This window comes from Hippoglossus hippoglossus, chromosome 3 (assembly GCF_009819705.1).
Source record: "Hippoglossus hippoglossus isolate fHipHip1 chromosome 3, fHipHip1.pri, whole genome shotgun sequence".
NCBI lineage: Eukaryota > Metazoa > Chordata > Actinopteri > Pleuronectiformes > Pleuronectidae > Hippoglossus > Hippoglossus hippoglossus.
In genome coordinates, this window is record NC_047153.1 from 6,825,042 (window position 1) to 6,969,220 (window position 144,179).

The 144,179-nt window shown below is 41.3% G+C and overlaps 4 protein-coding genes and 1 long non-coding RNA gene across 10 annotated transcripts; 1 reads left to right on the forward strand and 4 right to left on the reverse strand.

The window, feature by feature from the left end:
* Positions 1 to 1,809: 1,809 nt before the first annotated feature.
* On the reverse strand, positions 1,810 to 6,153 carry LOC117756139 (relaxin-3 receptor 1). The gene has a single exon (XM_034576498.1). The coding sequence runs from the start codon at positions 4,080 to 4,082 to the stop codon at positions 3,096 to 3,098; it is 987 nt and encodes a 328-aa protein (XP_034432389.1). The 5' UTR covers positions 4,083 to 6,153; the 3' UTR covers positions 1,810 to 3,095.
* Positions 6,154 to 6,186: 33 nt separating this feature from the next.
* Positions 6,187 to 26,159, forward strand: LOC117756156. Its single transcript, XR_004612762.1, has 3 exons — positions 6,187 to 6,393; positions 13,431 to 13,439; positions 26,148 to 26,159. It is a non-coding gene; the product is annotated as an uncharacterized LOC117756156 (long non-coding RNA).
* Positions 8,334 to 53,329, reverse strand: LOC117756070 (E3 SUMO-protein ligase PIAS1-like). Of its 3 annotated transcripts, none has more exons than XM_034576394.1 (14): positions 53,268 to 53,329; positions 31,647 to 32,142; positions 18,239 to 18,323; positions 18,009 to 18,147; positions 17,760 to 17,894; positions 16,818 to 16,923; positions 16,201 to 16,274; positions 15,741 to 15,901; positions 14,443 to 14,579; positions 13,824 to 14,046; positions 13,042 to 13,181; positions 12,324 to 12,364; positions 8,988 to 9,458; positions 8,334 to 8,947 (listed from the first exon to the last, which is right to left on the reverse strand). In XM_034576394.1, exons 1-13 carry the CDS (start codon positions 53,289 to 53,291, stop codon positions 9,093 to 9,095), a joined length of 2,127 nt encoding a protein of 708 aa, XP_034432285.1. In that variant the 5' UTR covers positions 53,292 to 53,329; the 3' UTR covers positions 8,334 to 8,947; positions 8,988 to 9,092. The 3 variants fall into 3 exon arrangements, with proteins under 3 accessions (XP_034432285.1, XP_034432269.1, XP_034432277.1); XM_034576378.1 differs by having other exon boundaries at positions 31,635 to 32,142; XM_034576386.1 differs by having other exon boundaries at positions 8,334 to 8,915; positions 8,970 to 9,458; positions 31,635 to 32,142.
* Positions 53,330 to 58,054: 4,725 nt separating this feature from the next.
* Positions 58,055 to 66,941, reverse strand: LOC117756054 (SKI family transcriptional corepressor 1 homolog-B-like). Of its 3 annotated transcripts, none has more exons than XM_034576358.1 (8): positions 66,738 to 66,941; positions 63,839 to 65,627; positions 63,172 to 63,247; positions 63,009 to 63,080; positions 62,774 to 62,836; positions 61,791 to 61,865; positions 61,574 to 61,648; positions 58,055 to 59,281 (listed from the first exon to the last, which is right to left on the reverse strand). In XM_034576358.1, exons 2-8 carry the CDS (start codon positions 65,615 to 65,617, stop codon positions 59,187 to 59,189), a joined length of 2,235 nt encoding a protein of 744 aa, XP_034432249.1. In that variant the 5' UTR covers positions 65,618 to 65,627; positions 66,738 to 66,941; the 3' UTR covers positions 58,055 to 59,186. The 3 variants fall into 3 exon arrangements, with proteins under 3 accessions (XP_034432249.1, XP_034432240.1, XP_034432255.1); XM_034576349.1 differs by having other exon boundaries at positions 58,055 to 59,284; XM_034576364.1 differs by lacking the exons at positions 58,055 to 59,281; positions 62,774 to 62,836; positions 63,009 to 63,080 and adding an exon at positions 60,654 to 60,933.
* Positions 66,942 to 78,257: 11,316 nt separating this feature from the next.
* map2k5 (mitogen-activated protein kinase kinase 5) lies at positions 78,258 to 133,315 on the reverse strand. 2 transcript variants are annotated; one of them, XM_034576465.1, is made up of 22 exons: positions 132,790 to 133,268; positions 132,484 to 132,532; positions 131,399 to 131,466; positions 128,070 to 128,139; positions 127,275 to 127,315; positions 125,702 to 125,769; positions 125,540 to 125,588; positions 123,406 to 123,470; positions 115,761 to 115,800; positions 115,587 to 115,655; positions 114,406 to 114,487; positions 113,246 to 113,307; positions 111,234 to 111,282; positions 111,041 to 111,114; positions 109,855 to 109,905; positions 109,657 to 109,728; positions 108,352 to 108,381; positions 103,541 to 103,567; positions 103,157 to 103,189; positions 97,990 to 98,051; positions 96,825 to 96,870; positions 78,258 to 79,132 (listed from the first exon to the last, which is right to left on the reverse strand). In XM_034576465.1, the coding sequence occupies exons 1-22, from the start codon at positions 132,919 to 132,921 to the stop codon at positions 79,022 to 79,024; spliced, it is 1,350 nt and encodes a 449-aa protein (XP_034432356.1). In that variant the 5' UTR covers positions 132,922 to 133,268; the 3' UTR covers positions 78,258 to 79,021. The 2 variants fall into 2 exon arrangements, with proteins under 2 accessions (XP_034432356.1, XP_034432364.1); XM_034576473.1 differs by lacking the exon at positions 78,258 to 79,132 and adding an exon at positions 92,007 to 92,667 and having other exon boundaries at positions 132,790 to 133,315.
* Between the last annotated feature and the right edge of the window lie 10,864 nt (positions 133,316 to 144,179).

Below are 144,179 nucleotides of genomic sequence, written 5' to 3' on the forward strand. Positions count from 1 at the left end.
AATGGTGGCATCATTTCAAGTGTTAAGTTCTTATTCCTAAAAGGTTTGGTTCAAGATTAAGTTTAAATTGTTTACGCACATAGCGAACGATTCAGGATGAGAGCTGCATGTCGTAACATTTCAGTTTAAGTCCACATTATGTGACTTTTCAAACTAGGTCCCCACAACATCAGTGATACCTGCACACACACACACACACAGATTCCAGTGTCATGTACAAAGCACTCACGTCCGTATACACATGGATGAACCTGTTTCTGTTCTGGGTGTGAAACAGATGAGATGCTATAAGTGTTGTCAGTGAGTCATATTGCAAGTCGTCACTCTGATGTCAACAGGATCCATTTATGTCTTTGTACACGTCGTCCCTGCTTGTGTCGGTAATTGACCCGTTAAAAACCCTGCAGCGTTCATTCAATTTAATTCAGTTTCATTTGTATGGCTCCAATTCACATCATACTCAAGGACCTTCACAAAATGCAATTGAGACCTACATCAATAAGGTTTTGGAGAGAAAATAATTCACTCATCTCCTATTAACCAGACTCAGGCTGGGAGAAAGGGTTTCTCACCCAGATAGGAAACCAGAACTGCCAAACTGCATTCAAAAATATCATCTCTATATAAAATATACATCAAATACATCAATAATTGCAGTTCACACACATATGCATCAGTATTAAGAATCTAATAATGTATGTAATGTCTTTTTTCAGTACATTTTGCTGATGATACTTTAATATAATTCCTGCTTTTACTAGTATTTTTAGATAAACTTGTGTCTATTTCAATGACTTAGAAACTGTTGTTAAATATCTGAGTTGTTAAACAGTGTATTCTTATCTTATATTAGATAACAGAGAACAAACAGAAAATGTGTCTTTTCATTTCCTAAATTAATCAATGAATCCTAACAGGACTATGAGGCTGTTTCTTGCCTTTTTCTTTGCTCATGTTCCTTGTCTTGTTTTCTCCTGGTTCAGGTTTATTGAAGTCATTATGGTGTGTAATAGCAAGACGGCGTAATTGGAAGAAAACACTCAGGGTTGCTTTGAGGTCGGATTTTTAGTATTGATCTCAGTCACTGTTTTCTCTGAAGATGTTTGTCCTCCTTTATTTACTCAGGGACACGAGGTGCGAGGAGGAGGAGGCCTGATTGCTGCTTTTAAGAACCGTGTTGCCAACAGAATGTTAAGATTGTGTCAGGAGCTGACCTCATCAGCAAAGATCAGTGGCACTGAGGTGAAACATATTTTTACTCATATATAATATTTCTAATAATCCTCTGTGAAAAAAGACATAACTGTAGAGCTTCTTCGGCCCTTTAATTCAACTTTTATTACATTAACATGTCAAGTTGTTTACTTTATGGAATCAACACACAACCACGCAAACACGGATTGGATCCCTCAGGACAGATGCTAATATCAGGCCAAGTTTGTGAAGCTATCCTTGCTCAGACACTGCATTGAACTTCCATTCATTGTGAACAGCCTAATTACAACTTGATCCCTTCAACCATGATCAATTCATACTAAACCCAAATTTCCACCATAGGTAGGATTTACATAACCCTAATCCTAATCTCACCTAAACCTAATCTGAACCTAGATCTAATTTAAATTTATTGATTTACTTCATGGAACACAAGGAAGATAAGTCCCCATAATGTGACTGTGTAGATTTATGCCCCCACAACATGAATAATACCTGGACCCCACACACACACACACGCACACACACACACACACACACACACACACACACACACGTGGAGTTTCTTAAACAATGTCACTTAAATCATCTTTAATAATGTTTTATTATTGTATCTCACTTTCTAATGAAAGTAAAAGGCAGACAGGCACAACCGATGAACAATGAGCTTAAACAACAAAATCTTAAAAACAGACTGGACAGATTTAATAAATAAATAAATATATACAACACATAAAAATGAAAATCCATCCCAGCATCTGAACAACAACAAAACACTTTGCTGGTTCCTTCAAGAACTAATATGAATAAAAACAGATTCAAATTGTGTTCTGTTAAATTCAACGTTTCACATTCAGGTCATTGCAATTCAACCCACAACAGAAGCCAGGGTCCATCCTGTCAGACTTAGAAATTGCCTAGTTTTTGATGCGAATGTGTGTGAACGACCCCCAGCTGTGCGTGCACGTGTACAGCTGCAGCTCTTCTGACCCACTCTCAGGCCTTTTGTGCACTTGGCTCATGCGGTGCTCGTGCGTACACAACCATTCTTAAAGCCGATAAGAGGGATGGTGGAGACTTCTTGGTGTTGAGAATAAAAGAATCCATTATAGAGTCTGTTTCATCCTCCATTTGCGCGTTTGAGCTCGAGTCAGCGGGTCGCTCCTGAGCGTGAACAGTGGAGGAGGCCAACTCCTCTGTTCTGTTGTTCACTGAGACCACCTGCTGTTCACATCTCATCTCCACCTTCATCTTTCATGAGCCGGTGGGACCCACGTGAGTATTTGAGCACATTAGTACAGACACACATTCTTGGCACATGAACAACCTATTTTATACATTTTGTTCTTTTGGTTCTTTGCCTCAGCAGGTGAACAGGTGGGGTTTGTATTAATCTGTTATAACACACGTATCATACACTGGTTACGTTATTGAATTGACATCTGGACGGAGAAAGCGCCCACCCACTCATCACTTGCTGAATTACAACACCAGCGGTATGGCTAATTGTCATGCGTAATTACGCACGCAGTCACTGAGACCGTGGGCTCGACATACATCACACCTAATAGTTATTTAACAAGCAACTTCACGGGAGTCATGCGTGTAATATTTATAGGCAATAGCAACTCTTAAACGAAAGCAGGTTTCTTTATAGAAATTGGCGACATTACGCACAGCATTAAAGACAAGAAGCTGACGAACGGAACTTTCTCCATGAGCAGATATTCTCGACAGGATGCTGCTTGTCCTGTTTGTGCTTTCTGACCCGTCTCTAATCTCACTCCATGTCTTTCTGTCGTGCGCAACCGGTGCGCTTTGGTTAGGTTCCCAACCCTTTACGCGCTCTGTCAAATCCTCCACAACGCTCCCAAAACCCACTATCCTCTGTGTATGAGATCTCTGAGTTTGTTCCTGAACTCCTTCCTCATGAGGCAGTAAATGATGGGGTTCAGGCAGCTGTTGGTGTGCGCCAGACAGACGGTCAGTGGGAACACATACGTGTGGACTATGTAGTAGGCGCTGTCCCAGTTTGCAACGTTCAGCTTGACCAGCACACTCCACAGGGTGATGGCGTGGTTGGGCATCCAGCACAGGAAGAAGGACAACACGACGATGGTGATGGATCTTGTGACCTGGGATCTGCGTTTGGGGTTGCTGGTTTTCATGCTCCGATTGCGGATGAAGCGCAGCAGCATGATGTAGCTGATGGACACGATGGACATTGGCAACACAAAGCCCACAAGTATTTTCTGTATGTGATAAACTGCCAACCAGTACTGTCCACCCGGGAAGCGCAGCAAACACAGCTTCTCTCCGGTCACGTTGCTGACAGTTGAGAAGATCGAGGTTGGCGTAGTGGCCAGAGTCGCCAGAGTCCAAATTAATGCGCACACCCATTTGGCGGAACAGGACTTCTGCGGGGTCCTGTTCTTCAGGGCAGAGGCCACCGACCAGTAGCGGGTCACGCTCATGGCGGTGAGACAGAACACGCTCGCGTACATGTTCATCACGGTGATGGAGAGGATGATTTTGCACATGGCGTCTCCAAACGGCCAGCTGAAGTCCAGCGCGGTGTCCACGGCCCAGAAGGGCAGCGTGAGGACAAACTGCAGGTCCGTCACCGCCAAGTTGAGCACGAAGAAGTTCACGCTGGACATCTTCCTCTCCTTTTTCACCCTGATGAAGAAGAGGACCAGCAGGTTCCCCACCAGCCCCGCGGCGCACACCACTGAGTACACCAGGCAGATGAGGAATCTCAGCACCGGGCTCCCGTCCGCTGACACGTCGATGTCCTCCAGGTTGCTGAATCGGTCCCGGTCCGCCAGTGACCTGTTCAAGGACACGCTTTCGTTTTCCTCCCCCATAATGTCAGCAGATGATGTTCACTCCTGTGCGTTAAGGTGAGACTGAAACATCTCTGTCCAAATGCAGCTGGATGTGTGGGTACATGGTGCCATCCTCGCTCCTCTGTCTGTCAGCATCCACCCCACCCTCCTGCCTCCTCTCACCCCCCAGCATCCCTGCTCTGACAGCATGAAAAGAATGCTCCAAAACCCGCCCTCCATTCTCTCAGGTCGGGGGAGGTGGCTGAGGTGTGAACTGGTGAACATCACATTTGATGTCTCCATCCATCCTGTGCGTAACGGAGGTTCCTCGGGGGCGTGAGGCGTCCCCATCACTTTTAATCCTAAAGTAAAAGTCTAATTAATAACTTAAGACGCTTCCCATTAAGTCCAGCTGGTGTCGCTTCCATTAAAGCGCCGACTGGAGTTGACAAGTCGTGCGTAATTGGATTAGTACAGTGACAGCAGCGGGAAGAGGAGACCAAAACGACTTTCTGCTGCCACCCAGTGCTCAGTCTCAGAACAGACATAAACCCACAACCACACGGAGAAATAACAGAATGCATTTTATTACATCTAAACTTTTCTACATAAACAGGTAACATTCAATAAGTAAACAATTTCTTCCAATGCAGGTAATAAATATTTTTTTCCACTTGGTATATTTGTACAAATTGACAAGGGTCTACTGTACACCGTCTTTTCTTTCCCCTCCTCCAAATGCCTTGTTTGTGATTTTTCTTGGATCGGAGCTGTGAAACAGAACCTGTGAATGTTTTTAAGGCAGTGAGTGCAGATGCCGACTTGAGTCTTACGTTGAGATTATTTCCCTTTTGGTGAGACTCTGTATTGGCCACAGTCCTTTTTTATTTTTCTCAATAATCGTACAGCTTTCATTTTTCTAAAAAATATATAAATTAATTTATTCTCTGGCTCTGAATTGACACACAAAAAAAAGCGTACAAACGGACATCAAATACCCACGTTTGGATCTGAACTTTCAGGTTTCAGGTTTCCATACAGACATAATATACACATTGTTGAGCTTTTCCCTTTTATCTACGGAGAGACGTGATGACAACTGAAGATTTGAGCTGCTTGCCGAGCTCTTCAAAACACAGTTAAGAGCAACTACTGATAAAACTTTGTCCCCGTGTCCTCACACAGAGTTGAACACAGCCAACACAAGCTGCTGAGAGAAATGCTGTGTGTATAAACTGCAGGTTCAGAGGGACTGAACCTTGTGCTTTTCCATCACTGCAAGTTTTCTCACAGACATTAGTCAGAGAATGAAAGGAGGAGAAAACCCACCTGCACAAACGACTGCTTCTCCCTAAAACTACCCAGCAGGAGCCACAGGAGGGAGCTGTGAACGCTCAGTGAAACACGTTGCAGGGGGAGAGGATCTGATTTCAGGTTTTTCCAACATAGAGAGTGTTTAGAGCACTTCAACAGAAACACATTCAGAACGGTCTCACACTCCATATGAGTGATCTACTGCATGAAGACTCTGAAGAAAGATTAAATAAATTAAATCATTAACTGTGCATCCAAACACTGGTGATTAATATTCAACTGACACGATGGAAACGAAAAGGATCGACGTCCTCCTGAGTAAAGCAAGTCATGGGGACATTAATAATAAAGGCACAAACACGCAGGTTCATGTGATTAGTTCACACTTGAGAGATCATCACTTAACTCGTTCATTTTTCATTTAACTGGAATCCACTGATGAAGCTAAGTCATCGACATGTTGCTGAGAGAACCAGTCGTCTTTCTCCGGGTCATATTTACAAGCTAGCAAGAGATTGGTCTTCATTTTATCTGTAGAATTATCTCCGCCAAGGAGCTTAAGCTCAAAATCAGCTCGCACAAACTGCAGAGCGGACTTTCTTGAAACTTGGTGAATGGGTGTGGTTCGAGTCGAGGAAGAACCTGTTTACTGTTGGAGCACATTCCACGAGGGAATGATCCAGATGTAGGATTCCTTAACATTTTGAGATAGGACGTTAGCCTTGGTGGAGGGATGCGCTCGCCGAGATCCCTTCTAGATTTATTGTTGTTGTTGAAATAAGATGAATTTCTCAGGATGAAAGGATTGACAAAGATGTCAACTTGGAAAGACAATGACATTCTAGAGCTTTTGGTGACGTAGATGTGCGGTAAACCAAAACATGAATCACCGCAGCAGTATTTATACATCATGGTATTTATACAATTTCCTGTTGTGGTGAATTTGTCTGACCCGCACAATCTCCTGCTGCGTTCTTTATGTGAAAGTCTAGAAAATGTCCAGAGCCAATTTTAGTAAGTAGGATGAATGACTCATGTCATGTTACCTCGAGGTTCTTTCAGCAACACGTTCATGTTTTCATCTGACAAACAGTTTGATTTTTAAAAATAGCCTCAAAAGCTAATTTGGTGGCATTAAAATCAAAATATGAAGGGAGTTAATTAACGAAACCATTAGGTTTTACCTAATCACACAAACTCACACTGACTCCGTCATTCCTTAATGGTGAGCAACAAATTTCATAATACACCCTGAATTAATTCACCCATTATACCATCATGAGTCATGCGCATATTAATTAAGCATGTGTTTCGTGCCCTTATTATAAAGTGTTACCCAAGTCAATACTCCGAGATGTTTCCAAGACAAATAACTGAACGAGACCTTGTTGAAAAATCGCTCCGCTGGTAAATAATAACAAAACGCTTCTTAAATAAAATCACATTGCAACAGCCGACTCACGCGCTCACCCACGGACATCAAACACTTATGTAAAAAATATAATATATAGAAATAGGATGACAAAATAAATAAAACACTGGACAACACAGGAAATACACGAGACTTGTTCCAGCAAACGATTGAGTCAGTTTGAGAGCCGGGGTTTGGTTCACATGAGAGGACGGGGAGGAAAGTCAAAAGACGCCAAGAGTGAGGGAGGGAGCGAGGGAGGGAAGAGCTGGAGGTAATGCTAGGTCGTCTACAGCGCTGAGTTAGGACGGGACAGGGGACGTCAGGTCACGGGGGCTGCTGTCAGAGGTGATTAAGTTATTGTGGTCGGGATAATTAGGCTTTGACGTGAGCTGCCTGTCTCGGACGTCCGCGAGTGGGAGATTGAGGAGAGGCTGATAAGACAGGACTCTGGGAAAGTTTCAAGGACACACAGGCAGGAGGAGGTGGAGGGGGAGGGGGGGCCGACGATATGGGAGGTGTTCCAGGTCTAACTGCACGTCACCAGTCATGTGACCAGACCACAGTGGGTCTATAATAACTGTAATGAAAGCAGGAACAAAAGTGAGTCGACTCTTAAAATCGTACAATACATTCGTGAGCAAACCCGACATTTTCAGCTGAATGGCAACAACGGGGAGGAATCCTGAAAACCTTCACCTCGCTTTGACACTTCCACATCGTACACTGACTTATCTCCCGGGGTGATTCAGGCTCCAGACAGGTCATGTATTTTTAAACCAACGGGCTCTGTGCACAGTCTACGTTGATATGCTAAGATCAGCCGCTTTCACTCTGGCACCAACATCCTGCTTACACTCATTCTTTGCTTTTTCCCCAAAAAATAATTCAAGAGACAGAAATCAATCGCAGCTCAAGTTTTTGTTCAGACAGAGATGGGGCCTCGGTTGTGGTGGGTGACCATATGAGACATTCTTCTGAAAACACTACTCCGAACACGCCGTGGAGCAGCGTGCGCACAAACAGGCACTAGTTTGAACTGGGTCACCTGCTCCAGTGAAGCTGTGGCACATGTCAGGGAAAGCCTGTCTCTTCAAAAGGCCCGACGCTGCTACAACACACTGACGTCTGTCCTAATTACTTCTTAACAGTTCAGCAAAAAAACCACAAAACTAGAAGACGAGAGACAAAAAGGACGAAGTTAAACGTGTCTGGACAACCACCAGCTGGACACTCGACTGAAAACACTGTGGCAACAGACAGATGCAACTGCACTCTGATTATTGTGATCACTGTTCATAGGTACCGTGTATTATTTTTTTGGCATTTTGGCAAAAAATTAAAATAAATTGCAAAAGAAAGTTCCAGCTCAAAATCGTAACTGGTAAATATAAATAGTCTTAAAGTCTCTGTTTGCTGAGTCTTTTTCAGGAACTGGAAATCAAGAAGTGAATAACCAGAAATGGCTAATTTCCACCTACACACTCCCCACAGCATTAACCTGAAGGTCAAAGGGAATGCACACAAACACATATATATATATATATATATATATATATACGTATATATATATATATATATGTGCATAAACTGTTTAAATATCATACATAACTTAAAAGCGTAATAAAATTATTAGTATATGAATAAACTGTAAATTCAGCCTCTGAAAAGTTCTTGTCATCGAAACAAAACAGTTTAAAAATGAGTTTGAGAGGAAGAGACTTGAAGTTAAAAATGGAGAAATGCAAACGGGATAGAGACAAAAGAGGAGGAAAACAAAATCACATGGCAACAGGCATATGTATAAGCTTTGTGAAAAAGTCCTCTTCTTTAAAATGGCGACAGAAGCAGCCCACTCGACTGTCAATGTTCAGATTTAACATACAAAAGTAAAAGAGGAAAATATATTTTGTTCTCTGTACACGGTGCCGCTCCTCGCTTTCGTAAAAAAGAGCCGTCCTCCTCCTTTGTGTTTTTGCTCAGGTAGCGTCTTTGCTGCTTGTGCCAGGTTGGTACCACGGCAACAGTGTGACGGTTTCTGCTCTGAGGTCAGTTCCCCGACACATTGTCACTGATGAACTCAGTCCTGTCCTCAGGTCAGTGTCGTGAAGGGAACCCCCAGATCACCCACTCATTACATTAGTGCTCTTCTTCAGGCAGCCTCGTCATCACGACTCCACTAACACTCGGAGTTTAATGACTCGGGGGGGGGGGGTCCAGTCTAGTTTCTGGATCAAAACGTCACCCTGCAGTCGAACTGTTTGTGATGTGGTTTGTTACTGGATCGTAGCCGGACCCAACGTGTGTCCTTGACTCTTTTTCAGTCAGTCCAACGATATAACGTCGGGTATTCCGCCGTAAATAGCTGCCACTGCTGCTTCAGCGCTGCTACGACCGGCCACCACTCCGGGGTGTGTGTGTGAGGAGTGCGAGCCCGAGTGTGAAGACGAGTGCGTCGAGTGAGTGTCGCGGAGGCTGCTGGACGACACCAGGCTGCTGCTGCTGCCCGAGCTGCTCGCCCCGTTGGTCGGCGCGGTCAGCGAGGTGGCCGACGGGGCTCCCGACTGGTCGAGGAACAGCTGGGAGGCGGAGGAGGAGGTGGTGCTGTAGGGCAGGAAGCGGTTGAGAAGCAGCTCGTGGTCGTCCGAGGCTGAAGCGGCGGCCGCTGCTGCCATCACCATGTTGTAATGCTGAGAGAAACACGAGAGAGGAGGACGTGTTAGGGACAAAACATCTTGACGCTTAAAGTCGGATTTTGAGAAACTCCTGAAGTGTGTGTGCATGTTTTTATGGATCAAAATGCTTTACTTATTTTAAGAAACATGAAATCATAAGAAAAAACTAACAACAGAAACTAAGTAAGAAAAATAAGGGAATCCCACCCGACCCACTCCCCAGATTCAGGCCACCTACAGAACATTACTGCCAAAGGTCCTTGAGGTTTGTTGACAGTGAACCAGGCCTCTGATTCGTTCACTGCGTGGACTCCAGCAGTCAACTTCTCTGAGTTAACAATGTCTCGGTACGTCAGTGAAGTACTGAAGCATGAGAGGGAGTTGCAAGGCCTCCAACCAATGTTTTCACTAATAGAATAGTCGTTTTGTCAGCTGAGAGTCGAGAGAAGAACATGTTCAAATCTTTCCCTTGTTTTTATTGCTCCTCTCTTAACCTCCATTCTTCCCTTCCTGTGAAGGATTCATATTCAACATACAGAGAAAAACATTCACACTCACGGCCATTTTAGAGTCTCTAATAAACCTAAACCCCCAGTCTACTCAGAGAGAACATGCATATTCTAAATTGAGGCCAAATCAGGATTCAAACTGTGAACCTTCTTGCTGTGAGGCGACATTGCTGATTACAGAGCACCACTGTGCCGCCATATAATTATTATTAATATGCATGTTCTCGTCTTCCAGCAGAGCAGACGCAGGACAGGAGCTGATGACATACCTCTGCTGTCATGTGCCTATTGTCTATTTCACCATCCCTTCATTTCTCGTCTCAAACTGGTATCGTACTGTCTGACACAGATCAACAATCCCACACTGTGACGTGCTGTAAACCTCTTGTTCGCTGCTGTCGTCCATTTTAAAAATCCCACAGCATTTCAGCTGTAAAAGTCTGTGACAACCTAGAGATACTCCTGTGAGCTGCTGCAGGTAAAGAGCCTGAGTGCAGCGGCGTTTAGTAAAAATAGAAAATGAATTCACTTTTAAAAGCATATTATGATAATTGCCAAGTTAATAACAATACACTCACTGCTCCAATGAATTTAATAACACCCGACAAGAAGGTTTTCACTGCTCTGCTCTTAACTCTCTCAGAATTATTCATCAATCACATAATCTCACGGCTCTCATTGAATTATTATCATTGAATTACTGATGATAAATGTGAAATGACTCCATCAAACATTCATATTTTACTTTGTTCCATTAAAACATTTGTTAATGCCGTTCACGAAGATAGTTAATGTGAATCTGTCAAATTGAATTTGTTCTCTGTGCTGCTTCCTGTGTACCGATGAATAGATTCATTCACGCTGACAGGTCATCTGTCAACCCGTCACCACGGAGACAAAAGTGATGTCATCAGTAGCAACAGGAGACGACCCCGCCCTTTTCTTATCTGTGTTTTCTCACTTCCTCTCAGCAGCTTTGTGAACACATCAGAAGAGGAGACAGAGCAGCTCACGTGTTCTGCAGTGACTCTGTTTACAGTATTTCTTTAATATCAAAGATACTTCGAGAACATGGACTGAAAAGTAGACATGAAGTAACTAGAAGTAACTGATTGGACCTAATGAATGAGACTCAGATGACATTTCAAAAAAATATATACTGTCCTGTTGTTTCAAGCTGTTCCAGTATTTTTGTTTTTATTTGTCTGAGCCATAGACAGTTTATAAAGATGGACAATATGACAGCTCCCTTCAAGTGAAGCCAAAGCATCTTGATCGCCACCTGGTGGCTGGCTGCAGTATAGGTCATAAACTCTACAATCCTCCGTGTTAATGGATGGGACATGGACCAAACTAAAAAGTACAAATGAATTTCTTCTAAATATGTTTTTTCATTTTAGGTAGTATCACAAAGAGGTATGTCCAAGTGTTTGTTTAGTTATTTGATGCTATAAAACATGATTGACAGCTGCTGACTGTGGCTCCAAATGTGCAAGATGGCAGCTTTTGTATCTGGGGTGTTTTTGGCATCATTTCTGAATAGTGGGAGGAAGCTGAGACATGTCGTCCTTCTTTACACACAGTCTATGGTCTGGGTTTCCTCTGTATTCTGACACCTCTTTCGTGGTCCTCTGCTAACGACATTGGAATTTAAACAGCAGCGTCTTTTCCAGGGACAATGTTACTGTTAAACCGCAGAAAAATCCATTTACACATTGAATGTGGGGCTATTTTTATCTGTTAGGAGAAAGTAGTTCTAATGCAGTCTGTGGACTAACCACAGTAACAAAGGTATTGATTCTAGAATGCAGCTGCTGCTCAATTGATTTAAATGTAATTTTTGATACAGTCTAAGCCACATGTGAAAGTCTATTCACCCTCCTTGTGTCGAGGTGGCAGCAGAAATCTCTTAGAGAACATAGTTTTTTTTTTGGTCATTTGTGAGAACCAACCCTTTGAAATATTGATTTCAAATAACAGCAGAATAAAAGGGGAGGACTTCAGGGATCAGGAGATGTCTGTTGTATAACTGCTTCAGTGAGTTCAGCCCAACAGTAACTGTACAGTGACAAGCATCACATGTCATTTCTCCTGAAGCAGCGTTCTCCTGGTACACAGCGTTCCAGGAGGTTGTGTTACAGCGAATTCACTAAATACCAGGATTCAAATTTGTTTTTCAATCTCAGGTGATTTACACTGACTGAGGGATCTTCCATCGATGGTTATGCTAAGTTAGCATTGTTTTGCATGTTTACAGTCAGGGCCTCCGTGCTATTCTAAAACAAACTGTGGCCTCTGGTTTCCGCTACTTTCACTGCAAACAGAAGTGATTCAGCATCTCCACAGAATGTGACGCAGCGTTCGTACGTACCTGATGATTGTCCCCTTGAAGAAAAGAGAAGAAGTTCAACTCTGCAAATCAAGAACAAGCTAGAGTCAGTTATGAATGTCAACAAAAACTCTTTAATTTAATTCAAGATTTAAATTGTATATAAATGTATAATCTGTATCTGGCTAACTTTGTGGTTCAAAGGTTTACCACACCCCAAGTTTCCTCATGATCAGCTCTTCCTGTCTGGTATTAGTGATATTGACTCAAAAACTACCAAAATTATCATATATATGATTCAACACCTCTCTGAATTAATTTCAATAGAAACTGAAAAATAGTTCTTTCAGGGAGGAGGATTTACTGTAGTGCTGATGTATAAGATTGTATTTCTAGAACTTTTCCCTTCAGCCCCCTCGTAAAATGTGAGCCCATGTGAGAATACAGAAGGACATTTCCAAGAAAATTTACTGTGAGCGAGAAGGCGTCTTCATGACGTTTCTAACTTGTGACGGACATTAACAACTGGAAGAATACAAATATCACATGATGAATAAGAGGAGCCATACAAGTAGAAGACGCTGACGAAGATGCCAACCTGGAAAAACAAGATTCTAGTGATTGTGGCGATAAAGGCCTAGACTTTCTTCAGAGAGATGTCTGAAAACAGCCTAAATAAAAAATCTCACTGATGTTTTATCTAAAGAGAACTGCAACCTAGTGTGAACATCATCTTGTGTGTGACTGTGTGTGTGTTTACCTGAGAGGTCGTTGGGTTGGTGGTAGTAGGGTCTGTAATCCTGGATAAGTGGGGGTACAGGAGGGATGTAGCTCGTGTCCATCGCTGGCATAGTGGGGGTGCAGCTCACAGGAGAGGCCTGGTGGTGCAGGTTTAACACTCTGAAGGCAGACACACAGGGACAGTTTCAGAGATTAAAAGCCAATTAAATTATAATTAGACTTTTATTTCACGTCGTGTTTGATGGGAAGTCACGGGGCGTGCTGTCTCCTCCACTGAGCTCCAAACAAACCTCGGAACAATAACAGTCACGACTCATTTAAGTCAAACGATGCACATAATGAATTTTAATTTGAAAGAAAACGCTGTTGTTAAAGTCTCAATGAGCATGGATTCAAATCCTCATCAAGGTTTTGTTCGTTAGGTGAGAGTTAACAATCCTTCCTGATCCAGGTTTGTCAAGTGTTTATTTCCATTTTGACAATTTGCTGAATGTTAACCCTGCTCATGATGAAAGCAAATACATTTAGTCTTGTTGTTTCGGAAACTCGGCTCTTTTTAGATCTGTGCAAACCTTCAGAACAAAGTTAAGACACATTATTTCTCAGTCAGCCCTCCTGGCTGCTTACTGTGAGTGCTGTTGATGTTGAATTGTTAAAGATACTTGTGTGTTTCAACTCATGAATCATTTAACATCTAGAATCACATCCACCCATGCGAGCAGTTAAAATTAGCCTCATTTCCACATTTAATGACATCCAAAATGAGTGCGGAGGTGAAATCGCAGTCTCAACGTGTCTCACCCTTTGTTGATGATGGGCGGCGAGGTCGGAGACATGGAGGGACACGGTCTTTTGGCTGGAGGGGGCGGCGGTGGCGGCGGCGATGAATCCTGCTCTTCCTCATCTGAGGAGCTGTCCAGTGTCAAATCGATCACCTCCACTTTCTTGCAGTTGCTGCCGCTGTCGCCGTGGCTGGATGACGACGAGCTCCGCTGATCTGATCCCGAGGACGTCCGGCATGAGCCTGGAGTGCAGCAGAGACAGAGACAGAGACAGAGACAGAGACAGTCAGAGGGGTTTGCATTTGTGCGAATGTTTACCATTTTATGTTTATGATTTTATGAAAACAAAGTGCTGCCGAGACGTGTGAGCACATACACTCCCCCCCCTGCTCTCGTAGGAGATACAATGTTTGTTACTATGGAGACAAGCAGTTTACTCTGTGGCCTCATGATTGATGCTTCACTAAATGAAAACTGACAATGCATAAACAAAGGATGTAAAAGCACCTTCTCTTCTCACGTCTCTTTAATCCTCATTTAATCACTTCCACCCTCTTCACACAGCTGCAATGTAGAAACAACATTTCTGTGTATCACCCCACCCTGTCTCCATCCATCCCTTACGCCCCGCGTCTCACCATCCACCCCGTTGTTGTAAGAACCAGACGACACCTCCTGCACTTCCTTCTTTGACCTCATGGGGGCCCAGCTGCCATCCTCTTTAAACTGGATCTCATCACAGTCCAAGCAGCTGTTGAGGATCTCCACGAAAAGCCTGAGAACAAAGATAAGATGCCATTCGCACACACACACACACACACACATTTAAAATGTACACAAACACACAGATTGGTGTTTTTTAAACAAAGGCAATACTCCAGCTTTATTCTTCTGATGTTTTACTACTGATATATATTACATACCACCCGCAGGCTTTAAATGTGGCTGAGAGAGTGATGTGAACATTTGAAAGATACTGAGAATCTGCTGCAAGAGAAGTTTTTATGCAACATTTCTTTTTCTGATGAGAGTCCAAATTGACTTCGCTGCTGATTTCGCCAAAGCAGACAACAAACTTATTGTCTTCAACCCTGTAAGATGCTCATAAGAAATATTATCCTTCAAAAGGTGACACATGATGAGATGTAAAGAATTTGTTTCTGTGTTTTTGTGGAACTCTCTGTGTTGAGATGATTGTATATAAAATAGTTAGAGATGAATCGAGTTGTTTTCTTTCAAAGATAAAATAAACATGAACTCTGTTGGACAGTGATGAGAAACCCGGCAAAAAAAATTGCAAATTACAGCATAATGACAAATAATGGATTTAAAAATATTTCTATTCAGTGTTGACAGTGAAAGTGAGAAGTCAGTTAAGATCAGGAAGTATAACATTTCAGTTTAACGGAAACATATCAAATCATCCACTATTCTTAGACTTGACTAAAGTAGAACTGAGGAAGCCCACAAGATGGAAGTGAAAGCTTCCAAAAACAGTCAGAAAGACGATTCTGAGTTTAGTTTTGTCTAACTATTTGTTCCTTAATTTCTTATTGGATGATATGGTTTGGCAACAGTTTATCATTTCGGGAACAAATTAATCTGAACCACCTCCAATTTCTGTGACTATGAAGCTACAGCCAACACTGACTTCCTGGGAGAGTGTCATCACCTTTTTAATCTTGCTTTTAACTCTGTCTCATTTACTGCATCTTTCTTTTGCACAGTTTGATTTTTTATTCATACTTGTATTGCCTTTCCTTGGGCACGTTTGTACTTTGGCTCAACGCCTGTTGTTTTTATCGGGCTATATAAATAAATCTGACCTGACTCCCAGCAAGAAAGTTAATAAACATATTTCCCTAAAACTCCTTTAAAAAGTCTTATGAGTTTACTGAGTGCCCTGCCACCTGCAGGTGAGGGTTTGGTGACTTACCCGTCGATGATGAGGTGTTCATATGGAGCCTTCTTGTCGCACACAGGACAAACCCAGGTGGGCTTCTTCTCGTTCATCTGGATGTAGAGTGTGGCGTCAAAGCACTGCAGGTGGGAGCATGTCAGCGCCCGGCATGGGATCATCAGCCGCATCTTCCCCAGCTGCACAGTGTGCACAAACATGTAGTCAGGGCATGAGGATGAAACACACAGCAGGGATGGAGGTTCTACAGAAATGCACAAACATGCCAAACCCACATGGAAAAAAATATTTGATAGGGGTGAGATGACAATTTGACAGGATCATGCATCATTCATTTTACCAGGAGTTAAGCGCATGAAGGCCTGTTGAGTCATGTTCAGGGACAAGGTAAAAAGGAAAAGAATGGACGGACATGTTTGGGCCTGACTGGATCTCTAAACACTGCCCTCAGTTCACGAGGAGCGGGGAGCATGTTTACCGGGCAGAGCAGCGACACTCGAAGGCTGGTCGTGGCTATTTCACTGTCTGGGTCGGCTGTTAGCTTCTCTTTGACTGAAGAAAAGAAGCAGAACACACACATGAGGGACAGAAGCAGCTGCAGGATTCTTACAAACACGCTCAGTTTCTTGTTTCAGGCTGCAACTCCTTTACTACTCGTTTCAAACCGAGGTTGCGAATGAAGCTCCTCAATCTGTGTGGGGCTGAATGAATCATCTCTGTACCTGAATTACTTTATACAGTAGACAGTATATATAGATGTATAAATATCTTAAAAGCATTATTTCTACAAAAGATCAAACGTTATGATGCAAAAAAAACCATTTCACTCCCAGCTTCTTTCAGCTGATCATCAAACAGACAAGATTTAACAAGCGTTCAATAAAACGTAATGAAAGAAAATCATTAACTAGAATACTGTTCTGTGGGTTGTATGCCTCCAGAATTATATAAGGTGACAATGACCTTTGCCTTTGATCACGGAAATCTAATCAGTTAATCTTTGAGGTTATAATGATACTTCACTTTACTGTGTCTTCTGTTGCATTATGTCTTTTGGAAAAGTTAACAACTCAACAAGAGTAGGCCAGTGCTTACTGAGCGCTCTGGAGTGGTCTGGGTTTCTGATGCCTTTCGCCCGTAGTCTCTGCAACAACGCTGTGGACGACTGCTGCTTCACCAGGTACACTGCCATGGAGTAACTCTGCGGACACACAGGACAAAACAATGATCATGGGCAAAGTGACACTTTAAATCCCACAGAGAGACAGTTCGAGTTTGCCAGAGTGCGCGTTCCGGGCCAGTTACAGAGACCGTCCTTCAAATGGTTTTACTCAAGGTAACTGTACCAGAGGAAGGAAGGACAGAGGGAAATAAGAACTTTTACACTGTAAATTGACACGTGAGGCCAGTATGACCCTCTATCATGAGATGTTTCCTTTACTGCCCTCTACTGTCTATCTGCAGATGGCGGGTCAGGCTCCACCCACCTCTATATAAGTCAACATTAGAGGAAATAAATATCTATAACTGCAACCTCAGCCTTCAACCAGGATACATTTCAAACATCCAAGGTTTTCAATGAATTTTCTCACTTTGCTCAATAATTAAATGCTCAATTGTCAGATTTTGACAGTAAGAGCTCCACACAGTGGCGGCCAGAGATTCCTCCTCCTAGGTTTCAAACTGCTTCCCACCCACATGCACTGCACACACAACCACTGAATCAGTGTAGACGATAAACAAGTTCATCTTGAATTTAAAGCTTGTGTATATGGAATCAATTTGAAAATGATAGAATGTTTCTGTTCTATTTTCTGTGGTGGTGGCTTCATCTATTTGAAAAGAATAATTCCATTTTTCGTAAACTCAACAACTCATTGAAATTACACATGCATCATGCAAGTATGTGCAGACATAATAATTGATGTATTAATAGATTGTGTAAATATCATATTTGGGTGGATTGAAAAACAAAAAATACAAAATGTCAAAAATAAGCTAAAAAATAATGTTATTGTTAAAGACTTTGGTTCTTACCCTTCCGATTTCCGCGGTCCATGACACCACGATGGTATTGGGGACAGTGGTGGACAATCTGACCAATGAGGTAATGTTGATGGCCCGGCTGGGCCGCTTGGGCTCGACACCGTTTTTGGTTGGAGGAAGATAACCCTGGATAACAGAAATCAATATTAGAAACATTACATTATACATTATATAAGTTTCTCATCCAGTTGCACGAATTGTTTTGTGTGTTTATTCTGTGTTTAATTCACAGCTGCTCACCGGCAGGTTACATGGCTTCCCGTTGACTTTCACACAGAGATTGGGTGGAAAGTGGTCTTCCTGAGGACAGCTCGTCTCCGACAGGCAAAACCGCAACTGAACTTGAACTGAGAAATCACATTTGGTCCCCGAGATGTCCCTGTGAGCACAGACACAAGTTTACCACCACACATCTGCAGGACACGTACACCTCATGAATGATTCACAAACCATTGACAGAGTGGCCTTACATTGAGCTGCTGATCTGCTGGACTTGCTGTGGTGTTAATGCGAAGGCGAAACATGTCTCCTGAAACCGCTGGCTGTTGTCTGAAGCTACAAAGAGAGAGAGAGAGAGAAATAAATAAAGGAGATACAATTTTAATAACTGTGCAAATGACGTAGGAAAAACAACAAGGAATTATGTTCTGCTTTCCAAAATTCACATTTCAAGTTTGAATTGTGTTATTGTGAAACAATAACTTAGTGGGTCCTGCCCGAATGTCCCTGCCGCTCTGGAGCCCTCCCTGACGGTAACATTTTAATGACAATAAATATTATTATTGATAGTTATTTTTATGGTTGTGAGGAAATTATCATAATAGCTATGGTTATTATTTACTGGTATTATAAATAAAATTGGTGGCGACAAGACCAGATACAGTAAGAATTAACACAGCTTGTTTTCCCTTCTATTCTCTTATTTATTTATGTATTTATTTCTGAGATTATCAAGATTATAATTATTTTTATTAGGATTTTTATAATAATTATAAGATTCTAAATATTTGTTTTCATTATAAGTTTATTATTTTTGTTATTATATTGTATTTTCTTGAACCTTTCACCTCATGCTCTTCACTTAATTATGATTATAATCAGTATTGTTATTATTACTGATACAATACATTACTATAATTATTAGATTAAAATTGTATAGAAAACAACACACAGACACACACTGGGATCAGGAAGAGCAAACCAAGTAAGACAGAGCATTAGCATGTACAGAGAAGTACAACACAACACTGACTGAATGCACAGAGAGAAAAGAGCAAGAGGTGTGTGCACAGCCGTGTCTCAGTAGGTGTCTCCTGCACCTTGTAATACAAATTTCAAAAGTTAAAGAACACCTGGACATGAAAACCGCACCAGCTCACACAGAGGTGAAGACGAAGGAGAAAATATGTGTGTGTGCATGTTCTATTTATAGGCCCGCCCACAGGTGCTAGAAATAACTGGTGCTTCTAACCCAACCTCCATTAAAGAGACAGCAGTTTTGCAAAGGCAAGACAAGTTTGTTTTTTAGCAGGAAACATGGAGATGAGAGGGTTCAAATCTGACTGTGTTCTGTATTTGTACTGAAAGGAATATCTGAGGAATATGTCTGTGTTCAGTATAAAGGTGAGAGGTGATTAACTTAGCTTAGCATTAAGACTGGAACCAAGTGGAAAACCAAACCTGTCATAAGCTTTAAAAAATACACTCACCAGCAGTAAAGCTAAAACTGTGTTAAATAAATCCATATTCAATTTTAATTTGAGTTATGTCCTTGAATTATTTTTGCATTCAACAAGAAAGTCTCAGTTCGGTTAATGATGAACCTCCAAAATCAAACAGTACTGTAGTGTCAACTTTTCCAGTTCAAGTTTGAAGTTAATAAGTCACATGTGAGTTAAAACAGGGGAAACGATAGAATGAAAAGTGTTGGACAAGGACAGGTCGGCTCAGCAGTGCAATAAGAGCAACGTCATAAAAGATATAATGTAAGAATAAGAGAAAAAGGAAATTTAATTCAAATAAAGCTAAAGAGCTCAATATATAAAAAGTATAATGCAATACAAGATACGTTACAGGATGCAAGTGTAAAACCAAAGTAATAAGCACATACTGTATAGTAAATCATTAAAAAAAAGTCAGAGGTGAGTAAACAAACAGGCAGGTAACAGAAAAGCAGAGGATTTTTGCACGTGGTTTGAATTATGAGTTTGGAAACCTGATGGCCTGGTGATAAAAGCTGTTATAAAGTCTGGTCGTACGTGCAGCCCTAATCCTGCACCGTCTGCCAGAGGGTAACAGACAGAACAGTCTGTGGCCTTTAATGATGCACCTATACTGTACACTAGTGGGATTCGCCCACACTGTAATAATCTTTCATTTAAAGTACAAAAGATAAAAAGAACAAAATTCAAAACTTGTGTGTGTGGTTGGACCTTTTAAAGTCGATGTAGTGCTAGTAGGTTTTTACTAAGGGGCTGTGCAGAGCCTCTTACTTGGACATTAGCATTCTCACAAACAGCCCCTCCATATGATGTCAGGAGATTCCTCTACAGTGCACGTGTGAAAGCAGCTTCATCGTACATTTTTAAATTCTGACTCAGAGGCAGGACAGATAATGAAACTTTTAGTTTTTGAGGTGAAGTTCTCCAAACTCTCCACCGAGCAGAAGCTTTCTGCCTTCACCACTAGATGCTTCCCACAGTGGTGATTAAGAATTACAGACCACAGCCACTGTTAAAACACTGTGATGTTTTTATTCCCTGTGTGTGTGTGTGTGTGTGTGTGTGTGTGTGTGTGTGTGTGTGTGTGTGTGTGTGTGTGTGTGTGTGTGTGTGTGTGTGTGTGTGTGTGTGTGTGTGTGTGTGTGTACGTCTTATTTTGTGAAACATAATTGCTGAATCTCTTTAGGCCTCCAGGCTACGTGGATGAGTGGGGATGATGAGATAAAGAATTACCTATAATGAATCATGATGGTGGCTTTAATTTCGTGAAGCAACGTTGAATTATCAGTGAGTGACAGCTCACACACACACGTTTATACTTCTATCTTAGTGAGGACCCTCATTGACATAATACATTCCCTAGCCCCTTACCCTAACTTTACCATCCAAACTAAATGCCTAACCTGAACCTAAACATGATTCTAACCCTAAAACCAAATCTTAACCCTCAAACAGCCCGTTGAAAAAGTGAGGACCTCCCTTTCCAAAAATGTCCTCACTCTGTGGGGTCAATGTTTAAAATGGTCCTCACAAAGATATAATAAAGATATAAGTACAGGAACACACACACACACACACACACACACACACACACACACACACACACACACACACACACACACACACACACACACACACACACAGAGGGGTAATTTATTTCCATGTAGGCTGATGAGGGGGGCGAAGCCTTCAGTTCTGCACATGATTACTGGACCAGTCATGTTCCTCCTCTCATCAGCCTTTCAAACAGACGTATTTTATCCCAGTAATGACCCATCTCACCACCCACATGCTATATAATTTGCATGGTGTTCATCTATCGTATGTTTCTGCTCCTGCATCTTTTGAGTGGCAGCCTGTGTAACGCAGAACAAAAATCATATGCACCGAGCGAGCTTTCGAACAACAGTGAGCCTTCCTCCTCCTCTCTGGGCACACGGGCTATAAATAGAAAGTGCTCTCTCACTCTCTCATTCTGTCCTTCCTTGCTCTCTCGCTCTCGCTCTCTCTCTCTCTCTCTCGCTCTCTCTCACCCTTTAAGTCACTCTCTCTCTGGCACTGGAATTGTTTCTGGCGTTTCAATGTGTGTGATTAGGAGATATGAAAAGGGTTGAAATGGGCTTTGATAGATGTCTTCCTCTCTCTAACACTCTCTCCCTCTCACAGACAGACACACACACACACTCACACACAACTACTGCATGCAAACTCCCCTATACACGGTGTTTGACTAACTTTATACTATTTTTTTCATTTGTCTGAAACATTATTATACAAAACTGAGGATAGATATGAGGCTTCGCCATGGACTGTATATAAAGGACGTGTCTCCACTTCCTGTCACTATCCAGAAACTACGCCAAAATATCCCAGATTGGAACGCTGCCATCTTGCGACGATGACGCCATTTGGAGCCAGAGTCTAGTTTGGTCCGTGTCCCATCTGCTAACATTGAGAAGGTGGGGTTTATGACCTCTACTGCAGCAAGCCACCAGAGGGCGATTGAGATGCTGTGACTTTACTTTTAGGGAGCCGTCATGTCCATCTTTAGATGCAGACAATGGTGGAGGCTCAGAATTGTACCATCCTTTACCTAATCATGGCCACACAAAGGTCTGCTCTCAATCACAATGTTGCTGGATTATTGGATCAAAATAATCTATGGCTGCTTGTGTCAGACAACATTTAAAAGGAATAGTTTGACCTTTTAGGAAATGCACCTTCGGAGTTTCATGAGAAGATCTGTAAAACCCATATTTGTGAGTTAAATATGAATCTAAACTGGAAACAAACAGCAAACAGCTTCACTGGCTCCATCAAAAGGTAAAAATCTCTCCGTCAAAACAGAACCAAGACGAAAAACAGGCCTTTAAAGTTTCACACTGAGAAAAAATAAAAAATGTTTGTTTTTAATTCACTTACTTTTATCACATACAGAATAATTTCAATAAATTAGGTCTCTACTTAACTGAAAAAAGACACCAAATTAGCAACGCTGTGAGCAGAATTGTTTTTGCCACTGGATGTAAATCAATAGGACATTAATTTTGAGAAACAGGCCTAATTACAATAAACAAATAAGAGCTTATAGCAATGCAAATCTCCAGCCACGCATCATGGAGTATAGCAAGAGTTTGTTCTGACTAAACATCACAGCTGATGTGACCTTGCTCTCTGGTTTAGGGTGAAATCAGATCGGGTCACATCTCTACAGGGTGTTAAATTCATGTTACAGATTTCAAACGAGCTGCTTTGTGATGAATTGTGCGCTCGATGTCCAGCATTAAAATAAACCCAAGTGTTTTGAATTATGTTAAATGTGTTATTATCGCAAACTTAAAAGTGCACATTGAGAAAAGGCCACGGTGCAGTGACTGTTTATCATGCAAACTGTTTACCAGCCACTATACTGCTGCATTTACTCTGTTTTGTCATGTAAAATGTATGTGTTGGAGAGACAGATGGTGGGAAGGGTAACAGATGGGAAAATGACCTCTACAGAGAAAAAAAACTAAACACGGATGAACCAGAATCTACACTTAGTTGCCATTTTAATATGTATCATGAATAAAACTACACAGAGAAATATTTCAAATATTTGGTCCCTCCAATTTACAGATTATAATCTAATTAATATTAACTTTACCTTAATTAAAACTAGAAAGACTTATCAATGCAGTTTAACGACACCATAAACTATGGGAACTAAAATGATCATAAAGTTAAATTAACACTTGTGTGAAGCCACTTTCACACAAGACAAAGAAAACCACAAACATCTGGCTCTTCAGTTTGAAAAGGTACATTCGTATTCATTCTCGGGTCAAATGACTCAGCTGTCGTGGGTATATATTTATCAGCCACAGCTCTGATGAGACATGACACCTGGGAAGACATGATCATTACTGATCATTTTTTCAGCCAAGGACCCGAGACAGAACATATTCCAGGGACCCCTCCTCATGTATGTCCCTTTAAATAATTGAACATTTAGATAATTTGGGGAAAAATAGCACAATAAAATGTCTTAGAAAGACATTATTTCCATATGTTTATAGCCAGATATTGTGATAATTTTAATGGATGAATCTGGAAACTTTTCGCGGACCCCCTGGCATTACGTTGCGGAGCCCCATTTGAGAACCACTGCGCTACAAACAGCACAGTTATGCTAACGATGCTCGGCATTCTGAAAAGCTGCTAGGAGCCGTGCAGGCCTGCTGAGTGTGTGCTGCTCTCAGGGCTTCTCACAGCGCCTTGAGGGAAACAGACATGCTCCTTTATTGTGTTTCTAGCCCAGAAATACGTTTTAAAAACACAAATTCACTGATTGAAGGGTCTCACATGGAGCATTTGACAGAAACTGGTGATCCATTTTACCAGTTTGCAAAAAAAAAAACTGATCATTTTGAAATTATTATAGAGCATTAGACTATAATCATGATTCTCATGGGATGGAGGTATAACAAAGATTCTTTAGATACAGGCTAAAAGTCTAATAAAGCTAAAACAAGTATTTGCACCCTGCAACTAGATTTAAGAGCCTGTTTTGTCACATCTGGTCTCAAGACCCTTATTAAATTAAGATTGAGATTTTTATACACGTTCTCCTACAGCTACACTATAACCCAGCACTTTTACAGTATGTCATGGAGGAAATATGGAGGAGGCGACCAACAGGCTCAGTTGTGGTCTGTATTTTATATTGTGGCTATCAATACCAGCTATAACGGAGCGTTTGCATATTCTTGCCATGTTGATTTTGACCTTACAGTAAATAAAAAACAAGAAAAGCCTTGGTTGTGAGTTTAGGTTTGAAGAGAAGACGTGTGAGCTAAGCTACAGAGAATGTGCTCAGCTCCACAGCCTGACAACAAAGCCCAGCTGGAGTTTATTAACTTGTTAGTGGTGTTGCTACTTTTTCTGTGTTTAGCACACCACACACACACACCCACACACAGACACACAAACACACACACAAAATTGTACCTCTATCTTAGTGAGGACAATCATTGGCATAATGTATTCTCTAGCCACTCTAACCATAACAACTAAATGCTTAACCCTATCCCTTAACTACAAGTCTTAACCCTTAAACAGCTCTCTGAATAAGTTATACCACACACACACACACACACACACACACACACACACACACACACACACACACACACACACACACACACACACACACACACACACACACACACACACACACACACACAGGTTTGCACAGTTATCCTCCTAAGGACTTTGCATTGACATTCATTGTGGACAGCCACAGTTTTGTCTCATTAGGACCAGGCTTTTGTCCCTGTGAGGTCTACTAGTCCTGACAAGGTCAGTGTTTATGTTGGAAAAGGTCCTGAAGAAGTCACAAAAATGAGTGCACACACACACACACACACACACACACGCACGCACGCACGCACACACACACACACACACACACCATGTTGTCATGACTCACTTTTGGGATATTACATAGATTGCAATCATTTCCTGCAGACTTGACCTCACCCTAATCACTACTTGCCTAACACTGAACCTGACACTACCCTTAACCACTGACCCAGAAATCGCCTTTCTCTCAGTGAGAGACGCAGCTTTTGTCACCAGTTGGACAAACTGTCTCCAATTAACTGCTCTTTAGTCTGAAATACGTCCAGAATTGTAGGTTATGATGGACAAACACACACACACGCATGCACACACACACAGTGCAAACAAAGACAGAAATCCTTTGAGCGCCACTCAAATTCAAAACTACAGCGCTCAAAGGATCCGCTACAAAAGGTCAGGTCGGGATGTTCCACCCACACCGACAATTGAGAACTTTCCAGGAGTGTTACCTCCTCTTCCCGTCACTGCACTGATTACCCTTTATTATCTGAATAAGGGCGCTGTACAGTAATATACTGACAGCGCTCATTAAGGCATTCCAGTGAGCTTAGAGAACTGCTAAGGCTGGCATTAAAAACCGGTCTGGCAGCTGGCCCTGCTATCTCCGTCATCTCTATCAATGTATATCTGCAGTGGGTATTTTCCCAAATCACAATCTTTGGAGCTGGCTTCATGCGCTACACAACCATCAGTTGCAACACTGCAACTGGTTTTAATGTTGAGGCTGAGAGAGAAACACTGAACGTCTGACAACGGTGGAAAGAACAGTGATGTTTATGTCTGAAGTCTAAAAGAGCAACAAATGTTGACAGTTACAATCAGGGCTCAGGTCTGTGCAATCAGGCAGCTGTTGGGGGGGGTAGTGATAGTGATGATGATGATGATGATGATGATGATGATGATGATGATGATGATGATGATGATGCCTCAACCCAGGCTTCAAAGAAAATGATGCTGGTTTAATAGGCTCTGAGCGATGAAGGCCATTTTGCGCGGCGTGTTTATAGTTGAGAGCAGCCAGGGCTCCTTTGTTGATGTTCATCTGTTGTGAGAAGGGACGAATTGTTTACAGCGAGAAAAAGATTTCGCTGTGGATCACGCAGGGGTCAGAGTATGTGCTGGTAAATGTCAGCTTGTGTTCTGATCTTGTGAAGAGGAGCTTTGTTGTTTTCTATTCTGTGGATGTTTAGGGAACACGGCCATCATAATCTGTTGTTTACAGCTGATACTGTATAGCTGCTTTCAGAAGTCCAAGACAATTTCATGAAATTTTCCAGCGAGGCTGTATCCGAGAACGCAAATGTCACAGTCAGTTGCTCTGGACATTATCCAGATTGTTTCCTGCCAGCCCCCTTGGTAAAAAGTCCAGCAAATGTCTGAGTGAGCCCATGTGAGAATAAAATGTAGAACATTTTCTGGGAAATTCAAACCGAGTGAGTGGGAGTGTTGATGACATTTTTAACATGCGACCGTCACAAAACTGAAAAACAAACTAACGGAATACAAATATCTCAGGACGAAAAAGAGGAGCCATACACGTAGAAGATCCACTTCTCGCCTGAATGTTTCGCACATTTTCCTGTTGTTGTGAACACTTCTGACACAGAGAATCTCCTACTGCCTTCTTCATATTTGAAAGACAAACATGTATTTGCTTGACAATCTAAGGGCATGATAAGACGTACAGACAGCTGATTTGCACAGGTTGCTCAAGGACACTTCAGCAGGGTGGTTAACTGCCACCTTTGGGACTTAGACCCGAAGCTTATGGATGGCGTGACCATATTTAAAAAAGATACTGACATCCTGCTTGGTGTTGTTTGCTGCTTTCTGACCAACAAATACAACTTAATAAAAGTTATTGATATTCAGTAGTAAATTGCCTTTAGACTAGTTGTTGGAGAGGAAACCTGTTTTCTAGGTATAATATTTGTATCAGGTATCATTAGTTAAAAGGTAATTGTGTTCACAGTGTAACTACAGCAGCAGGCAGATGGCACCATACTGACATGATATCATGTCCTGACACCAAAGTTCACAGTATGTATCACTAAAGATGAATATTTTAGTTTTCTGGGTATTTGAAGGAAAAACATCATCTATTGTCTAAATGAGTAATAAAAAAAATCATAACGTAATCCTGCCAATTACTTTCCCAAGAAGTTTTCAACATCCAGCACACAAACAAATCATGGAGTGGCTCATCTATGTAAGCGATGCTTGAAACGCTTAAACTGACATTTTTCTGTCCCGTTATTTCCCTCCATTGTATGAATATCACACAAATCTTCCCATGTAACAATCCATTATGCACGAAACGCTCATAAAAAGCAAAATGGGCTTGCATCTTTTTCCTGGAGATATGGTGATTAAATCATGTATAATGCATGTGCACCACAATGATATACATAATGAGCAGAGAGGCACAGTGCAGCTCTCTATGGAGGAGGGATAATGATGGAGATGAGACTGGAATTCAACCAGTGAGGTTGCTGTGGTAATAAAAAGAGAAGCCAGACTGTTGACCAGTTTGTACTGGCAAAGGCTGAAACTGTGGGCCTAAGATCGCTCTCTCCCACAGACTGATAAGACTCAGCAGAGAGGGAGAGAGACTGCACAGGGGGGGAGGAGAAGTGAGGGATAATGATAGGGAGGAAGAGAGAGAGAGAGAGAGAGAGAGAGAGAGAGAGAGAGAGAGAGAGAGAGAGAGAGAGAGAGAGAGGAGGGTGTGAGAGTGAAAATAAACTACATTTACAAGCAAACAAGAAACCAGGATACTGTGAGAAATCAGGTTAGGGCAGGACGTCAAGGGACACGTTTCCACAGATAATTCCTCAGTTACTTTAAAAGTACATGCAGCTGATCAGTTATCACATTTATTCACAAATCCCGCTGACAGGTTTGTGAACCAAAGCTGAAACATTTGAAGGTTATTTGTGATACAAGCGGCAGCAGTTTTTAGCATCTGGGCAGATGTCACAGTGAGAGGAGAGAGAGAACAGGTCTCTTCCTACTGTGCGGGTAATACAGCGCTGTGTATAATGTAAAAAATAAATTACTGCCTGAAACAGATTAGTTGTCAGATACATACAGACAGCAACACTACTGCCATAATTCATGTCACAATCTATACTTGTATACAGCACGCACGCGCACACACACACACACACACACACACACACACACACACACACACACACACACACACACACACGAGTCTGGATCTGCACAACAGCGTCAACAATGCAGTTTGTTTAGGGCTGCGATGGCAGAAGGGACAAAACTTCTGCCAAAAGTCCTGCGTCTGCGACCAGACGGCGATAACGAATGAAAGCAACCAAACGTTAAAATGAGAGAAAAATGGCATGAGAGGAAAAATACAAGGAGAAGAAAGAAATGGTCAGAAGTGATGTTATAAAATCTGTACTTCAGTTTAAGAGGTGAATTTATAGAAGAGTTGTAGTGAGGAACTGAAATTGTGCAGCATGAGTCTGGTAGAGAAGATTTGATCTGATGCTGCTTTTAGAGGATTTTGTTTGTTTATTCTTTTCTTGGATGTGAACGAACAAGTACAACACAATGACAATCATGTTATTTTAGCCCCGTATTTAAACAGTTTGATTGTATCTTGCATCTCTTTACGACAAGTGGCACAGACCAACCCTTGTCCTTTTTGGCTGCACTGCTCTGTTGACACTCATTTCCATTTCTTATTTGTCTATTTTCTTTGACACCAAATTGCTTGTGGGTAATTACAAGCAGACCAAAGCAAATTTCAACTTTCTCTTTCACGTGCCTCTGAATTTTCAAATAACCAGTTCAGCTGTGAAAACAAGATTTATTTATTCCAATTCTAGATGCAAGGACACAGCAAACAAGTGATAATCTTTCATTCTTTAGTCTGCCGTGCACATGTGCGCTTGTAAAAACCCTGTTAGAACCACAGCTAAGCAGAAACATGGCCAACAAATCAGCCTTCTCCAGCACAAAATAAAAATCTAGTAAACCGGGGGAGTAAGCTGGTGGGGGAAGGGAGTTAGAGAAATGAAATGGGAGGCAAGGCAACAGGAGAATCCACAACAATGGGGTAGAGCAGGGGATCGAGGGGGGTAGTAGCATTGAACAGTAATCCGAAAATCACAGGGAAGTCAACAAGCAGAAAAGAGAAAGTCTGAGAAAGTATGTGGTCACGAGTGAGGACTGGGGAATCACAATTAATCAAGTGGTTTCATTACTGCCCTCCATTATTATTAGGTTAAAGAGGGTCATCACCTCTAAGCTGCGGCTGAATTCCATTTTTTTTAAAAGCCGATTCGTTTCATCTAATGATGTGCACCATCTTCCTCTGGGCTTTGCCTCCCCCCCTACTCACCCCTCCACTCTCCCCGCTTCTCCGAGACCGATATGATCAACATGCATTATTTATTGGAAAGTACGGTTGTGTTTTTTGAAAGTACAGTATGTGCAGACGGTTGTGTATCCGTGCGCGAGGGAGTGTTTCAAATGAGGAGAGGGTGTGTTTTGCGGGCACAGGTGTACGCCTGTGTGATTTCATCACTTTGCATGCAAATTTTAACGGAGGACGGCCACAGAGACGGAGCGAGGATGGAAGACGGAGGGAGAGAGAGAGAGATAGAGTGTGGAGGCAGAGAGGGAGGTGAAATGTACAGGAAATGGATAGAGTGAGAGAGGGAAAGGGAAGAGAAGAGAAGAGAAGAGAAGAAAGATGGTGTGATGACAGAGCTGCAAGCGCTGTGTTTGTACATGCATCTGCAGGCAAATTAATCACGAGATGGTCTCGTACTCCATTAAAATGCTAATGTAGGAAAATCTAGACATTTCCATATATTTGCAATATATCCCAGAGCCCTAAGAGTGTTATTATGCTAAATGAATGCTGGGTGCTGAATGAACAGCTAATATCATGACAAATTTGACCAGGATAAAGCCAAGATTAAAAGTCTCTTAAGAAGTAAATTAAAGGCTAGACTGGATACAGACGTGACACTTCAATGCAGGGTCTTCATGAAATTAGACAAGAGAACATACCAGATGTGTGAATTATTCTCTCAACCTGCTTCCTATATCTCTTTTCACACCAAAATTAATAAGAAATGCAGGGTTTTTTTTCATTGTAGGTAAAACCACTAAAAAAGGCAATTGATTCCTCTCCCATTGTCAGTAGAGAAGTTTCCCTTTCTGTTCTATTTCTACATCATGAAGCAACTGAGGCACTCTCTCACCACGTTATTAGACCCGGGAGGTAATGCCCATTGTATCCATTCACATTGCAGACAAAATCCAGCTGTTTGCAGGTTTTAGTGGGTTTTTCAATGTGCAGTAAAGGGGATTTATCCTCAGTGATGGGGTCTTCAGTAAAAATGGCTTTATTTCCAAACTTTGAAAACCAAATCTTCTGGTGCTATAAGTTATTACAATTGTTACAAGTACAAATGTTTTTTTCTGAAATCAGGGGCTGTGTTACACGAAAGGGTTCAAATGTGGTTAAAAAGATATTTAGGCTCTTCTCTTCTTTAGAATTTACTAAAGTTGTGTATAACCGAGTCTTTTTAGATGAATTCAATATGTATATAATTCATGTGTTGGTGATGGTCTACATGCAGTGATTCATTGATATTCAGTGGATCCACACAGATGAATAATTGGTCTTGTGGCTACAAATATACATTTAATATGAAACTATAATGACAACTCATTTAAAACAAATTACAGCATAGCAGTCCATGTATAACAATTAACATCCAAATAAGTGCCATTATTCACCTATAATGTATCCTGAAAACCTATCCAGCGACTGAATGCCATTCTCAAAATGCAGATCCATAAAATATATTATGTATAATCTATTATTTATCTATTGGTTTTAAGCTTGTAAATAACTGCAGGATCATCAATGGAGATAAACACGTCAGCAACAACTAATACAGTTTATAAAGTCTGTGAAGTCATGCAGGAGAATCTGAGAAGAAGAGCTCTGCAGCTTTTTTATGTTGAATGATAGATAAGTCCTAATTAATATTTTCACTTACGCCTCAAGAGAAATGAGCATTTCTTAAAATTAAATAAATTTTTTCATTGCAGTAACTTCTCTGCGTCTCATCAATGCCTTGTCCGTCAGCACAGCCCCAGGACTGGCAGGAAGTAATTTTACACAACAGACAAAACACAAATGTCAATGTTTTCCGCAACTGCTGCCATGATTAGTATGGGAATAATATACGGATATAAATAACCACAACCCCTGACAATAAAGAGGTAGAAAGGACACAAATGGAGGGTGGGAGAGTGGGAGAGAAAACGAGAGAAGGGGAGAGAGAGTTTTGTGATGATATTCTGAACTTGTTAGCAAACAGTTGCTTATGTATAAATTCAGCAGACACGTTTGTCGTGTTTCTTTCTGCCCGGTAAAGTAAATTCAATATTCACAGCTGCCTTTTGTGGCTGAAAATGGCACAATGAGAACAGTGAGAGTAAACTAAAACATTAAAGTTGGTTGTGGTGCGGAACAGCTTAACTCTTATCTTAGTTTTGTCATCTTTACATTTTATTTGTTTAGCCATCGTCATTTCATATATTGATATTACAAAACTCTTGATTAAAGCCAATTTAAATGTATTTTATTATTTGCAGTGTGATTATATGCTCCAAATATAATGTATAAAGAACCTTTAAAAGTATCCATTACATCCTCTACCAAAACTCACACAAAAACCAGACTCACATCTTTCCTCACCTAGACTCGTGGGCTTGATGAGCTCGTCCAGCATGTCATAGAAGGGGAGCCTCTGGAGCTTGACATCTGGATGGACCGGGTGCAGTGTGGCTGAGGCCGGTAGATGATGCGTCAGCCCAGTCAGCTCATGTTTCCCTGGGCCGAGCAGTGAGAGGGGCAGCAGGGCAGCGGGTGACGGGGCTCCACCGTGACCGGCATGACCCTCATAAGCCAGCTGTGTCAGGCCGGCGGGCAGCGCGGCGCCCCCTCCACCAACCATTCCAGCTGTGGCAGGGTGGTGCGGTCCAGGCAGGGCCAGCTCTGAGTGGGACACCATTTTGGCAGGAAAGCGTCGTCTGTAGAGCTCTTTGATCTTCATGTGCACGGCGGGGCTGCAGCCGGCCTTCAGCAGATACAGCGCCTTGGTCAGCAGCTCGTGTTTGCGTCCGTGCTTGTTGCGCCCAGCATAGCCCAGCAGCACCTGTAGCTCCGACACCCGCAGGCTCATCACCATTTGCTGAAATAGGAGGCAAATGAGAAACAAGATCAGAAATCCTTTCTTAAGATGCAATGACAAAACTAATGTCTCCTGACTGATGCATGTAAGTGCCAGGAATCTGTACCAGAATAGTAATGACAATCTGTCTTTTCCACTCTAGAATCATTATTATTGTCTTAAAACAGTTTCAATTTAACACACCTTGTTAAAAAAACAAAAAAAACAGAGCCATCCTGTTCTCTGGGGACAAACTGCACAACAGGAAATTAAAAACTTCCCTGTGCATAGAACAGTGGCCACAGAGCGTGTAACTTATGTGTTGAACACAACACACTGACAACGCCACCGATTTACGAGAGGCCACAAACTATCTACTACTTTGTGTGAAAGCAGCTCTCAGCTTGGCTTGGGGTCTCTCCGGGGAGGAGCAGGAGGGGGGTTATTTAAGAGGAAGATGGCTGCTCTGCTCGTCCTTCTGCCAACCTCAACCTGGCCGGGTATGGAAATAATTGTATGGATTGAATTTTAAACGGATATATTTGCATCAATATTTATTAGGTTTGATGCAGGTGTGCTGCTTCCTAACAAAGCCAACGGCAGAGCTGAGGTTTCCCATACATAAAGATAACTTAGGTCAGCACAGCTGGCTGTTTGCCAAACAGATGTTTAAAACACACGCACACGCACACACACACACACACACACACACACACACAGAGTAGTTCACCACCTGGCAGTAAAGCATTTGACTGCAGTGCATACAATAAATGTCTCAGTACAGCTACAGCTTCGTTTTCTGTCAGCTGGATCAGCACCTGTCCTAATACCACAGACACCATTGATTCTGGGAAGCGGAGCACTTAATGCAAAACATGTTCTTCTGAGTTGAAATGAGAAAAACCAACGAAGGATTTTCTCCGGCTCAACACAAGGCTCAACGTGAGGCCGAGGCGGTTCATCCCAGGAGGCAGTGGGATTGAGAAGCTGCAACAGGATTCTGGGAAAAAAAGCACTGAAGGTTCAGCATAGGGTTGAACATAACAGAAAGTGCTGGTAGCGCTTCACCTCACCACACTATTTGTTCAGATGTCCACATATGTGACCGCGTGATCTCTGACGATCCAGCTCATGTTACAACCTCCTCTCGTTCGCGCAGGTCCAACAAAACAACAACAACAAAATGAAGAGTAGAAGGAGTTTGCAGCTGTCTAACTCATGGATGTCTTACAATGCATCCATGGTGACGCTGCCTTATTATGTTTGCTTGCTTTTCCATTAATGCCGACTTCCCTCCATCCAACAGGTGAATCACATGAAGACTGAGGAAGAGACTGCTTCATCTGTTTGTTTGGTGAACGACTGCTAGCTGCTGATACGTCGCTCAAACAGTTGCGATCAGTCATGATTATTATTTCCAACCAAGTAGTTGTTGTAGCATTGACAAAGCATTTAAAATGATTTCCCTTATGTTGAATACGGTCACAATACGTTCCTGACAACCTCTGGAGGTGATCAGGCCGTTCACATCCGTCCTCAATGTGTCTTTGGCGCATTTGCACCAGTTCTTCATGTGGTCAGATACAGGGTGTAAATGTGTAAATAGGGTAACTGTATATGCACATTGGAACCAGATCTATTTCTACACACACACACACACGCTTCTATCTTTATGAGGACAAGTGATGATATGACACATTCCCTAGTCTTACCTAACCTTATACAACATGCCTGCCCCCACTACCTAAACCTAAATCAAACATAAACCCTAAAACCAAGTCTTATCCCTTCACTAGAATTACCGCCCTGTGGTTATAGTTTCAGTCTACATAGATTTTTTTTCCAGACTCATGAGGTCACTGTGCCCTCTGATCTTTGACAACTGAAATCTAATCAGTTCATCTTTGAGTCCAAGTGGCAACTGGTCAAAATCTGAAGAACTTCTTTAAAGCGCAGACTCCAAGAGGCCAAACACAAGTTTTGTGAGGCCACCATCTACAAAATCTGAAGAAATTCCCTCAAGGTTTACCTAAGATACTGTATTTACAAGACGAAAAATGTGTTTTGTAAGGTCACAGAGACCTTCACCTTAAGCCAAAGAAATCTAATCAGTTCATCCTTGAGTCCAAGTGAACATTTGTGCCAATTGTTGAAAAGGTCCCCTTGATTTTCTCCTGAGATATCGCATACACAAGGGAACAAATGTGTTTTGTAAGGTCACAGCCATCGTGACCTTTGTCCTTCGATCACCAAAATCTAGTCATGCACTGAACGTTTGTGCCAGATTTGAAGAAAGTCCCTGAAGGCGTTGTTGAGCTATTGTGTTGACAAAAATGGGACGTACGTGTTTATATAAACCGACAGCCTGAAAATACCACACATTAAAAAGCCATTGATGGTGTGTCAGAAAGCGAGGACTCACTCAACAAGGTCTAATAGTGAAACTGGTCCTAACAAAGACGACAGTTATCAAACACACACACGCACACACACACGGGGTCGACATGTCTTGTAAAAACCTCCTGCCTTCATCTCCTTTAATGACAGAGAAAGGATAAAAAAAAATCGCAGATGCACACAAACACACGCCCCTTAAATGACAAAGTACACGGGGCTATTAGTGCCCAGCGTGTCAGTCTCCATTAGGCTACAAACACAGTAGTTATTACTGTTACTATGCACAGAACGTGTCTGGTGTAGTGTCCATACAAAGGAATCAAACCTTTACACCTTGATTCTTCTTCGGTTACTCTCGGGTTCTGCATCCAATTGATATTTAGAAGGACTGGTCTGTGCAGTTTTTTTTATAACCTAACCAGCAGGTTTTTAGACTTGAAAAATTAAAACACTAACATGCACACTACAAACCATGCATAGTTATCCACATATCAGAATTAGTATACATCATTTAGAAATGACAGAGCCCTCACCTCACTCATTAGCTTTTGTCTGATTTCCTCCGGGCACGTTTTCATGATGCAGGAGTACTGCCAAAAGACTCTGAACCTTATTCTACAGCTGCACTACTTTGCTATGAGTATCATCTAAATGTAAAAGAAAGAACCGTACTTAAACGGCTTTCATTTTCTGTGAGGGCGAGTGGCCCAGGTGTGAAAGAAACAGCTCGCTCTGGTCCAACCGCAGGACGGTGTTATATCAATATAAATGACGTATTAACAGAGAGGAAGTGAAACCTCCACATGTTGCAGTTTACTGTAAAACCTGTTTTTGCAAACCTAACTCTCAGAGCCCACACGTGCATCAAACAGTTGAGACATCTGAAGCCAACAAAAACATCTGATGCTAAAAGATAAGGCAAAACACACCATGGATGTTGTGTTGATTTAAAAGGAACGAAAATGAATTCAGGATATTGCGACATCATTAAAGAACAGAAGTAAAGATTTATTCTTTCACATTGATCTAATTTCACATAAGTAAAAAATAACCATTACAGTAAAAAGATGCCAGATACTGCGGTGACATTCTCAAATGTTTAAACAGTTTTAACACCCACAGGAAAATAATAAAGTCCTCACATTTCATGAAGCTGTTCTCCTGCGAGGAACAGACCATCTTAGACAATCTGGGCTCGGACCAAGCTTCACACTGCTCAACGGGACACGGCAGCGGCTGCTGTTTACTGACTAAACACTGCATCTTGTGTACAGCTGCCACATACGTAAAGCCGCGTGCACACACAGTCGTGTTTCCATCCCTTCAGGGGACGTTACCTTAACTTACATTTCATGAGTCGTTTTCAGACATGACCTGCAGGTAAAATCCTGAGAACTGACTGCAGAGTTTACCCGCAGTTTGCTTTTCACACATGCACAAAGCAGAGGGAGGTTTTCTGCACAGACGCGTTCACAACAGCAACAAATCCTCTGCTTTATTTACTCTGCGGTTTGCGTTCACACAACCTAAGAAAATATGGAGGAACTGCGGAGTTCAGCGCATGTCTGAAAGCAGGTATGAAGACTTGGGCCCTATACACTGAGACATTTACCCTGCACTTAAACAACACGTGGGACTGTGTTGGTGTGGACTTGTCGTTTCATTTTACCTACCAAGGTTAGACAACGAAATATGATCCTGTAAGTCCAGTCGGAGGAACAAATTGATGTATTTAAAAGCTTGTTCACAGCACAGAGGTTTGAACCGAACAGGATTTTACAACCCTGGAGAGTTATTACGTTCACAACTGTGGCGACGATGTTGAGGAAGACAGCAGAGATTAAGAAGTTCACCAGCAACGTGCTGTTGCATGTGTGTGATTGGCCGATATGCTGCCCTGTCGGATGACACTATGTTGTGTCGCCGAAGAAGTTGAACCAGACTCGGCTTTATTGCCCGATAACGCAGCTACATTTTGTCGACTTCCCTGTGATTCCACCACAGCTGTGTTTTTTCATAACCACTGTCTGAACATACAAGGCAATACTCTAAATCTAAATCTAACACTAACCTTAAACCCTCCTACCCCCAAAAGGAAGTAAACACCCCTCAGTCACTGTGCTGAGAGATTTGTGTCTCCCCACCAATAGTGATATAATTACTCACACATGCACATGGGTAATAACATGTGCAAAAAAATATCCAGATGTTTTTATCAGTCAGGACACAGACCTGTTCTTGTCCTTTGTCACGACACACATACGGTGAAGACACATTCAGGAGGAGGAAGAGAATCGGGAGGCGGTCGCCCATATGTGAATGCAATTCTGATGCCTTCAGTCTGAGCCACACTGCGGTTATAAAAACACATCAGTCAAACGCAGACGGCTCCTACAGGAGGACGAGGAGGCAGGAAGCTGCTGTCTGTGCATGGATTCTCAACGTTTACAGGCTTCAGAATCATTTGATAATTCAATATTTTTCTGTTTATTATATATAGACTTGGACAGCACACACGCACAAACACACACAAACACACACACACACACACACACACACACACACACACACACACACACACCCACAGTGTAGTTTCTCTCCTGTTGGCGACATAAATGACCAGTTCCATGAAATATGCATGTGGAAGAGGGGGATGTGAAAAATGATGACACGGGCTGCCCACAATTTCTCTTTCCCTCACACACACACACACACACACACACACACACGCACGCATTCGCACACACACTTTAACACAAACACACACCAAGCCCCCCCCCCCCCACTCTCTACAAAGCAAACACTCACAAAAGAGAGACAAATACACACAAGCACAAACACTGGCTCACATAAACCTGAAACACACAAACACACACACACACACTTTCACCATACTGCGGATGTGTAACATTCCTCTGGCCTCACAAAAAAAAAAAAAAAAACGAGGGAAAACAAACAGAGGAGAGAAAACAGTGGAGCGGGTGGTGTTGGAGGAGAGGCAGACGAACGGCTCCCTGCTCTCACCATCACCTCTGGTTTTCTCCTCCTCCTCCTCCTCCTCCCTCCTCTCCCGCAGTCATCACCAGGACAGGTGACCCCAGAACTCCTCCATCTTCCCCGCTCAGCAACCGCTGAATAAAATGTTGTTCCCCAGCTTTTGTTTACAGGGTGATGTACTCGACGAGACATGTCGGCCACCACACTCTGAGAATCTACTGCACCCGCTCAAGTCTCTGAAGAGAAAGGACGGGCTGTCCTTCAAACACTGAGACAGAACGAACCTGATGGAGTTTGTTGAAGTAGACGATGAACAGATGATAGAAAAAAAATAGATGAAAGAAAAAAATAGAGCAATTTGTTTCCGGTCTTCAATAAGTAAGAAAGTCAATGAGCTGAACAACAAGAAACAAACGTAAATGTTTAAACCAACCTTACTTTACAACGTCCGCAACTCTTTTACACAGGACCCCCCCCCCCCCCCCCCCCTCCCCTTAAACTACAAACTACAAGCTCTACCTCATATAATTAAAACTAACTTATTTGCTTTAGAGCTGCAGAGATTAGCCAATTTATTGATTAGTTGATTACCATAAAAGGAACTGACTACTATTTTGATAATTGATTAACTGATTAATAAAATTGGGGATTTCTCAGCGTTTGAACATTGTTAAAAACATTTTGGATAATGTAAGTGTGCAAGTCAACAAAATATATAACATGGATGTAGTCATTTTTAGTCAATGAAGAAATGTTCCAGATTATATCTTAAAAACTATTGTATGTGGGTAAATTGTGCGGTTGCCTACAACAGCAAATCCTCCTGCACTTGCCTGAATCGGTTGGTTTAGTCAACAAAGAAATGATTTAAGTGATATCAAAGAGCAGTTCTGACATTTTAGTGTCACAACATTAACAGCCAAAGTGTATGATATTACTGACTGATCTCCCCAAACTAAGTATTCACACTGGAGCTGAATTCAAACACAAGCTGCGGCGCACTGAAAATGCCAGACCTCATCAAAGCCTGTGTGAGAATGTGCTTTATTGTAATGTTTTACTGAAACAACTTGACATGTAGGTGCAAAGGGAAGCTTAAACAAAGGAGGGGAGGGAGAAAGAGAGGAGACAACACAAAGAGAAGAGCTCGTGGTAACAGAGGGGCTGTTGCACAAAAACTCACACAGCATAAAGGCCAGTGTGGCTTTTTGAAAACAGAGATTTTTGCAAATTTACCAGACGGGTACATTTAACACCAATATGTGAAGGTGACGGTTGAAGATTCACCAGCGTGATACTCTCTGATGTCTTGAACAGCACACGGAGCTGAAACTGAAACCCGATAAAACCCAGAGTTTTGAAATTGCTTCAGGCAAGTTAACCACTGCGCCAAAAGAAGAAGAGAAAGGAGAAAAAACCACTGTGGACTTCAGATTTTAGTGTTACTGTCAAAAGAAAGAAAGAAAGAAAGAAACTCCAACCAGTAAGACACTAGGGCTGCTCAATATATCGAAAATGGGTATGGCAATATCAACCAGTAAAACACTGGACAATGTATCTTCTATCTTCTGATATCCTTACTTAGAACTGACACATTTGCATGATTTGATAGTAAATTCTTCAATAATTAAGCTTACACACGTTTATCAACACTTTTCTAAGAATCAATATCATTTCTACTCTTTATATTTCAGCTAATTTAAGGTTTTTCCCACCATCGGTACTATTACAGGCCTTATTCACCCTTCCTCGGGAAAAATCTAATATTAGTATATTTTTTTAAATGCGGGTGCACCTGCTAAAAAAAGGCAATTGACTCCAGTCACTTTGCCAGTAGATGAGTTTTCCTTTGTGTTGGGACTGAGAAAGAGCTGCAGCAGCAAACTGGGAGAATAGATCCGTCGTGTGCACTATGAGTTCATTTTGAGTCTGACTTAAATAATAAAAACTACAATGTTATCTCTCCCAATTTATTTGCTTGATTGGGGTTCGCCGAGTTTAAATTTATGACTTTTTTAAACCTTCTGAGGAAGATTTTTCTTTAAAAGAAAACTGAATTCAATGCTTCTCAAGACTTTTGGAGACCTGCAGAGACCCTGTAGATTCTTGTCAGACTGGAGAGCGGTGTGCAGGGTAATAATTTGCTATGCCCAGAGCTGGTGAGAGTGATGGATGGATGAGTGAGATGATGGGGGATGGGGGAAGATAGAGAGCAGCTGAGCCTCCAGACCAAATGAAATTCTCCACAGCTCCAGCGAAAAACACAGGAGGGAGGGGGGAGGGAGGGTGTCGAGGCTGGAGGGGGCAGCTCAGATGGACGCACGTTAAAGATCCACAGTCATGCACTGGTCAGGCTGCAAACACTGCTGCTGGAAATACATTTAAACTTCTGACTGTAGCAAAATAAACGGTGCAAGGCAGATTTCATTCAATATATTTCATAAATAAGCACATCCAGGCTGATAAAACTTTTGATGGTGACAATCTTAGAGTATATGGAGCTGTTAAGTGGGAGAAACTGCTTGAAGCTTGAAGATTTTGGGGCACTTTAAATTCCAATTTCACTTTGCTTTAAATAAATCAGGATCTTGCTCCTGGATATTTAACAATATTCTATCAATATCTTACGACCAGCAGTTTTAATGGATGGTTGCAGAAAAAAGCCTGATATAGCTGCTGACATTATTGTAATTGAAACACTCACGAACCTGAACTTATGGAGGAAAAAGCCACAAGCTGGAGTCGGTCCTACGGACACTGCAGAGGACTTTAGACTGAATACATCTATCCTGTGTCATCTTTAGCTTCTTTTAAAACTTTATTTTTAAGTTTGGCAATTGAGTTTTTCTTTTACCTAAATGCACCTTGGGAGTTGTAGTCAAGTATCTCCTTTTACTCCTCGTATAACCAAGATACATGTTCAGAGTGACACTAGTGCATCTGTCAGAGGCTTAGATGTACATGTATATACATACACACACACACACACAGATTATTGAATCACGCAAACTAATTCGTGCAGACAGGGTTTTTCTCTTCACACACACACACACACACACACACACACACACACACACACACACACACACACACACACACACACACACACACACACTCCAGTTGACCCTTACCTCAACCGTAAGCACACACCTGTAAGTGCCGCTGTGCTGCAGCCGAGAGCAGTCGACTGCAGCGCAGACATAATGAAAGAAAACAGGCAGCACGGAGGCCTGTTTGATGAGGAGAGACAGGTTGGAACTGGCCAGTGGCCGAGCCGTCCTCAAAGGTTTCATCTGTCAGGAGATACACTGGCCTCCAAAACCTGGAGAGTGGCTCAAGTTTCTGTGAAAGCTCATCTATGGAGGGAAATTAGACTCTAAACGGCCACAAATGTGTCACATACAAGCTCTACAAAGAAAATTTTGATTTACAAATTTGTGTTTAATTTTAGAATCAAATAAGTGTTTGACACACAAATCCACGAAGCCATTAGAAGACATAAAACATCTAATCGTAATATTTTACCTATAGATTTTTAACTTTAATTTCCCATAACTAATCATTTTTCGTTTTTGGAACATTTTCTTGTATTTATTTACAGATTATTAAATGTGTGTGCACAGATTTCCTGATTTGCATTGATGAGGTTTTAAGACCCTTCTTACAGACTCCAGCTCCACACAGACCCCATGCATGTTGTGTTTAAGTGCTGGTGGAAAACACGGACATCTGTGAGAAGTTGACTGATCTGCCAACAGCCCAGATGTCCCAGTTTTTCACCAGCACTTAAACACATCATGCATTTGTGGTTTTGTGTGGAGCTGGAGACCGAAAAGTCTTAAAACTCAAACACATGCAAATGTAACCTGATCTGTGCGTCTCAACGTATCTAACAATATGTAATTAATACAAAACATTTTTTGACATTAGTACAAATACAAGAAGCTTCTCACAAGCAAAGAGTATCAGAGCTGGGAAGATCTTCTAGCAGCTACTTCCAGCTTGATAATGCTCCATGTCACAGACGTCTCAAACTGGGTTTGTGATCATAACAATGAGTTCAGTGAACTTAGAGGCCTCCACAGTCACCAGATATTGATCCAGTAGAACCTTTGGCAGCCTGAATTGGCAGCGTGAATGTGCAGCTGACAAATCTGCAGAAATTATGTGACGCAATCATGTCAGAAAATGATCTTCACAATTTCCCAGAGCACAAATTAACATCATGGAGGATCTTCTTTCCTCCTGGACTGCTCATCAGCACCACACACACATACATGCAGTTGAGAACATGGCAGAGGGACTGATCGGCCATCGGCAGCAGCGGGAACAAAAATACCACTTCAATGGCCTTTCAAAATATCCATAAAGATTTTATCATCCACGGCAGGCTGTCAGAACTAGAGCAGTACAATGTCTTTTTTAAATCTTGAAATTAATGCCACACATTCTGCTTTAAAATTGTAAAAGGGGAAATGACCACTAACAAGTGCAAACAGGAAATTCACATGAGTATAATGTTCACACACACAAGTCCACTGTGGTTGTCATGTGAGGTGCTTCACTTCAATTGAGCACACAGGCGAAGGGCAGTCACAAAGGCGAAGTGCATGCATGCCACAGATCTGATACACAAAGAGTTAGCATGCAAGGGGGAGAACTCACACACACACACACACACACACACACACACACACACACACACACACACACACACACACACACACACACACACACACACACACACACACACACACACACACGATCAGCCCATCAGGACCCATGCACAACACCATCATTACGCTCACAGAGATTGCATATGCTGGCCAAATGGCTGGTATGTGTGCAAAACCTCAAATGTACCATTCAGTCCCATGACCATCAAATGACATGCACACTATGACACTCGCTGCCTGTGCATTAGAACAAACCACAGCCAGCTTCCTTTTTCACAGGGCTGAGAGAAATCGAGGAATAGATTGTGGGGTAATGATGATGAACTCTACTTGGGCTTAAAAATCCTCGGTTGCAAGATGGCAACTATAAATGGCCGAGGACAATTTTAGCCTGCATAGGAAGACAAATTTAGGCTAGACTTTTTCCCCCATTGCCTGAGGTGACACCGTGCACCATAAATATTTTCTGACATAAACACGTGGTGAAAAAGGAGTCTCTAAAAAAACACCTTGATTCCGACTTTCAATTGAAGCCTTTGGCAATATCACAGTTTTTTCTACTTTAAAACTTTACAGATTAGTCAGAAATTGTTGGCAGGCATTTAGGTGAAGGTACAAGGAAAGCTCCATGTTTCCATCACTGTGTTGCCTGTATTTACTGACAGAGGATGCCAGTGGTTTTTAGGGCTCAAACTGCAAATTTATCATCTGTAGCAAACACTCAAACTTCACGAGACAGTCTCCGGGGATTTAGAGATACAAGCTCATATGAATGTCAGACAACGATTAACTTTATATCACATTATTGTCCTGTTTAAGTTTGAAGACTGATTTCTGCACCTGAGTGAAGTTTGTTGTTTTAAATTCTTTTTTATGGGAAATGACAAACACTTAATAAAAAGCAAAACATTTATCAAATCTGAGGCAGAGCAATTGTGTTATACCTCCTCACTGTGAATAAAAAGCATGATATCGCTATTATATGTATTGGATTTTTGTTATTTCGCTATTAATGAAAAATATATTGCAATAACTATTGATATTGTTTTATTGCCCAAGTAGCCCTAATAAGAATCATCTGATTTGATGCCAGCTGATATATAACAGTTTTAAACATTCTGTAGTTGGTTCAGAATAAAAGGTTTTCATCAGGCCTCTGTTTCATGAGTTAGAAACAAGTAACTTGGCCATTAACACGTATTGGGAAATCACTGAAGCGATCAAGTGTGCTTACTCAGGCTCTCTCTTGCTTTCCTCTCAGTAAACTTACATTTAAAAACGTCAATAGGATTAAATACAATTTCCACCCCCAACAGAAACAACTAATGTCTTACCTATGTGACAGTGTTATACAGAAGTAAAGGTTATCTAGCGGTTATACCGTCCATTACACCTAGCAAGACCAAAGTCGTGGCTTAAAGCAACCGACATCTTTTCCCTTTGAGCTCCACACGTTTGCTAGAAGAGCTAAAAAAAATCTATTTCATTTTACTTTGTTTTGAGGTGAACAGTAATGCAGTTCTTTGGAGTCCCAGGAGTCTGGGAGATGGTGAGGCTAATAATGTTGTGCCAAGCAGTTTCTCTAAAGGTTCTGCAGGATGTGTGCATTTGTGTGTGTGGGTGTGCAGGGGTTGTGTAGGCGGATGAGGGGGGGGAGCAGGCACACTACCTGGCCATTATATAAAGCTCCCACTCTCAGCTAGAGGGCTCTGTACTGAGTGCCAGCTCCCTCCCCATCCTCCACCCTCTCTGTCCTCCCATCCCCCCTCCTTTTAGGCTTCCAGCTTTTCTGACTCAGGCTTAACTCGGAAATATCTCTGTTGTTTTCACTCCCTCTTGCTTCTGTGGGATCAGAACCAGTGCCCATTGTGGATCACGTCAAAAAACGGAGTTTGGGACAAAATATGGATGAGGCCGTCCCTCCCCCAAGCTTGATGGGTTCGTGCTGGAATGAGTTCAGAAGGATTTCTCTTTTAATCATTAGTATGTTAAATGCTGTGCCGCCACACATGGGGATACAGAGCTCCACTCCCAGCTTGCGACAGGCAGATAGCGTATCTGAAACCCATCTCTTTCAAGACTGAACGGCAAAAAGTTGTGATGACAAGGGGGTTTGTAATCGGGTGTCAAAACAGTGCAGGAACACACTGCTGGTGGTTTTGCTGCCGTTTTGGAGGACACTCAAAAACAAGACAATCTCAATGAACGATGGCAAAATGGTTCAAACAATTGAGCGGTATTTTATCCCTAACCTCGCCCATGTGTTGAAGAAAGGAAGCAACAGAGGCTAAAAGGATGAGAAATAAGACACAAGACACCAAAATCCCACTGCACTGGTTTGAGGAAATGAAAAGTAGGAAGACACCAGTGAGCTGCACTCGCACTCTGCAACCTTCACTTCCTGGAGACTTGGTGGAGGTCGGCAGACGCCGAGATGAAGTGGAATAACAGAGACAGAAGCCCGTGACCTCAGACTGTGCAGCAAGCACGTTGCTGGTTGGGTAGAAAGCACAGATGAGTTTTGAGCATTTGACTGACCTCTCTGATGTTGGGCTCAGGACCACCAGGGAACTGCAGTTGCATTACTTTGCTCTCCTCCTGAGCTTCATAGATAAGCACACCAGGCTGGCCTGTGCTGAATGAAGTCTCCCAAATCAATTTCGACTTTCCTTCCATATCTCACTACAGCTGAATGATGGGGGGAAAAACGTAGTGCAATTTGGTTTTTTTTCTGCTGAAACCAAGACATACAGTGAAGAGAAAGGTTTTCAGTGTAGATTATTCATTTCAAAAGTTGAAATAAAGACAAAGTTCAGATGATGCTCCTGATACATAACACTTCAAAACTTTGTTTGGAGTTAAAGATTAAATTAAAGCCTTTGGCAAAGACCCTGTCATGTTTTTCTAATGAGGGCTATTGTCAGTTTAATGAAGAAGCTAAAACACATCACAACTAATGCTTGGTCAGGTCTGGTTCTAGACAGAATTTACCACTTCATGGTTTATTTTACACTGGAAAAAATAAAATCATCAAAAAACATTTTTCATTTATTGGCACTGCCGAGGATTTTATGTTTTAATAGCTGTCTGTCAGCAGGAATACGCAAAAATAATTTAACCGATTTAAATCCTCTTCATCCCTTGAGGAGCATAATATACACAGTTTTCCACCATGAACCAAGTACGAAACCATGAACTTCACGGGCGGATCCAAATCAGGCTGCAAATCACAGAAAAACATTGTGATAAAGGGTGTTTTCTTTACATTTTAATAGATTTTTTGGGTTTTGACTGTGGGGAATTTAAGGGGGATACAAATAAACATCTAGATCTAGTGAATATTTCACAGGGTTCTGTTGTGCCTTGGCAGAGGTAAGCACACTACTGAGAGTCAATCAAGTTTGTAGGTATTGCATTCTTGAATTAATATCTATATTGTATTGTGTATTCATCTTGCTACTGTCTCCTTAACAGGCATATTATAACATTAATATTTACTCTGAATATTGATAATTGATTGTTGATTGTCACGAAAGCCTACAAGTCCCTTATTGACACTTGCTGCTGCAGCGACTGACAGTTTTACCAGCTTTACTGAAAACTGTGGAAAGAGATTTCTGGAAATACTTTCCCTCTGATACAATACTGATTGACAGATGGTGCATTAACTAACTGCAAAGAAATGCACATCTGACATGAGGAAGCATAAAGCTACACCCACTTGTACGTGACCTTTGCACATTCATGTACAGTTCCCATTTAAGTCGTTCCCTTTTTCATTTTCATGTCTCATCTGCTTATTATACCTGCACATTGTTATTGTCTATTATTAACTGCACTCAGTGTCCATTTTATACAGGTATAAATAATACAGGTGTACAATCCCATGCAACAGTTTTACCACAAATTCTATTCTTACGACGTCTGTAAGGTTCCATTTTTGTTGGCCCCGTCATGGAGGTGTTAATTAAATCATATGTTTTAGCACTGAGGTGACAGTGAGGGATGGCACTGAACTGGACTGCATTATGTTCAGAGGTGTTCCAAATATTCTGCTCTTCTCATCCTGGTGAGTTGGGAGGAGGAAATGTTAGAAACAACTCATGATATAACACAATCCAGTGTAATACCACCTTAAACTATGACCTTAATAACAAACATATATTTCATTTTTGTACATTTCAAAAATCACAGACTTTAAGACAGTGTTGAGATCTATATGTTTGTAACATGTTGCAGATTAGACTTCAGTTATTCTTCTTATTTTTAAGAGCCAGAGTCATGTTGGATTGTTTGGCCTTTTCGGAGGTTTGGATTCTGGTTATTACTTCAGTGGTTTGATTTGCATTCGTTTGTACCGTCTCTGAATAAACTACTAGATGCATTGATTTTATTCAAAATTAATAAAGTACAATATCCATATCTTTCCTCTCTGCCAATTCTCCCACAGGGTCGTTTAATCTCGTCCTTTAGGCAAAGCACACACACACACAGCTGTTTTCTTAAACCTGCCGGGGGGATTTTCTGCTCGTCGCACGACGCTTCCTAAAGAATGAAGAGTGTTTGGTGAATCAGTGTCTTAAGCTGCCATCCCTCAGGTCACAGGTCACTGGAGAGGCTACGTCACGTGCACACTTCTATCATTAGCCATTAACCCTTCAAGCTCACAGCTCAGGGGCCGAAGAGATACATCTTAACCTGCTGGCTTCATCTCCCCACAGACTCACAAATCCCCTCACCTGGGACGAAAGGCTGCAGGTGTCATGATATGACTTTGAAGCGACACAATAGAGGAGACTGTCTGCCAAGAAAAACAAACACCTGGGCGTACAGATGTCTCCTTTCATTTGATGGCATAGCCTGATATTAAAGGTAATTTGCCTGGGGCACATAAAGGGGATTCATTCATGTTTTTTGTGTATGTTTCCCAACATAGAAGAGCTTTGCTCTTTAATCCTCGTTGCTTAGGTTGCATCTTGACTTACACCCCATACTCTTTACACATAGAATCTGAAAGGAGACAGACAAAAGTTCAACAAATATTGATATATTACTTTTGCATTGTGTAGGTGGTGAGGAGGTGGAAAACATAACCGATCTACCTCAGATTTCATAAAATGATTTTCTGTTTATCGAGCGTTTCTCTCACAACCTTCACTCAGGAGCAAAAATCGGGCTTTAATCTTAAAAGAAATAATGAGACATTTATCATGATGATTATCGTGATCGGCTAACATGAACATTTTATTATCTTGATGTCATTTCATCCCTAAACACTAATTTCACATCGTATACAGCAAAATCAAAGTCTGTATAAAGCAGATGTTTCAGGATTTTTTCCCCCTCACTATGTTGTAAATTCGTGCGGCAAGATGCCATAAATTTCTTCTCAAATTATTGCCTCCCCTGTGTTTTGTGTAACCTGTTGTATCGGTGCCATCAGGTGTTACTGGCAGTGTGACGTCCAACAAACTGCATCGAAGACAGTGGGACGTAAAACTTAGAATTTAGTGGAAAACAGCAATATGGAAGCACGTCATACACAAAACCTCAAACCAAACAGCTGCAACTGGAGAGTGAATTATGAGTCGCAAAGTACAAAAGTGAAAGTTTAACTAAACTCTGCACGGAAGTAGCACATGCCTCGGGTGGAGAGATTTATGAGCTTCAAGGGGAGGCTCTGATAAAACACAGCAGACTCCTAAATCCTGCAAGAGGATAAAGAAATATTTTATGACGGCAGCCTTTTCATAAGACATTTTTATTCATCCATCTCTTAATTCACACAGAAATTCTCTCTTAATATTCCAAAATTTAAAAAGGATAACTTCCAAATCTGCCAGGAGGGGGGGGCCAGCGAATTGCCCGTCTTCCTCTGGCAGTTGGCGACAAACTGTCGAGTTTCAAACCACGACCTGCCCGTGTCCATCTCAAATGTGACACGTTTCCACGGCAACAGGGCCGTGTAACAAAATCACCACAGGAGCTAAGAAAAGCTTAGCTTGAAAGTCAATGGCTGCAGACAGCGTGTGCTCTCAGAGGACAAAATATCAGACAATAGCAGAGCTCTTACACTGGTTGGATTGGCCCGACTGTACAGAACATTCAGGGCATCACGCAGCCTGAAATGACATATTTCTTATCTTTATCTGACGGCAGCACAAACGATAAACTTCACTAAATGCAGAGAACGGGAATAAACCCTCTTGACAGTTTGTTTCCTGCTGCTTTGATGCTAAACACCTCTGATTTTCTCTGTACCCGACGAGATCATTTCTCACACTGCAAGCTTTATACATTATGCTGTGCACTGCCATACATCTTTAATGTGCCTCTCTCCAACCAGACTCTACATTCTCCCTACTTTTCTCTGTGAGCTGGTGCAAGGAGAAGCCTCTCTCGCTCGTTTAGTACGAGCTTTAAAAACGTGGACAAACATCTGCACATGCACGTACGCTTTAAATAGAGCAGCAGGTGAGAGCAGGTATCAGTCACATCGGTAATTTCGATGCAAAAACGCCTAATTCTCTGTGAAACCAAATATTAACTTTGGCGATAATGACGATGACAGAAAGAGAAATAGGCAGGTGCTGAAAGGATGTAGGGGAGCGGAGATGAGAGCCTGTATCATTAGGGATTAACCTAGCCACAGGCTCTACAAATAGACTGTCTCCACCTATGAGCCGCCAGCGCACAGACAGTCATTTGTATTGCCAGGTTGCTGCTGCAGCAGCTCCAGAGAAGAGAGAAGACAGTTCAAAGAAGCTGAGGCAGATCGGGACTCCTGTGAAACAAAATGCGAGGCAACAGGACGCATTCGGGGGCCTGGCAACATCAGAGGATTTCACAGGCTCGGGTTTTTGTCTGGGGCAGCTGCATTACAGATTTATGCAGCAGTTCAGATATAATAATATACAGCCTGAGGCCACCATGAACACAACATGTAGTATACAGCATGTTGGAGGTGGAATAAATCAGTCAAATAATGGATTAGTTGACTGACAATTAGTAGTTGGTTTGACAAAAACACGCAATTCTAAATCTTGTCTGAAAGCATGTTTCACTTCTCCTGAAAATGTATGGAAAAGATTCTGAACATGTTCAGTAAGAAAAAGAATCCTGAATAAAAATACATAATATTTTTGAAGTTTCAAAGGTTACAGAGCAAACATTTTTTTTATACAAACAACAGCCCTGTCATGTTTTTTATTTTTTATCCTTTCATTGATATTCTCTCCATCCACAGCTTCTGCTCTCTCTCTGTGATGGACTGATGACTCCTGCCACACACTGACACTGTTGAATGTTTGTCTTCAGCCCAGTGCTCCGTATCTCAGTCAGCTCCGAGCTCTGCAGCCCGATGGTGGCTGACAAAAGATGCATGTGACGCATATGAACAGAACAAATTCATTCATTAAAACAAAACATGTATTTATCTGAGGTGTGAAACAGAAGTTTAAAAATAAAATATTGTGCCACAGTTACAGGTGCTCGTTTAATTACCTAATACTTTTATATCCCAATGGGTTTATTCTCATAACGCTGGAGGACGGAGGGGGAATAGTCCGCGTGGTTACCGTGAATTAACAATATAAAATATGACGATATCAAAAAAAACAAATTTACAGCACATCACCAAGACAAACTCAGTCAATCTCTGCTAAACCAAACCTCACCTGTTTGGATTGTAAACAAAACCCTGAGGCCTGTTTGTCAGATCCTTTTACACAGAGTGTAGGACGTGGTGATATTTTAAACCAAGATAACATTTATGCTTCTATAAAATGTCAACAGCAGAGTGAGAGGTTAACGCTTCTCCATCATTTTCCATTCAGCATCTCACATAAATCACCTCCATCCTCAGCGATCCTCAGTCCTCATAGATCATCAGGGCTTTATTATTCAATTAATCTAGAAAACCAGTGGAAGACAGGACATTCGGGGGTTTGATGGACAGTCGAACAAGTCCCGTAGTGTGAATTAGGGCTGAGATTAATGATTATTTTTCATCATTGATTGATCTAATCTTCCTGATTCATGAGTTTATCTACAGAGCGTCATAAAAAAGTGAAAGGCGCCTGCTATTAATTACCAAAGCTCAACATGATGCATCCAGATCACTTGATTTACTCACATCAACTGATGGCGGAAAATCTACTGACGATTATTTTGGATAACCGATAATATACCAAATGTTCCAGCCTCAACATCGAGGATTTGCTGCTTCTTATTCTATTTCTTTAAATCTGCTTTCAGACAAGAACTGAGGTCTGGAGATTTTCCTGAAATTTCCTGGAAGGGCTGAATGTGAGAACTGTACCTGCCAGCCTCCAGGAAAATGTCCAAGTGAGAATGAAGCAGCAAAATGTCCGGAAAACTCACAGCGACCAAGTGGGCGTGTTGGCACATTTCTAACACGCGATGGACCCTTACTTCACCATTTCAAGTGTTTTCCTGCATCCTGAGCAACTCTGTGATTAAGAAACTCAACATCTTAACCATTGGTGCAAATTTAGCCGTATTTCACCATTTGTGCTCTGGACATTCTCCTGTTGTTGTGAACGTGTCTGAACCAGCGAATCTCCTGCCGCGTTTTTCACATGTTTAAGATAAACTACGGAAATTGTCCAGGCCTTAATTCCTGAATCCTGGTCTAAACAAGACTAAACAAGGAATCTGTAGATGTCAACTTGGGTTTTATCTATTTGATTATAATCAGCATTTCTCACGTTGCCCTGACATTGTGTAGATGGAGCTAATTACTTGCAGGTTTATTTACAGTGATGATAAACATCAGTTGCAGTCTTACACTGAATGTATATTATGAAGAGAAAGACCAAAAGCAATAGAAGCAAGCGGAAGTCTCTCTCTCCATTAAGAACTGCCTTTGATTAAACCATGATTAATCAGAGAAACACTATCATATACAGGCGCTGGTAGATTATAGAGCACATCTGGCTTTTCAGAGGAGGCAGCAGGTCTGTTCATTACGGTGTGGAGCCGAACAGCAGCTGGCACAAAGGAGCACATATGGATCCACAGCAACACACTGGGGGAAAAGTCTAAAAATAGCCCAAGACTGGGATCAATATCAGCTAGATCGGCTCCAACTCTGCTTTACTAAGTTAAATAACAATGTGGTTTCAGTGTCGCTTCCCATGCCGACACTTGTGATGTAAAGGTCGGGGGCATCAAGGTGCACGTGTGATCGCTGACCCACGACTGACAGCCTCTGATTACAAACCCTGTCCTGTGCAACCAGACCTGCGTGTATTCTGTGTTATTAGGGAAATATGCTGCACAATGATATCCATCCATTAACTCCACCACTCATCCTCTGAGGGCTGTAGTGGGGAGCTGGAGCCAATCCCAGCGGACATTGGGCGAGAGGCCGGGGACACTGTGCACGGGTCGCCAGCGAAAAATCACAGCGTCGACATACAGGGACAAACCACCAATCACACTCACAACATCAATTTACAGTCTCCAATTAACCTGCCCCCCCCCCCCAATCTGCATGTCTCTGGACTGTGGGAGGAAGCAGGAAGCACCCAGAGCAAACCCACGCAAACACGGGGAGAACATGCAAACTCCACACAGAGAGAGACCCCGGCCGACGTGGGATCCGAACCGAGAACCTTCTCGCTGTGATCCAATCTCACAGGCTAGTGCCAACATGCAGGGGTCATCCCAAAAGATCACACTGTCACAGAGCTTAATGGAATTTGTCCGGCTGATTTGGTCACATGTGAAAGCCACGGCACTGAGATTTCACGTCTCGGACCATAATTGCAGGTTTGAACTTTGAGTGGACTTTGACCGGTCATATCTCATTTCATATAGTTCACAGAGAAAAAGAACATAAACATTAAACAGAACGTCATCCGCAGTATGAATGAACAACAGCAATATGAGTTATTATTATCACAGTTGAAATGTGGCGGGGGGGAAGAAGTTTTAAACTTGGTCAAAATGTCAAAGTTAGTTTATAATGTGATCAACACCTCCAGAAAGTTTGGTCTTTGGTTTTTCAATTCAATTATATTTGTATAGAACCAAATCATAATATACATGATCTCAAGTCACTTGACATAAGAAGGTCGAGAACTTAAACATTTTCTGACACTTTATCGACTCCTTAATGTTGTTGAACCGTCAGTGATCAGATGCAAAACACCAAAGCACGACTCTGACTGTGTTGGATCACGATTCAAAAGCAAAATGTTGATTCAATTTATTGCACTAACATAACTGTTAAATATTGAAGAAGCAGAGCTGCTCACTCTTCATCTCTGCTTCTTCTTCTTCAGAGTCTCTGAATTAACTTCACTAATCTGGGACTAATGGAGCTTTGACTTTAAGTGAAGCACATTTCTGCTCAATGTGCAAAGCGTTGATTAGTTATTGGAGCATGTTCACCCACATGATGTCAACATGTGTCTGATCGAACCTCCACACGAAGCTGCGGTCTCTCATGAGGGATCAACAGGTACCGTCCCTCCAGCTGCAGCCGGACTGAGCCTCAGCTCGGACCCGACGTGAAGCACCGACTTCAACTTTATATTAATTAATGATCAACAGGAAAACAGATGATTCACAACATGAATAACAACGTGGACCCGCTCAGGAGGCGCGTTTTCTGACATGAACCCGCACACATGGCGCTGCTGTCACATCCAAACCCACTGACAGTCTGGAGCCGTCGCCCCCAGAAACTCAGCGGTGATCCCTCCGGAAAGCACCCGCCAGCAGAGCGACCAGAGGCGGCCGCCCGCGCAGCAGCAGCCCGCTGTCTCCTCCGCGGACGAGGCGCCAGCAGAGGGAGATTTTTTGAAGTGACTCCCGCCGCCAGCAGCGGGTGTGCAGGAGAAAACGGTCCGTTCAGCAGCACCAGCATCAACACAAACACGCTCCGGAGGCGGATTCAATAAAGTTTCTGCCGCGTTTTGAAGGGTGAACCCCGGGACGGAGCCCGGCTGAGCGGCCGGAGCGTGAAAGCACCGGAGCGGAGTGACACCGGAGCGTCCGCCGCCCGGAGAGCCAGGAAATTTAAGATGATTTCGGGCTGCGCCTTACCTTCAGTTCCGCACTCTCCGCCATCTTGTATTTCTCTGCGCAGGCGCGGTGAGCCGCTGTCACATGACTGGGACGCGCAGAGTGCCGCGTGAACGCGCACAGAGCGGCCGGGGTGCGTTCAGGAACACGCGAGAGAAGAGGAAAAAACAGAAGCGACTGTAGAAATAATGTGATTATCCTAATTTAATTATTAAATGACGTCCACTCTTTGGGACCAAGGTCCATTTTCATTAAATAGTCAAAAGCAACGATTGGGACTCAAGCGAAAGATAAGAGTAACAAATGTAAGTAAAATTCCTCACTTTTACCCCTAATAAAAAAAAAATCTATATTTCAAACTGCTTTTTATTTAAAATTCCTCTGTCTCTAGTTTGTTAAGAGTATATATGTTTTCCCCCTTTTTCCAAATAGATTATAGAAACCAAACAAGTAACAATGATAATAACAACACCAACAACAATAAAGTTAATAATAATAACAACAATAATAATAATCTGGAGTTACAGTATATCTAACAGGTAAATAAAACAGAGATGTTATTAATGGGAAAGGGTTTATATTAAAATGTATTTTTGTTTCAGGGCTGTGATCTTAGTCGGTGGATACAGAAATCCCAGAGAGTGACACAGGACTCCCTGCAAACCATAATGTAAACATACTCCACCACAGGTAAAAGTCCTGCACTGAACCTGTAACTCAAGTAAAATTATGAGGAAAATATACAGTGAAGTAAAAATACTCAATGTACAAAAATGCTTCCAGTAACTGTTACATTATTAATACATATTTAGATTATAAATCACATGCATTCAATTTTCTGCAGCATTTGACTGCTGTATAGTTGGTTGAAGTGCAGCTAGTTTTAAATCTCGCATGATGCTGCAAGTATAACTAATGGAGTTCACATGTTCTCCACATGTGCTTCATATTGTTTTATTCTATAATAAACAGAGGGAACCAGAACCTATCACACATTTGTTTTCTCACCACTTGTTTCCTTTGATTGTGGATGCAAATAAACAACAAGTATAAATCCAGCATTGATTTTATTACCAGTCACTGCTCAGCATCTAAACTGTCTGCACTCGTCAGTGTGGCACTAAATTCCTCCTATTAAATGATTTCTCTGACGTCCCTCATCAATCATTTATAACGTTAAATAAAGTAAAAAGAGTTTCCTCAAAGTTGCACGTCCACACTGAAGACAAGAGTTCAGGCTGGAGTAGAGCTTCTCCTCCAAGAATGAGACAAACGCATCATATCAGCAGCTCTGAGAGGCAGCGGGCACATTTTGATTGGTTCCACAGAGGTTTTTATTCCCCTCTTCTCTGGAAACTTATGTTTCATACATCAAGGTCAGTTTACTTTTGATGTGGAGTTAAACTCAGCCTGTGAGAACTGTATGATGGTTTGTGGCTGTGGAGGAAGCCACAAAAACGCAAATGACCTGTCGGAAATGTCAGAAAGTAGAAGCTTCAAGTTTAGGGCCAAACAAAAGGATGCTGTGACCGACTGAAATTCAAGACATGTCAGACTCTGCTCGCTGAATTTAACTCATCGCTGTAAATCTTTCAAGTTTAAACTGAATGAAATAAAATTGACAGGTTTGCTTCATACAACCCACATTAAAGCCAACTTTCCGATGATATAATAAACACTTTATGTGTACTTTGGTTATGTGTGGTTTACTTTTGTCAGGATTTAAACTTTAGTACTTATGGTCTTTTATTTGATGTGACTGTAAAGCTGCAGAACACAAAACAAAAGCAGGACTGAGGATAATGACGTCATGTCCTTTGTACGTTGTTTCTTTTTTACAGTTTACAATAACATGGTGACTTCTATATGAAAATTCCAACCTTTTTAGACACAGACACACTGACTTTTCATTTTCACAGAAAAACTAAAGAGAAATAGATTTATCTGCAAAATATTACAATGAGGCAAAAAGACAAGCAAAACAACCACAAAGACAACAAGCCAAACAAAGACAAAAAGATGAAAAAACAAAACAAATATAAAAAGATGAAAAAATCAAACAAACACATAAAGATGAAAAAACACCACAAAGTGAAGGAAAACCACCAAAGAAGAAACACAAAACAAACACAAAGATGTCAAACAACTACAAATAAATACAGAATGAGTACAGATGCAAAACAGCCACAAAAAGATGCAAAATGACGACAAAGAAAGGAAAAAACTTGGAAAATCAAATATACATTAAATAATTAAATCAGAAAACTCAATTTATTTTTTAGATGTGATGACCACAGTTTTCCTGAAATTATTTTGTAGATACCCTGAATAAAATGAGAGGTTTCTCCTTAAAGAATTTAAATCTTCAAACTAATTTGACACCACTGCTTTCAATCATCTGTAAATATCATTAGAAAAACACTCAGGAGATTTAGGTATAAGACTAAGTACTGGTTAAGCCAGTAGGTGGCGCCCTATCACTTCAAATAAAGCTGGATCTCAAATAACATGGAATGAATCGTCAGCTCCAGATTCTCCTCAGTGTTTTGTTCTATATAAACTTCAGCCTGTTTGTTCCTAAGCAATGAAACAATTTAATGTAAAGATTTCAAACTTTACACAGGACATAAAATCACTTTTACACCAAAACACACTTGGCTTCGTGCACAATGATCAAAAATCATGAAACAAGTTAAAAGATAAAACATCTCTGTTACTGTTCAGTGTGTAGATCCAGTGTTAGTGTCAGTTTGTTTACATGCACTCAACAACTCAGGAGGCTGAAGCAAGATGGATGTGTTCTTCTGTTACAGCACAATGTTGTGATATTTAATATATGAATACACAAATTAGTCAGATCCCTTCACGTGTCTTACATTCAATTTTAAATGGTTAACTTGATAATTTTGGTTATCGTTCTACACTCAGTATCCCATAATGAGAGAGATACATTAACACAAAAAAGTTATTTTCCACAATGTAAATCATTGAACGAGAAAAGTACGTCTCACGAAATGTTTGGTCATATAACCCGACCAGAACACACACTGTGTATAACAACATGTTGTGTGTGGGAGGGTTTGTGTCTAATCATATGAAATGATTTACAAGGTAAGAAAGTATATGTGATATATTTAGTTTATTGTTTTGTTTTGATTATTGTTAAAAATTTGAGTCCCATCAGCACCATCTCTCTAATTCATATTGTTTGTTAATGTTCAATCACTTATTAAATATAAAACATCAGTGTACAGTGTGAAGTGTGGTAATGAGACACATGCATATTTTCTCATGTTTGCATGTAGTTTATTATCAGGGTGTCACGTACAGCACCTGCACTCTGGAGCAATGTGGGAACACTTTTTGGATAAACTCTTTGAATCCTACTTTAAATTTTAAATTTGCACCATTATGAAGCGATAATGAAATAATTTATCATGTCAGTAGTCAGCAGCTTTCAGGCCCAATGTCGTTAAACTCACCACGGACTCTAGTTTTCTTGATAGATGTAGAAAAGCCTAAGATCACATTGGTTAGGAAATATTTCTTTCCACTTTTCGTCATAGAGATATGACTGAACAGGCCTGCTGGGCAAACGCCTGGGGATCGAAGAGTTGTGACAACAGCAAAAAAAAAACACACGACAAAGTGACGTAGAACAACTACAAAAAGATGCAGAAACAAAAAAAATGACCACAAATGGATGCAAAACTATAAAAGACACACAAAGCTGTCAGAGAAAGATGCAAAGTCAACACTAGAGACACAAAATAACTAAAAGATTCAAAACAGATAAAAAATACATACAAAAGACAAAGACGATAAAGAGACATGAGGCTATAAAATGAATAAAACCACCACAAAAAGGCAACAGATGCAAAATGACTTTTAAAAAATGTGCAAAATTGTCACAGATAAACATAAAGCAAACACAAATACACACGAAACGACCTCAAAGAGGTGCAGAGCGTCAGGAGAGACGAGCCCCAGTAGATCACATGGTAAAGAGCCAACTGTCAACCAGTAAGCAGACTGTGTGCTGGGAGTCAACCCGTCTCCATCCCCTGTCTCTCCTATCACTATCCTGACACCAGCTGATAAAGCAGCTAGTCAGGAAGACTACAATAAAAACAGATGCAAAACACCTACAAAGAAACACAAGAGATTCAAAATAACAAAAAGTCACAAAAGAACCTTAAGAAAAACACACTCATGTAGTTGTGGGTCTTCCTCTATATGTCTGAGGAGGAGGAGGGTGTTACTTATCCCCATGGTCACATAATCCATCCCTGCCAGTCACCACACATCAACTTGAATCAGGTTTTGTGTTTGGATGTTAAACATTTAAATAAAAAAGCAGTAGAGCAGCCGATCGCTGCCTCAGGACTTCAGCTCGGCTCAGCCTCGACCTTGTTAGTATTCAAAGGGAACTGGTTTTGCCACAGAGGGCAATTACCTTCACAAAACATTAACATTCACTGTGCGTCAGTGACATTATGTGAGTATCTATCTCAGTACGAAGCATCCAGGGACCGAGGGCCGTGTAATCAATATCTATTAGTCCCTCCATCAGAAGAATTAGATTTCACTATTAGATCAGCCTGCTCCCCTGACTCCACGTCAAACATTATAAGTTGACTGGACATGTCATGCACCGATGTAGCCGCCTAATGAAAGAGATCATGTTGATCTCAAATACAATGAGAGGAAATATGATCCGTCTCAGAAGGAGTTGTTCTGTCCGGGAGCCAGCAGGTGTCAGGCTCACACCAGAGAGAGACACATTAAAGATATAAGGCAGAAAGTAGCTTTCACGTTTTATTCATATTGACATGGGTACATACATGAATGGTAAAATTATGTCGAGACTGTGAAACCAGGATTTATTTCTTTTAGAAGGACTCTTTGTATTTTTTTCTTTTTTTTTTTTTAAATAACAAACCAAATTCAACAAATGAGAGGAAAAGAAAAGCAGCTGTGTGAATGGCAATTAACGTGTATTTTATACAGAGTCTTAAAAAACACCATCAGATGATAGGAAAAAGTTTTGGTTTTGTCTGTTTGGACTCACAGAGGCGTGTGATGATAGAAAAAACCCTGAAACAGAGGAACCTATGTGATAAAATACTGTAAACTGTACATGGTACCTAGAAATGGCTCAAGACTTTTAATCATCACTTCAAAGTTCGTGTGAGACGCAGCTCGGTGACAGAAAGTGTTTTAACGTTTGATATCAAACCTGAACGGCTGCGGAAGTAAGTGCTCACAATAATGTGCTCCATTCAAACAAAAGCAATCCCTCTACTTTAAGAATTTGGTATCGGACGGCATGGTCAAATTCAGAAATGTTGCCCATTTAAAGTGCTTAACAACATACAAATCATCTAAACAATACATGAAAGCAAAGACAGATAAATAACACAGAGATGTAAAAACTCAACATGTTCAAACAAGCAACAAAAGCTAAATAAATGAGATACATCTTCAACTTAATATCACAAATATACAAGCCATTGCACATTGTCACGTGATATATATTTATGTATATGTATATTGTTTTTTTTTTCTTCTTTTCAGAATAGCTAAAGAGCAGACGGACAGAGAGGCTCCTTGGTGTCAGCGTCGCAGCCTCAGATCGACAATCCCTTGATTTCGCAACGTAAAATGAACTGAAGTAAATCCTGATCTCTTGTTTACTCAAGAGTTCAGTTGTTCTGAGGAGACGTCGCCGCCAGAATCTTCTGCGAGGCCTCGACGTCTTCGCTCAAGTGCTGAGATGAGTGGTGTGTCTGTACAGCAGGTGGGTAAATCCTGGGGTCACAGGTGAGAGGTGAACACATGAGAGCTCTCGAGGTGAATCTGTGTGTGTGGGTGTGGGTGTGTTTTCTTTTTTTTTTTTTGGCTGTGCTGGGGGGTCAGGTGCAGGGGTCGTGCCGGGCACTATGGAGGCAGCAGCGGGGGTTTGAAGGTGCAGGCTCCCGTGCACTGACGAGGGGTGAGCATCTTGCAGGAGAAATGGTGAAGGGCGTCGTGAGCTTCTGGGGAGGAACGGGTCCACCAGTGAGGACATGCACACACACACACACAGAACACCTTCACAATCTGTCGTCCAGCTAATCAGCTGTGAGATGTGAGCTGGGTTTTATTCTCCTGAGAGGTTGTCAAAGGATTGATTCACATTTTCTAAAGCGTCTTAAAGTAAAAACTCACACGTCCACATGTACTTTGTTTGGTTTTTGTGATTGATGCCATGACTGGATTCACCTGTTATGAGGCACTGGGGCACAGATTTGTTGTTGGGGCCCCTATGGAGCCCAATATGGAGATCTCATTATATCCATAACGCCCAGAAACCAGGAAGCAGTTAATGAATTTATTACTCATAAATAATTGATGGTTTATAAATAGTTATGTGCATTTTAAAGCATAAAAGCTCAATTTCCTTTAGTTTCCCATTTTTCTATGATAATAAATTCAACATGTTTAGGTGAAAAAATTAAGAAATTGATCATTTATTATTAGATTGATGATTTAATTGATGATTGACTATATAAAATTCAAAATTCAAAATTTTGAATGCAGCCTTACATTTCCTTTATGATGGGACAGCATTACACAGCCTCAAGAATTTAACGTCTCGACAAAATTAAAGAATTAAAGCAGATTCATGAAAACCCCTGATGAGACCAGGCCCAGGAGATGGAGGATGGAGAACCAGTCCTAGTTGCAGTCACACTTCAGCGGCGCACACATTTCTGACAAATTTGCAGTTAATCAAATGATGCAGACTCAAATTAAATGGAGTAAACCTGGAGGCCCCCGGGGATCTGGGGCCCCCGGGCGGTTGTGTGCTTTTGCCAAGTTGGCAGTCGAGTCCTGATTGTTCTTCTGATGATCTCAGTGATGAGGGAGAAAATCCTTCAAGAGCCCGAGTCACAGATTTTAAGCTTTTTTTGTTTAGTTTTTTCTTAAACGTGTTGGTTCATTAAACCGCTGCAGAAGATGACGTAGTTAGAAAGAGCAGCAGTCAGAGTTTTAACAGTGAAAACAATGAAGAAAACAACTGTAAATTACACTATTTATGTTTGTCTGTTGTCATGTGATTCATATACGTCGTGTTTTATTACTTTTTTTGAGGATATTTTAAGTTTATTTTCAATGTTTCCACTAAAGTGCAAATTGAAGTGTTTCCATGCTGAGCAACATTGGAATATTAGTAACGACAAAGGGAAAATTTGTAGAAGAAAAGATTAAGACTATTAAAAGAGCGGATTTCGTTTGTTAAAGCCTCAAATTATCTTGTCTTCTATTATATTATATTATATCTTAATTATTTAGCTAAATTTATTTGTTTTCTGCGTAGAATAAGAACTGTGGATTTCAATGGTAGGAAGAGGAGGAGCAATTAAAGTGACCGACAGGACTTTAAATATACATCTGGCAGTGTAAATATTGCTTTAAGTCTAAATGTGAACCAATCCTTTAATGGTGTCTCACTGTAAATATCCATCACAAGAGATTTTCAATTTAAAAAAAAGTAGCACTTGCATATTATTTATATTTGTAGGTTTTTAAATAAGTGTCATGTGTTCATGTTTCTTTTTGGAGCAGATCAATTTACCTTTTAGCTTCTGCTGTATTGCATAACGAGCCTTTCTCTCTTGGTCCAACTCGCTGCACAAAGTGTCTATTAAAAAAATAAAAATAAAACGGATACAATTTTTTTAAATTTTTTTTTTTTTTAAATTGGACAAAAAAGGAACAAAAGGAGAAAAGAAAGAAAACGTGAGCTGCTGTGTAGCATGTGAAGTGAAGGATAATGTAATGTATGCTGTTCGCCCCTATGGTATTTGGAGTGACCCCTCCGTGTACTTGAACCCTGTATTTAAACTACTGTAACATTAAACCAATCCTTTAACGGCTGGCATTAGTTGCTGTCTCGTGCATGTAACTGATACAGTGCCACATAATGGGCTGTCTTTTCAATTTTCCAGAGCATGATTTAGGAGAAAATAACCTTTGCATACAAAACAACGGGGTGTCAGGTTCACCTTTTGATATCTCACAATAAAAAAAAGAAAACGCATAATTCAACAGCAGGAGGAGAAAAAAGATACGGAGTTTACAGGAAAAAGGCTGCACACAAATGGTCAATATTTCAATATGCAAGTGTCACTTTTCCTTTTGCATGTTGGTTTCCGATTGATTGATGAGGCCTATGATATTCAAACGCTCATTTTGAATTGTATTTTCCCATAAAGAGCATTGATCTACATCCTCTTTACAGTCAGGATCTACGAAGGAGCAAAGTTTAGAGAGACACCAACCTCGAACAATCTGCAGCTGCTGGACCATTTCCTCTCTGTAGGACAGCTCACGCTTCATTTGATCCTGGAAATTATCTGAAGAACCGAAGGCCACGTCAGATGCAAACTCTGTGACATTGATGAATGCAAAGACACTCGTGGATTCTCAAGGACAAACAATGACCCAACTCTTCTTCTAGGATCCTGTGACTTTGACTCAGACTCACTTTGCTCCTACCTTTTAAATGCTGAAATTCTCTCTCCAACTTTTTCCTCAGCTCCACTTGCTCCACGAGCTGCTTCTGCAACTCCTCTGCAAAGAAATTTAAAAACATGTCAGTTAAAGAATCATAATTCCCCAAAACCCACTGAAACACTCCCCATCTGTCACACACACACACACACACACACACACACACACACACACACACACACACACACACACACACACACACACAGAGCTTATTAATAACCATCAGGGATGAGAATTAACCACCAAATATATGAAAAGCACCTTCTCTGTCCTCATCGGTTTGATTTGACCTATGATACATTTTGAATTTCTTGCGCACACGGATCCATGTCAGCAAAGCAAAGCGACTTCAGGTGCGTTTACATCCTGGATAACAAACCGTTTCCCTGCTTTGCTCTCGCTGGCTGCCACAGTAATTGCCATGCATTGCCTGGAGCCTGAGACGATAATAATGGAGTCCCAGGGTTTTTCCAAGCGTTGTAAAATAATTAGCTGCCGAGCCTCGGGGTTATGGCTCTGTTCCTTAAAATATTAATAGCCTCTAAACGATTTCCTCTTACAATAATAAGTCAAAACCCCCACATCTCGTGATTAAGTGGTTAACAACTATGGAAACACTTTAGGCCTTGAAAATGTAAATTCACTGTTTAGGTTTTGGCACGTCAGCTCTGGGCTTTTAGCGGATGAAAACGAACATGTACGTGAGGTATGAATATTCTTATTTTATCTTCAACAATTAATGATTTTACTCAGTTAAACGTTGTGTTTATATAAATCTAACATTTCTATTTAATTAGGTCATGATTAAATGTAATTTCTTACGTTTAAAAATAACAAACACATCGTATTTAAATGTGGTGCACGGGCCTGTTGGCGTCCAAATGAAAACGAAAACAGGAATAATTAATCACCTGCCTCCTTTTTTTTTGCTAATTCCGCTTTATTTGCTTTGGAAAACAGCCTCTTACCTTTCGCCATGTTCTCCAGATCTCTTTCATGCACGCTGATGTCGATGCGTAAAGCCCCATCGGCTGCGCGAAAAACAACAAAAACACGCAATTAAACCTGCAATTAAGTCATCTCCGTGAATACCATAATGTGAAAGAGGTCTGTGGACACACATGAGGAAAGCTAAAAGAGATCAAACTGGTATTTATTCTATATTTTAATTGGTAATTGGTCTGAATGTAATCATTTAAAAACCTTGTCTGCCCCTGTGCTCCTGATAGGCTGCTGCAGTGCGTTGGTTGTGTATCTCAGACACGTGATGAGCTCCTGCACCCAAAACAAGCGCAAAATATCTCTCAGACAAAACGCCTCAATTTGCGTCAGTGACCAATGAGATAAATTGGGGGTAAATAATTACCGTTGGATCTGCGCGGGCTGCTCGATTGTTTGGACCCAAAGGACGAAGGCTCCTTTTCCTTTTCATGAGCGTACACCTGCAAAAACCAAGCGCACACATGCGGCCCTTTAACAACGCGCAGCAATTACACGTCATTTGCTGCGGTTCTTCACTTAATTGGAGACCTCGGTTGTTCGGGAACAAAAACACGGAGCCTGCATGTGAGTGATTCCGACATGAAAACACTGGAACAGCCTGAAGTGGTCAAATATCTCATGTGTCTGAAGAGGAGGAGGGGAGCATGTTAATATGAATGCATCAAAAATAAATCAGGATAAATTAGGGTTTTATAGTTTAATTATCCTGATTCAAAGCTGCAGAAACATCAGTGTAAATTAAGATGGAGGCTGGTTGATGGATCAGAGGTAAACAGCGGCCTTGTTGCCTTGCGCAATGGCACCTCGGCAGGACAGAGACACTTTCTCCCATCACCAGGTTTCCTTATTAACCTCGACACACGTCCATCAAACACCTTTATCTTTTTTTAAATTCCACTTCACTTGATCTTGATTACATTTTGATCGACCCCCCTCCTCTCTTCTATAAACTCTCCATCATATTCTCCACCACTGCGACAATTCAACTTCCCCCACGGGGATCATTAAAGTTTCATTTAATCTAATCTTACTTCATGAAGAGGAGAGCCATTACGCATCTGCCTGTCCTCGTCTGATGACCCAGTGTGCGCGCTCTCCTCCGGTGATGCTGCTGATGCTGATGCTGATGCTGCTGATGCTCCGGGGCTGGAGGCGTCCGGCTGCTCCTGGCTCTCCTCAGCACCCGAGGAGACGCGCTCCGGCACAGGGGAGTCACGGTGGTCCCCTCCCGGTGAGATCCGGATGGGCTCATCCTCGTCCAGTCCCCGGTTGGACTCCACATCCACGTCCAGGTCGTCGTCGTCTTCGTCAACCACGCTGTCCCGGTCCGGGGATAGCGATCTGTAGCTGGAGCTCTCGCTGATAAAATCCGGGGACAAGTAGCCAGGACGCACGCTGTAGCTGTCCCGGTTGCTGTATAGTTTGGCGATGGTCTCCGCGTCTTTGCCCACGGGTCTGAAGGCCGACATGTAGCTGATCTTCCTCGGGGGGGTCTCGTCCCCGGATTTGTCCTCGTCGTTCCTGGTGGATGAGGACTGGGAGCTGGGGCAGCGCTCCCCGCCGTCCTGCTGGTGGTGGGGGTGGTGGGAGCTGGTGTCTTTGGGTGTGTTCGCTCCCCGGTCACTTTGGTCAGATAGGTCGAGCTCACCCTGCCGGACGCCGGGCAGCTCAGGGAGAGGTTTGGGTGGGGAGCCCGGGTACGGCGGCAGGGGGAGGCCGCCGGGTGTGGGCCAGAACATGGGGAAGGCAGGGTAGAGGGTGTCCTTTGCGCCAGGCCAGAACATCCCGGGCACAGTGGGTTTGTTCGGGTCAGGGACTCCATCACTCTTTTTCTGACACAGTCCGTAGCTGGGGAAGCCATAGGGGTGATGGGGGAACAGAGGCGGGGGGATTTTCTGGAGCATGCCGAAGCTCTTGCTGGGCACTGGGATGATCGGGTAGCTCCGTGCGCCGCTCGCCAGACTCAGGTTAGTGTTCCCCTGGTCCTCGTCGCACCGTAAAGTTTTGTGGGGGATCTCCGGGGAGCTGGTTCGGGCCAAGCTGGACGAGGCCTGTGATTTCATCGACGACATGGACGAGCCGCCCATGGGCAGAGTCCTCTTTCTGCTCCCCCCGTTGAACATGGCCTTTACATCCTCCCACGCGTGGTTAATGTCGTCAGAATGTTTTTTATCCGTCAGTTTCAAGTGGCGTCTCCACGAGTTGAAGTTGGCCGCGTCCGGCTGCAGGTACTTGGACTCCGGGGTGCGGTGCGAGTGGAAGATGAACTTGTTCGGGGAGAAATACATGTTGCAGAGGCTGCACTTGATGCACTTGGCTCTGGAGCTGTTGTACCTGGCGGGGATGAAGCTGCCTCTGCAGCCCCAGGCGCAGTCGTGACACACGTCAAATGCGAAGTTCTCCGGCAGCTTCGGGGGGCTGTGCGCCCCCAGGAAGGACTTGCAGAGCCGCTCGGCCTCCCGCTTGGTGATCATGCCGCAGCGCCGGGAGGAGATGGGCATGGCCCCGGCGCGCCGCAGCAGCTCCAGCTGGACCGGGGTGCACTGCACGCAGGTGATGCCCAAAGCCACCCGGCGGTTGTGGATCTCGTTGTAGCTGTAGTTTTTCAGCAGCGTGTTGGAAATCTGCGCCAGGCAGAGCCTCTCCTTCCCGTCAATGACTAGACACACGATGGGGACCCCGTACAAGGAGGTCTCGCTCACTTGGTTTGGCTTCAGGCTGCTGGAGAAGCTCGGTGCGTCCTGCTTGGACCTCGGGGAAGAGCTGGCGTCTCGTCCCGCGTCTCGAAGCTGTCCGGGCATCGACTCCATCCCTGGAAGCCTGCGAGTCAGAGAGGAGACTACAGTGAACCGGAGGAGAAATAACCTGTTCACTCCAACACGTTGCAATTAATCAGTTTGGGTGAATTAAAACTGCAACAAACAAAAAACACTGAAATAGAAAAATAAAAAATCTTAGTCATATTAGGGAAGAATGATGTTTTTATAAATCAGGTAAAAGGAAAATAAATTACTTATAATAAAGTAACAATTAATTAAAGGCTTTATTATAAAATATTATACAATTATATTACAGTTATAATAATATATAATTACAATTATAGTATTTAAAAATGTATTTTAATTTGGATGTTTATAGGGAATAATAATAATAATAATAATAATAATAATAATAATAATAATAATAAGGATAATAAGAATAATGATGATATTCTGATCCATTTTAAATAAAAGAATAATAACTAACGTCGGGCTGTGTTGCATGAGGTGACAGTGAGAAGTGAAATCAATCAGTCGTGTGGTTAATTATTTCTCGTCTCATTCCTCCGTGCGTCCCTCGGCCTCCTCGCTCAGGTTATCCAGGTTATCCAGGATCCTGAGCGGCGGCGGTGGATCCTCTGCTCCTCCTTATCCTCAAAATCAGCTCAGCACTTATGGGGCAACTGCTTAAGAGCCACATAAGATCCTTACGCGCGGATCAGGGCAGAAGGAAGATGCATCCTGAGCTGCAGCAATGCGCTTAGCGGAGAGGAAAAGAACAAGCGTAAGCTGCTTTCCCGATAATTACACAGATCCAGGCGTGCGTCTTCGCATTGTTAATAAAAGACCAGCCCTATATATAATTAAAGCTTCTGCGCAGATTAGCCGGAGCCAGTTGCTCGGAATTAGGTTGAAGCGGGCCTATCTCACATTCTCCTGCGCATACTTACTTTTTGCCTCCAGACACTTTACGCAGGCCGCGGAAATGCGCGTGAACAGCCCGCGGCCGCTGTATCGATTCTCCTTAAATGACTGACGTGAATAGGAACTATTTGAGATCAATTGATAGCCAGTGTTCGACATGCCTCTAGATGTGAGGCTAAATAAACACAACACAACGAACACAGCTCCTGGTTATTAATTATGAACAAAATACAACAAAAAAACATACCTTTCTCTGCGTAAAAGGCGACACGCTCCAGTGGGGTTCAGGAAGGAAAAATGGTGATAAATAGTGTGAAAATAGAGAAAATGTAAATTCAAGCCCAGTGAGTCCAGGAGGTGAAGACGAGGCGGTGACAGCAGAGACTCGGAGCTGGAGTCAGTTAATTTCAGTTTGTTTCAGCAGCAGCAGACAGGACCTCCATCCTGCAGGAGCCCGGGGAGGTAAATGGCGAGTAGAAACGGAGCACATGGCATCTCTCGCTCTCTCTCTCCCCCTCCCCTCTCTCTCTCTCTCTCACACACACACACACACACACACAAACACACACACTCACACACACACACACACACACACACACACACACACACACTAGAGACACACACACACCTCGCGTGCAGAGCTACTACACACCAGTTTTAATTTGCAAGTGCATCTTTTACGCACAAACGTGACCAGAAAAAAAAAAAAACATCACACCAAATTAGGGCCCTGCTGACCTCCAATTAAAAACTATTTATTATCACAGATAGGTTATAATTAACAGAAAAAGCATTATCAAATAATCAAACCAAAAAATCTGCAATCAAATAGTACAATCCTAATAATGAAAATCATCCTCACCCCCTCTCCTCCTCCTCCTGGACCCCCGTCAAGGATGGACCCTCTAGGGGGCCCCCGGACCCCACATTGGGAACCACCAGGCTATAACTGGCCTATATCACGCACAGTGTGTATGGAGGATTATTTCCACCGCAGCAGGAGCGAGCTGACAAACAGAGGCAGCACGAGTGGCACGATGGAGGGGAAGAAGAATGACAAAAGGCCCGGGCTCATTTATCAAGTTACACCACCATCTGTTAGGCTTCCACAGCGGCCAGGCAAATCAATCCGAGGCCTCTGTGATGGAAGGAGGGAGAAGGGAGGAAGAGGAGGAAGAGGAGGAAGAGGAGGAAGAAGAGGAAGAAGAGATGGAGGAATTCAAATAAACAAACAAACCAAATATAAGATGGTTTGTATTTGGAGGCTTTTTTATTCATCAGCTTAGAAAATAATTTGTGAGCGTTTGTTTTCAATGATTTGGAAATGAAGTGAATCTGCGATGAGCTGATGCCTCAGGCCACACGTCACTCTCTCTCTCTTATATACACACACGCACACGCACGCACGCACGCACGCACGCACACACACACACACACACACACACACACACACACACACACACACACACACACACACTCTGTAAATGCAAAAAGGGAAAACATATTCAGCCCATTTGTTGCCTTTAAGATCTTAATTCATTATTAATAACCAGATCAGTGGCGTAACCAGGCTTCAACGTACAGAACAAATACAAGTATTGACACCTTTAGGAATAAAAGAACAATGAAAAAAAAACAAATACTAAAATTTGTTGACAGAACCATCTGCTCTTTTTTCATCCTACCTGGTTTTATTGTGGAGGCTGCATCCATGCTGAAAATATAAAAGTTAGTCATTTGTCATTCTCCGTTAATAAAGATGTCACTTAAAAGAAAATGTCTCGTCCCTTTCATGGCCGGATTCACGTCCTGCAGGGCTCAGGAGCTAAAAATGGTCATTGGGCCCCAATTGAGCCTCACATTTCATGACAGCTTCATAATATTAGACAGTGACACTGACTCACCTGCTCCTCTAAAGCTGGAAGGATTCATCGATTAGTCGCCTGATACAGAAATATAAAAACAATTCAGATTAAATTAGCTAAAAGTTTCCATCTTCTCAAATATTAGATTTTTTCTATGACAATAAATTCAACATCTTTGAATGTTTGACTGACGATAAACAAAAAAATAAAATCATTTCAATATGTTCACCTGATATTTAGAGACCGATTAGCAATTTCTGTTTTTTTCTAACATTTAATAAATTATACATAAATCTAAATTACTACAAAGCTAAAGTTAACATTAACAGTTATTTTATGTACCAGTCGAGAAGATAAGTGGCGAGTTAGAATCAAGCTTTATTATTATTTTAAAGAGACATATGTCTCAAATACTACACCCCCTGGTGGTAGTAGTAATTATGACGGGGATCAAGGGAAGAAAGGTGACAATGAACCTTAACAAGATACTTATTTTAACCCAAACTGTGATTTTTAACAAATTGTAACTTACTGTCACATCACAAAAGGGTGGGTAATGAATTTTTTTACAGTAATTGTTCACATCTATATGCAACGTCTCCTGCTGTGGGCACCAATTCAATTCAACGGTCGTATTAATGGCTGGTGACAAAAAAAGTTTAGTGTATTAGCTATCAAAGTTAAAGAAATAAAAAAAAATTGATTTACTAAAAAAAGTTGATTTACTAAGAGAAACATTTCAGCCGTAGACCTTTTTCAGGCGTCAGTCTCACGCTGCACCAAACAATCACCAACCTCGAGTTATGTTCCTGCTGACGACCAAAGTACCAAAGTTCACAACCTTCTTCTGTATGACTTCATTCTTCTGCAGGTAAAGAAACTAAACAAACAGAAGATGAAGCTGGTGAAATTCACATCAACACCAATATTTGCATCCTCTGGACAACTTCAGTAAAATGTCCAGAACTCAGTGCGTGTCTGTCTGAAAGCAGCTTGAAAGAGTCGTTCAGTTTAGTGTCACATTAGAATAAGAGGCTGTAAATCCTCACAGACGAGGCTGAGAGAGGAGCCAGTGGACCCCAGATAATCTAACACCGGCCCTGCATCCAGACTGAGGTATTCTATGAATCCGCCAAAGGAGAGAAACCATCCAATGGTTTATATAAAAGTGTGTGTGAGTGTGTGTGTGTTTGTGTGTGTGAGATGAGTGTGTGTGAAGCACCATCAGCCTGTGTTCGAGTCCGAGCTGCGCCAGCTTTACCTCCCTGCAATATTGATGCTGAACCTGATCCTGAGCGCATCCTCTCCTCTTTCACCGCGGAGAGGCTTCCCCCTGCAGCCCCCGCCAATAATTACAAGTTTATACTGTAATTATTCCTCTCTTTTTAATTATTTACGCCGCCGACTTGAATGCGGCCATTGTCGCTCCTTATTCCGGGGAAACGTGAGCCTGACGCGGCTGGATCAGCAGCGCGGAGTTTTTAATTAGACATTTCAGCGGTAATTTTAGGCGCCTCTCTGTTATTACCGCTGGATACAAACGACTCGGGCCTCATTCATATGCGCTCGATTGTTTAAACAAACCTCGCACCTGAAATATTCATGCGCCTCAGGTTTGAAACTTTACGAGTCACCTCAGACCTGATGGATAATTCAACAACGACGGGAGGAAATAAGGTTCCATACGCGTCCGATTTACGCGTCATTTGCGTAATTTTACGCACGTTTGTGCCACAGAAGACTGGAGACACTGTGGACGCTGGCGATAAAACCACATTCATAATTATCATCAATAAAAATATGACAAAAGTCCAATAGGTCTTATATATATATATATATTTTGATATATTCTGTATGCACTGTGCAGTAGCTGTAACCTCAAATGTTTTGTTTTATTATCACCTGTAATTATCTGTTCATTAAAGAGATTGAACCACGACTTTCACTCAGGAGCAAAAAGTCTTTAAACTAAAAAAGAAACATTAATGTGACATTTATCTTGTTTTCCCACCATCAAATACAAGTTCTCATGTTCTGCTCCTCCTCAAGATCTGAGTCTGTTTTCACTTCCTTTGCTCCAGCAGCTCCCCCCCCCCCCCCCCCCCCACCACATCCCCTCTGTTTATCTAATTCTTTTCATTTCTATTCTGCTTCTCCATCTTTCAAGCTTCAAACTCATTTGAAAGCATGAACATCAGAGGAGATACAGTAAAATGATCGCTTCACTCCTGTGGAAACTTGAGCACATTTCACTTGTAAAATAATATTTTCCACAGTGAAGAGTTTTTCAATGTCAGTTGCATTTGTTTCTATTTTAATTGATTTTATTCTCATGTTTTGAAAAAAAGAAAAAAATGTATTCCACTTTTACTCTAAAGTATTTCTGTAGGTTGGGTTACGCACTTTGTTTGAAAGGTGTAATACAAAAATCCTTTCACTTATTCTACAAATAAGCTCTCGCCTGACATCATAAAACATGACGGCAATGTTGTTAACATGAGAGATGTGATGCTTTCAGGAAGAATTAAAGCCTGTTTTATATTTAGTTTTATTTATTGTTTTATTGCCCAAAAGTCCAAGTCTCTTATTTAATCAGTACATCATCAGTTGTTGTATTATCGTCTAATTAAAACCAATAAATGTTTAAAAAATGTGCATTAGCTTTTGTTGACACATAAATGTTCACTGCAGGAAATAACAAAAGGTAGGTGTGTTAAAAAAAACTTCATAATTACACATGTGTTATGTGCGTGTGTGTGTGTGTGTGTGTGAGAGAGAAAGAGTGTGTGTGTGTGTTGGGACTGAAGCTGAATCATGATTGTGTGCGTTTCCTCTGTTTCATGTTAAGAGGCTGATTCCTCAAACACATGCACTTTATCATACAGATGTATAAAGATCAATCAAACCTGCATCAATCAGGACAGACTTAATAACAGCAGCAATTGAGGCCAAATGTTTTATAATTAACACTTGTATCAGCACCATATAAAACCATGACCCCTATAAATCCCATTTTAGAGACCAATCAATCCTCCTCTCGGACTAAAGGGTCTATTGATCCCTCGCTGCTCGGCTCACTTTAACGCTTTCCACCCTACTTTGTTTTTCTTTCCAGTGAAAAGAGCATTTCGATCGCACCATTTATTTTATCGGGGGGGGGACGATTCCGCAGACGACTCGAAAATTAAACAGTGACATATTAATTACAGGACACTGATGAAGGGGTGTGGGTGAAGGTTGTGTTACAGGGGCGGTCATCACCAGATGCAGCTTGATGGGAACCACACACTGTATATAGGTGGGAACCTTTGGCAACGTGCACGTCCCCGAAATGAAGACGCATCTCCGGACAACGCGCGGGTCAATATCCCGGAGAGGGACCCGACACACGAGATCATGGAGCGTCACCGTTTCTCATTCCGCACACATTATCTCTAAAGGTCACATCATGGATCATCTGATGCTGCTGCAATTTACATGCAGCAGAAAACACCTGAGCTGCCGCTTGACCCCCCGAAGCAAATAGTTGTACAAGGTTTGAATATGATGAAAGTTATAAAGTACAAGATAAGAAGTGAAATAAGAGAAATAGGTGTCGCAGCTGCTGTCAGACGTGCATCAAACTCTGCATAATCTCCTGACAGTAAAAACTTGGTTAATGTCCAGAGTGAGGCCATATGAGAACACAGCAGCAGATTTCTAAAGCTGCTTTCAGACATGCACTAAGTCACTAAGACGTGCAGGTTCTCTGGAGGACGTGCACGTGTGTACGTAAGAGCCTCCGGGGTTTCTGCGGGCCTCCTCTGCCTGGCCCTCTGGTATAAAGTCTGCAGAAACTCCGGTGGAGAAAACAGCAGGAGATCCGCTGCTGAAAAACAAATATCTCAGGGTGAAACGTCAAGACAGTTTTGGCGATAAGAGCCGAGGCCGGTGTTGATGTGCTGCAGCGGATGTGAGATGTTCCATCCTGCCTGATGCACCACTGCAGAGAATCTGTTGCTGTTGTGAACGTGACTGAGAGAACCGGCCTGTTGTGTTGTGCATGTGTGAAGTGTAGAGAAGTCCAGCACCTGATTCTCTGAAGTTCCGCCTGCAGGTCAGGACTGAAAACGGCTCGACACTCACTGAACTCCCTGACATTATCTGAAGGGGCTGGACGTCAGAAAGCAAATGTCCGGGTGACAACACAGTTACTTGTCCACCATGCAGGTGTCCAAGGTTTTTTTAAATTAATTAATTAATTTAATATACTACAGTAAATGTAACATTAGCGCAATGATGAACATCCTGGTTGAAGCCAGTGAAGGGTTTTTGACAGATGCTGCACAACCCTGCACATGATCAACCTCTAATCAACTTCTTCAAACAGGAAACACTTTTCTGAGGCACAGAGTTCACACAGTTTACAGCCGCTTCTCTTTCCTCTGCAGATTCTTATCATAGAAACCGCAACACAAGGACAAGCAGCGTTCTGACTCGGGAGAGTATTTGTTGTAATATGTTGCAGCGTAAAAAAAACGGGGGGTCACATAGCAAGAGAAATATCCATCACAGCAGGAGGATCAGCGACGGTAGCCTCAATCACAAGATCATCTCACTCGAGCACGCTTTCATTTAATGACCAAATAAAGTGGGGAATGAATTTTCTGCATAATTATACAAAATCAAAGTTGCACGAGCTTTGAAATCAAAGCGGTTCTCCTCCTGGCCTCTGAGATGCCTTTGAGAAAGTTGATAATACACCCAGCACAACGCAGAAGGACCATGGGCTGATGAGGTGCGTGTCAGGGTCCGGAGATGCCTTCATGTTGCACACAGCCACATAATTATGAAATACCCAGGCAGCCTGTCAATAGCTCGCGTTATAAACAATATCATACAGGGTCTTTGACTGCAGAACAAAGTGCGGCCAGCATTAAGGAGGCGGTGAAGGCTGAACATCTGTGTAGAAGCCCCGAGACGACACGAGCACGTATAAGATTTGTTTGAATATTTGTATAACGTCATTTAAATGCATCGGCTCGAGTGAATGCAGCTTTCCTCTCTGCACCGAATTCACGTTTGTTTCTCATTCACACGGACGTTTACGACAAAGTTCAACGGTCATTTGCGCCGATCAGGTGTCAAAACACGTCCTTTCAAATAACTTCACTTCCACACAGTGGTGGACATATTACAAACGTTCTGAGACCAAATATAATTGAATTTAACTTCGTTATCATTCACGTTTCAGCTTTTTGTGAACACATCCGTTCAGAAAGGTTTTAAGGGGCAGAAATCAAAGCATGTGCAGAGGAGGCCGTATATGTTAAGGCCTGTATATGAATGGAAAGAACTTTTAACTTGTTTCGGCTTCATTCTTGTCTTAATTAAATGTTATTCAATGTGTTTTATTATGGAAATCCGGATGAAGGCCACCAGTTGATGGATGTTCTGGATATTACAGGTTTCTATTCAGGCTTTTCACACTTTCCAATTTTGCTAATCTGCCTCTGCAGGTCGCAGAAGATGATCCTGAAGTTACAAATATGTTGCTCGTCTCTTTGGTGATCTTACCTTCATTTAGGAGACACCTTCTATGAACTGTTAGATCACTGGACATGTACAGTTGTGTCTTCGTAATTTGTGTAAAAATCTTTTGTGCAGTGCGAGGGGCTGGAGGGGGGAGAGGACATTTATATTTTCTCCAGTTTTTTTCAGTTTGTGGACAAATTAAGATTGGCCCCTTTCATCAGTATTTATTTCTGGACATTCTTTACATTAAAAGACTTTAATGAATCCATTGACCCTCTAACTATTACCTGGCTCATGTTGGCAGTTGTGGAGTTTATGAAAATCTATTGAATTATAAACATGAATAATTTAGTGCTACAGCATCTTTGCATTTCGATCCAAGGCTCGTCTGGAAATCACCAGGATTAGTTTATGAAGTCTAGAAGATGAAAAGTGTTTGTTAAACGACTGCAGGCCGCCGATGCTTTGAGGTTAAATTGTGTTTTCAGGATGTCAATGTTTTACTGCAGCACCTCTAATATAGTCCAACCAACTGGTAAATGTATGCACTTTTTGATTTGGAGGAAATGAAACTCAACATCAGGAGCTGAAGGTTTGAGTGAGTCCCGATATGTGCAGAGTTATAATATCTCTCTCTCTTGAGTGTATTAACCTGTGGGAAAAGTAAACATGGTGCGTCCTTGATGCATTAAGAAAATAAAACAACACGTCTTCTTATTGGACTGACGCACAAATTAATAATCAAAAACAGGGCTGCCGTTAATTAAAGGTTGACTGAGATTAATTATGAAATGCAAATAAGTCAATGAACTCATGACAGCAAGGTGTTGCAGGTTTGGGTCATTTTACAGCGACACATACAAATGTCAAACTGTTAATTAAGTGGCCATAGTTTTTCTATATACTTGTGTCCAGAGTCTTGTTATTATGCTTTTAATGAAAGTATCAAGATGGATGGAAGGACTTTATGTTCAGCTGCCACTTTATTAAGCTGCTTTCAGACACACTGAACTCTGGATAATGTCCGACTGAGTTTCTCCTTCCAGCCTCGCAGTAAAAACTCCTGATAATGTCCGAATGAAAAACTAAAAGGATACAAACATCTCAGGGTGAAAAAGCGCTGCCACACATTGAGAAGATCCAGACGCTGGTGTTGAACGTCCTGTGCCCCCTCGCACCCTCTCACTCCAGAGGTTTGTGGAAATGTGGCCAAGCAAAGAATCTGCTGCTGCGTTCTTCACGTGTTAGAGGTGAACTCCGGAGAAGGTCTGGACCAAATTGTGCCGACATTCTCCAGAGTTCATGTCTGAAAACGGCTTTAGGAACAACAAACTAGCAAAGGTTATGATGAAATGAAAAAATAGACGTGTTGATTCAATTGTTTGGTTTAAGGTTCGACCAATTAAAGACACAAATTCACTCAACAAATTCTCAAACTTAGCCACATTATGTTTAAACATATTTTATTTGTGCAGGTTGGAATATGTGCCAACACATAAGTACAGAAAAGGCCAAAATCAGGCAGTAACATCACAGCACGTATATTTCTGCTGAGCCCCGTCACTGACTTATACTTTGTGGTTTAGGCAAAAACAGGAAATAACAGGGAGCGAGTCACAGGAGGTGATCTCTGCTGAAAGCAGACTCAAAGTAAAAAAATAATAAATATTCTCACTGAGGCAGATTCATATTTCAATATCACAGTCAGTGAGTACAATGCCAAACGAAAATAAAGATGAGATTTGGAGCTTATCGTAAAATCTGTTTTTGGTTTTGGTTGCAAGACGACATGAACATTTTGCAGGAGCCAGTGGCCGCGACACACACTTTACATTTTACACTCATTCATTAGTTTACTCTGATTGTAATGTATTTAGCTTCAGGTACATTTCGGCCAATTTAATGTCAGGTGGCTTTCTGACAGATTAACAGTATGATAGAATATGACTTTCCCAAAGTGACAGTTATATGGATATAACAATATACGTAGTAATATGCAGAGTACATGTTCTATTCATTGTGGATCTATTGGAAAATCTACAATGATGTATTTTAGTCGCGGGAGGATCTTTAAATCTTAAGATCATAAATTATCAGAGTAATATCAATATCGACGTCTTTCCTATAGTATATTTATGTACAAAAACTTAACTTTGCGCCTCAGTTTTAGTTTCCTGAGGCAAATGACGGCTCTAATGAAACATGTTAATGAGGGAGATTGTGCTGTAAACAAACAAACAAACAAACAAACAGTGTAAGTGGAAACCCAAACTGAATCCTCAGTGTATTTATAACATTTATTATAAAAATAATGAACTGCTGGATGTGAAGAAGAATTCAAATAAAAAAATACATTTACCGTAGTCTGGGATTACGTATCAAATTGAAAAGAAATTGTGTTTTGATGAGTTCTCAGCTCAACCAGTAGAGGGCGCTACAAGGCATTTCCCTCCTACGTTGTAAACCGTTAAACTACTTTGACCAATTAGTGAATTAGGTGGATTTCCACCAAGTCGGTGAATTGTGTACGAATTCCATCCGACACACAGCTGATACCACGTACAACAAAATGTGCGTAGACGGATGACGGCTAAACTGCGATGATTTCTTTTGGCGAATTAGTCTTTTGAATTGAATAAGTTTTAGAAGTTTCTTCAATTATTTCCCCATCAAGTTACATTGTAAGAAAACACCTCAAAAAGACTAATCTTTTATCCAGACTTTCAGTTTACAATGTGCAACATTTTGGATGCATACCATGGACTGAATAAGACAAAATCATCTGGATCGCCCCCTGGTGGCTGGCTGTAATATAGGTCATAAACCCCACCTCCTTAATGTTAGAAGATGATATGCAGAACAAACTAAAAAGTAAAAGTACACTGAAATAAATTTCCCCCAAAGGATAACTTTAGGCTCTTAGTTAATTTTGGTTTTATCACATTGATGTTTGCTCAAGTGTTTTCCTGTCAGTTGATGGCAAGATGGCAGCGTCCGCATCCTGAATATTTTGGCTTCATTTTTGTACAATAGAAGGAGCCAGAGACACGTCGGCCATCTTTATGTGCAGCTTATGATGCATACATGAATGCACTGTGTAATCTGCAGTTCTAAGCTTGTTTTAAATACAATCATGTCCGGAGGAAAGTAAATGTTAATTTGAGTAGCAAAATGCTAATGCTAACTATTTCTGTAAATGAGAAAATGGATTTTAAATCCTGACCCTCTGTGGACTGGGTCCTTTAAAAAATAGCCAAAAGATCCCAAACTATGAACAACATGGCAGAGGACACACGTGAGGAACAAGCGTGATCTCAGTTTCAGGTGATTTTCAGTTAAAGGCCAGAGAGTAAAATCTACCGTCCATGTGTCAGAGGATAAAACCACAAGTAACAGGACACTAAAGACGCTACACATCTCATGTATAGTAAAATGGTGCCATGGGCCTTTTCTGCTAATGCACTGCAGTTACGTGAAGCTTTCAGCTCTGCTCACGCTCTACGTGCCACAGTCGGTTTGTTTACTGTGCCTTTGTGGAAGCGATGGGATTTAATTGCACTTAAGCACGACACATTTCACCGGCTGCACACAAACACCTGGTCAGATCAATTCATTTTAGTCACCTAACCCATTATGTCCACCTCAGTCATATAAGTCACCTTCTGGCCCGTCAGTGATCTTTGGTGTCACGTGCGCCACATTTATATTTTACCACGTCGAGAGAGTCAAGTGATCTCATTGGCCGATACAATAAAATGACAGACACTCAGAGACAGTAACGAGTTTTTTTGGCGATGATGTGGATAAAATAAGTTAAATGTTGGTTTATATACGAGGAAGAAGAGTTGTGGTTCCCCTGTTATGCTTCTGTCGGCAGTTTCTCTACATCTTGATAGTTTGAAAACAGAAAATAAAAATTTCTGCTGAATGAAAGTAGAGAATTGTTTCTCCAACAGTTCATTCAGCCGCTTTCAATGTCAGGCTTGACTGTGGAGGTGGAAATAAAAGATTTATTGGTTTAAAGGGACAAAAACCCTGGTTCCTCTTGAAGAATGATAAATAGTTCGGTCCGTTAGTTTGAGAATCAAAGATAAGACGGGATTTGATTCGACAAACCTCACAAGTTTAGTTTCTATGCTCCTCATGTAGAACACGCTTCGTTAAGAACCTGAAGTCAGATAAAACTCTTGCTCCTTTAAAACACTCATGTTTGTTTTGGCAAACACACGGAACCTTTTTTTAATCTTTAACTAATTATTTTCTTCTTTTTGATTTTTAAATTCTGTTTTAATGTGCTCTTTACTCTTTTAATTTCAATATTTTTTAAATGATGCTTTGTCTCTGTGAAGCACTAGGAATTGCCTTGTTTATATTGTCTTTTAAATGCAATTTTAATGTCTTTTTAATGTCTTATTTTTAATGTATTTCCATGCCTCTACAAAGCACATTGAATTGCCTTGAGTATGAATGGTGGCCTACGAATAAACCTGCTTCGTCCAGGAGCTGAAAACAGGGACGTCTTTTTAGGGGGGGGGGGGGGGGTCTTCCTTGTACAGGGATAACAAAAGTTTTCTGAGGTAATAAACTACACCAGTGGAAAACCAGGCACACACATGGGCATTTACTCACAGGCAAAAACCACAACATTCACTAGAAGGCTGTCAACAGCAAAGCACAAGATGGTTATTACAGATGCCTTAAAAATAAGATCCATACAACGCAGATCAAACTCTGCCAGCGTATTGTAGTACTTATTAAGTTGTTTATTGTCACAGCCCCTTCAACCGAGGACCATTTATCTCCATTCATCAGATCGAGATGCTCACTGAATGTCTGTATACTCTCAAAAAGCATGGGGACGAGGCCGCGGCTGGAATCCCACGTCAGAGAGAGATCTCTCTGAGCTCATTGGACGCAGAGATTCCTATTCGCTTCAGAGGAGGAGGGCTCTTCAGTGTCAGGGCGAATGAGTGCTGCTAAATCAAGACTTACTCACATTAAGTATTTAACTTCTGGTGATTTTCGTCCATGTACATGAAGTCGCCTGCACAGTGCATGTGGACGTACTGGATCCTGAAGACTTTGATAAGTGTCCAAGGTCAGGGATCAGACGTCCAGGTCCATCTCGGGGCGGACAGACAGCGGGAGGACGTCAGACACGTCCCTGAGCCTGCTGAACCCGTCTGTCCTCCAAGCAGCGACAGACCCACATGGACACCACCTCTGCATTACCGTCGTTATACTGCACGATGAAGGAATGCTCCTAAACAGTGAAGAGAAAGACGCGTGTTAAATCTGTTTTATTAAGAAACAACTGACACTGACACTGTGTCATTGCTGCAGCTCCTCTCTTCATCCTCTGTCTGTAACATTTGGTTGTAGCTCTTGTCTTTAAATAAAAAAAATCAATATAACACACTCGATGAAAGAAACTTTGAAGAAGCATATATGCGTCCTTTAAGGATTAGACTAACTGGACTAACTTTGGCGTTTAATAATTTATTAAGATCAAAATTACAGAATTATATTGAAATACAAAAGGTCTGGTTCATTTACTTAATTTACCAAATAAAAAACAAACTCAGTGAGGTTTAGTTCCGTGAGAATCAACCTCAACTTCCAAGTACTTAGATTAAATTTGTGCTGGAAAAAAAATAAAATCACCTTTTTGTCAATTAATTTAATGAGATTTGTCTTTTTGAGTTAAATCATTTTACCATTTTCAAAGTAAAGAATATGATTCATGTAATATGAACGTAATCTCTATTGGCACTCCATAAATGACCTTCAAAATAAATGTCATCTGTGGCAAAAATGAACGGAAGTAGCAGTAAAACACAAGTAATGAGCTTTCTCTTAAAAACAGAGAAATGTATATTTTAACGGCCATCACAAAATGTTTATACCTATCGTGCAATATTATTTTTATTATCAAACAGATTGGAGCCACAAACATTATTACGCTGCCGTATGACGCGCATTGTTTAGTTTCTTTGTATAATTATTCTAAATCTTGATTCAAGAAATAATAATAAAATACACATAACCTCAACAGGAACATCATTAAACCGCCTTAAATATTAACGACCAACAGATTTTGTTTTAAATGCAGAACGTTTAAGTAATGGCTTATCAGGGCGTTTTGAAGAAATATCTTCGGAGTTTAACGATCGACATGAGTCATAACAGGTCGTAAAAAGGAGCCTAGTGATAAAACGTAGCAGTGGCACTAACTAACTTTGTCCAAATCCAAATAGCAATTTTCTAATAATTTTCCAAGGACTCACAAACAAATACAATCTTAGTTTTTGATTGATTTCGATCGATAGTGCCAACGAAAGGAGCTCCTGAAACCCCACAGCCCGTCTGCTGATTGGTAGCTCATCAAGTTTGTTACCCGCTCGCAGCGTTCACTTGTTACCGCTGCACCACTTAAACAGAGATGTCACATGTGATATCTCAATGACAGCGCTTCCAATCACCAGCCTCATCTGGGGGGGGGGCTTTCCAGAACAGAGCCGGGGGGTCACAGAGGTCACAGAGGTCAGCCAGAGGTGAGAGGGGCGGAGCCTACAAATGAAACAAGTCGACCGAGGCTGACCGTGAATTTTATTTGTGGTGTCTCGATGTCCAATTAGATAAACAAGCCGGCAGCTGGCCGCTTCAAATGAACATGTCAACACTGATTTCAACGATATCGGTGCCTAACAACAAGAGACTGTCACTGTTGTACACGGTTAACAGGAGCTCCGCCCTAAGTGACACATCAGGCACCACAGAGGACTTCATGGACAAAGACTTTTCCCGGGGTGTTGAGGGTCACAATTGGAACAAGAGCCATAAATCGTCCGGGCTGACGCAGTTTATAGGCCGATCTCCGCTCGCACCAGATGTACGGATATTGTTATATTGTGTCAGCCAATCAGCAACAAAAGCCTCAAATACAGAAATGTCAAATATATGAAGTTAGTTTAAGTCACGTCACAGCGGTCCACTTAAATTATGTATTATTATGTCAACTTTCAAATTAATTCAGCTTTTGAAAGGCTTTCAGTCAACTGCAAATGAGCAAACCTTGTGAACACGAAAACCATATCTCACTAACAATAGTGGCATTACCATAGTTTCTACTTGACATAGAAAGTGACTCCAAGGTGAGCAGTGTTGTTGTCAGCTGTTTCTTCTGGGGTCAGACAATGTTAAATACCCCCAAGCACCATGCAAACTGGTGCAGACAATGTAAGATTAGCAACAAAGTAGGACAGACCCAGGACTGACGCTTCACTCCGTCCCTCCTGAGATCCTCCTCGTCTATTTGCGGTTGCACAGAAAAATATGATAAACTGAAGATCGAGTGTATAAAATGAAATCACATGAGGGATTCACAAGTTTTTGTATTATCACGATTCCTTCCTAAAACCCATTGAATTAGCTGGACCACCGTTTGAGTTCTTTGCTCACTGCTGTTACTTCTGATTGTTCACCACACGTGTGTTGTGGTGTATTTGTAAGTTTCAGAGGAAAAACGACATCACGTTCCAGCGTTTTCTAATCCTGCACAAACTGTAGAGATTGCGAAGGACTGGGGGGGAGCCCCATCAATCCTGTTGTCCTTCTAATGGGCAGCTGGGGTTAACACAGTCTGAGGTTAATTACTCTCATATCAGTGTGTGTGTCAGTATGCAAGTGTGGAGTGGACGCTCCTGGGCGCCCCAATGTGCTGAATACCCATCTCATCCATCATTCTTCTTTGCCTCAGTAGAGCGGGAGTGATACAGAAATAAAGAAGGAAGACCGGACTGATATATATATATATATTTTTTTAATTCAGCGCTCCACCTTTGCTCCAGAATTTAACCCTGACAGGCCGGAGAAATCTGCTGGAATTTGACCTGGATGAAGGTGCGTGTCTCATCACACCACACCAGGCATACATGCATATACACATTCATGCCAAGACAACCTGTTTTTGTTGGAAGCAATGTCCCATCTGCTAAATACAATTTACAACTACATGCCAGAACAGTGGGCACCATTAAAGATAAGTTTGTTTGCAGTTTCTGTTTCTGTTTTCATGTCCAACTTCCATAAGTGATAAAAAACTCCTTTAAGTCCTCAGAAAAATCAAAATTTAAGCAAATTTTACCTCCATCTGCTTTTATTTCATGTAATAAAAATGGACTTTGCGTTGACATGATTTTGTCTAAATGAAACTTAATTGTTCTTAGTGAATCAGACATAAAGTCACTAATAACAAGAAGTTCAAAGGTATATTCTGACTAAACATCTGGAATGAAAAGTCCAGATATCGTACCTCTCGGACTATTGAACTCCTTTATAACCAAGCAATATTTACTGTGCCTTCCTTTGTCTTAGGTCACATGTCTACACGACGAGTCAAGTTTTAGAACTCTGAAAGCTGCTAAAACTGAAAATGTATTAAAAATCGAATCATGCATAATGGACTAATAATAAAATGTCCTGCTACTTAAAGTTTGACATGTAAGTGAAAAGTAATAAGCAGAGTAAATAACTGCTCCTTGTTGGGTCACTGACGGTGTTCTGACATTCTGCTGAAGCCGTGTGTGGACAGAGGTGAGACTCATTCAAAAGTTCCATTAATCACCGTCTGGCCACATGAAAATGGGATAATCACCTGAAACCGCTCTGCTCAAATAGAAGCGGCCAGAAAACCCAGGGGAAATTCTACCTAACTCTTTAATTGTTTGAAGCCTTTGAAGGGTCTGTTTAATCGAAGATTAATTTATGCAATTTTAAATAACACTACGTATGATTAATACCCTCAGAAGAAATTAAAAGCAGTTTGAGGCAATTATAACAAGAGACTGGTCATCACCTCATTAGAATAATGTTAGAAGAAATGTGGTGTGTGTGTGTGTGTGTGTGTGTGTGTGTGTGTGTGTGTGTGTGTGTGTGTGTGTGTGTGTGACAGAGAAGAGGGAGAGGAGGTAGATAGAATAACTAGGGCTTTACTGATTTACATGCTAATCACTGGCTCCCTCTGGAAACTGGTTGGACTGGATTGTGTGTGTGTGTGTGTGTGTGTGTGTGTGTGTGTGTGTGTGTGTGTGTGTGTGGGTATTAGTTAATACTTTGGTAGAAATTAGTGCACAGGGAAACTTCTCTTACGGGTATTTTAACTGTGTAATAAACTCACCATTATACTTTTAAGAGATAAGGAGTTTGAGTTACAATATTCATCATTGTCTAAATTTCTCTTACACCTTAAAAACAGAAACCTTGTTTTGATAAATTCAAGGATACTGAATCAATAGAAAATGAATATTTTATGCAAAAAATTGAATTTGTCCAGGATTCAAACATTGAGGGATGTATTTTCGACTCCTGCTATCATTCAAAATGTTGTGACTGAACAGGTGCCCAGCAGCAGCAGGCCCAGGATGTGTGAATGGGGGTTCATGTCAATGAAGACCCAAGGGTGAAATGTGAAAACATTTGGCAACAAAAGTGTTGAGAGAAAAGTTTAGGGGGGGAGGAGGCAGCACGAACCCCCAAAAGCTGCAAGGATACACGAGCATGACTGTGAAAATCCTTTTTGCACATGTAGCGATGTTAACATTAACAAACCAATTCCTCAGACACTAACACTGCTTCCAAAGTTTGAGCCACATGATAACGGCATCACACACAGCAACTCACAAAAAAAACACACGTATAGGTGATTAGATAATAGTTTCTGCCCAGGAGTTGTTAAAGCCAAATACTGAAGCATCATAAAAATATGAACATGATATGAAAGCCATGAAACACAAAGTAAAGCTCAGCACTGTTGAAGAAATCAGCTCAAAAACTGCAAAGAAGTTGGAATGAGTGGTGTTAAGACTAAAATCTATGTTTTCCTTTTACTATTTGTTAAGACTAAAATCTATGTATTCCTCTGAATATTTGTTAAGACTAAAATCTATGTATTCCTTTGAATATTTGTTAAGACTAAAATCTATGTTTTCCTTTTACTATTGGTTAAGACTAAAATCTATGTTTTTCTGAATATGTGTCTGTGAAGATGGCAATGAAACTGAACTCTAAACAAGTGCAGTAGGTTGGACAGGGGTGGGGGATGGGGCCGTTTGGGCTGAATCTGGATAGGTGGGAAAATGTGTGGCCTTCACATAGTGACTGATAGTAGCTGTTGCTGGCTGGTTTTAATCTTGAAGTTGATTGTTGTGTGTGTGTGTGCGTCACATCGCAGTTCAGTCTTGCACCTGTCTGATAATGCCTGTTTGAGAAGACTGTACATCTGTGGCAGACAATACACTGTACTTTAACTTGTTCTCATACCTAACTTACTATATTACAGCATAAACTCCATTAGCTTTATTTCAAAAATCACACATAGATGAATGCACTGTTTTCTTAAAAAACTGTGACATACCCTTAGAAAGAATTCAAGCAGCGGCCACTAGGGTCTGAAGGACAGATAGGAAAGGCGTGGTTTTGTCTAGAAAATGCGCATGCCATACTGAAAGCTCACAAGCTGTCAGCCGATTCAAGGCTTGTTTTAAAACACCAAACCAAACACTGTCAGAATGTGAAGATTTGTGCCAGCTACTGTCAAAGGAGGGACGAAACTGGGAGCGGCTCCTCATCATTGGCGAATTCCAGTGCCTTGAGGCTGGGACCAGCCTGTGCACTAGCCACGTGACTCCCCCTCCTGCTGAAGTTCTACCTATTATTATAAATATTGCACCCACCGTCCGCTCGGGGCGACTCTTGACTTCCCTGGCGGTATTAGGCGGCTTGCGGGTTGTACGTTGAGTGCCCATAGCTATGTAGTAGCTGTTCATTGCTTCTAAATAAATACTTTCTTGAACCAGACCGACTCTACCATCTCTACCTAAGGAAAAAAGAACACGACAACTTTTGGTGACCCCGACGTGATCCTGTAGGGAACTTTTGACCAGAAAGGCCAGAACCCAAAGTCGAGGCCGCTCCGATCGATTCTCTACATACTCACAAGGCGCCAACCTAAAAGGTAAGCAGAAACCTGTTAAAACAAATTCTGCATTAGTTATATAGGCATTGATATAGATTGTGAGTGTGCGGAGAGGAGAAAAGGAGGTAAACTATACCGTTCTGTGTTTTATGGAAGCAATGAGGGGCTATGTAAAATAAACAGAGGTCTGGGACCCTGTGAAAGGTCAGGGACCTTGTGTGGGGTCCGGGACCCTGTCTTGGCTCAGAAGAAACAAGATCAAAGCGAGGTCTAGGACCTGCGCGGGACGGGCGCCACACCCTGTGACGCACGAACCCTTAAAACTAATTCAGATTGGAGAAAAGACAGACGATTCATGCAATAGATTGCATCCGTGCAACCTAATCTGGGATTAGGGTGTGAACTGGAGGAAGGGGCTACCGGCACTGACGAGTGAGGAGCTTAACTAGCCAGACACACCGTTGCTTGAATCGGGCACAAATTAAAAGATGCCGGGACCATAACGTGTTACGAGGACTGACAGATGAAGTAACTGACTAGAATAAAAAGACTGACAGAGACCAAAAAACTGACAACATAAAAAATATAAGATTTAAGAGGTCTGAATGTGTGGGTATTTATTAAATACTAAACAATAGCGATTTGGAGATTGATTAAAGAACTTAAGGTAACTAATATGTGTGGGTAATGGAACTGATCCGAGTAGTCCTAATATGAACTTCATGTAAAGGAACTATGGTGACACAGCACTAAGTTTGATACAAATGTGAATGAAAGTGTGTGTGTGGAAAACGAGTGAGAACCAAATTAGGAGGAGATAACAAGAGGAAGGTCACCCGGCTGACAGAGACAGAATAAATAACGAAATAAGAAAAATAGAGCGAGGTCGCCATCTGGTGAAGGATAAAAGAACATACAACTAGCGGTGTACGCCTGCCACCTGGGGGAGACCAAGGGACATTACAGCTCGGGTTACAACTGGTTTGACAGCATTGGATTGGCTTGTGTTTTTATTTTTAATTTTAATTTTTTTTTTTTTTCCACTAAGAGACAAATGACGACGGGAACTTTTTACAGTTAGAGATACACACCCCTGACATACCAACACGACCAACCCCGACCCACACAGATACACACACATTACAGCAACATGTCACAGCACTAGCATATCACAACACCTCACTCGTCATGGGTTGAAGCACTGCCCTTGGCGCTCATGTCAATAAGAAGTTCATCCAATGGTGTCACCCATCTATCCCCACATGAGCTTCTCACAGGACGGCCCATGCCAGGGCCTCCTCGAGACACTGGTTATGGACCCGGGTTGGATGTATGTCAGGAGAAATTGACTGACTACATGAAAGCTTTAACTAATCTTACTGAAGTTTTGTCTGCAAAGGTCTAGGCGGCTGCTGGACGTTCTGTCGAGACCCCCACGGAGACTCCTGTTCCAGTAAAACCAGGTGATTGGGTGAGGGTCAAAGTTCACAAGAGAAAGTGGCTTGACCCTAGGTGGACAGGACCTTGGGAGGTAACAGAGTGTACCTCACATGCGATCCGAGTAAAAGGAAAAACAGGAGCAATTTGGCACCACCTCACACATTGTGCACCCACTGACCCACCTTCTCGGTCTTTACGAGAAGTAGCTATTGATTTGGCCGGCTCCTCCTCAAAATCTTAAAGTAATACATTGACCACAAAAGGAGGGTCTATCTGTATGTCTTGTCTGGATTATTTCCAAATATAAGCTTGTATACTCTACTTTAAACTCAGCTACGCACCTCAGCATGCACACCATGAATATGTATCAACGGCTACAAGTTGGGCGCCGAGGGGGCACCTGGGGAAACGGACAGATTTTGGCGTGTGCTATACTAATCACTTTTGTGTTTATGGTTCCCTTCATTCTATGGGAGCTGGGCTCCATGTCTCCACAACCACGCTCATCCGATGACAACTTCACCTCTTCCACCCCGACCAACTACACACCCAACCCCCGTCCCACTACAGGTCCAGCTTACCACCGGGCCCGTAGGCAAATATCTATTCTACAAAAAGACCCCTACGAGGCTAAAATTCAGATCATTGCTCATTCAGACCACACCACCGTAGTTTCCTTCGACTTATGTAACGTCATTAGTTGTGGGAAAAATACCCAAGCCTACCAAGGATATGACATTTACCTTTGTGCTCTGCCCGGACACCCCAATGAACTCACTCAAAACCAGTGGTGTGGCAGCTGGAGCCACGTTTTGTGGAACACAGGCCCCAAGGGTTACACCCACAGATACAATGCACAAACCCCCTTAGGACAGCTCCAAAGAAACATCACCATCACCCGGAGGATCACGCCTGCCGGTTTACCCGACAATAGACTCTTAATGACTCTTAAACATCTCCACTATAGCAAATTGACTAAAAGAGCCGCACCAACAGGTCCTTATTATTTGGTTTTAGGAGTAGACATGACAGGAGCTGACCCAATGGGCATCATTAGGGTAGACGTCCGTTCCTCCTCCCCTAGAACTCAGCCTTCCCCTTCCCCGTCTGGTAACTCTACTACTAGCGCCACAAACTCTCCCCCTGAATCCACCTTACCACCACCATCCCCCAGCTCCCCTGATGTACAATATTATGACTCAAATACCGTTGAAGATGAGGTAGAAATAGAGACTGGATACACTGATGAAAACATATGGCTAAAATGGGTCCACTTTACCGCCCGTTCCCAAAACCTCACTAATTGTATAGTCTGCAGTCAGCCCCGGCCCACCTTAACCACCACCCCGGCCCCCCTACTGATAGACTCGGATCGACCCGGTTTTGATTGTATGTATGGCTTACACATGGGAGCCAGTCCCGCCCACTGTTCTACTCTCAGTCAACTCTTTCCCCCGGCGCCAAACAACACGGTGCCCCCTACATTTACTCCAGTAAAGGGAAATTACACGTGTCTGACTAAAAAAGGTAACTCAACTCACAGAGAGATGGGGTCGATACCGTCCCCCTGGTGTTCTAGAACCATCAATGTTACCAACTGGCACAACGCCACACAGCTGGGGTGGGCCCGCAGTGACCTCTTCTGGTACTGTGGAGGAAAACGCTTGAGGAACCGCCTTCCTTCAAAGTGGAAGGGTTCCTGCACACTTGTTCAATTGGCCATGCCCCTGACTATCCTCTCTCCCCGCCCAGAAACACCCACTAGCACCCGTCGACGACGAACTACGCACTTTGACTTAAATAAGGACTCACCCACATACATAGACACCATAGGGTTTCCTCGGGGTGTTCCAGACCAATATAAATTAGTGGATCAAGTTGCAGCGGGATTTGTGTCTATCTGGATATGGGTAACTCCCAACAAAAACGTGGATCGCATTAACTACGTCCATTTCAATTTCCAACGCCTCACCAACCTTACTCGCGACGCCATAACAGGCCTATCCGAACAGCTCGCCCCTACGTCCCTTATGGTCACACAGAACCGAATGGCCCTAGACCTCCTGCTGGCAGAAAAGGGTGGAGTGTGCACTATGATAGGGAGTTCTTGTTGTACATTTATCCCCAGCAATACCGCCCCTGATGGCTCAGTGACCAGGGCTCTCTCCGCCTTACGCACCATGGCACAGGACATGGCCGCAGACTCTGGAATTAACAACCCCCTACAGAATTGGATGAACACTGCATTCGGCAAATGGAAAGGGCTAATTGCATCCTGCCTCCTCTCCCTAGCTATCTTTTCAGCTATCCTAGTCACCTGTGGCTGCTACTGCATCCCTTGCTTTAGGACCTTGCTAAACCGACTCATCACCACGGCGCTGACCAAGGAAACCAAGCCCCCTCCCCCACCCTATCAGTTGCTTTTGTTGAGTGGTGATGATGATGATGAGGGGTTTGCATTGGATGAGATGGAGGTTGGGGAGTTCGTGGATAATCCCCAGTAAGTTGTTCACACCATGAAATGGTGTGAAAGGAGGGATTTGTTAAGACTAAAATCTATGTTTTCCTTTTACTATTTGTTAAGACTAAAATCTATGTTTTCCTTTTACTATTTGTTAAGACTAAAATCTATGTATTCCTCTGAATATTTGTTAAGACTAAAATCTATGTATTCCTTTGAATATTTGTTAAGACTAAAATCTATGTTTTCCTTTTACTATTGGTTAAGACTAAAATCTATGTTTTTCTGAATATGTGTCTGTGAAGATGGCAATGAAACTGAACTCTAAACAAGTGCAGTAGGTTGGACAGGGGTGGGGGATGGGGCCGTTTGGGCTGAATCTGGATAGGTGGGAAAATGTGTGGCCTTCACATAGTGACTGATAGTAGCCGTTGCTGGCTGGTTTTAATCTTGAAGTTGATTGTTGTGTGTGTGTGTGCGTCACATCGCAGTTCAGTCTTGCACCTGTCTGATAATGCCTGTTTGAGAAGACTGTACATCTGTGGCAGACAATACACTGTACTTTAACTTGTTCTCATACCTAACTTACTATATTACAGCATAAACTCCATTAGCTTTATTTCAAAAATCACACATAGATGAATGCACTGTTTTCTTAAAAAACTGTGACATACCCTTAGAAAGAATTCAAGCAGCGGCCACTAGGGTCTGAAGGACAGATAGGAAAGGCGTGGTTTTGTCTAGAAAATGCGCATGCCATACTGAAAGCTCACAAGCTGTCAGCCGATTCAAGGCTTGTTTTAAAACACCAAACCAAACACTGTCAGAATGTGAAGATTTGTGCCAGCTACTGTCAAAGGAGGGACGAAACTGGGAGTGGCTCCTCATCATTGGCGAATTCCAGTGCCTTGAGGCTGGGACCAGCCTGTGCACTAGCCACGTGACTCCCCCTCCTGCTGAAGTTCTACCTATTATTATAAATATTGCACCCACCGTCCGCTCGGGGCGACTCTTGACTTCCCTGGCGGTATTAGGCGGCTTGCGGGTTGTACGTTGAGTGCCCATAGCTATGTAGTAGCTGTTCATTGCTTCTAAATAAATACTTTCTTGAACCAGACCGACTCTACCATCTCTACCTAAGGAAAAAAGAACATGACAGTGGCTCAATCTAAATTAGTTAACTACTATTATTATTATCAACATCATCATTAACTGGTGATGCCATTATTAATAACATTGAGACATTGATGAATATCACTGTTATTAACAGAGTTTAAATGTTACGGTTACGCAACTGGTCCAGGTCTCTCCACCTCTCCTCTCCTCCCCATTTTTCTCCACTCACCCCAAACTGGTCGAGGCAGATGGCCGCCCACATGGAGCCCGGTTCTGGTCAAGGTTTCTTTCTGTTAAAATTTTGTTTTCACCAAAGAGCTTCCTTGTTGTGGGAACTGTTGAGTTTCTCTATAATGTTGTAAAGTCTCGACCTTACTCTATAAAACGCCTTGAGATATGGTATTCAAATAAAGTGTTAAGTGGACATGTCATGATGACTGAATGAAAAACAAGGAGATAATTAAAAGTAAGAGCAAACTAATAAAAAGAGTGTATTATTAGGGTGAGTGGTTACTATGTTGATTTGGTTAATGACAGATATTAACTAGTGAGAATTTGTTAGTAACACACATCCACAGTTTATGATACTGGCTCTATCAGTGGTCAAATTGTGTGTGTGTGTGTGTGTGTGTGTGTGTGTGTGTGTGTGTGTGTGTGTGTGTGTGTGTGTGTGTGTGTGTGTGTGTGTCAGAGACAGGAGGGCTTCCTTTGTGAAAAACCGAGGGACTCATCTGGTGTCTCCAGGGTTGAAAAGGGGGCGAGGGAATTTGTGCGCGTGTCTGCGTGTGTGCGTATGAATAGAAAAGCAGAATAGGAGCGCTGCATTGACAAGGGTGCTAAAAGGCTGTTTGAAGGCTGCTGGCTGGGGTGCGAGGGATGACGAGGGGGGGGGGGAATGAAATGTCCATCAAATCCCAATCAAAGAATATCAGGGCGGGGGGGCCATCACTGTTGTTGTTCTTCTTCTCTCGTACATAAATCAACAGAACATGAAAACATGTATAAAATGTTTGCTTCAACAAATTAACAAATATGAGGCTAAATGTAAAAAAAACTATTTTCTCTCCTTCTTGTCTTAAAGCTTAATAAATAAGCCGACGAAGCTGCACACGGTCGGCTGTGTATTGATGGAAAAGGGGGAGGAGAGAGACAGCCTGTTTAGAACCAAAAGCAAGAAACCTCAGACAGGATGGGTCATCACCAAATACCTGCAGCTAACGTCCTGGGAGCGGGCCAATGGAAAGTCTCCTCGGCTCACCCACGTCATTAGCTTATGATGACAGGATAGGGTGTCCCACAATGAAAGATGCATTAGTAAAAGGAGAGAAAAACACACTCACTTTCCTCTCTGATGGCTCATCATGCGATTCTTTAGAGAAGAGGGGACTTAGAAGAAATGGGAGAAAAGATCCTCTGCTGATACAGGAGAAGCACTGAGATTGATACGCTCCAGACGGGGCTCGCTTAGAGATTTCTTCTTGATTAATTAGAGTCCAACAAACTGACAAACGGATTATGAGTCATGGTGTAAACCAACCGGCCTCAGATCAACTCTTCCACTGGTGTTGTGGTTTTTTTGCTGAGGTATCAAATAACAAACAGCTGATTTGCTTGACGGATCACAATGAAAATTATATGACCAAACATTGTGACATTATTAAGTCCATTCAAAGTGGCTGATATATTTTTTAGAGCTTAAGAGACACTAACAACTAAAAATGTAAGAAATAATTTATAATTTGTCCTCATTTTTTAACTCTGCCATGGAGGTTGTTTTTGTCTGTTAGCATAATAACGCAAAAACTACTTGACGGATTACCACACAACCTGGTGGACGGATGCGGTATGGGTCAAGAGAGAACCTGTTAAATTTTGGTGTGGATCTGGATCGAATGCGGGATTTTCCCCCCCACTTGGGGTATAGGGTATCTTTCAACGTTTTCTTTGATTTGGCCTAAAACAATTCATAGATCTTGATGAAAGATATCAGGCATGTTTACAGGACTGTTATTTACGTGTGTGTACAATGTGGTGCAGATCCGAATAAATATCTGCATCTAGTAAATATAAATGTGGCTTCATAAGGGAAGTGTTGTGCGTTGGTGGGGGTATTCGCTCTCTGAGTGCCCGTCTGCTGATACAGTAACAGTTATTCAACGACGTCAGTGCTGTCTAGTCATTGTCTCGTCTCAGTCGTGGAAAAAAAAGAAAAGGTCGTTGACGAACATATTTAGTCGCTGTCTTTGTTAAAAAATTCAACACTAGTTGTAACAGACTGCGTCAAGCTTCAGGGACAGAACCCATCAAGAGCAGGCACGCAATCAAACAGCAGCCCTTTAAAGAACGTCTAATAGGCTCAAATCCCAGTGACAATAACAACATCAATAAAAGCTATACCAGTGATTAGAGAAACCACATGCTGAAACCTGATGAGCAAACTAGAGCTACCGGTCGAATTTGTATGGTCATAAAATCACATTATTTGCTCAGTGTGTACACTTGTGTGTGATTTCCCGCATTACCTACCGGGAGAAATGAGTTGCACAGATAAAAACTGAGAGCAAATGGTCGCACTTTCTGTACAGCCGACGAAGAGGGGGAAAGGGGAGCTGTGGCAAGGTGCATTAACATACAGATAGAATAGGTAAAGAGTTTTAATGTACTTGGGAGGCTGGGGGAATGGGGAGGAAAGAGGGAATAAGGAGGAGGAGGAGCGAGAAAGACAATCAGCAGGCTGGTGCCACCGAGGCAGGCATCCATGACCTTATATTTCAGTTCATCACGGGCAAAGGAAGAAATGAAAGGCCTACAGGAGGACAAAAATATAGGTAAAGGAAAGACGAGAGGGGTCGAGGAAAGGAGGGAGTCAAAAAAAGACAAGAGAGAACAGTGAGAATTTGAAAAAGAGCACAGAGATCGCAACGAATACGAATAAATTGGGGCAGAGGAGGAATGTGGACGACAGAGCTGAAAATGTCACCGTGTGAGTTACGTTCACCTGAAGCATTTAAAAACTAGAAAGATTGAAATACAGCGTGTATGGTTGAAAAATACTTTGTATATAGTGATGAAAAGAGATGCGTTGTAAGAACACTGATGCTTTCCAACAAAATTGAAGAAGAAACGTCCAAAATACCCAGAGTCGATACTTTGGGAGAAGAAAAGAAGAAAAACTCCTTGTTCATCTAAGCAACAAATATTCTTTGCGGGTTGTGTGTAGATGTTGTGTACTCGTACATCCGTGGAGACAGAATCATTCAATTTACCAGATCTTTCAACTGGTATGTTCTGTCAAGTGTCTAGACGATGGATATAAATCCAATAAAAAAATTGTCATGCACAGAAACCTTGCACGCGGAGTCCTATGCATTTTATTATTCTATCTACTCCAAAGATTTGCAGTGGGAGATAAAATGAAGACAAGCATTGAGGTTCTCCCTCTTCTTGAGAAAAGAAAAAGAAACTATGACAAACAGATTTCCAGATATCCGTGGTCCAGTTTGATAAACTACAAAGAGCAAATTTCTGTTATCCAAGACACATCAAAATTGAACCTTCTCCTTTTTTTTGCATAGAATATGTATTTACAGAGTAACAATGCTGCAGTGAAGTAGAACTGGATAACTGGGTTTACAGGGGGGTCCTGGATGATAAAATGTGCTCATATAAACAGATGATAAATTGGCTATTCATTGGTGGAGGTCTGATATTGTCTGATAAGTATTGGTAATAGGAGTTTGATGTAACCCTTGTCCTTGCATTATTGTGGGTTTGAATTAAGAACTGCTTGTGAAACCAAGTATTGAAGGACGAAAGAAATCACAAGAACACACTGTGGAAAAGAGCTTCTAGTTCAGGCTCATCAAATATGATTGTATTCTTGTTCAAGGTATGAGGATAAGAGCAGTAAAGACACTTTGCCTCAAACTTAATAATGCCGGCTAATTTGAATTTGAGGATGTGAGTTTGAGGTCCTGCTGGAGATGTCAGGGCCACATCTGAGGAGACACAGGAACAAACCAGGATCCTGTTGATCCACAGCAGCGTCTCTGCTAAGTTGTTGTGTAGCCAAAACTACACTAGTGTACAGTGATTGGTTGATGCTTTTATGAATTAATTGCAAAAATAAAAGCCCCAGTATGTAAAGAGAATAAGAAAGAGTCAAACTATCAAGATCCTCTGCACGACAATAAAGTGCCAGATTCAGTATTTATGATTATTTAAGTAAAAAGTGTCACAAACTAGAAAGGTACTCATAGCAGTCACCTTACGAAACCACAATTAAAATCACTTGATCCATATTTTTTATTTGGATCTGCACCAAAATGCCCACACACATAAATACCAGTACCTTAAACATGCCTCTACTTTTTAAAATCAAGATCCATGAGTTATTCTCTGAGAAATAAATAAAAAATGTTGAGAATATCACAATGTTAAAGAAAGTGACGGAAAATTCCTGGAACCGGCCCCTGATCTGGAACTGCAACAAAATTTTACAGGTTCTTTCACAACTCATACCACATCCTTCCACCAGGTTTAGTTAGCAATCAACTGATATATAACAGACAGACAAACAAACCGGTAACAATGGAAGTTGTGGTAAAATAAAGGTGAACAAGTTACATAAAATTGAGCAGCAACTTCCTCAAAAACAGTCCCGCGTGGTCTCGCCCTGAAGAGAACCACTTTTGTCCAAAGGCAAGAATTCCCAATGAGTGTCTCGACAACGTTTCCCTTCACTCCTCCTTTCTGGTGTGAAACTGAGAACATACAATCTGTTAGCAGCTCTGCATTTACACCCCCCAGCCCCGCAACACACCCCTTCACCCGTCCGCTCTCTGTGGACCCGACAGTCGCTGTCCTTGGCGCTGACACAGAAAACCGAGCATGTCGCAACTCTTAAAAGGCCGTTGGTGCAAACTGCTGTGGTCGAATGTGTTAATGCTACAACGGTAAAAACTGGGAAAAAAAATCAGAGTCCACATTGGAAGGTTTGGCTTCTCCTGACAGGGAGAGCTGGAACTTAGAGGAGTGCATTGACCAAGCTCAACTAGCTCAACTCAATCAGAGTCACAGAACCGATGGCCTTCACACTAACATTCAGAGGAGAACAGCACCAACAATCACAACTGCTTCATTCTCTCTCAGCAGTCGTCCTTTTTCCCTCAAATGTGATTTGTATTTTTTGATTTTCTTTTCTTTTTGAGTTTCACTGTCCAAAATACTGCAATGTGTGCAATTTGCCACTTGACTATTTTCACATTCATCTGCCGAATGGATCAGGTATCCCTTTTGTTTCATTTAGCTGTTTACGCAGCAGCACCACAGTTTGGAGGCAATGACAGTGCAATATGGAAGACACCTGAATATTTTACAGTATAAATACACCAGTTTAAAACAGTGTAGGACAAATGGTATAATTGTATGGCATAATAAAAACCACAAGTTTACGGTTTGTTCACATCAAAGTTTAAATATCTTTTCAAAGGCCTACTGTACCAATTGTATGGAGGAAAACAATTTAAAACTCTTGACCTTATGCCTGATTATATGACCTGAATAATTATTTTTGTGCTTCAGATCTTTACATGTTAGAAACCAGACTCAAAGAAATGTCCCTGAATGTATTTCACCTACTGTCTGTATTGTATTATCTTTTGTTTCGTAAAATTGGTCCTCTTTGATTGCATTTATTTTCACAATTTAAAATTAAAATTGATTCATCTGCGTAAATACAGTATTCAGAACCTTTGATTATCGTGTGACTTTTTTATTGGACATGAACCTTTACAGCATCTTTTGAGTTTAAAGTTGTTGAATCATCCTGTGACACCTGCAGCAGTACAAGCTCTTCAGGAGATGGATGGATAGATTTATCATTTATTTCCACTCACTTAAACATTTCAATATCTCCTGTTTTAATTTTAAGGAAGCATGATACATACATAAAAACTATGTAAACAATTATTTATTTAAGATTAATTTTGTTGATATAACTTTAATTTGAGCAAACTTGTGTGTAACCAACTGAAGTAATTTTTTAAGTGTATGTATAATCAAAAGGTGAAGATTCTGTATAATGAATGTAAAACTGAATACATGTAGAAAAAAAACAGTGCTGGTCTCTATAATTCTAATTTACAGATGAGACATGAGGTCACGTAAATGACAGTAAACCTTGAAGATTTTGACAGTGAAATAAAAAAAAAAATTTAAGTTATGCGCAGCATGAATGTTAACTGAAGCTTCGACAAACCCCCCCACAAAAACGCACAGCCACTAGCCCAAACCCAATTCTAGCTAAACCTGATAACTGAGTCAAAACTCAAAATTTGAAGAAGATAACCAGCCAAAATGTCCTCACTGTGTTTATAAACTAGCTCTAGCTTATAAAAAGCTCTTGATAGTTGATATCTTGGGCATTTATCCACACACACACACACACACACACACACACACACACACACACACACACACACACACACACACACACACACACACACACACACACACACACACACACACACACACACACACACACACTTTCCTTTTGTCCCTTGCTCAAAATTTCATTAGGCTATAAAACTTAATTTGCTAAGATAGAATTATGTGACTCTTGTGCAGCAGCTAGGCCTGATTCATTCAGTTCAGCTCCCATGCAGTGAATTAAAGGAATTGTTACTGAAGTGGATCTTAATCCTGTCTCAAGGTTTCTAGCTGCCCTCTCTCTGACATCTTTCATAGGTAGCAAGAAGTTCATCGCTGTTGTTTCCACACAGAAATGACAACTTGGGGGGGGTGTCCTTGACCCACAACAACCCAATTATTGCGCCAAACACAACAGTATCTTCCAAAACTACAGAGATAATAAAATTATGTTGAATTGAATGTACACAGTTATTCAAAACTTATATTTTGTGGTCCTTGGAACTATTTAATGGAAGGCTTGGTTTAACTTGCCATGAGGTTGTTGGGGGCAGGCCTCTCTTTGGGTTGCCGCCGCATACTGAAAAAAGAGATACAAGCAGTTTATATCCAGCCACAATTCAAACTGTGTTTGTAAGAGACCAAGACATGTTTTTGTTCTTTCATTTTAACAGCATAAATGTTCAAGAGGAGGAATGAAACAAAACTATTCATTCCACAGAAACTGAAAACAGTTTCATAGACAAAAACCACATCAGCCTAAAAACACAGTACCTTTATTTCAAATGAAATCAATTAATTACTCATTCTAAGTTCAATTCATATTTCCTATTACTCAGAATACGACAACTGGGGCAGTTGATTTATTATGTGTTTGTTTCTGTGAGTGTCCTCCACGGTGTGTATACACAATATGTCAAAACAACCCACACTGGGGACTTGTCTGCAGTCATGTTACTGGTTTATGTACGACAATGAATGGGCCATGACCCTGGAAGAATAGCCGGGAGAACCTGGTGCTGGTCCTGCACCAATGCAGAGCAGGTCACCTGTACCTCAGTCTGTCCTGAGAGAGAGGTGGGCTGTTTAAGTAAATAAGGGTGGCATGGGGGTTAAACAACAGCTGGTATAACCAGCTAGAGAGTACTGAGCGTGCACGCACACACAAACACACACACAGCTTGCATTTGGTTGGAGTGTGTCTGCAGATGTCTGTGTAACTGTAAAGGTTACAATACAGAGGCTAATGAATCAGAGGCAAACCCAGTGTAAACATTGTTTTTGTCCTGTTGCATTAGATAAATCAATCACTCCTCTTTTCAGCTTTTTATTCAATATCAGCTGCACTGAATGCCCCAGCTAAAACCATTAAATCCACAATGCATCGACGCACACAAGCAAATGCACTTTAATCTCATTGTATACCCTTATACCTTTGATTCATCTACAATAATACTTTAGCTCATGTTAAATGCAGCTTGTGGTCTTTGTAATTGTTCAGTCTGGCTCTGTGGGGCTCAGAACGTTGACCGTGGCAAACATATTAAGCTGCTGCAAAGTAGGATCGCAAACAAATGCACCACACAGTCAATAATCACTGAACACAGACAAAATTACATTTAAAAGTGGAAGGCATTAATTAAAACCATTTCCGTCTATCTGGATAAAAATGTATTAAACAGTGACAAAGACGGCTCACCACTGAGTGATGAAGTGAACAAACTTTTCACTGAACTGGTCAACGGGAAGAACCGGAGGATCCTGTGAAGAGGAATAAAACATCTTTACACAATTTTCATTTTCACATGGAATGATGATAACATGGTACAGTGCCATTTAAATCATTAGTTAGAGGTTTCAGTGTTTAACAAACTTCACATATCTTGCAATTGGTCGGAAACTGAACTGGTGACTCTAATTTTGATGTTTGTGGTTGTTCTGCTCTGCTCAAACAACAAGAGTCATTTTTCCCTGTTCACAGTGGTTTCTGTTTGGATTCGACTGTAATAAGCTGGAAAGGAGCCATGGTCCTAATATGCACATTAAACAAATTTAATCTTTGTTGATCTCAAAAACACGACAGCTCTTAGATAAAAGATGAAACCAAACAGCCAAAGCATAAATATTCACAGTTTGACTTAATTTAAAAGAAAATAGAGGATAAATTGTGACAAAACTCACATGCACATATCATTTCAGGAGGATGGTGATGTCTGAAAATTGCTGCCAAAATAAACTAATTTGCGCTGTTTGTGTTTACGTGTGTGTTGTCATGCTTGCTACATCTTGTCAATGGAGGGTCTATGAACCGTGTCATGTACAACAGCTGTGCCAGACTGACCCTCACCTCATTAGTCCGTCCATTTCCCTCCTCTCACTCCGCTCGTTTCCCTCCTTACCTCTGCCGGTGTCAAAAGTTCTAGCTTTTATAATTTAACTGTATCCCTGCAGACAAAATGCTGACCAATGCGTAGCGATAGCAACATTAAATAAAAATCTGGATTCTCTCCCTTTGTTTCTATCCCAATAAATAACAGCAAAACTGTTTCTAGTTCCCAATTATTTATTTTCATAAAGAAATGTTTTCATTTTACATATTTATTGAAAAATTGTGGTACTAAGAAAGTATGATTTTATAAAGGTATCATTCTATAAGATTTTCCTGTTGTTTTTATATATAGATTTATATATATTCATATCCAAACATGTGAAAATAAACTGGCTCATTCCTTACAAATGAGAAAACTAGCATTAAGTAAAATATAACAACTCTGGATTATGAACAGACATTTCTTCCACAACTTTGCAAAGCAGCAAGATTTCATGCGAGTCAGTGGCTGAACTACTGAACCACAAAGGTTCGTACCAATCATTGTACAATGAGGGAACAACTACCAGCAGCCATGTGGGCGTGTCTGAGGTGTGATGACTCACTGTAAAAGACATCAATGATGGCTACTAAGGAGGTTAGCACAGACGCTACCATAGCATCAGTAGTGGATTGTATTGAAAGAAGAGCAAAGAACGGCACTTGGTTTTTCTTGATAGATGAGATGTTTTTGCAGTTTTATCGACTGGCGTTAGCAGCCATTATAGATGGTGATGGACAGATGGCTCATCCAATCACCTGCCAAGTTGTTTTTGAAAGCACCTGCCTCTTTCCAAATTAAATCTTCACAGATGGTCCAGTGTAACAAACCATCTGGCGCGTCAGGTCACATCTTCCTACATAGAACCCTGACTGATGAAATGTAACGTATTGCATTCCTACACACCCGCATGTGCACAACACACTGATGTTTACCTCAGATACAAAAGGTGCTACCTGACAAGTTCAGAAGTGGGTAGGACGATAGAAGGAGTGAGAGCTACATGACTTAAAATCCGCACAGCAGTGACATCCAATCATATATATATATAAAACAAAGACACGAACTACTCAGACATGAATAAAAACCTTAAAGACTGGGCCCCACAACCAGGCCTTTTATTCAAATTCAGGGAATTAAACCTCTTTACACGTGAAGCCCCTGCTGTGCCATTAAAAACACCTCTGGGCAGTGTTTGCCATTCCTTAATGCTCTGATCGGCAGGTTCCCGCAAAGCATGACGCATGAACCCATTTAAATTAACAAAGGAATGGGTTCCTTCTAATCTCACTACACTTCATAGTGCTGTGGCCGCTTGGATGAGCAATATATCATAGCACATGTACACACACACACACACACACACACACACACACACACACACACACACACACACACACACACACACACACACACACACACACACACACACACACACACACACACACACACACACACACACACACACACACACAAATGCCCTTGAGCTCTGCACACGCCAAGCCTGAGCATACACTTCGTTCAGAAAGAGGGTACCAAATAATTTGCAACCACTGTACTATAGTGTACACACACACACACACACGATCAATTGGACCCACAGTTTGTGCAAAATGTTGACTACACAACCAATTTATGTGTTGTGTCGGCTAAATCTGATACAAAATCTCTCCATGCACTTTCCACACATATTTGCATGCACATGCACCTTTTTGCAGACACAAACACAAACACACATTTTATGCATGTATTCATGTCTCCAGCTGAGAGTAACACCGCTGCAGCTTTGATGTGGCAGCAGGCGACGGCACAAAAGACAAGCAGGCTGATGAAAGTGGCTGGTCTGTGTGAATTATTCCTCTGGTTGTCAATATGCTCCACTATGAGACGGTGCGCACACTACAAGGGTAGAAGGGTACGGGTAAATATACATGTCATTGCCATGAAGCAATTATTAGGCAAAATTAGATCAGTAATTACAGGCTTGAAAATAAAGTGGGAGTTCTTTATTAGTGCAGCCACTTGCTATTCAACAAATAAGAGGAGAGAGACATTAATGAGAGTGGACAGCAGAGAGATGGGAGGAAAACTGAGGGGAACTTCTCTTTCAAGACCTGAGCTGAACAAGTATGTTTCTCTGTCTTAGTCGAATACCAGCTTCTATTAAAACGATGCACTGGATCATTTGCATTTAAGTTAAGATACATATGATTAAATTAATTGTTTTGTGTAAATCTGGTCATATATTATTATTATCTGATATTACATATGGATATTGATCCAAATCAAGAAAAACTTACAAAAGGTTATTCTCGTCATTTGAGGCTCCAGGTTTGTATTCTCCTTAAACACAATTCTGTGTCTTTGTATGAAAGCAGTTTCTACATAGGCAATAAATATTATATCCATTTGTTCAGTCAACAATGTACATTTTTATGACTTCATCCCAGTATTAATTCAAACCAATGCCCACCAAGGAAAATTGCTGAGAGTTTGTTCTGTGGATTATTGAGAAAAACCAGGACACCAATTCTAGAATTAGAGATTACTATATATATATATTTTTTAAAGATACATAATACAAACATATTTTTGTAACGTGGGTGATGATACGACTCTTTAAGAAAATATTATCTGGTAAAACTGTAACTTGTGACCAGCTTTGCTCTTTTGTAAAATGTTATCTTTCTGTCGATGCCATGATTTTCAAGGCCACTCTCGTTCGAGTCTTTGTCAGGTTACTGTCCCTTTATGTTTTCACCTTTATGTTTAAAATTCATTCAGGTTAAATCTGTTGACCTTTTAATTGTTCAACTTAATGTTCATCGAGTCTCATGAGGCTCAAATACTTATTCAAGCCTTTCTCAGCCACGTTTATGTGGGACAGAAACCACACACATACCTCAAGCTACAGGAATATTAATGATCCATTCACAGGAGCCTATTACTCATTCAGCCATTACAGCAACTTCCAAATCCCCAGTGGACAAGTCACATGTACACACATCACAATCATAGAAAACATCTGTATCTACAACGGGCAATGCTAACTTTAGTAAGTGAGACAGTTCTGATGAAAAATACAGAATTGAATTATTCACTAAATAAGATCAGTGTTCAGCTCAATAATTCAGTTTTTTTAATGCTCATTCACTTTGAATGGGGTGACGTCATTCGTTGCTGAACTGCATCGTGGTTCGGTGGCGTCGCTCGTGCTGCATATGGCAGAAGTGGCCGAGGCACCAGCCAAATTCAAGGAGAAATTTCAGAAATGCTTTAACTATCCCATCTGGCATCAACAATCCCACCACAAAGTCACCGAGACCACATATTCGTCCCTGTTCTTGATGTTTGATGTGAACATTAACTGCAGTTCATGGCTCGAACCTCCATAACTTTATGCCTTGCACCCCTGTCACATGAATACATGAACACAGAGGTGTACACGTGTTCCTAATAAAGTGCTTGATGAGTGTATATCCTTGCTCCGGTGCAGTCCTCAACCTTTACAATCTCTGAGTGACTTCATCTTTCAGAGCAGTGCTCATCCTCCTGTCTCTTCCTCCAAATCGCAGCATTAGCTGGGACAGTGAACTGGTGCTGGCTTGCCAGGGACAAAAGAGTGTTCTCTCGCCTCAAGGGGAGACGGCAAAGGGCAGAGGAAAAATAGTTTTGAGTGATGCCTCTGTCTCGCTGACTAATGAACAGTTCAGCCCAGGTCAATCCATTACAACCAAAAGCATTTAATTATTAATTAGGGCCGATCCATAGGCAGTTAAGGACAAGTGACATTATATGTTAAATGTGTGATATGGCTGGTGAAGGGGTTATCAGAGGAGCCGGTTTACGCTGGAGAGGAAGTGTTGCAGCATTTTTGCAATTAGTTTATGTCAGCAAAGAACTTCGGTAAAAAAGAAAGAGGAGGGTGTGTATTGATGTAAGCAGACCCGAGACAAAATACATCCATATGTAAAGAAACGGAAAAACTCTTAAGGCTAGGCCCGGGTTGTGTATCGCACAGTAGCCTGTGGCAAGTGGGAGAATCAAGTGAGACTGCATGTGTGTCGGGAAAAACAAGAGCATTTAAAAACCAGACGTTACCTTTGTAAAATCAATATAGGGGGTGATAAAAACACCAGAACCCAAAGTAGTCAAATAAGACAGTAACGTGCCACTGCTCCGTGTATGAGACATGTACACCTGGTGCAGTCATGAGAATAGTCCTGGCTTTGGTCGTCTCTTTGAAATATACAGACTTCAGAGCTTTGTTTGTGTGTACGTGTGTGTGTGTGTGTGTGTCATTCATGACAGGTCCAACCTCTGCAGTAATGTGTGTGTGCATATGTGTGTTGCCTGAGGCAGTTGCATAGGGTGAAGGGTTGAGTGAATGGGGAGCAAAGCCGCCTGACTGGTTTGCTTCATTAGGAAACAAAATATAAGCTTTCCGGGCCATTAGGACTGACTTTAGATGCAAAAGCACATAAGACGACGACTCACCTCATCAACGATGCATTGCAGTAACTGGAGAGGCTGGAAGAGGAGAGACACAGGGAGATTAAAAAAAAACAACAAGCGAGCGAGCCAACATGAAATTTCTTTGCAATGGGGAAAATTGAGTGGGATAAAAAAAGTATCTACTTAGATTAATGGAATGCAGTGAGCTCAGGCAAAGCCATCCTTCACCTCCTGAATGTTTTTATTATTCCATAATGGCACCTAATGTAATACCAGCAGTTTAAGCAGGAGCTAATATTTCATTGCAGAAATGCAATTTCAGTATTTTTTTTTTTTTCAAATGAAGGAGCCAACCAAGAGTAACTGACGATACAGTGTGGGAGACCTGCGTTTCCTTTCACTCCGTTTTAATGCAGTAAAACTTACCATTAAAGATCCTTGGTTTTTCTGAATCTGTAGGGCAACAAAGAGAAGAAGAGACGAGCCCACATGTAATTAGTGCGTCATAATCAAGATGATACACTTGGACACATTATGATCACTAGGAGAAAATTATTGTTTTTCTGTTGGCAATTTGTGAGTGTGCATTAAGATCATTTACATAATGAAAATACACACATTTTAATGGCCCTGCTCTCATTTGTGGAAAATGGGCTAAAAGATCCACTAATGCTAATTTTCCGAGTGGTACTTTCCTGCCCTCCAGGTTATCAAGATGCACAGGGTAACTGTTACAGAACAATGTGAGCAAGGTTCGCAAAGAGAATGCTTACTGTGTCTATTTCACAGGTAAAACACTCTCACGTAATTCCAGGAATCCTTTTCTATCTGTCTATATGTATATCTTAAGAAACGAGGTGTAATTTGGACACACGATTCAGTCAATATCAATTAGAACAGAAAAACAGACGGGTTTAGAACGAGCACTGTGCTGGTGATGAAAGCTATTATTTTTGGACAAGGTGAAACGGGAAAGTGGTTTAAGAGAAGATGTTCATAGAAAAAACAAATTGACTCAATATATCTTGAGTTGGAAATCAGGGGAAACAAAGAACAATGTTCAAATCAAAAATTCCCAGTTTTTTCTACAGTCACAACTAAAACATGGAAAGACTGAAGAACACACGTTAGATGAGGAACTTCTACTTAAGACACTGCCTCAGAGATAATATCTTCAAAAGGCGCTGCTGGGAAACTACAAACAACATTTAGCTTTGGATTTTAAAACCTCCAGGTCGGAATCCACCAGGACAAAACAAATTTAATTTTAGACCCAAATGTAAAACTTCATCATACAGACTAAATGAAATAAGGCCCTAAAAAACTAGGCTCAGCTAAATGACAAAGAATGTTTGGTAAATAAATAGCTCATTTCTCCGGGTCTTTTGACAGTGCATTAGAGCACTTATTGATTCACTCAATTAAATACAGGTTTTCACTCTCTGTAAATACCAAGAGACTCCTAAACTGCCTCTATATCCAGTTTTGCCTGATTCAGACACATTAAAGGCAACTATGGAAAACTAATTTGTTCAGAAATAATTACTAGGACAAAATTGCATGCTGCTCCAGGGGTTGAAATTGGATAGTGGGAGACTAACTTATTCAAGCATAATTGAGCACTTATTCTTCTTATACTAGGTGGCTTGACCACATAGCAAAAAGAGATGTTTGATAATCCCTCTGCATCTTTTAACAGAGTCTCTCATCACTGTGGGCTGATTAGACATCTCATTATCAGTTAGTCCAGAGGGTAAACATTGTTTAATACAACATTTATACTTAAACAAGAATTTCTAATAAGGCATTTCTTTTTCAAATGCTCTTCTGATATCTGATTTAAGAGGAACAAACACATTGATGCGCTGTTATAGGGTTTGTTTGTATCTTTAAAGGACTGTGTATGAGTGTTTGTACATCACCAAATTACTGTAGTTGTGTGTAACATCAACTCCTTCTTCCTCTTAACCTGTTAACAGCCACTCCAGCGGCTTTGTGTCAATTTCTGAGAAACATGAAGCTTTTTTTGGTGATATAAAAATATCACAGCGAGCTCAGCATGAAAATAAGAAGCAACAAAATCTGTTTTTAGATGTCAAATGATTTCTTTTACTTTTCTGGAGGAACTCAATAAACACTTCTAAGAGATGCTCAAGGATTTAAAAGCCTTCATGGGTAATAAATCTGAAAACTCGATATAAAAACCATCAGTCTCAACAAGCATGTTTTGGTTATGAGACTCTGCCCCAACAGTGAGAACTTCATGAAGACGGAAAGTGCTGAGGTTCTTTTCCCTGTTCCCTTTATTCATCATGAGCTCAACAACAACTACTGCATTTCACTCTGTTAACCTGAGATTTACTTCTCTGGAATCAAAGGCCTTTAAAAATCATGCGATGACAGAAGCTCTTTTCTGATCTCCTCCAAACTGAAAACCTTTCATCCTTGATCCAAAGCTTCAATAACACTCAGATTCAGCAAGTGGAACATTTAGACCGACATCATCTGCTCTATCAAGTGTAGATCAAAATATATTTAATCCTACAACTCGCAGGTTGCACTGGAGGAAGCAGATGCAAGGTGTGCGTTGTGTAGAAATGGTGCATTGTTTGAATATGATTTGGTGACAATAATGCTGCTTTCAGACAAGCACTGAATATAAATATCTCAGGATGAAAAGGAGAAGCCATTCAAGAAGAAGACGCCGGTGAAGATGTCAACTTGGAAAGACAAAGATTTGAGAGCTTGTAGATGTGGTTAAAACAAAACAATCAGCCTCCTGCTCTACCTGGATGCAAGCCCTCACCAGATATGTTCCTGTTGTGGTGAACACGTCTGACCTGGACAATCCTCTACTGTGTGTTTACAACACATATACAGTACATACTATGGTTCAAGTTCTCTTCCATTTCATCTGAGAGGAATAAATCGAAACGTTTCTGCATCCACTACACATCACTGTGTATTACACTGTGTAATGGAAGCTCCTCAAACGTGCTAAAAAAAAACTGACTTGGTATTTCATCCAGAAATTCATTCAAATTTGAGAAAATGTGACAAAACGGAGAGAAAGAAAAAACAACCACAGAGCAAACAAAAGGACAACAAATCAATCAGGAGCAATAGCGCTGGCGGCTGTATACACATCACATCAGGTCTGGTGTCTTCAAAGACTTTCAGAGCGAGCCGTGAAAAAACTCCATTAACTCCTGACAAAGAATACAAATGAATCCCGACATGTGGTGAAGTGGAATTAAAGAGACCATCTCTAATCATGACAAACATGAGGTGATGACTCCACTGTGTACACACACACACACATACAAAAGAATGAATGAGAGATGATGCATCAACAAATCCACAAATTAAAGCCATTGGCAAGCATTCACACTTCCCCAGAATTTAAAGGGTCTAGTCTACATTGGAGATGCCACTGATTCTGTGCCACACTCTCCCTTTCAACAACTTCTCCCTCAGTCCGTACGGAAATGTTCTCTGTGAAGTGTAGCAGGGGGTTTTGCACAGACAGCTGTGCCAGCGTCTGCAAAAATGACAGCTAAGGCCCGAGGACTTTGGCTGGCTGCGCCTGACGAGCTGGATCCGAGCACTGTCGGCACACCGCTCTGCTACAGCCTGCAGGTGAACTGTCTTCAGCACCATATGGAGTAAGGGGAAAATTAACACTGAGATGAGTAAAATTGTATGACAGTGGAGAGCCGAAACTAAAACGGGAGAAGTGCTTCTAATATTTCGGCCACCCCCAATTTAAGTCAATGAGGGGTAGATCGCCATTCATTTACAAAACAAATTAAAATAAATGGGTGAATGAAGGCCCAAGGCTGCAAGCACACCTTTGCTCCCTCGCACAAATGTTTGCTTTTCATCGCGGTTTAAGAATTACTAATCAATTAATCAACACAGAAACTAAGTGAAGAGCTCGATCACGACTGTACTCTGCCTCACAGATGGTTGTTTACCAAGGAAGGACGCAGCCATGTGCTGAATCAACTCTTGTAAAAAGACTGGGTTTCTCTCAGCACCTGATAGAGAACACTAAACACATGAAACTGAAATAAACATAAAAACACAGATGACCTAAAAGAAAAAAACAAAACACTGTTGGGATATTAAAAGCCTCACATGACATCAAACTCCAACATTGAGTAGATTGGTTTCCTCTTTACCAGGAAGAATAATTGGCTCACTGAAAATAAGCAGCCACTGAGGCAATCCCTGAGCAAAGAGTACAGTGGTTACATCAGACTCTTCTTCTGTAATCAACCGCAATCAACTTTTATTTGACAGAAGGAGCAGTTCAAGTGTTGCACTCATTAAGCCTGTGGTAGAATTATCTTATGTGTCAACACACGAAACATATAGAATTTAAAACGTTTTTTTTGTTGCTAATCAAACGAAACAAAGTCAGAAATTGCAGCTAGTGGGGATGTCACATTAATCGATACCATAATATAGTATAAAATAAAAATCCCAACTTTTAAGTGACATAATGAAGGTTTTCAAAGTTAGATTTCAACACAATCACTCCGTAGTTTTGAGAATAGACTCTTTATGAGATCAAATCTTCCTCTTAACGTTTCGTGGCCAGGAGGTAACCTGAGGTAACCAGATTCAGAAAGCTCAGCTAGGGATTGGGGAGATAAACCCATCTTAAAGGCCTAATTAAGAGTTGATGGGATTGGGAAGTCACTTCTGTGGTCGGCAATTACATTTGAGCAGGATTTTAACTTTGTGTAATGGAGGGAAAAAATATAAACCCAAATCCTTTTAAACATTTAAAGTTTTATAATGATGCTTAAAGATTTTGTACTTAATTTATGTCACTGAGTTATTTACTGACTGAATTCATTTGATGTACAATGCATCTTTGAAAATGATTTGTGAGGTCGACAAATTTTAGTAACTAACCGTGAATTAGTGCCTCATGTAATGGTGAGAGCAAAATGTCCAAATATTTTTGACAACGTCCAAAGTTTGGAATCATCAGAAAATTTCATGACAGAAATAATTTACTAGTGAAATTGTTTTTTTGATTAAATCTTATTTTCACTATTAATAATACCACATTTAAAAAATAAAAAAATCATAAACACTGTGGATAAATCACTGAGGACATTTTTACTAAAACTAAAAGTCATTTCCTGCAAGAAGAATCAACACAGGCTCCTTTTTGAGTCTGGATATTTAGGTAGAGAGATTTATAAATGAAAATAACTCACCTGTGGATAGGGGAACATGCCTAGTGCCAACTGTGAGAAAGAAAAGAGTAAGTGTTACAAAATACTATAAAATAATTTTTTTAAACATGAAAGTACTATCAATCCCTGATAATATATTGCACCACATGATAACAAGACAAGAAACAATGGCCTCAGAGTTGAGGCAACACTGTGGAATTTCATGTGTGGCTACGGATTTGACTACATTAGACTACACAGGTTCTCCTGATACAGAAACCACCCTGTGTATACAATATAAGTACACGTGCATTATTGTAGACGTGTCTTCCTTCGCTGGTGTCTTACTGTAGATGCAGCAGGAAAATGCTGCTAAAGCCACTGATGCGTGCAGAATTTGAGACTTTCAGTCTTTGAGGTAAGCTTAGTGCCCACCCGCTGATAACACTACCTCATCAAACAACATCAGCTATTAGTTAATAACCCCCCCACGATCACCACCTGCAGGGAACAAAATAAAGGGATGAAGAGAAGGAGGGCAGGATTGTAGGATAGTTGTATGTAATGAGTGTGTGTCTGTTACTCTGGCTGAGGGGGGCTGGGCGACAGCTCTCCCTGACATTTGGTAATTCACTTGGGGTGGACATTTTTCATCATGGTCAAGGGCAGCTTATTGGCAACATTAAGTTATTAAAATGTCAAAACACTCACCGTCCTTCCTTGAACATAAATAGACCAACTGGTAGGCTAAAGATCAATCCACATTGAGTGGGACTTCCAAGACGTTTCATTTAGCTTAATGCACACATTCACAGCTAGAACTAAAGAGAAGGGGGCCAGGAGGTCCACTCCTATAAAACTCTATCTTTATCACGCGGAGATTGTGTCAATAATTTTGACGTGGCTCCTTTTGTGTGAACTCATCCATTATTGTTATAATTGTAATGATATAACATTATTGACAAACAAAGGCGAGGCAGAAGCCCACATCATCTGTTATACTGCGGAGGGAGAGCTGTGGACAGGGACAGATGGAGAATCAATAGTGTCAGTGGGAGGACAAGAGACCAGGGAAGTGTAATACTGAAATTAAAATGTGATTCGAAAAACGCAGGGTGTCAGTCAAGCATTCGATCAACACTATGGGGAGAGATGAACAGATACTGACGCACACATGGACACACCAACACACTTATGCTGCCCTAACCCTAATGAGCATCAGCCACCAGACGTACAATGTGATCTACTGGATGTATTTTAACTGCCTGAGATCAAACTGTGCAAAATAAAAATTAAATAAACTAGAACTACAATTTAGTCTCCTCTCCAAAAATGTGCCAATCGTACCTCCATGAACGAGATTCCCAAACTCCACACATCTGCGTGAATACCATACTGTTCTCCTGATATCCTCTCCGGCTGTGGAGCAAGAGGAAAAAGAAACATCAGAACAGGACAGTCAGAGACTCAGACTCCTTTAATAACTTATTTTCTCTCTAGTACAACTTTAAAACGGTTTAAGACTGAGATTAATGGGTAACTCACTGCCATGTATGCGTTAGTTCCTACATACGTCTTGGCGATAGAATTCACCAACTGCAAGTGGAATTGAAAAACAGTGAATAATTAAGCTGCATGTTAATAGACATTCAGAAATATTCAGGCAACCTTAAGCAAACAACCCTGATAAATAACGTTTAAGACTCATTATGTCACTGCTCTGTGTTAGGGAATAAAAAAAAAAAGAAGGTGGGGGCTAAAACTAACTTACATTACCTAAATGTATTGACATGTCAGGTTGATATTTTGGGCTGCAACCCCCCGCACAAGGGAATAGGAGTAAGACAAGGAGACATTAGTGTGTGTGTGTGTGTGTGTGTGTGTGTGTGTGTGTGTGTGTGTGTGTGTGTGTGTGTGTGTGTGTGTGTGTGTGTGTGTGTGTGTGTGTGTGAGAACACAATGGCACATGCCATCAATGACAGGACTGTGATAATGAGAGTCTGTTCCCTTATGGCTGTTTTTAAATGCCCTACAAAGTGTGAGAGAGGGAGGGAGAGTGTTTAGGTTTGAAATAGAGATAAACAATACTGAGTTAAAATAGCACGTACGCATACACACGCACACAGGGTGTAAAATTCACCTTGAAGCTTCCATGCAAGTGAAGGTAAAAAATGAATAACAATTTGCGTAAGGGGGGATGGTGGGTGGTGTGTGTGTGTGTGTTGAAAAGGAAGAGTGTCCTCAGGGTGGATGTTTTGGGGTACGCTGAAGGTCTGTCCCTGATGATTACATTACAAACACACATTGCCCCCCCGACGCGCGCGCACACACACACGCACACACACACACACACACACACACACACACACACAATGACTAAGCTATTGTCTGCCACCAACGCGGTCCCCACATCTACTGAATACATATCAATGAGGCTTTGCCGTTGTGTGTGCGGGTCATAATTATAACAAGGTTTTTTTTTGGAGGCTGCAGAACAATGGAGGTGGGTGGGGAGTTAATGTGATAGGAAGACCCCTGGGATAGTGCTCATGCTTAGAGTTGAAAATGAATGTGGTGATTGACAGATTGACCATATGCACACAGAGCCCCACACGCACCGCACACGTCTGTGGAGAAGCATCCATTGACAATGGTTTTTCTTCTCTCTTTCATATTCCATCCTTTCTCTCGTCTTTCTCTCAACCAAAGTCACACAAACAAATCAGTTTACCTGTGTGCTGACACCAAAGTCACAGAGCTTGACTTGTCCTCGGGTGTTCACCAGCATATTGGACGGCTTGACATCTGCGGAGACAAACTGCTTGATAGAACTGCGACATCAGCACTCTGCAGCCTGTCTTTATCTACTCTGCTCTTTCTTTCTTTTTTGTAAATAACAAGCCAACGTGCAACACCTTACTCACCCCTGTGAAGTATCTTCAGGCTCCACAGATACGTCAGGCCTTTGACTACCTAGAGGCACAGGTGACAAAACAATATATTACAGTAATTTCATACATTCAATAACATTCAACCAGCACACTTAGATGAATAATTAACAAACGTGGTTAATGTGGCTGATTACCTCCACTCAACATGTTTCTACTTTACTTTAAGACAGATACATTTTACTTGGGAACATAAATGGCCTTGACCTTTATCTAGAATAAACATAAATTTGATTTTAGTCTACCGTCATTTGCACTGTTTCACCTGTGTGTTAAATGTTGTATTGTTTCCCTCAGATTGGCAGTCAGGACTAATGCTGCCCTTTTCATACATGAGGGCCACTGCGTGATTCCAAACTGATTTATCTTCCTATGAAATTCTGTAAACTGGAATTGAAATGTTCGTCAGTTTTGAAACTTCACATTTAGAAGGAAACTGAGTCGATTTACTTGTTTAAAATAGACTTGCAGAGAGTTATGGTATCGTGGCTGCTCTGGTCTACACTTGTTTTAGACAGCGCTATTAAAGAATGGGCTATAGAGTCAGAGTTGTTCTGGAAAATGAGGACAGGCACAAATATGCAAATGTTCCAGCGGCGCTCCTTTGTCTCATGTTCACTTATAATCTGTGCAAGCGACAGGAGGAAGAAAACATTTGCTTCCTGTGCAAATCGCAGCTCGGCTTCGCGTTGGAGTTCAGCTTTGGTGAACTTGACCCTCATTCACGTATGTGTGACCGGGCCCTTAGACTGATGGCTTCCATCAGCAGAGGAACCTGCTTGTGCTTCTGGCCATGGTTTCATGGACGGGATATCAGGGGGAAGTCAAGGTCTAAAGAGAGTGGCTGTTCTGGTGAACATAGGTTTACATCTCTGCTATTTAAGTGAGCTTGGGTGGTCGATGTACTAAGACTACACAAAATGTTGTGTCGATTTGTCTTTCTACAGGATCAAGACAGGAGCTACGAGTTTGGACCTTGGTATTGAGAAAGTCTCCTTTGCATTGAAATTATTTCTACCAGTGAAGACGTCTTCTTGCTGCCTCGCCCTGGAAAAGTAAAGTGTGCAACAGGGAGGAGACACCAGGTGGATTTATTATTTTGGGTGGGAGAGGAAGGAGACTTTCATCTTTGTGCAGCCCTAACAAGTCTCCTGCTGGCTCCACCCGCCTGGATAAATCATTGTATCTTTTTTCAACATTACTCATTTCCAAATATTTTTATGCTGCTTTGTGTTGGTAATGTTTTTTTCCAAGGGATTTGAAAGCTGATTCTAGCCTCTCGTCTCCTGTCATCCATCCCTGATGCAAAACAACCTCTGAGATAAAATTAAGAAAACACAAAAGCTCTGTGAAGTCTTGCTGCCTCAAAAGGTGCGAGTGCAACAACTGATGTGTGCAGCTTCACTCACTCACCCTCTTGGGTGCCTATCCTTCTGTGATAATTAACAACTGTGACAGTGGAAAGGAGGGAAAGCTGTGAATTAAAAATAACACTGACTAAATAGCTGTCATTGCTTGATTACGGACAAAGTTAAAGGGGGGAGAAAGAGAGGAGGAGGTGAAGACAGGAGAAGGGTAATGAGTGTGGAAAGGAGACGTGCATCTATCAACTTCAAGGCCGTTCAAATCAAAATGCTAGTTTTATCTGAGTAGAAAAGGAGGGAGAGAGGAAGAGTGGGGAGGATGAGGGGAACACACGGACTTTGTCCATCATTTCATCCAGTAGAGGCTAATTGAAAATTTCACACTTCTCTCTTCTTTTATGTCATTAATAAAATTTGTATTTTTCTCCTTCAGAATAGTTTTGCATCCGACATATGAACAGGTCATAGTGAAAACTGGACCATCAAACTATGAAAATTTAAATAATAATGAATGTTTTTGTAAATATCAGAAGACAAATATCAGAAGACACCTCTTTATTAAAAACCTTTTAACTCAGTCATCAAACCACTAATCTGGAGTACTAGTATTTGTTGAGAACTTACTGCCACTGCGATCCTCCCCAGCACATGCTCTGGAATTCTTTTGTACACATCCAGAGAACCACCTGTAAAAGACACATTACTCATTAAAACACTATCATGACATAGCTTTGCAATTTTTTTTTAAGTTATTGCCTAAAAGCCTTTTTGTCATGGCACAAAGCTGAATGCATGTTAGCCATGCAGGTTGTAACACTACACACACAAAAAAAAAAACTGGATCCAGCTGTATAGTAGGTCAACAAAAATTTCCTACAACTGTATACGCACTTGGGACATTCATTTTTTTTATATATTTCATAGCTAGAGGTTAAGACAACCACCCATTGGGGGAGAAAGAACCCATTAAATTTTGCAGCAGATCAGGACCAAGAGGCGGCTGCAGGATTTTATTTTTTTTTTATTTTCTTGAACATTGCGAGGTGTGTTTTTTGGACATTTTCACTCATCTCCCAGTGAATAATTCATGGATCTTGATGAAAAAAGAGACATATTGGGATGACTGATATCTAAAAGTGTGTAAAATTTGGTGCAGATCCAGACTAAATTCTGGATCGATCGATGTTGTTCATGAAATAGTTATTGGGCCTTGGGTCCTCTTCCAAGTGCTCTTCTAGTTATAATTCTATTTGCTGACAAATTCATTGCATTTGTTTGTCATATCAGTAAAAGAAGAAATAAGATGATGAATTGATTTATTTATGTTTCTTTTTGCCGTTCAATTGTAATTTATTATTTGTAATGACCAAGTACAACTGAAAAAGTTGCATAAAGTCTGAGTGTGCTCAGAGGTTAGACAGACTTTGCTGACAAGCTGGCGCAAATGTGTGAAACAAGGGAATCGCTCCATTAACACACACTCGGACAAACACACACACCTAAAAACACGAACAGTCCCCCATCTCTCACCAGTCTGTGCACACACATACAAACGCACCTACAAATGCACTTAAGTCAAGATTTATCACGCCCTTGTAGCTTTTAGCACACAGCCATGCTAAGCAGCTCAGAGAGATAAGATGTTCTCCTGATCTGCAGAAGTGTAAATGGATACGCAGCAGAGAGACAGAGGGCTGTTCCCAAAAGTCACTTCTGCACAGCTGTGGTTAGCAAAGAAAAAAAAGAGCATATGATCTAGTGGCATAAGCTGAAGAGAAACTTACCGTCCATAAACTCGGTGCATATGGATATCCTGTTCTCAACAAAAAAGGCACTGAAGAAAGTGATGATGTAAGGTGAATCACACTGCGGTCAAGAGAAGAGACAATGTGATAATTAAAGCCTTTTCAGAAAATATGATCCATGATACAAAATAACTGGTTTATAAATTATCCTCTTTGTGAATTTGAGCAAGATGCAACAGAAGCAATGAATTCTACAAATATGAATTTTAAGTTAAATTTTAACTGAATGTTTAAAGTGCTCAAAAGCTTCACTCTACATTCATTTAGATGTTGTCCCAAAACAACTGCCTGGTGCTGTTGCCAAGATGGCCGCCGAGCAGTTTAAGTGAGTCTCCGTGCTCACAGCATTTGGGTCTGTTTGTCTTAATGTAGATATACACAATGCTATTTTTGCCTGTCCCCTGATAAGAGATAACCAGCGTAAAAGAAATATGGCGCTGGCTTTAATCATGGCTCTTACATTGCAGTGTCAAAATGGTTCAAAGATAACACGTGTCACGATCTATCCGCAAATTTCAGACAGTATTACTTCTGTGCTAAGTCTAGCTAGCTAACATTAGCATTCACCGGCCAAGAAATACTTTGTTTTGCGTCATATTTAATCGATTCCACTATCTGAGATCCACAATCACAGCACACACAGCGTTGTGGCATCTTTGAAAACGTCAGAGTTTGGACCAGTAAACAAATATCAAACGTCACAACTTAACTGAATTGTGACGCAGATGGATGATGAATGCTGATTTTATTCTTGTTTACTGAATATAGCTTACGACGACTTCATCAATTCTACAATCTGTAAACATCAAACTTGATGTCAAACCCAAGTTTATTAAATCCATGTCATACCATTGTGGCTTGCAACTTAAATCTATCAATGACTAAAATCTCACAGTCGGTATAGATGCAATTAGGTGTATCAGAAGAAAAAAACCTTATACTAAAAATAAATTGACAGAGGGTCTTCAGTAACCTCACGTGCCCGGTCCATGTGTATGCTGCCTGTGTGTCCATGTATCGCTGATCCCTGGCTTACACTGTAAGCACTTCATTATCTGGACTCATGGTTAATTAACAATGTAGATGTGGTCTCACAGCAACATTCAGTGGACGGAGGAGAAATTGTTCTGTTAATAAGGAAGAGATGAATCAAAACGAACCTTGTAGAGAATTTCTAATTCAGACATGATCTGCTTCTGCAATTCCACCGTAATATCCAGTGGGATGACCTGTGGTGCAACATTGGGAAGAAAATGTGCAACTTTCAATAAACACAACACTAACACATTCTGCTGCTGTTTCAATTGTAATTTCAACGTGGAGGGAGTTCTCACCTTGACAGCTAACACCCGTTTGCCGTGAATATGGTACGCTCTGAAGAGACAAAGAGGACAAGGAGATAATATGAGACAAGCCATTTGTTAGAGTTTATAGAAGTGGTACCCTGTGTTTTGTGTTTTAATCTCCAAACTTTGTCTGGTTAAGTTTGGTAAAAGTACAGTCTCTGATTATAACTAAATATTTTGTAAATGTTTTCAGCATTTCAGATGAGTAGATTCTCATATATCACACAAAATATCACCAGGGAGGCAACTGATCAACCCCACATTCATTCTGCAGCAAGACAACGACCCCACACATAACATTACAGCCACAGGGTTGAAACACCATCTTCAGCAACAGGCAGAACGAGGAGTCCTGCAGCAGATTGAGTGGCCACCACAGAGCCCTGGTGTCAACATCATGGAGTCAGTGTGAGATCAAATGAAGACACAGAAGACACTGAGATTAAATCCAAAGAAGGGGGGAAGTTCTCCAAAATGTTTGGAACAACCTGCCTATCAAGTACCTTACAAAACTGTGCAAGTTTGTCAAAACAAATATTGGTAAGTGATTAAAGAAACTATTCATTGTATTATTAATGAAAACATTAAAATTTTAAGTTGAAGCATCTAAAACTTCTGCACAGTGCAGCACATTTTCCCCATCAGAACACAACCCTACTGGTTAAACTGGTCGGGACTCTGCCCTCAAAGATGTAACACCACTGCCCTGATGATGTTATTGAATTGAATTCAGAGCAAAACTAAACTGTACATTTTCAAACACAGTTTATCAGAGTATTTTTCACCAGACTGTTCCCATCTGCTCAGTCAAAGATGAACAAAAGTTTCACTTAAATCTAAATTTGTCAGATCTGGCCCGAAGATTGTCAATTCAAATGCACAATAAAAGTGAATTGGAGACAGAGTGTTTGACCTAGAATGGGTTGAATAGCATCCGTACTTTCAAAATAAAACTAAAATGGAACCAGAGCAAGTTCTGTATAAGTTGAAAAGATCAAGTGATAAGGTAATAATGAAAGGACATAAAAGGAATAGAAACTCAACAGGTCTGTGAAAAAGACTAAAGGTCAGTGTTCAAAACCAGATCCAGCCAGCCCTGTCACTTGTTCCAGACAGAGTTTTGAATTGCAAGTCAAGCAGGAGCCGCAGACCGTCCCCGTAATGATTTAATTATCAAACTCCTTAATGCCAAACGTCGGCTTTAGTTACAGCCGGTGAAGGTTAGTTTACGGCACCAGTGACAATACCTCGAGACCTTTCAACATACAATCCTCAAGGACAAATACTGCCCAACAGCTGTCAGGTGATGGGATGAGGTGGGAGCAGTGTACGTCACACAGGAGGGTTAGCTTGCAGGCAGGCTTAGTAAACGTGATACCTGGCGACTCACCTGTCAGTGGGTCTTGCAGAGAAAATGTGTATGGTTCAAGATGTGATTAATGTATCTTAGATTAGGAGTATCGCATTGCTCTTCGGCCAGACACCTCTAAACTGGCCAAGGCCTTTAATTAATGACACCTATTAGTGCCATGTCAGGTATTACCCACAGTTAGAACTAACACTAGTCGCTGGCCGCCACTCGACATGAGATGTGGTTCACACACACTAACTACAGACTTTTAAAATTTTTTAAGGAAAAAATAATACAACTTATGGACATTCACATTTCATGTTGCCCAGAGAACCGTAAAAAGTCTCAAAAAATATATTTTGTATTTCACATGTTTTAGCTCCACAATAGTTGAAATTTAAGAGACCTCTACTTTTTTATAAGGTGTCAAAGTTCAGTTGGTTTCACGCCACATTACAAACTTTGTTAAAAAGATAACACATAAAACACAAAAATGAAAAAGTTAGTAAGTTATTAGAAAAATAATTTAAGCTTCTTTTGGACAATGTTTTTTGTTTTTGCCCAAAGAGTGTTTCTGATCTGTTTTGAGGGCTCTTTGCACTTTAAGGCTGACGGCCTTGTTTCCATGGCCTTGTTTCCATTCTGACGTCTCAGTCTTCCTTTAAGCTACAATCGATATCAGTTAAGCATGACTGCCGCCACTTAATTAAGATGAAGATGTTAATTGAGGCACGATCACGGGAGTAGATACGTTAACTACTGAAAGGGCAGGTTGTGTGGGTGTGTAAGGAAGCCAAAAATAACGTTGGCGGTTCGAACCCAGTCTTCTATCTGCATGCCGAAGTGTCCTTGGGCAAGATGCTGAACCCTGAATGGCCCATCATAGAAAAACGTGCTGCCCATAGATGCACTGTATGAATGGGTGTGTGAATGGGTGAATGGCAAACTGTAACATACATCTGGATTAATGTCATTTTAAGCCAGATATGAGTTAGGTTTAAACAAATGTGTTTTAAGGCCAGGCATGTTTCAGATCTGGAGATATAATGTGAAGACTGCTTGGTTAAAGCTCTACTCCCAGACTGTCCTTGACCAAGTCAGGGGAGAGCATCCCTGTATGAGTTACAGTGACAGGCTTGTGACAGCGGGAGACATGGGGACAAGGTTACATAGCCTACCCCCCGCCACTTCCCCCTGATCTGACCCCAGTAAATGTGCCCCATTGCCTGGATCTTATTTACACTCCAGCTCGCTCTGTAATAAAAGCTCCATCATGCAGTATTCATAGGGCCTCTCTCGATGTCTCTGAAGTTGGAGCTGTGGGTTAGAGAGACTGGCCTCCTGGATCAGGGCTAACGTGGTACGTTTACAATGGCACGTGGACGATGCTGCTCTGCTTCTCTCTCTCTCTCCCCCAACAGTTATGATTGGCCACAGAAAATGTAAAACCAGACATTCACAGACAGACATGAATGTGCACGAAAAATACAGCTAAATATGGAGCACATTACAAGCAGCAAGGTTCAAAGTCTCAAATAACAAGGTTAAAAGTTTATAAAAGTATATTTATATTCTATCAGATAGAATTGACAACACAACCATGGTTTGTCACATGGCACATGTGTGTGCTGTGCGTTTTACATCACATTGTGTTCCATTTAAATAAAACAGATTAAAACATCATGTCTCCAGTGGATAGTAAATATTCTACCATTTCATTTTCATAATCATTTACCTCGAGGCTGTTATTTAATAAATGTTGGACTTTAAAGATTTTGAAAGTGAATGTATTTTTAGCCCTTTCTTCACCCAGGGTTCAGATTTGGTTTCCCTCAGGCTCATAACCATTTGATAATTTAGCCCAGTTGTGACGACTGAAACAAAACAAGTTATTTCCATCACTCAAGTTTATTTAGCGAAAATAAATACTAAAGATGCTACTTCTAATATTTTTTAGTGTTCAAGTTGCCAGTTGAAATGTTGTCATGTAGGAAGAATGGTTACAGTAAAAGTACTTATATTTAGCATTGTCTTCAGCATGACTTTAGGACACCTCATTATTTATTATTGCTAATTTAACAGTAAACGTTGACTGCCAGTCTCTGTGAACTTAATAAAACCTCAGCAATTACTGAAAAAGATATTTGATACTCAGTTACCACCAGTTAACCAGAGGGATTAGCCCTTCGATATACAGTCTAATCAATGAGGTAAAACAAACAAAATCAATGGAGAAAATGGGCTGAGAGACCAAAGGAACAGCTCTGGGTTACTAAGTAGATGTCACCACAGCCACAGTCAGGCCAATGTGCTTGTTTTAATTGCGCTGCCGGATCCATGAGTCACAAAAATAGCCTTTGTGTCCTTGTTATTGTATTTATAAGCCATAGAGTCCGTTAGATTGGTGGACAAGATGGACCTCTGAGAGAGTGTGTAATAAAAAACAAAGGCCGACAGTGATGGATGGCCAGGTCAGCGTGTGGCTATGGAGAGCTGAGGTGTTGGTAACATCCAATTGAGTCTAAATGGCTCTGGGTCATAAATGGGCTAAGAGGTTAAAAGGTGGGGAGCCTTTGGTAGTGCTTTTCCAACGTGATAAGCCTAATATAAGCTGGACCAAAGGGTAGAGGCTGAAGAGGATGGAGAATTGATTTTTAAGCAAGCAAGAAACCTCTGGGTGCGTACTGCAAAGGCATACAGTATTTTTTTGGAACAATGGCCAATTTCCTGCTCAATACAGAAATATTTGTATGGTATGGCTGGTCTACATAATAGATAAACCCAAGTAGTATTTTTTAACGTTGCATGAGTACAGTTCTTATACAAACACAATATGCAGTTTGGCCAATTTATCATGAATATGTGATAAATATTCACCAACTGAAATAAAATCCGTCGTGGTCACATGGAGGAAGTTGCTAGTCAGGAACAGCTCACATCCCGTCTTACCGCCCTGCCCTATGAGACCTTTCTTTGTGATGCAGCCTTGATCAAAGATCTCAATGTAAAAGAATCAAAGGTCAGCGATACTACCGCGACACACTACCGCAATGTGAGATGGACGACATGACTGCTCCCCAAAGGTGAAGTCAAGGCATCTCGATGGTTGCAGCAGGCGTCATAAACCCCACCTCCGACAAGTTAGCAGAGAGTTCTGTCATTTTAGCTAGTTCAAGTATTTAGTTTGTCTGAAAACGGATGAAACATCATGACTGACAGCTGCGACTGACACACTATTGGTCGAGTGCGTGTATTGGAGGGACCAGATCTTTATATGGAGTCTATGTTGATAGATTTAATGCCCTTTTCTTTTTATCTCTGTATAGAAAAAAAACTTTAAATCTCCACGTCACCCCTTTATGTACCTGACTGGATATTGTTTTCGGTGCAGACACTTAAATAAATCCCACAATAATAAAGCTTTTGTGAAGCAAGACTGGTTCATTCTTTTGATGCTCTTAATGGCTGTGGCACAGTTTTTGTCCTAAAATATGTTAATTTACTTTTGGCATGAAAAAAGAAGAGTTTCAAGAGAGATGTGAATTGTAATAAGTTAACTAGAATTGTTAAAAGTGAAAAATCCATTCAAACTGAATACAACTCAACACAGAGGTCAGCGAGTCATCATTCTTTAACTAGCTGACAACCTGTCAATAACATATCAAAGGCAATGTCAAGGGAAGAGACATATTCAATATTTGGAGCCTCTCCTGACTGTGACAAAATAATTAAAATAAAAGAAACAGGGAAGCAATTAACAGTTACTGATGGAAATTTCTTGGAGCTGATGTCAAGGGCAGCCACACAATTAACACCAATTTTGTTATAAATTCACAATTTTGAAGTTCTTCTACCTCTCACAACCAGTTTAGTTTTAAAAAGCCCAGTTAGTTGTGGAACTGAGATCAAAAGTTCATCTTAATCTCAGACAAAATGTCCTTCTTTACTTAAACTCAGCCTTTTCATTTTTTTCGTCAGTTCTGAACAAACTTGTATTTTTCTGAAACAGAAAATTACGGTAAAACTTCAGCAAATTGCTTTTAAATAAGATTTCAAACAATTGATTTTAGGCTATGAGACAAGAAAACAAGCAACAAAATGAGATTTTAAGAATGCAGCTTTGCAAAGCAGCTGTCGATTAAACATTCAGACATGAGGTCTGGAAAGATGCAACAATATTAAAGAATCCAAGACTATCTACAACGTAGCTTCTGCTAAATGAGTCCCTCATCGCTGAACTCTCTGTTTGATAACAACAACACTCATTTCTATTAGCTTTCCATTTAGATTAGAAGAATAAACAATCTATTTTAACTAAACATTACTGTGCCACTTTTGTCCGTATTGAACACATCATTAAAGTATTTACTGTGTAAATGGGAAGAGGTAAGAGAGCCCCTATCCATATGGCATGATCAACTTTTCCTCCTTAGCCAAGTGAAAAACATTTTGTTTAATTTCTTATTATACATAAAGTGTTATGGTCCATCAATAGCACAGTTTTTAAGTATATTTTGTCACTTTAGTGTGAAAACACCACATATTCAAACCCTGCTTAGAATTAGTGTTCAGGGAAATGCTCCACTGGCTTCATATTCAAGTTGTTGAAAATAAGTTTGAGCTCTTATGCTTATCCTGATTATTCCAACCTGAAAAAGCAGGTACAAATTGATGAACATTTTCTTATTTTAATTTAAGTGAAAATAAGAGATTTGTGAATTTAAATAAGAATGAAATTAAACAATCTTCAACACAGATTTATTTATTGCAAATGTATTTTTTTTCTCTTCTCCTTTCAACCATCAAAATGTCCCTACCAAACCATATGGATTATTTTTGCTGGGCTAAATTGACTGAGAAAATGTTGGGCTTGCAATATTGGCCTCCCTCAGTGCAGTGTAACCATTTCTGGTGCCAAACTGATCAGCATCCTGCTACAACTATGAGAGATTGGCTTTTAATGAAACTATATCAAAGTCAGACAACAATAAAAAGGTGGTTGGAACGAGAGGGATGAAAATAAAAAGTCTTGTGGATTTGCTGAGGAGGAAATTTACTGTGTTTGTTCAGGACTGTGTGAGGCAGACCCCTGTCAAGTCAAGGTTAGTCTGAGCAGTGATCAATACTTCAATCTCAATAAAAGGGCTCAATAGCTGAGGATTGATGGGAAGCAGGAAACACAAGGTGCGGAGAAGAAAGATAAAAGAAGCAGCACAAAATGCCAACCTTGTCATCACGTTAGCAGGGCAGTCATACATTTGTCTGGTCAGAGAGGCAAAGTGCTGCGCTACAGACCGATTAAGTCAACTGCTGTCATACCTTACAGCCCAAAATCAATATCATATACGTTTGCAACCTTCAAACCAGAATAAATAAATGAAGGTAGAGACACAAACCAGGCTAATAGATGTCCCACCAAACACAGAGATAAATGGACAGATGATGAAACAGAGGGAGAGATGGGAAGAGGAGAGAATCCCTCACTGAAGTCTATTGCAGAGTGATGTGTGTTAGTGATGCGCAGATTGCAGTTATACCTGCGTTTCTGTGGTGGGTAGGGAGGTGAACATTTATATTTCAGATTAATAGTGGATGGGTTCGGGTGGGTTAAATAGGCATCGTACATCATTAATCTGTAAAATTACTTTCTCTAAAATGTTCAAGACAAAGAAAGAGAATCGAGAGTGTTCATTTGAGGCGACACAGTCTAACTTTTTGTGCAGATTGCAATTACTGGTCAATGAAAACATAGGGTCCTATTTTTTTTTCTGTGCCAAGGTGAACCGTGCAAAGTGCAGTTAAATGTCCAATGCACGTGTCTGTGGGCTTTTGGTTTTCTGGTGACAGGATGCACCTGGAGCATCTGAAAACCAGGAGAGATTGGGATGTACTGGGTGTGTTAGGGGCGGGATAACCAGACATCGTTTTATTACTCTTATCCTTCTGAAGGATGAATCAAATGTGCACAGTAAAGCTCTTTACAAGTTGTCGCCACGAGTAAAATAAATGTGAATTTGATTCAAACCAGCCTTCTTAATATGTTACCACATTATCACCAGTAGAGTGGAATGTTCATGTGGGAGTGAGTCTCTAAATTGGAGAAAATAATTCCTTCGAGGGCGGATGAGTCAAGCATACATGCGGATTCGGATGTTGTCAGAGCCGATCCGGTATCTCTAATGTGTTATTTTCTCATAAGAACTGAGCAGAAGAAATATGAAAAGTCACACTCATCTTTTTAAACTGGACACTGACAGAGACTTTTGTTCCAGATCCACTTACTTGTAAACTGTGCCTCCATTCCCATGGCCGAGCTGCTCTTGATAGTTGATATCTTGGGCATTTATCTGCAAAACACACACACACACACACACACACACACACACACACACACACACACACACACACACACACACACACACACACACACACACACACACACACACACACACACACACACACACACACACACACACACACACACACACACAATAATGTTTCTTAGATGTTAACCAGTGGATGTGTAACTACACAAAGAGAGAGAGTGAAACAGAGACAGAGAGGGGGGGACTACACTGTCACTGGAGGCTATAAACAAGACAAGCATTCAGGTCACTCCAAGTTCAGCAACATATGGAGAGAAAACACAGGGACAGCGGGAGCAGAAGAAGGGATCAATACAACATTTGCTGTCCACTTTATAAAAGGACATCGTGCTTGGGGGAGTGGGGGGGAGTGACTGATGTGGAGTTTAATGACGATTTGTTTGCTGTCGCCATTCCACGTCATTCTTTGATAAAAAGTGTCAGAGGAAGGAGATATAATGCCGCCTGAGCTAACGTGACTGATTGGAGCTAAAGTTTCCTCCTCTCTTCCCTTTGGAAATTACCAGTCAAAATGTTCCTGAGCACTGAAATTATCTTATGATACTTTCAACTTCAACTTTATTGTTCCTCGAGGGGAAATTTGTTTTGCAGCCAGGCAAAAAAAACTAAAACTCACAGGAAACACGGGCACAAGAAAGAAAAACATTAAAATAACTAAATACATGAATATATCAAATAACGACCATTAATAAAACCAAAAATAAGATCCTCATCAGTCATCAGGAGTGAACAGGAAATGTCTAATCAACTAGGTCATCATTACAATATAATAGTTGATGGCCTGAGTTACAAAATTATTTTTCAACCATTTGGACTTTGACCTTGGTAATGTGTATCTTCTGCCTGAGGGCTCTAATACCAAAGGTGAGAGACAGGTCAGGTAACTTAAGCCAATGATCTTACATGGAACCTGAATGATGTGTCCAACCCTAACCCAGCTTATTCTCGTCCCCGATATGAGATCAACAAACCAGATGATAGAGTCAAAGGTTCAGGACAGACTCTACCATTGAGTTGTAAAAAAACAATTTACTACACACTCCAAACTAATTGAGCTTCCAGAGAAAGTAGTAAAGAAGTACAAAATAAATAATTAAATAAAAAAAACAAAACATTGACAAGTATGTCTAAATATATCTGTTCCACTTTTTGTTTTATATGTATATAAATTGAAAAGCGATTGAAATTACAATATTGTTTATATCCTTTCATTTAGCATAAAAATAATGTCCTAAAAAATCTTTAGATTTTATATATGTAATATAGAAAACATTTTAGGGTTTATTGCATCTAAAATTGCCAGAGTTTACAATGTCCAGTGAGTAGTTCTCCAGTTGATTACTGGCCCAGTTCATGATGCATTGGAGCCCTATATTTAAAATGGGTGAGGACCATTTGTGTGTGTGACACTTACTAAGGTTGCAGGTGCCCTGTCAATGAACCAGTTTGTGTGAACTGATACCTATTTGTACTCATATGATACCACTGTGGGACTGCTAAATATGTTGGACAGGGAGAAGGAGGGAGACGTCACAACATACATGTCAGAATGCACACACACACAACACACACACACACATTTCCTTCCCAGTTCACCTCAACTGATTTGATAACACGGTGAGAGGACAGAGGTGAAGAGAATGAGAAGAGATGGATGAGGGGATGGAGGAGAAGAGAGAGAACAGCTCTATTAGTTCACTGTGTTACAGCTGAAACCTGAGAGGCCATGGGCTTAATTGTCTCCTTGACATGCTAGCCACTGTGTGTGTGCGTGTGTGTGTGCATGTGTGTGTGTGTAGGAGAGAGTGAGAGAGAGTGTGTTTTTGTAAGAGAGAGAGAGACAGATGACTGTAGTAGATGTGATCCTAACAACCCACAGACCCTGTGCCTCCTGTGTGCCACAATAATCAGAGAAACACTCTGTATCACATGCAATGAGAGTGTACTCTGGTGAGTGTAAATTAGGTGTAAGAGCCTGTGTCGAGAGATAGCGATTGTCAAATTCTTCTTAAAACAAAACACGGCCTCACCTGCCCATTTGTCAAAATCCTCTTCAGCTCAGCAGATGATTTTTTTAAGCTGCAGGAAGGAATACAGCACAGTTTCACTGACATACGTCTCACAGATATCTATCTACTTATTTTAGTTTATTACAGAGAGTAACATTCTCATCATACCCCAGTAACACTCACCTGTTGTTAGTCATGGAGTCTGGGACTGCATGAGTGCAGTCATTGGCTGGGTTGGGTCTTGTATTAACCTGAGGATGATCAAACACAGACACAAACGTGAAAAGGACACACACACACACACACACACACACACACACACACACACACACACACACACACACACACACACACACACACACACACACACACACACACACACACACACACACACACACACACACACACACACACACACACACACACACACACACACACACACACACAGTGGTCAAGGCCAAAAGACAGACAAGCAGACAGACAGACATATGGCCAGACCTCCTGATGAACAAGAACAAAACACAGGCTCTCGGTTCAGCCGGGAGCTTAATTGGCTTTCGTGTAGAGAGAATGGAGGCATGCAAAGAAGAAAGAAAGGGGCAACCGCGTAGAGGAGGGGAAAGGATGACAGACAGCAGGGAGGAGAGGAGGAGAGAGAGAAGACATTACAGGGGAGTGATACAGGCAAAACAATTTTGCACAGGCAGGCGAAAAATAAAGTTGGTGCATTAAAAATGTAACACATCACTGGGGACGTGTCTTTACATCGATTCATCTGCATCTATGTTTACTCCAAAGACTTCTGCTCAACCCAGATATCGAACACAAAGGGAGAGATAGGCCCCTATACTAAAAATAACTCATTTAATTGAGGTCAAAAGGCCGCTGTGCTGGGTCTGCTAAAGCACAGGGATTCTCTCTTTAATTAGTGCCCAGGAAGACCTAATTTAAACAGTGCACAAGACTCTCCTTAGCCAATTACTTTTATATTAAAACGGGAGAGGAGAGGGGAAAGATTACCAACTGACTAAAGGTTTTAGGGAAATATCATCTCCTCAAAACAGACCTTTGACCTTATAAAAAAAAGAAGAAAAAACACTGACACAGATGAGTAGTTGTTACCAAAGCTCCTCAGAGGATACATTAAATAAAGCACTCTCAGTATTGGGGCTCGGGTGGGGTAATTTTATTACTGAAATGGAGATGGATATAATATGGATCATCTGGAGAGACAGAGGAGGTGTCAAGTCATTTAACCCATGGTAATTAGCAATGAGTTTCAATAGCAACATATGCCCAACATAAAAAGGGAAGGTCTGTGGAGGGCCATTTGTAAATGGGAGAGGGGGCTTGTAATGACAATTTCATGGTTGAACGATGACATCTTCTTACTGCCCGACTTAGGCTCTGCTCTAACCAAAGCTGATGTTCTTCCTTTTTATATGGAATGAGAGGATCATAATACTCTGGAGGGGAATTGGGATTTCAGAATATCACCTTGCTCTTAAATGACTGTCCCAGTGTTTTAAAAAAACAAAAAAAAACACAAATACATGGAGACGGACGAAGAGAGAGACCACACATGAACATAGACGAGGGGAGCAAGAGAATGAGCGAGAGAAAAGGAGAGCCTTGACTTCAATTGACATTTCAATAAGTGGAACACAGCATTACCAATCCATTTGCCTCAACTTCCCTCCCTCCCCTTCCCTTGTTCTCCGTGTAAGGCAGCTGAAACAATTATTGAGATACGTACCTTCAGGCCATGTATGTTCCGGATCCCTGGAGTCTTGCCGGCTGAAACAGTAATTGACTAGATTGTAGAACACATCACTGGACCATTTACAAATGTGCTGAAAAGGAATCAGTTCTTTATAAAGAAAAGAAAAAAGATGAAATGAAATGAGGGTTACTCCGAAATTAGGTGTAGACGAGAGTGATTGAAATGTTGGGCTCTTGAGACGACTGCTGGTAGGTGGGGAAGTAAAAACAGAATCTCAGAGTTAGGGAGACGAGAGACGGAGAGACGGAGAGGGGAGCCAGATATTGAGTGGAACAGATAGAGAGACGATAAAACGTTTTATCGCTTTGCCCTTGGGGCCTGTTAGTGATTATGTGATTATAGAAAAACTATATGAATATACATATGTATGTATTGCAAAATCCCTCATAGTGAAAACCAGCTCAGGAAGAAACCACAAATGTCAGAAATGTGCGCTTGTTCTGAACAAGAGCTCGCAGTTTCAATGTCCTTGGAGCAAAAGAAATGACAGTCAACACAATAACAGAATGAGCCACTGAATTTTAATGTTGTCCAGAGGCTGCATTGTTATTTCTAGCCACCAAATGCTCCCAATTTCTTATTGTTTGAAACACAGCACGAGTGATTTAGCCTAATTTCAGTGTTACGGTTTCTGACAGGGGAAATCTGAATATTTTTTATATATTTAAATTCTACTTGTGATTAATTGTAAACAAATTAATTGCACACATGCTTTGAGCCTTTCAGCATTTTCCAGTCCATGATAAACTGTCACATGTCACCGTGTACCTCTTGGAAAAATCTGGAGAGGGTCCGGCAGCAGTCCGTTCATGCGTTGTTCATTCATTGTGTTGAAGTACTAAAGGGGAAAAGAAAGTCATATAGTGTGAATACACGAGAGCTTGAAGTGATTGTACTGGAATTCAAATAAAGATTGACTTAAAATCTGAGTAAAAAAATACACAAATCAAATAAGACAACATAAAGCAGATGAAACAAAGCTTTTGTGATTTTGTAGTGTGTTCTGCACTCCCACACAAAACACGCTTATTTAAATGACGTCAGAATTTATCCACAGTGTTCCCAAAAACGTGGGCATGCTGTGCTGAAATCTGTTGCCGATGAGGACCAATGCCCTGTGGGCTTGTTCAGAAGGAGTGTAGCATTAACCCTTTTCTCCTGCAGGTCAACAGCTCACCAAACACTCACATCCTACAGGACTAACACGTGCACACACACACTCTGGAGCCTCTCAGACGCTTGCCAAGGCAATGCAATAATTGATGTTTCAGTTAACCAAACCATCTGTTAAACTGAGAGCGTGTGCATGCATGTGTGTGTGTGTGTGTGTGTGTGTGTGTGTGTGTGTGTGTGTGTGTGTGTGTGTGTGTGTGTGTGTGTGTTTTGCTAGCGTTGCCTTTTTTTGAAGCATCAAGACCTTACTAAGACACAGTTGGACACTTAAGGAGTCTTTATGTAGTCCACACTTACATGTTTTCATTGTGTTTCGATTACTATCCAGTATGAACTACTAAGTCATCACGGAGAAATGTAAATTTGCTCTCTCATGGTGGGGGAGGGATGGAGGGAGAGAGGGGGGGGGGGGGAGACGATGGGCCCAGCTTGGATGGGAACGGATCAGAATGGCTACCCAAGTGGCACAGCTGTTATTAAAAGGCCTATTTATCACTGTCAGATCCCTCCTCGCTCCTAGCCCTCTGCTTTCGCCCTCCAGCGTTCTCACTAGGCCACATCTGAACAATGGGCCCGATACCAAAAAACGTGTTGTTTGTGTTTGAAGGGGGGGGGGGGGGCCTTCACGTACCTTTAATTTTCCGCTCAGCTAGCTTATTGATTATGACTGCAATTACCACCTAATCTGTAGTAGTTGTGTTATTAAAAGACATTCTCCATTGTTGGCCAATAACTAAACAGCGTCCGATCCCAAATACCATCGCTCAGCCTTAAGGGACAAGTGGGAGAACGAGAGCGGAGAGCGGGCCTCATCATCATTAGCAGACTAAGGGGGAAATGGGAGTAAGTGCCACTACCTCCAGGAGGAGCTGAGCGAGGAGCGCATGAGGTCACGTGTTTTTTTTAGCGGCTGACACAGGCCAGTCTTTAACTTTGAACAGTGGCGTCTGTCTTTCAAGGTGTCGAACAATGATTAGAGATGCCTCGAAGACCAGTGGGTCTCACAGGAGCATGTAGCAATCAATGTTCTCAGTGAGGGGGCATACTTTCCACAATAAATGTCCTCTGCAGACTGGTGGTAATTAAGTGCTGAATTTGAGCATTAATTTTGCTCTGAAATGAGGAGCGTGAATTTTCACTATAGGCAATGTTAAAGCAAGGGTGTAGAGACAGCATATTTAAAAGTCTGCTTATAACCAGTATTTTAACCAGTTATCACATGTACAAAAACATTTACAAACACACGTTGGCACATATCAACCGTCATGGCCGACTCTAATGAAATATCCCACCTTTCACCTAACATGCGGGTTTCCCCTAATTCCTATTAATTTCACATAATGGCTGTCTGCTCACCTGGAATTAATAACACCAAGGCAAAAATCCACCGGGGTCTCTACGGAGGCCAAATGGCAAACGCAGCAAACAACCACAAATAGGGAAGAAATCCTCAGTAAATGACTGCTGAAATGCATAATGCTTACATAAAACATTTAAAATATGTGCCGTGTAAATTATATTTTAGTGAGCCCAGTATTTTCAAGGTGATCAGCAGCTTTTTTGTACACAAGGTTGTCCCGTGAGAAGTAGAAAACCATTACGGGAAATTCATTGAAAGGATGGATTTGAAATCTGTGGACGAAGCAGTGCAGTGTTGTGGATGCTAAATACCTGTGCTGGGTGGAGTTGGGTAAAGGTAATATATCATTATCTTGTTAAAACATGTGACATCATCTGTTTAAAGAATGAGGAAGCATTGGAACAATAAGCTGCCATTATGTATTTAAAAAAACAACAGTTACTAATGTCTGTTCTGCCAAATACATGTACATATATAGGTACTGATTACTGAAGATAATGGCTGGCACCATCAAGATAGTGGTGCTACAACCAAAACACCCAGGACACGAGACTCCTGAAACTTAATTATTACATCAGTGTTGGGATTTTCTCTAAAACGACTCCCACTCAGACAGGAGACAAAGCACAACAAGGCAGATTCACGACAGGAGCTCAAAACCTTTCGGCAAGATTTGTGAATGATAAAACTGTGGCTGAGGTCAATGCTTTCTCCATCCCCGTTTCACGGCGCTCAGTGGCAAAACAGCTGTCTCTTCTAGCTTAATCACCCTGCTACCCTATGCTACTTAATGATTAAAAAGCAACCACAAGTGAATGCATGACAAAAATGGACAAAAAAACAAGGAGTGTAAATTGTGCCTATGGCTCTAATGGCATCATTGTGAGCTGATGGGGGGTAAAAGACATCCACAGATGAAAGTAGATTTTGAACAATTCTGCAGCCCAGGGGGGCCGCGCTTTAATGAGGCAAAACTTTAAGTACTGAATAATAAATAATAAAAATTGACAGCTCATTTAGCTTTCAGTGTACCTCGTAGAGAAACCCATTACAAGCCATTACTCTTACTGTCCGTGGCATGAACAGTAAGTATTGGTGGGATATGAAATGGCACGAGGTTGGGGAGCTGAGCTGATGGTAGAAGTATGTGTGTTTGAATGTGAGTTACTGAAATCTACCACTAAGCTCATTTTTACCTTAGGTTAAAAATGAACTGGTCAACTAGTGAACTGAAGAGTCGTTGTGTGATGGGAGGGACCGACTATCGTTCGTCTGTCACAGTTTTTAAAACTTTGTACTCTAGAGACTAGATACTGCTACTAACTAAATCGTCATTTACTGAATGTTGCCGTGTTCCTAAATGCAAATAAGTTAATGGTGTGGCTGCATTTTCTCAAAATGGAAGACCAAAAAGTTGAAAAAAAAAAGTTTGCAAGTCACAACAGAATATTTCTATTATGTCTGGTCAAACAAATTTGTTGAAATAATTCAATAGGCTAAAAATATGAGCTATTTCTAAGTGTATTTATAATTATGATTTGAAAAAATGTATTTATAGACTTACATATGACAACATGGCCTTGAGTTCTTCATCACTTCTCACAGTGATTCTGTCTCCCACCTCGTCTTCATCTGAAAACAAAGACGTTTTTTAAATTGTTTGTAAACCTTACAAAAATAATAAAATATTGAACCATAAACAGCCATAATACCACATCCGACCAAAACACATTCCTCACGTGAGAGTTCAAAAATCTCTCCTAAACAAATTAGTCAACTAAGATGATTAACAAAGAAAGAGAAAAACATTTTTAGCACTAATAAGAAGTGTTTTACTTGATTTTTATTCCAAGATTGAAATTCAAACCAGTTACTTTTGTGAATTATCCAAAAACCAAGTACAAATTACTAATAACCCACAGATTTTACCCTCCAACTTTTTGACAATCACTAAACCTGATAATCATCACTACAAGTTAGTTAACATTAATGCTGCTTACTTTTATCAGTCAAAATGCACTGTTATTATTATTATATTTAACAGTCCATAATACTTTAATGTGCTATACTTTGAATGAAATGCATCATTTTTAAGCATCTTTTTTAAAATTATAAATCAAGGGCTGCGATAGAGTAGTTATAACATAATTGATAAAATATAGGACAACGTTTTTGTGGTATAAACTAATTCAAAACTCAGAGTGGTAACTGAATGTCAGGAGTAGAGCTAAAACTAACAAAAAGAAATAAATATAAAACATATAAATATGTTTGTCACAACTACAAAGGAGTGTAATGTTTTCAAATGTTATGTTTCCCTCAACATTCAGTCCAAAAACCAAAGTATCCAGTTTTCAATGGTAGAAAACAGAAACTGGTCACACTAAGAGGAAGATAACTGAAGATATTTGGCATCATTTCACAAAAAAAAGTTGACTATATCTCACAGAGAAGAGTTTAAGACCATAAACCTTAACTCGGGAGTAAAAGTAAATCTTTAGACGTAAAATAAATAATAATAATGTGACATTTATCTTGATGATTGCTGACCGAACTGATTGATTAATAGTTTCAGCAGTTGAACACAGTATAGTGAAGGGGCCTCGACATTCTTCAAGGTGAATTACACAGTGTTACACAGACACTTACATTCAAAGGCTGTGACAGTAGCTTCAGGCATGACATCTCTGATGGCGACCTGTGATTTATGACAGAAGAGGAACAGAGTTGAACACTGTGGGGGCTCAGGAACACACTCATACTGGCTTATATTCCTGGATATCAATATTCAAAGTGGGTCACAGTGTTGTTCCTTCCTTTATAAAAGTGGGGCTCAGACATGTTTAGTCAGAAAAACTGTCAAATCCAAACTGTGTGTGTGTGATGTCACTGCACAGCTGTTTTCTTAAAGTGTGAACTTCTGACACAGACATGGACACAGCTAGCATGTCTCACCAGCAGGTCGTTGAAGTTCAGCAGAGATGGACAGTCCACGGATGAGTCCATGTCTCCGGCCGGGGTCTTTATCCGGATCACTATCGCCTCGGTGTCCATCGCGGAGAGGTTGTTCAAATCCGGCACGAGCATAAAGAGGAGGAATCGAGCCTCATGATAACAGTTAGCCTCAGCTAGCTTAACCGGCTCATTTCCTGCAGAGGCTCGCTAGCGACAGCTGCTAGCATCCTGCCCCCCTTTCCCCCCCCCCCCGACACTTGTGTTGAAGAGATGCGGGGGGATTTTTAAAAAGCGACCGTTCCCCGCTCAGCTCGGTGTCCACCCGGGCCACGACCACCACAGACCCGCGGGGGAGATTCAACTTTAACCGTTAGTTTGTTAGCTGTCCGAGGCTAAGTTTGACACTGTGTTATCTTGGGGGTTTTTAGCCATGAAGCTAATTGAGGAAGCCGCAGCGCTACCCGAATCAACATCCGCTCAGAGCCTTTCAAAACAAAACACTGCCACCTGCGTAACTTTTACTTTCAAGTAGCTCTGGTCAATAAAACAATATCAATAATCATCGCTATTTAATTATCATCATAAGCACTGTACAAGCTCAGTGAGGAGGTATAACACATAATCAATCTACCTCAGATTTGTAAAATGTTTTCCTGTTTATCAAGTGTTTATTTTACTGCATTTATTTATTTATGTATTTAATGTGACTCAGACCATGACTAATACATTCTTACATTTATATCTTCCCCTCACCTTCTGGATTCTGGTGGTATTCACTCTGAAGTTACACATAGCCTGCCTGTACTTTGGGTTTTCACACAACAAATATTTTTTTCCAGTTCGATCTCTTGTCTGAATTAAAGCTAGACATCACATGAGGACATGCTTCTGAGCTCACTCTGCCACTTTTGAAGGAATTGATCTTTCAGCCTCGGTTCAATAGTTGGTTTCAGCCAGTTGCTGCTGCTACTCTTCTGTGTGAGGCAAAGGAAAGACAAACCACAGTATTTGTTTACCCTACAAAACCCATTGATATACACAGACACCCACTTTATACAGGCTCAGCAAACTTAAACCACAGCCTTCACTCAGGAGAAGAAATCCGTCTTTTAACTCAAGTTAATATTGTGACATTTATCCTGATAACTAATATGACTAATTATTAAATATTGTTCATCTCTGACCAAGTCGTCCAGCCTGTCTTTTCAGTAAGAGGCCTGACATGCAAATGTTGTGTTTGTGACATTGCAGAGATTATGACATATTCAAATCTGCTCTTGAGTGAACTTTTTCTCATATTTTTGCATGTGCTAAATGTCTATATAAAATCAATAATGGCAGTCTGCCCATCTGCTTCCCCGACAAAAGGGAGAAATGGCTCAGGTTTCCTGAAAATGCTTTGCTTGACTTTGTTCGACTACAAATACGCTATCAAATTTAATAACCGAAATTTGGTTTAAACTGCTTTTTATTTTAATTCAACTTGTTGGAATATGAATGTATTGTGAATAAAGTGATTAGAAATATTTTAAAAAACATGAATTGTGACTTTGTCATTTTTCACCGAAACCAAGATATCGCAGTTATGAATATGCTTTTGTGTTGGGATGAAAAACCTTGCAAAAAAAAGGGCTTGAAGGCGACACTTGGTGACACACTATGTACAACTTAGTAACACACCTTTTTATGCTGAAATTGAATTATTGAACGCTACATAAAAAGAGGTTGTTATCACCTTGGATTGCTTTGGCTGTACATGACTGATGTGAGACCCAGTCAGATAAGAGAGTATATTATTGACAATAGCTTTCTGAAGGTATAATGGGAGGGTACATTTTATTTCAATACATCACCATAGATTAGAACAGATGACCTTAGATTCCTTTTCTAAATGTTCAATCAATACCTGGACGTCATGTGAATGCTCCTCACTTACACAGAAACATACAGCTGAAGAGAGGAAAAATGGACAAGGTTTCTCTTCTGTGCGGACAATTCACCTCAGCATAACTCTTTTCAGATGTGTTCCCTCATGACTGCGGCTTTTCAAGTATTCAAAGACTTTTCTCGCTCTTTCACTCTGCATTAACACAGCATTAGTACTTAAAGGTTTTCACACGGCATGAGTCATTTGGATATAATTGATTGTAAAACACTTAAAACCGTTTACGGCCTTATGATTAAGGAGCGACATCAGTCTCTGCGCCTGCTGCTCACCAACGAGCTCTGATTGCTCTTCCAACAACAAGAAATTGATCCCTGAGCCAAGTGAAGTCTCTTTTTCTGTTAATTTACAGGACTCTGCTCACAGATCTATCCATCTACCTACCTACCTGTCATGTACACACACCGCCTGTTTGTTCATCCGTCCGTCCATCCATCCGTTCCTACATCCATCCATCTGTCCGTCCATCTACCCATCCATCCTACCGTCCATCCATCTATTCATCCATCCATCTGTCTGTTTGTCCAACTATCCATCCATCTGTCTGTTTGTCCAACTATCCATCCATCCGTCTGTTTGTCCATCCATCTATTCATCCATCCATCTGTCTGTTTGTCCAACTATCCATCCATCCGTCTGTTTGTCCATCCATCTATTCATCCATCCATCCATCCGTCTGTTTGTCCATCCATCCATCCATCCATCTGTTTGTCTATCCATCTATCCATCTATCCGTCCGTCCGTCCGTCTGTCCATCATGTCTGGTTGTCCATCCATCCATCCAGCCGTCTTTTTGTGCGTCCATCTATCCATCCATCCATCCCTCCCTCCATTGGTCCATCTGTCCGTCCGTCCATCCATCTATTCATCCATCCGTCTGTTTGTCCATCCATCCAGCCATCCACACACATATTGACAGAGGTTAGGAGTTCACAGCATCGAGCTGCGGCTGAATTGTCTCATCATTTACACCTGTACCATCAGCCGGGTTAAAGACCCATTGATTTCCATGTAATGCCTGAAATTATTACTTTGCCTAATTGTAACAGGAGAGTAAAGAGGGAAAACAAAGCCAGGCTATCAAGTGCTCTGATTAATGCTTCCACTAGCACTGCCCTCTGATGAAAAACACAGGATCTATATGGCACTTTGTCAAACACGCTCTCCCAGGACTTGACGCTAGGTCCTTCTGCTTTAGGGCCAACGTGGATGAAGCCCAGTCAGCAATCCACATTATCAGAAATCAAACTCCTGACTTAGCTGGGAGGAGAAAGTGGGGAAGGAAGGCCAGCATTCACTGTCTGGTAATTAAAAGCCATTTTATCAGACCTCCTCTTTTGCCCTGTGCCTCTTTTCTAGCTATTGACAAGCTGCTTAGCACAAAGTGAGCTCAGTTTGACTCTAAATATATGAGGCACACTTATTTAACTTTCTAAGCAAAGAGGGGAAGGCGAGTAAACAAGACAGCAACTTAATTGTCCGGCAAGATTGACCAATATTTACTGTGGTTTTATTGTTATTTATGGCTGTTTTTAGTGCAGCGTGTGTTTGCTTTGTCTTCCTCCTCCTACACCGATGATGATGATTATTATTTCATTAGTCTTTGTCAAATGTATTGCTTGGCTTGTGTTTATTGATTAATGACCCAAAGTCAGTGCCGTCTTCTGTCACCGTAATGCTGATATAGAAGATCTTGAAATACTATTTGTCTGCTGGTTAAGCATCGACCGCTCCTGCAGATATTGACTGTTACTTGGTAGCTTTCTATTTACTATGCCCCTTAACATTAATGTGATTATTTAAAGAAAAAAATAATGTGCACGCTTGTGGCTTAAGGCCTTATTTACCTTGATAGAACCAACACCGGGGAAAGATATCGCCGGCTCTGGTCTCACAAATGAGCCGAACCTTCCGTGTTTTCAGCAGAAGAAGGAAAAAAAGATTCCCACCATCTGTCCAGTGCCACATCCCGCTCAGGTATCCAGATGTGAACCCTGCAGCTGAAATAGAGATGTGTCTCCTCAGCCTTGAAGCCCGAAGCCGGTTGTTTATTGATGCTGCCAGAGTTCCTGCTCAGATCGATACCACCTCCCTCAGATGGGCCTTCAACATGCAGACTCCAGATTGAGGTCAGGATATTTAGAGGGTTATGGCACTTCAGCAGATATGAATTGCCGGGGAGGCTGCGATCATTTGTTACATCTTCCCTCAAAGTTCATCTCCGTGTTGACCTGTGATGAAGCACGGGGAGTTTGCGAGTCACTGGTGTGAGAGTTATGTCGAAACGCACCAATATACGGACAAGCCGGTGGGAAGAAATGGATTGTGTGACTACCTCTCAGCTCTCGGCGCAGCACGCTCTCCCTGCACTTGCCAGTGTTTCAGATTCACCTCTGAGGGCCCCTTTATAGCTGCATGTTGTTTCTGTTGTTTCTAATAAAGAGGAAATATTGGTGCCTTTCTGACCTGCTTATAGAGGCCATAGAAAAATTTATGGTGTGTGTCTCCTCCGTAGAGGCTGCTTTTCAACTGAGCCCGACATAAATAACACATCACCAGTTCACCACAGCTCTATTGGCTCTCCTTTTACACTGTGGTCAAGTGACTTTATTGACGACAAAATGTGACGACATTATGCCGTTTATCACACAATACAGCAGAAAGAAAATTGCCATAAAATATTTAAATTTCGTTGTGGTATTTCACATTTATTGAGCAACGTTTTTATTTTCTCTTGTTTTATTCTAATGAGCACAAATAAGTTCTTAAGTAAGTTTAGGCATATTAGTCAATATGTTGTAAAGCCAGCCCTCACAACTACTGTGTCCATGATGATAGTGATGAACATTTTTGTAAATACCACAGTGAAAACACGTCACTCTATAAAAAACAATTTCTAATGATTTTAATCTTGTAGCTTGAGTTAGTTTAATTAATACTGTTGGGTATATTATGCGCATTTATATAATCTTTACTGGTGTTGTACCTATAGTTGCCAGGACACAGTTAATGCAGTACTGTAGGAGTAGAAGTACATAGTAGCATTACAAACTTGGAACCTTAAAACTGCACTTAAGTGCGGTACTTGAGCAGATGAACATCCGCGACTGTCTACATTTTACCTGCTTTAAATTATGCATTAATATCGATTAGCTGTCGTCACACTGACAAAACAAATGCTGACAAACGCACGGTGCCCAGTGAGTGATTTATGTAAATTACCAGTAACTAAAACGATTAGGACAGAATGGCAACGACAACATCAACACTGTCACTGTACATGTGCGTGCATACGTGAATGAGTGTGGCCCGAGATGAGCGACCTCTCTCTAACCACACATGGCGGTGGTGCAGAGTGTCAGGTGGCCTGTTTGTCAGCTGAAATATTCATCAAACAGATCAACGGAAAGTCTGGCTGGCTTTTCAACTGACAACTGCATGTCAATTATTGATAGGGAATGAGGTAATGACCGACTGAGTGTTTGAGGGGAGGGGGGGGGGGGGTCCTTCTCTTTCAGTAAGCGATGCCTCTGACCTTTGGTGTGTGAAAGAGCACAGCATGGTCAGTGCTCACATGTCATATAAAGCCCAGCACAATTAACTGAACAGTGAAAGTAATAATGAAGAGAAATGATTAAAAAAAAATGACGGTGGTGAATCAGTGGATAGTCGTGGTTTTGCTAGGGGGGGGGGGTGTTGGTTCTTCCTGTCGGACCAGATTCTCCTCCGATCTTTATCCCTGTTCTCTGACCTTCTGCTCCCGAAAACCAATAGAGGCCGAGCAGCGTTTTTTATTGCCACAGTTTCCTCTGTAGCTTCTGCAGAACACACTTTATTTAAGTTTTACCGTCAGCGTCCCGTCAAACTTAAAAATATATATATCTATAAATCACCACTTACATCATTTTATTTAATCTTGGCATTTGCTGCTGATATGAAACCAGTTATAAAATGAGTAAAAAAGTGCATTATTCAACTAAGAAAATTGGGCTGCCTGGTTTATATTATCACCAAAAAATACTAAGGTTTTCCTGGAGCCATTTGGTGGCGTTTAATAACCTCAGATGTTTCCTCACAGACTTGATGGGAGTTTTGAGACATTTGAGATCTAATGCCTGTTGGAGATTCTTTCAGATTATCAAGGATACGTCCAACCTTTGCTTTTTACAGGGAAACAAGTGTGTATTATCAGCCTCCACTATAGCGACCATTGTCGGGTTATATCTGTGTGTGTGTGTGTGTGTGTGTGTGTGTGTGTGTGTGTGTGTGTGTGTGTGTGTGTGTGTGTGTGTGTGTGTGTGTGTGTGTGTCCACGCTGCCTCATTGTGGGACATAACAAAGCCCTGGAAATACAACCTCCAGGGGTCTTACCTGGATGTGGCAGCCCCCACTTTTTCATTAAAAACTGCAATCGTGCAGCTGAGGCTCTGTTACACCACAATGTGACAGAACTATACAAGGGCAAACATATGCGACCCGGGTCCAACCTTCAAATAGGCCCAAATAGATATATTTTTTTTCCTCTTCTCCATTTTACAACAAGTTTGAATGCAAATTAATGCAGACGGTTTCCAATGAATAGTGTTGGGGCACTGTTGCTGGCGGAGCTGTGGCATTTTTCTAAGGCTTTTCTTGTTTAATTTGGAAATGTCTGCATATTGAATGGGGTGTAAAACAAATTTACAAGCCGTTTATGGGGATGAGGCATGAGGCATGAGGATTAAGATTTTTCCCTGCTATAAAAAATCCTGCTTATTATCACGTGTGAAAGGTCACAACAACATATTCCATAAAAGAAAAAATCAGTTTCATCTATTTTGTTTGTTTTTTTCCAACATTTTAGATTTTGTAATGTTTATTTTCTGTCTTTCACATGTTGTGAAATTTGAATCAGTCCTTTCCCTGGACCATCATTAGGATTTTTGTTGGGCGTGTGAGAGCAACAGAGGCATTGAACTGAGGTAATTGAAGTATCCGGGGCCGAGCTGCTCCGGTGAGATGTGAGAGCAAAGTGGCGATGTAATTACAGGTCATAAGTTGACCACCTCAGGACTACAGCAGGCGAGGGGAGAGCTGAGCCTGACAAGCCCCCTGACACACACACACACACACACACACACACACACACACACACACACACACACACACACACACACGCACACACACAAATGTTATTTTTGCCATAAATCCCCAGAATCAAGTGTCATTCCAGCGTCTTCGAGCTCAACATTGCAGTGAATGGATTTGCCCAACACATATTTGATCACACACCAGCTGAACAGTCAGAGAGTCTATCTCATTGAGAGCCATCCTGAAGTCTGTCCATATAATACTACCCCCCAGTGGTAGCACAGGGGACTACTGAGGCAGGGAGTGGACTACAGTTCAATTAAAGTAAACGTCATAAAGGATCCTGAATGTAAAGACTTAAACATAGCATTCACATTAAGTGCTTTAATATTCAGATAATTTGAAACTGCTTTTAATTATCTTTTAGAACATACTTAAGTTTATTTATATTTTTTATCTCTTTAATTGAATCATTTGTTTTCTCTCTGTACTGTGTGTTGAGATGTGCTCTGTCAATTAAGCTAAAAATATTATTATATATCAATTTTTGATTTATCCAAATTAGACATTTGACGTGAACTGCTTGCAGCTGTGGTTTGGAAGCGTCCTGCTACCTGGTGAAGTGGTGGAGCTGGTGAATGAGTGAGTGAGTGAGTGTGTAGCGTTGTACCCACTCCCCCCCTCCACCCCGCCCCTCATCTGAGTCATTTGTTATCATGGCTCCTCTAAATGCTCCGTGCAATAGGCCGAGCTCCTCCGGGGTGAGGGGTCAAGCCTTTAAAAGGGAATTACTTCACTGACACAATAAGAGATGACAGTTTATTTGACGTCTTACCACCACTTCACTCCCCTCCAACATCGAGCCCTGCCCTGCACCCTAACTGCTCCCTGGGGTGCACTGGATTTGTGTGTGTGTGTGTTTGCATGTGTGTTAGTTGGTGGGTGCATCCCAGTGCTTTCTTCTGTGCATGTGTGTGTGTGTGTGTGTAATTGTATCTCTCTTCGTGTGCTTGTGCGTCTGAAATAATAAAAGAAACTGACCAAATTGTAATAATAAAGAGATATCTGAATTTTTGTGTCGCCGTTATATGATGCATTGAAATGAAATTGAAGTGTATTTATGTATCTAGTGTTAAAGTGTATCCAGAGGTTGAAGTGTATTCTGTGGTGTGCAAGTGTGTATTTATTACTGCGTCCCTGTCAGCTGTATTTAGAATGAATAGACTGCAGATGTTACTTAGGATTCAAGCGTGGTCCTCCGGCTTTTGTTTGAGTGTATTTTGTGTGTGTGTGTGTGTGTGTGTGTGTGGGGGGGGGGGGGGGGGGGGGGGGTGTTTGTGTGTGGGTGTGTGTGTGTGTGCGAGCCAAAGAGAGCGACAGACAGTGAGTGAGTGATTTTGATTGACAACAGACATGCGTGTCACACCCAGGGGGACTGGGAGAGGCCATACACAGTCTGGCAGGTCATTATCAGTGTGTCACATGGCAGCGTGACGGCTACTTCCTCAGAGACAAAACACACCGCACACACACAGATGCACACATTCACAAAATACACACCAGCTCCTTCCCAGAGTCATTGAGGAATGCCTATCCAAGCCAATCAATTGGGAGATCAATTGGGGACCAACTGGCAATCCCCTGCAATCAATACGCCCCTTGTTGCATGGCTCCAGAAATGCCACAATGGCTGTGGCACTTAATTAAGTTGTTAATTGCTGTGTTAAGCTTTCTCAGGTACCCTCCCTCGACGGTAATTGAGAGTGGCTGGACAATTCGGCTATCGGCAGCACTTTGCTAAATTTAATCACAAATCCAACTAATGGTAAAAGCTGTAATACAACGAGCCAAACAACAGTGACAGAGGCTGTGCACGGGGAGGAGAGACTGTTGCAGTCGGACTTCTGGAGGGTAGACATTATGCACTAGTCTGTTTCTGTTGAGCACCCTATTTATTGCACCATTTAGACATCTGGATGACATCATGCAGCTGTGCCAGCCAATCAGAGTGGAGTGTCTCCACAGGATGCTCGCAAACACTAACCTAACTTTTTTATAATCTAAGAATTCCTTTTAGGTTACTGTGAATGTTTTAAATGATCAGTGAGTCCTGAAGGTTTTCATTACTGGAGAGTGACTACAGAGTCCCACATTATTGTGTGTTTCTCTAATTGATCAGTTAAATTGATCATTTAACTAATTAATCATATTTAAAATATGGCAATTAGTCGACTGTTGTGGATTTTTTATAAACTAAGTGATGACAATTTAGTAGAAAACTTTCACTCCACAGTTTTACGTAAAATATTTTATGTACATCTTCTATAGCTGCAGTGAAAATGTATTTAGGCATCAAAAAATGTATTAATAATAATAATAATAATAATACCCACAAAGGATAATGAGCGTGGATGACAGACGAAGAATCATAAAAATAATAATACATGAAAATCAAAATAACAAAATTTAGCTTAAAGGGATCAAATCAAATAAAACATGAAAATGCTCAGCTTAGAAGTTCAATAAGAATAAGTAAAGATAATGTAAGTACACAAGTCAACACAAAATGTATAACATAGGTCTATTTGTTATTAGACATTTTAATGATATATTATATCTTAAAATTTAAATGCAGATGAGTCCATAAAGTCATCACAGATAATATAAAGCTTGTGAAGCCTCATCTGAAGAAAAGAGGAAATGTTTGTGAAAGATTAAATCCAGTCTGAGGACACGTCATGCTCCACGATCTTATTGCTGTTCTGTTAATACTTATCTCGTCTGAAATTAAAACAGCAGGTCCTTCATTTCAAAACTTTCCTTGTTTTGTGTGTTTCTTACAAAATGGGTCTAATTTAACAAAATATTCATGTTCTTTGATCAAATCAAACGCTCAGCCTCCCATATAGAGCCACAGCTTTATTTCTCACTCCTCAACGTGGTGCTGGGTCTATGGGGGGTGATTACCAGAACTGCCTCCACTCAGGGTGGGGTTACAAGGGATTCAGACCTCTGCTGGCTGGCACTTTTATGGTGTTATTAGCACACGTCCCAGTGTCTGGGTGTTAATGCGCCTTTTGTAGCCTAATCTCATTACTTTCAACACTCAAATGGAATTCAGATGGAATCTCCATTTTAAGAAATGACTGCGAACACAGCAGGTGTCGACATTCTTATTCCTGCTTTGTCGGGAAATTGGAACAGCTCAGGCAGGAGCCATAAGCGTATCAAATCATCATTACAAAACAGGAGCTTTTACCTCGCACACAGTGCAAAGGTTTTCACTGCGGCACATCCACTTCTCCGGCTTCCGCAGAGGCCTGAAAGTGCTGCGCGGCTCTTCAGAGATTTGGTGGGAAGTGTCGGGGTGTAGCGGAGCAGGAAAAGTGGAAGTAGCGGCGAGACAATGAGAAACAACCACTGCTGCTCTAGGCTCTGTGAACAGGCTTGCCATTGATTAAAACAGCAAGGTGTGCAATAAAGTGTTGCCTTCCATATGGACCCTGAACCCTTAGGCTGTGGCCACCAATTGGGCCTTTCTGTCTGCCGCTGTTCCCCCTTTTCTCCGTCCTGCTTCCCCTTCTCTCTCCCTTGGTCCCCAGATGGTAAAAACAATTTTCCAGCCCTCTGTCTCTCTCTGCTGCTGCCCGCCACTCTGCAGCCACAAAGGGCCCTGGCCATGATTCAACCGTTTACTCCAGTAATTAACAGCACCAATACCACAACAATTACCGTCACTAGGCTACTGCACTCCAAATATACACTGAGACACACACACACTCGGAGAGAGAGTGTAAACAGTGTCACAGTGTGAATTAGAAGGGAAGGTAATAGCCAGAAGCTGTAGAAATAAAATTAAAATAGTATTAACAAAAAGGTGAGAACAACATGCTGGCACTACAGCAATGATTACCTCATAATTAGACAAGACAAAGCTCTCTCCCTATCTAGTGGCAAAAAACGGTAATTACTGCCGTGACAGAAAATCAAAGGCTACTTTGTAAGCAGCAGGAAAAATTAACATTTCAGGCCCTGAAGCTGTATGTCCTGATTAGAAACGTATTAAATCAATGCATTGCTAACTGCTGGGCATAAATACGTCCCCTCCTGAAGGGGCTATAATTGCGAGAGCGGGAGGAGAAAAAAAAAAAAGAAGGTGGGTTTCAATTTCACAAGGATGAGGCATTAATTGTAATGGCAGTATTATGTGGCGAATGTACTCTCCTTTTGTTAGAAGATGATGCACTCAAAGTCGGGCCGTGGCTCTCTGAACGTTGCAATGCACCAACGCAACAGCATGTGTGGTTAGTAGAGGACCATCGCCTCAATGTACTGAGCTGTACTGTGCTTCATTCTTGTAAAGGGAGCCAGGCTG

Bases quoted from the DNA above. Each gene is read 5' to 3' on its own strand.
- map2k5 (XM_034576465.1), bottom strand. From the start codon at position 132,921: ATGCTCGTGCCGGATTTGAACAACCTCTCCGCGATGGACACCGAGGCG. The intron at 127,316-128,069 runs GTACACGGTGAC...TTACTGTTTCAG, and splicing joins TCTCCAGATTTTTCCAAGAG to CCGGCAAGACTCCAGGGATC. The intron at 103,568-108,351 runs GTGAGTTATTTT...GTTGCCCTACAG, and splicing joins GCATGTTCCCCTATCCACAG to ATTCAGAAAAACCAAGGATC.
- LOC117756070 (XM_034576378.1), bottom strand. From the start codon at position 53,291: ATGGCGGAGAGTGCGGAACTGAAG. The intron at 17,895-18,008 runs GTGAGCAGCTGT...TCTGTTATCCAG, and splicing joins GGAAGCCATGTAACCTGCCG to GGTTATCTTCCTCCAACCAA. The intron at 12,365-13,041 runs GTAAACACACAC...CTTGATTTGCAG, and splicing joins CCAACCCAACGACCTCTCAG to AGTTGAACTTCTTCTCTTTT.
- LOC117756139 (XM_034576498.1), bottom strand. From the start codon at position 4,082: ATGGGGGAGGAAAACGAAAGCGTGTCCTTGAACAGGTCACTGGCGGAC.
- LOC117756054 (XM_034576349.1), bottom strand. From the start codon at position 65,617: ATGGAGTCGATGCCCGGACAGCTTCGAGACGCGGGACGAGACGCCAGC. The intron at 63,248-63,838 runs GTAAGATTAGAT...TGGTTTTTGCAG, and splicing joins ATGGCTCTCCTCTTCATGAA to GTGTACGCTCATGAAAAGGA. The intron at 59,285-61,573 runs GTTGGTGTCTCT...GTTCCTCCCCAG, and splicing joins GCAGCTGCAGATTGTTCGAG to AAGCTCACGACGCCCTTCAC.